We start from the raw sequence: 118896 nt of genomic DNA on the forward strand, positions 1-118896 counted from the left end.
AGCATGTATGGGGATACTGCTGGAATTTCTGAAATTCTCTCTGGGGATGAATAAAGTATGGATCTATCTGTCTGAACACCAAACTATGCCTGTTTTCTATTGTTAGCTGATAGGTATGGCACCCAGTGTGGTCTGCATACTTGGTTGTTATCTGAGTTACTGTTGGCTTCCTATCAGCTCGATGCAGTCCGACCATTTTCCTCTTACCTCTGACATCAACAAGGCATTTTCCCCCTAAGGACTGTCACTCAGTCGATATTTTCTCTTTTCTGGATCCTTTTCTGTAAACCCTAGAGATGGTTATCCCAGCAGATAAGCCTGTCTGTCACCAACAGCCACACCACATTCAAAGTCATTTGTATCATGTTTCTTCCCCATTCTCATGCTCAGATTGAACTTCAGCAGATGGAAAATGAAGTTGCGAACATGTGATTGGCTGATTAGATATTTGCATAATGAGCAGTTGAACAGGTGTAACTAGTGAACTGGCCAGTGGGTGTGTATGTTAGCTATTGCCCATTGATATTTTATATTTATTGTACATGGATCAAATATATACACAAACACATAAGCACAGGTGGTTTATGCGTTATTAGTTTTACAGTCCAGTTCATTACTGGCTATGGTGGGCCATTCAGATCAATTTTATATATAAGAGCACAGGATGTGTTGAATTGAAATCGAAAGTTCCACAAAAAAAGGGTGTTGGTCTAGCTTGCTGGGTTGAGCAGGCGATTCATATGCTGCAAGGCTATTGCAGAGGCCTGGGTTTGAATCCACCCTGAAGCCATTTGCTTTGTGTCTCCCCCCTGCTGTCTCCAAGGTTTCCTGTCATCTCCAAAAAAGAACATGTTAAGAATTAGTAACATTAACTGTATATCACTTTGCTGCTGCCATGTACATAATACATTACACGTCAGTGGCGCTTATTTGACTGTCTGCCACTCCAATTACCAGCAACTCAACTCAAAACTGAAAATGCTAGTCACGTATTAGTAAGCAATACACATTTACCAGTTCGTGCAATGATACAGGCCATTAACCTTAGTTGCATTTATGACCTCTAGATATATGAAGTTGAGCTTAATTACAAACACACACAAAAAAATATGACTCAATCGATTCTGATGACATGTGCAGTTTAATGTAACATATGTGAGGATAGGTTTGCATTTAAGCCTAATGCAATGGTATCTTAGTCTCCACTGATTCTGATTATTCCTGTAAGTCAATTAAATGTAGCCCAATGAGATATTTCAAACTGTCATTAAATAATCTAAAAATAATCCTATACTAATGCTTTACTGTTATTATTAGTGAATCCTGAAATGTATTAATTGCAGTGACTCTTCAAAGGTATAGGCAGTAATCAGAAGCACCCCTCCAGTCTGACTGAACAAAAGCAGTGAAATTAAGACCAGACCAGGCTGTGGACAAGGCTTAATCCACAGCAGACTCTCCCCTCAGCTTGAATAAAGCTTTGCAGCACAGCTCTCCACTACGTCTGCTTGCTCTGGTAACAAGCCTCTTCTGTGACTGGGGAAGAAAAAAAAAAAACACAAGTAAGGGAAAGGTAGGGATAACCTTGCTCCCTTCCTCTTCAAATAGAGGCATGCTGAGCTTCATTGGAAACTGTGGTGGTAGAGGGACACAGGGGAGCATTCGAGTCCCTCTCCCCTTCAATCCTTAGTTTTTAACCAGCATGTTCTACGAGTCAGTGTGCACGCAAGACAAGCCAAAATAGGTAATGAGGAATGTCAGCCTAGAAACAGAAAATCACCTCTACCAAGACCAAACTGTTCCAGAGGACTGGCTTGCATTCCACAGCAACTCTGAGTGATTTATTGCATCTCACCCCTCCCCAAAAAAAAGTCTCCCAAAAAGACATCTAGCTACACAGCTGGTTAATGCCAACTGGTTGTGAGTTGTGATGAGTAATGACATCCCTTTGAGTCAGTAGCTTTGTTCTGCCGTGTCTGGATGATGGATCATTCTTTTAAACTTGTTCTCAAGATGTGCAGATTATCCGTTCATAACAATCATTTTTTCTAAAGAGAGGCGAGAACTATAAGAAGTAATTTCTCCCTCCGTTAGGTCCGTGGTGTTATCACGTTTCTGCGAAGCACGAGTCGAAGCAGTAGTTGTCCACTTTTCACTGTGCTCATCAACAGTAGATCCAGGGTCCATACAAACCCAATTAAGAATCAATTTGAGCCAGTGTCAGACAGTCTGGCGCCTGGAGAGGGGTAAATGCTTTTAATATGAACATTTTATCGTTGTCTCACAGTTCTTCCATCGTCTAACAGTCTGGCATGTGTAAAGTATCTGTCATGAAGCCTTATGCTCGAATCCTACCACAGTAGTACGTCCACAGAACTCAACACATGGCATGCACATGAAAGGAAAGGTAGAAAAACTGATATGTGAAACAATCTTGTTTGAAAGGCATAAATCATAGAATTTGCCAGAAGCCGTGATTGGCGTATTTATTTTGCTTGCTGTTCAGACTCAATTTACTTTCAAGATGAGTGCCATGGCGTGAAATGCATTCTTGAATTATGTCAAACATGTTTGACTTGGGTCCAGATTGATACGGTCGCCATGACATCCTAGCTGCTCTTATCTGGCAAAAAACCCCTAAGTAAATCCCTCCTCTGCTTCCTCCCACCTCACATCTATCACAGCTCAACCATCAGTGAGACTAATAGAGTTGATTATTTATAGAAAATGCATATTTTAGCTCTTTGCTCTGTTGGAACCTTTAATGTAATTATGATGATAGTAGAATCAGGACAGGCTGCAGAAAAATACAGCAAGGTGCTGCCGAACAACCGTATTCGGTACTCAATGTGTTAAAGCCGACTGGTGCCATTTATAGAGGAGCTATAAAATTAGTTTATGCCAGGTAGCACACCGTACATGTAGCTTCAATCTTTTTGTAGATAACAACAAGAGCAGGCAATGAGAACAAGATGCCTGAAACCTGTACCACAACAGTCTCCTTAGGGCATTTCACTCAGTACTGACCTGTGGCTATGAAATGCTGTGATTATCACTTTAGTCAATGCTGCACAGAAAGGAGCTGTGCAGAGATGATGGCCTCTAAGAGATGAGTGGTAGTCAAAGAAACATGTTGTTTTCTTGATTTCACTTGAGCATAAAGGTAATTTTCACACGAAGCTTCCCAAAGGCAGGGGTGGTTTTCATGTAGTTATTGATTGACCAATTAGGATCGCTTATTGACTAGATGCATACAATTTGGTAAAAGAAAAAGCTAATGAGATATTTTACCCACTGTGATACATTTCTATTTCTAATATGGTGTTAACTGACATATTTTTGATTAATCTGCCTTGAAAAGTATCTACTGAAAACATGCTTTTGATACTCAGTGGTCACTGATAACTAGTGATTACTAGTTCTCCTGTTGATGGTAGACTTTAACTAAAACACTAAACATTGTGGTTTTTGGGTCCATATCCAAAACTAAGTAGAAAGAATTACTGCAGTGAAAAGAACCATTTATAGAAATGTAAAAGCATGAAAGCAAAAATGTAAGCCATCTCACTAAATACACACTTGGGAGAGCCCTTCGATCATCAAGTAAAGTCTCTACACTAGACCGAAAATAAATTGTAAATCAAATTATTGTGCATTCAGTTGTTATTGTCCCACTCTCAAAAATTCTCTTCCAAATGATGTAAGCTTTTCTACAACATCATTTTCTTTTAAAAGTAGAGTAAAAACTTATTTTTGTGTGGGCATTCAACAACTTTAAATTTATATCTTTTCCACAGCAGTCTTTTTGTTGCATTCATGCTGTATCATTTAAATGGTTGTTATGTGCAGCTGAGTGGGTAGAACCGCTCGTATAATCTTGTTTTTAGTTATCCGGATGGTCAGACATATTGTAAATTTATGACACAGATGATATCTCCCAGATGGTGAGGAGATATGTACACATGCCAACCAACTGGATGGGTGCAAAAGTTCTAACAGTTTTGAGTCTTCCTATAAAACTTAATTTATTACACAATTTAAGACTGGGTTTATGAAGTCTGTTAAAAAAAAAGCCTAGATCAATCAACATTCATTTATTAACAATAAATTAGATATGTTTTATATATTTCTGATATATCTGTCCTGGTGCAGATGTAGTCCTTTTAAAAGTAGAAAATAATCTTTGGACATATTAAAATATTATATTTCTGTCTTGGTACTATTTGACATGAACTCTGGTTTTAGTTAAAGTTAATCACCAAATTCTTTTAAATAGAACAAAGGATTATGCTGGTTTGCATTTTTTTTCCTTTGGCAGTTAATAGTCACCCCTCCCCCCTTAAAAAAATAATGATAATTTATGGTGTTCCCCAAGGAACAGTTGTGGGGCCTTTACTTTTTTATTTTATGTATTTTATCCCCAGATAGTGCTATCAGGGGGTTTCTTTTCACAGCTATACGGGTCCAGCTGATGCTTCTTTTAGATGTAGTGTAGATATCTGTGCCTGTACCCCCATAAAACCTTTTACAAGTCTACCAGGATTTCTCTGAGTGACACAGAGAGACTAACGTATGCTTTTATTTCTCGAAGGCGAGCATTTTGTAAAGCTATCCTATCTGGTCTACCCCCAAAATGCTATAAATCTGTTGCAATAGATTTAGAACTGTGCCGCACAAGTGCTGACAGGGATCACAAGGAGAGAACATACTGCACTAAGTCTTTACATTAGTTGCCTGTCAGTTTCTGTATTGATTTTAAAGTTGTGTTACTTTAAAGAACTTTCAGGTTTCACATCAGCCTACATGTCTGACATACCATGGACCAGGATGGTCTCTCAGGACTTCTAGCAGCAGTGTTTTAGTTGTTCCAAAGCTCAGGACAGAAACTTTTGTTTTAGTTTTTATGCTCTGAGCTGTTGGGACAGACAGACTAATATATTATGAAGATTTTTAAAAATATTGTTTTATATCAAATTAATTAATTTTTATTCATATTTTAGCACCTCTCACTGATATTGTTGTGTTTATTTTATAAGTTTTATTACTTTATTACCTGCAAAGCACTCTGAAATGTACTAACCAGCATAACAAATACTTTACTAATAAAGCCACTGATTTAAATCCACTAATGCAATCTACTGAGTTAATTATAAAACTAGGTCTACACTCTTTGTTTGTGTCTGTTTTCATTTGGCAATGAACTGCTCCAAATATATAACACAACAACACTTGCTAATTTAGGCTATTTATCTGGTGTCAGTTCAAGGTTAGCACTAGAGCTAATCACAGATATAATGACAAAATACAGTGAGGTATCATTTAGCATCGTGTATGCTATACTACAAAACACCTCCCATTTAATTCAGCTGAAGTCTAGTGGTGAACACACATACACTATATATATATTATCAGAGATGGGACGTAATTTAGCACAAATGCACTGTTGCTCTACTTAATTATAATTTTCAGGTATCTACTTGGAGTATTTATTTTTCTTACAACGATTTACTTTTCCTGCCTACTCTTGACATTTTCAAAACGTGTTCGTTACTTTATGTTGAAGACATTTGAAGAACGTTTTAACTTCCACTGCAAGCCTTCAAATATCAAAGCTATTTAGTCCTAAGTGGAGGGGACAGTAACATAAGTGACAATCCTGTTGGTGTATCCATCACCTAAGATTAAAGAGGCAAAACATATAGTTTATGTATCATCTTTACTCAGGGGTTAGTTTGGGTCAGAACGATCTAGAGTTGCATTTTTGGTGCAGAAATTTGTGGTTGCAGTACTTCAACATCTAGCTAGTGCCACAGAAGTGTCAGGTAATTTTAAATGCATCATTTCTATCAGCTGAACAAATATCAGCAAGCCTACAAAATGTTTGTGTGCAGTTTGATGCACAGTGTGTCTGCTAGCTTAAGGTACAGCCTCTATATTTCCCAGGGCGAGAAAAGAGTGAGCGATAACTTCACTCAGAGATGGAGAAAGATGTAAGAATGACAGGACAGGAAAGGAAGAAGAGAGGTTAGATTTAAAGGTAAAGACCGCTCGGTGACATTTGATAAACTGGAATTTTAAAGCTTGTAATGGCTTCATTTTTTTTGAATCTTGCACCTGATCTTTATATGATGTGAAGTTATGTTTTTTCATGTTGTGAAACATCCTGCAAACCAAACTAATGTTTCTGCTATCATCCTGTTATTGCAGTACTGGTGTTCAAAGGCTGTGGTGTTCATGGCCAGATAGGTCACATCAAGTGTAGCAGAGATCAATTTAAATTTCCGCTAATGACGGTTAAATTCATTCACTGAAATCAATCTTATATACTGTGTAGTATAAAGACAGAATAAGCAGTAGTAGCAGTTGGAAATCAGCCAAGATGACATCTGCTTAAATCTTCCAACTTTACACCTGACTATACTTTATGTTTAGGTGTGGAGGCAAAAAAAAAAAAAGTTTTATTCCCATGTCTTAATATAATTTTATTATGATACTGATAAAAGGTCAGTCATCTTTGCAGAAAAATAGCTGGTGGAAATGTCAACGTGGAAAACAAACTGAGATATACTAACTGTGTTATTCAAAGGCTGCATGAAAATGCTCAGCAGTTTAGTGCAGGATAAACAGTTTAGATTGTTGTATTGTGTTGAATTTACTGTAAAGCACTGCAATGGACTGGTGCACAGCAGTTGTGCTGTTTATCATCAGAACTACTTTTTACTCTTGTATTTTGGGTACATTTCAGAGTGTGTACTTTTTTAGTTTACTGACTTATTTGAGTAAAGAAGTCAAATCAGTGCTTTTTTAACACAGGTGTCAGTGCTTCTACTTAAGCAAAGCACGTCTGTACCTTTGCCACCTCTGTGTATTATTGCTCTTCTTGTGCAGAATCAGCCAACAATCCAATATTTGTAGTCAGGTGCATTCATTTTGTTGGACAAAAGGCTAATTTGAAATTGTGTTTATACTAAGGAAAATTCAGAAGTTGTTATTTTTGCCGTCTTTGGACCTGCAAGAAAGCTTAGCAGGAGAGTCAGAGTTAGTACATGGTCGTATGAGGATCAGCCAAGTTTAATCAGCCAAGTGAAAACACCTGTGTAGGGCTTATTAAAATGACACGGTGTTCAGATATATTCCATGCTGCAGCTTTTCAGAAAGGCTTATAAAAGCTTCACATTTTTGAGAAATAAATTGCGGATGCTAATTGAACCGAAGCTAGCATGGAAAGAGGTGGATGTTGCCTCAAAGTCCCACCTCACTTCAAGGCTAGCTGTGTTCCTCGTGCTTCTATTCCACTTTGCATTTTTGCATAATGGGTTTATTGCAACCAATTTTCCCTGTGAGCTGCTTTGCAAATTATTGACTTCCAACAAGCCGTGAGTGGATAATATCTTCCTGTTTGGTGGATTTATTATTTATTGCGTCTCTGTTTGTGTCAGTGTAACCGTATGGCATGTGTCTGTGCTTCAGGTACCAAAAATAGAGGCAGTCCCAGAACAGCAGCTTGAGTGACAGGATTCCTTTCAGTGGCACGCAAAGATGTCCCATTTCCCTATTCCCTAAAAAGTCAGCAAAGATATCTCAAAAATGTGTTACTGTATTGCTATTTAAATGATACAACAGCAGAATAAACTGCCTCTATTTGGAGCTAGTTACTTGAAATATATTTTTAGTGCTACGTAGTTTTCTCAGCAGCTCAAATGTGTGAAAAAAGTAACTCATCTTGAATCTGCTACTGTTGTATGGAATCATTAGATTCTATAAATCTTTTCTTTTTCTCTTCCTGTCCTCCCCCCCCCCCCCCCCCCCCCTCTGCCTTTTCACGCTGGGACAACGAGCATCTGTTTCCATTTTTCAGCGTTTTAGTCTCTATGTGAAAAAACTTGCTGCACAACAGAGGAACAACACATACAGCTACACATAAGATAAACATTCACCATTGGAAACTAAATTAAAACAAAATGTTCCCGAGTACTTTACCAAGTGCTTAAAAATGCTTGACTATAGATTGAGATGCCTTTTTCAGATAACCTTGTTTTCTGGGCTGGGACACAGTGATATTTTTGGAGCAAATTCGCCCAGTTGGAAGGCAGTGGCTCCGGTGCATTACGTTTATTTGTTCGGGGTTTTTCCCCATATAAGAGCATTTTTACAGGCTTCCTAAGGACAGAGGAAAGGCAAAGTGTTACGAGCCAAAAAAGATCTAGAGTGGAGACAAGTCTGGATCCATGTTGCTTGTCAGATTTTATCTATTGTAGAGAGCTGAATCTGCTTTCTATGCTTGATCTAACTTCTGTCAGTGGAGTCTGCAGCTGACACAAGTCTCACGGGAAACAACTGAGGACTATATAGTTTCACTGTGGTTCTACCAAGAATACAACATAGTTTTGAAACTCAGAGCTTCCTCTAAAGGACCTTTGAAGTATATATCTAAATGAAGGCATCAGTGAGTGAGTGTCACTCTATGTTATGATTCACAATATGCCGCTGCCTGTGTGCTTTTTACTAATTGTTTAGTTGACATTTTTATGTGAGCTGAGTTGCTTGCACATTTCCTTTGTCAAGTTCAAGCTTAGTTGTTACTAAAAAAAAGTAGAAGCATACTTGCTGTTGTAAACCCCTGCAGGTGCATTCAGCCAGTAAAGGGCAGGTATACAAGTAGGTCATTAAACTATTAATTTACTTCCTAATTTATGTTTAGTTAAAATCTTTACTAAACATAAATTAGGAAGGCTTCCTCCCCCAAACCAAGAACACTCATGATAGCCTATGCAACCTGTCTAAAGTCTGGCTTTTACCCAAAATATATGAAGTATATGTGTATTTTTATTTTAGTCAGAAGAACTATGCTCATAAGGGAAAGTCACCAGGAAGTCATGAGGTCTGCAGATTTGGTTGAATATGATGGAAACTACCACAAAGAAAATGAAGCAGCAGTATATTCTGAGAAATTGCTGCAGTAATTTTTCATTCTCACACAGGGAGAGAAATATGGTGTGAAGTAACACAGTATATGTAGGTCATGAAACCTGCTAAAATTGTTAGATGTTGCCAATCTATGGTTACATCCAAAATGAAACCCCCAAAGTGCTGAAATAACAGTGAAATAAAAGTGAATAGAGGGATATACGGATATATATTTGTTCAGGGTTTGAAACCTAAAGAACAGAGTTCACCTTCACCATCCGTATCGTATTTACTGAGAAATAAAGTTTTGGCTTGTGCAACAATCCAAAACATACACAGTTGATTATAGTATTATTTTTAAGTTTGATTTAAAAGTTTCACACTACTTAGTACATTTAGTTTTACATGTTTTTCACCACCCAGTTAGAAAGTAATATCACTCTCAATTACAGATGCACCTTTAGAATATAAACTTTCCCACAACATGTCTTTGTCCTGTCTTCCTCCCCTCACCCTGAGACTGTTTCTTTCACAGGTTTCTTCCTGTTAAAAGGGAGTTTTTCCTTCCCACTGTCACCAAAGAGCTTTTGGGTGTTTCTCTCTATTATTGTAGAGTCTTTACCTTACAATGTAAAGTGTCTTGAGGCAACTGTTGTCATGATTCAATAACATTGAATCAAACTGAAATGAATTGGTATCACCCTTACTCTGCTATCTCATTCAAATATCCAAAACTTTGAACAAAAACAGTGGTATGTCCATTTTTTTCCTAGTTACTCTAAATTGAATCATTACCCCATACCAAGTTGAAAACACGTGCTGTATTTCTCCAAGGAGGTAGAGTTTTTTCACCTTACTTGTCCTTAATTTTGGAAATTACATATTTGCGGTGAATGCTTTCGTTTGGATGCTCTTAAAAATGTTTCCTTGGAATCGGGTGGCATAGTTTTCAGATATTTGAAACTAGCTGCTTGGAATCATAGGAAACTGGATGCACAATCTAAATAATGGGTTTAGGAATACACTGTGCAGACTGCAGTCCTGGTCCTCAGTGTGAATTAAGTCATTGTCTTGTCATGAATGTAGTAGAGTTCAGTTGTGGTTGAGCTCCTTCCATCACGGAAACTGCCATTATAAGGATCGTGATAATTCCCATCGTTTTTCATGCTGCCCTGTGATTATAGAACTATAGAAAGCTGGTTTGTCCAATAAGCTCGGAAATTAATGCTGAAAAGAATTTCTCCTTGATGCGGAAGAACAGAGAGTGTTTATGTCTTCGTGGAACAAGAGCTTTTAACAAATCCTGAAGAAAATCCTCAAAAAGTCAGTTAAGATCCTTTGATTTTTCCTCTTTTTTTTCAATAAATAGCTTTTCCCTTTTCAAGGTTTGAGATCGCCTTTGAATTTGTGGCTTTTGATCTTAATGAGTAAAACCATCTAATAATGACTCGAGACATATTTACCACAGCGTTCGCCACAGCATTCCCAGCTACTCTCTTATTTACCGCATGAATGTTTGCTGAAACACCCCACATTATTGCATGAGGTTTTTCACCATAATGTGAATGGCACTTTTGGAGAGGGAACACACAGAATGCATTAGAGGACGAAATCAAAGAAAAGATGTCGAGGTGGAAGGACTTGAATTCTTAAAATGTGCCTCTCTGTGAGGTCGCTGTGGTTGAAAAGCCACAGAAAACCACTGGAAGGGGAAAAAAATGTAATTATCACTCCTATAATCTAAAATAACATCTAAAAATTGAATTAGCAGGAAATGGATTTGAGGTTGTTTTATAATGCCGTTGTTTCCTTTAATTTTAAAGTAGAGAAATCAGCAACGCAGGTACGGTTTTATAGCGTCGGATTAGTTGCAGCTAAACAACAAATGAAATGCATACACACAACATAACCACAAAGCTGAAGTACGGTATGTGTACTGATCAAAGTAAACCATGCCTGTGCTTGTTTGTTGATTAAGCTCCATTGAAGAGGGAAGCAGTAACCTAGCAATCATGAGCGATCCTGTAATGTGTACAGAGTATGCCTGGATGGTAGTAATTCTCTCCTTTGCTAATTAACAGCAAACGAGCAAGCAAGAGCTATAGTGAAAGGTAGCTAAGTTATGGCAAAAAGTCAGAGCCTATACAGGAAAGAAAAAAAAGAGCACATTGTTTTTGCTTTAATTTTAGCCTGGCTTAAACTGAACATTCATAAAGACCTGTAATTTACAGCATGGACACTGCTCCGATCTCTCACTGTGAAATGTATTTACACCCTTTAGATGAGTCAGCAGCAAAACTGAGACTTGCCTCTTTCTTCTTCTTTTTTTTTACTCCTTTTGTTTTATAACTTAGGGCTTTGATTGCACATTGAATACGTGCAAGAACGACAGGCTCCAGCGAAAAAGCAAAGCCAAGCGTTTTCTGACAACTTCATCAGTCCTCGAAAAGAAAAAGAAAAAACGTGGGGAGGAAAAAAAACAGAGACGAGGGCCGGCTGTGTGTATTTACATATATACTGCGTTGACCACAATGAATAAAACACCAGCGAGCCAAGCTCTCCTGGGTCAGTTCAGATGAAATAGAGAGTTTACACTTGCAGTAGTAGGCCATACATAAACATTGTTTCTCTAAATAAAAATATGGGCCAGTAGATCAGCATCATTACATCTGCTTTCTTTTACTCTGCTTTTCTTTATTATGTAAAACTATGCCTCGGAAAACATGCGATCTCGGCACTAATCCTCTCGCTTTACACCTGGTGAATTTGACCCAAATTCACATTTCCCCTGTGCGACCAGGGGACTGTTTTTTTTCTTTTTTTTTTATTGAAGCCACGCGTAACAGAGACCACTGACCTGGCTATGTACTTTGGCTCAAGAGAAGACGAGATGAGAAGAGATATTTCGGATATTAATGCATCCAAACTTGGCAATCAAGCGTTTTGTTATATATTCTCATGCAAAAAAAAATGTCCCTCGGTTGATTCTGCAGCACCGAGGTGGCTCTTTTATTACAATTCTGCAAAGTAAGGCTCTAAAAATAGGAGGAGTGGTGGGGAAGAATGAAAGCTCCTACGAGCGGTATAACATCATGTTCAAAAGAAAGCCGCATGTGGCTGAACTTTAGAAACCTGAGGAAAATGTTACTATAAACCTGCCTCCAGCTGGGCAGATCATTTTCTTCCACTGCATCGATTGTTGAGAAACGACAACAACACAAGCTTCGCATGATATTTAGAGGGAAAAATGACAGAGCTCAGACAGCATGTCAAAAAAATTGCATGTTGTCTAAGCAGAAGGATTGCTGTTCAGAGGCATCTCTGCTCGTATCGAGGACACAGCTGGTAGTACAGCACAGGTAGATATTACACGTCTCGTGAACCATTAGTGCACCGTGTTGCTTTGGCTTATCATGGGTGTAATGCTTCGTAATGATAGCCTTAGTGCGATGACTGAATAAATCAGAACATTATGAAATCCATTTATATCTCCTTTTTTTTGTAGTTCCTGACAAAAATATGTAGCCTGCAGCGGGCATATCCAGAGCAGTCAACAAATCATGACTTCATAATTGGGGATCTGCTGTGCACAAACTCGCTGTTGTCCAGTTTGTCATTAAGATTATATCATATTTGTCGGCAAATGGCAATTTAATGCTAATGTTTTGCAGCTTACAGTAAAATCCTAATGGGCTTTCAGCTTTGAAGTGTAATTTCATCGACAAAGCCGAATCATTTCCAGTCAACTCAGTTATAGTTTCATGTTTTTTGGAGGTTGCCAAGTCAGTTACAATTCGAGTCCCCGCTCGCGACCGTAAAATCAGGATTCAATTTGCCCCCCTCTCCATTGTGACCAAGAGAGCAAGTATAGTGTGCTTTAAAAATGAAGGCAGAATCAATGCAGTAGAAAATGTCTGTGTCGTACATCATTCTTAGCCAAGTCTCAGTGGAACAGTGACAATACATTACACATTATATATTCATCTTCCTCGAGACAGTGCCTATTAACTCCATGCCTTCTTTCTTGAGGATTTGAGTGAGGGCTTTCACTGCACCTGCATGACAAGATCTTAGCACCCTGATGTTTTTCTCTCCTGTTGCAATAGAGTATTACAACAGGGAGAGCATGTAGTTATGTGTTTTAGAAGCCTCATGTGAAAACTGGAATTTAGAGCACATGTGCTTTTTGAACAAACAAACGATTTAAATCTATTTTTTTTATGATTGCATCATTAGTGCAATTGCTCTCAGTCTACAAGGCTTCATTCAAGCCAACCAGTTTGTAAGCCGTGCTATTGTATTCTTGAAATCTGAGTCTATTCATTTGATTCGCTCTTGGCAGCATTGTTTTCCATTCAGTTGTGTATACTGCATAAAAAATAAGTAAACAAACTCTCGACTTTTTCTTGGGTTTTTGTAATGTCTTGCACCCAAAACCAAATATGTGATTGTTGCTGTTACTGTCAAGGGGCAGTCGTTATTTGATTATGTGCTGTACAGAGATGAATGGAAATCAAACAAAAATCAAACAAACATCCACGTTCTTTATCAATTTAGGGTTGTGGGCGGCAGGAGCCTAACCACGCTGCCATAGGCTGAGAGGTGAGGTTCACCCTGGACAGGTTGCCAAGCTGTCACAGTACAAGATAATATGCAGTTAACACTGTTTTCAAAAATGTGAATTACACATGATTTGCATTTGTGGAAAACAACACACCAGTATAGACTTTTGCATTTGCACATTTGAAGCTAGTGTAAAGTCAAAGTGGAGAAAGGTTTTCAGAAGGAATTTCTGCAGCCCTGTGAAAAACTAAGGAGCGTCCATGATTTGGTAGCTTGTAGAACCACCTTTGACAGCAATAACTTGATCTAATCGCTGGAATATTTTGCCATACAGAGGAGTTCATGATTGACTTGTTGACTGGCAAGTGCCCAGGGACTATGGCTGCAAAACAAGTCAAAATCATCACACCTCCTCCACCGTGCTTCACAGCTGGTATGAGGTGTCCGTGCTGTGCATAATGATCTTTGATCTCATCTCATCTGTCCAAAGTACATTGTTCCAGAGGTCTTGCGGTTTGTTCAGATACAACTTTTCAAACTAAGCCATGCCCCTATGTTCTTTTTAGAGACAAAAGGCTTTCTGCTGGCAACCCTTTCAAACAAGTCATGCTTTTTCAGTCGTTTTCCGACTGTACTGTCATGAACTTTAACATTTAACATGCTGAGTTGTAGCTCTTGTTTTTCTTTTTGCAGTTTCTCTGATCGCACATTCTGACCTAGAGGTGAATTTGCTGGGACATCCACTCCTGGGAAGACTGTGGCATTGTGTTAACACACTAGTCCTGCAAATTCCCAAAAGTTCTGTTTTTATAGATGTGCGCACACTTACTGATGATCTGTTCATCAACTGAATTTGATTAGCAGTACCCAAATGCTACTGACCGTCTTAAGTCAAGCAGTAAGGGCAAACGTAGGACTTCATAGAGTCCTTTCTTTTTCTCATGACTGTTCTCACTGCCACAACATTAAAGCGGGGAGGAGATTCAATTAAAACAGTAATGTAATAACTCTGATCATTTCATTACAAAGCAATGTTCTGCTAGGTTCTTGCATTTATGTGCCTGTTACTTTTACGTGCACTTAACATTCATGCAGCCAGTGGCGCTCCCAGAAGGCTGCAGCCTCATCTAAACTGTGATTTAGACTCGCAGGAAATCTTCAGCGTAACTTATGACGTAACTGGAAACCTCTTTTAACCCCTTGTCTAACCTTCCACTCCATTCAGTCGTTGTGGACTGTCTCAACCTGACGTGTCGTTACATTTCTCTGGCGGTGCACGTCAGGTTATGTGGAAGGTTACGGCGTAGGTTTAAAAGGGGTTTATGGTTACGTTGTAAGTTACGACATAGATTTCCAAATCAGGCCTGAGACTAAATTGTGCCCATCCACACCATAAAAACCTGCTTAGGACCTGCTTTAAGAACATGACAAAGAGCTTTACCCAGATCTCAACTGGAGTTTGCATCTGTGAGATGAAATAGAACACACCCAATCCTTAGTGACCCCACCCTACAAATTGCAGCATGCAAGGACCCAGGTGCCCCACGCCACAGGACACCAGAGATCTTACATCAATGCTCTAAAGATTATTGACGTAAGACCTCTGGTGTTTTGGCCCAGCAGAAGGCCTGCTGAGCATATGCCTAAATGCTCCATATGATACGTATTAAAGATACGCATATATTACATTTGAAGTGTGAAACTTGGGAAACCTTTGTCACATAAAACAAACTGCATGAGTTCAGAGCAGAATTTACCATGTGACATTTCGTAATGGACTCTAAATGAAATTAAATGTATTTGAATATGTCCCTGAAGATGTTATCATTAGCGGCATTACTCTATTATCCGAGGTTTCAAATGAGCATCTTCTTTCTGTGTCGACAAGATTAAAGGGAGGAACTGTACGCTGCAGTTTCTTTCCACGAGCATATGGATGGATATTGAATGTTTGCACAACATCTGCTCTGAGGTAGTGACTGAACATCACTGTATACACTGGTAGTTTTTTGCTGGATTTTTTTCTTCTTCCATGATGCAAACTGGTCATATTTGAGCACACTGTACTTATTCAGTAGATGCACTCTGTCCCTGTTTAATTGGATATCGTGGTTAAATGAGTTAGCTCCAGGAACTGGTTTGTAGTAGTTTACTAGTCTACACTTGAGTATGATAGCTAAAAGAGGAGAGAAGAAGTACAGAAACTGTGATTTTTACCCTTCAACTGTGAAAGCATTAACTCGAGAACAAGGGGACATACGATTCTCACATTGATACCACAGATGTAGCTACTAAGAATCTTGGCCAAGTTCAGATATCAGTGAACTTGAGCTGAAGGTAGAGTAAGTTTTCTGAAAATCTTGGGAATGCGGTGACTTAAGAACAAGGTGACCTAGGATTTTGAAATCAATACCATAGGTGTGCCTGCTAGGAGACTGAGGGGTAACATTGGTGGTCGGTGGTCAGTATTTTTCTCTTTTCGACTGCTTCTATTTAAAGGTTTCTTATTCTGCATTTTTTTTAAGTCTTTGGCCTGATTCAGTTAGAAAAATTCTTGCTCCGGCCTCATTATCCTGTGTTGTTGTGCTGTTTTTATTAATAGTAATGATCCAGGTGAAAACTACTGCCCACAATACTGAAATTCTAATAGGGTTAAAAATAGTATCGTATTTATATGCCTGGAATAAGGTGGATTTGGGTAATGAATGGTCTTGCACTTTTCTTTTGCTTTTTTGTTTCCTTTCTCCTGATTACACCGGGGAATGCTGATTAAAATATTGCGCTTCGTGGATTGTTAAAAAGTCCATCTTCACAAGCCGGAGCAAAAACAGCAGAACACGCATGCATAAAATCTGAACACCCGGGAGATAAATGTTTAATATTAGCCTTAATGCGCGCGGTCATAATTGGCATTAAGATCCTAATCCGCGCGCTCTCTGGCGATCCGCTCCAGGTTTTGCGCGCTGTCCTCAACAGCCAGCTGCTGCAGAGCAGGGGACCGGTGAGCCGTTTCTCCTCGCCTTGTTTGCCTCCAGTCCGGCTGTAGCTCCGACTGTCTGCACGGCGTGTGGATGAGGCGCAGAGGGAACAACCGAGGGAACGCACTGAAAACCAGCCTAAAGAAGTCCTATTAGCCCCCTCCGTGCTTTATCTGCGAACCCGACCGCTTTAAGAAAGACTTATCAGTGCGGGAGCAGAGCTCGGAGTTTGATTTTTTTTAAACGAGACTGGGGCGCATCTCCGTCTCCTTGAAGTGATCTCTTTTTTATGCAGTCTATCCGTAGCGCTCCCGTCGGAAGGAGCCTGGGTGCATGCACAAGAGGAGGAGGAGGCGGCGGGGGAGTAACGATCATTACTTTTGAACAGACCCTTCGCCATGGAGCTATTCGTCCGGTCCCGGGCGCGTTGGCTGGAAGAAGAATAGATACCTGGCACGGGAAACCCCACCTTTCTCTTCCACTGTGAGGAAAGTGGAGCATGCAGCCGAACCCCAGCCGTCTTTGTGCGACCCGCTGTTTAGTTTCTGGGGGCCTCTTCTGAAAAAGAAAAGAAGGGAGAGACGGAGAAGAAGAAGAAGAAGAAGGGGGCTCCTGGTGATCTGAGATTCACATTCCGCGCCGGGATCCGTATTTTGGCACGGCGTATACCCTCTGTAAGTAGCCTTTAAAAGCGGATGTTTTGAGTCTTTCGGGGGAGATGCTGGGTTATGTCTCGCTGAATCAATACCATTTATTTACACTCCCAGGATAGGATAAGGCAAATGTCAGAAAACGGGCCCACGGGCTCCTCCGGTAGTTTAAAACTGTGGTGATGGGATCAATATAAAGCCCAGAGTATAGGCGACGTTATTTTTAGGTGGCTTTCGCATCCAGACTATAAATTAATGTGAAGTTGCTTAGTTACTGATATATATATATATATATATATATATATATATATATATATATATATATATATATATATATATATATATTTCCATCTAATTTACCTTAAATGCCCACTGAGAGGTGCTTTTTTAAAAAACGATTATTCTATGACAGTTCTTGTGTTTTCACATTACAAATTGGATAGATTTGGATGGATTTTCTTTTAATCAAGATGCACACATTACAAGAAAATCCCTTAGCATGAAGCTGAAGCCTGTTTTTCTTCGTAAGGAAAAACAAACAGAAGTTGATTTATATTTATAGGATATTCAAGAGTGATATTAAAAAAAAGAGAGAGCTCACACAAACATCTCCACCCAGTCCAGGACACCAGGAGCTAAGTAGTTGGATGTCAGTTACTGTCTCCATTTACTTCTCCATTTTGCGGCTATAAAATAAGATCATTTCACAGGGCATGTATAATTCACAGACCAGAGTCAGCCATGTGTGATGATGGGACACACTCACACTCTCTGTCTCTCACGTAGCGTGCACACACACACACACACACACACACACACACACACACACACACACACACACACAGTTTTTACAGGCAGAAGACACCATCTCCCAATCTCACGTGAAGCTTTTAGAGATAGGGAGGCACAGACTAAAGCAAGGAGCCAGAAGAGAGCATGACTGTGCTGGGCAGACGTGGGAAGGTTAAATAACGTTTGCACATAATCCATACTGTCTATACCAGATCAGGATGGTGGTGCAACATTATATAAGCTAAGTTGGGGAAACTTAGAGCTTCCCTTTCATATGCTTATATAACAGCTTCATGCAGAAAAGTATGGATGAGCTGGCCTTAAAAGAAACCTGACAAAATTCACAATTCAGTCACGAACTACAAAGGGGGGGAAAAAGCGAAAAACTGCAGCATTATATAAGCTATATGCACAGTGTGACTAATTGTCTTGCCACCAGACAAATCCAGGCATATTTTGGGGCCGTGGCGGATAAGTTTTTTTGTGTCTTGTCGGTCAAAGACAAAAAAAAAAGTCTCCCCCGGCTGGGATGATGCTCAGAGCGTCTGGTTAATACTGACGTACCCATCAGTGATTGCTGAAGATGAAAAGGTCACTTCCTCCCCTGCCGATAGGAGGCTTTACTGTTGAATATAGATGTTGCGCTTAAAAAAAAATGCCTCAGTTCGGGGGGTGGGGGGTCTGTGTCTTGAAACAAGTGCTTGGACAGTGAATGGTAGGAATTCAAGGAGAAGGAGGGGAAGGGAGGAGGAGGAGGGGGACAAATGGTCTGTTGCCTCCCTCTACCCTGTTTCTACCTCCACTCCATCTCTCGCCCACCCCAGACATGCTGGTTTAGTCCATTTGTCTTGTGTTTTCTTGGGAGGAAGTGCCATCTCATCTCACATTGCGCAAATGGTTTCAGTGCATGCTAGTGTGAATTCTAGCGGGTTTTTGTAACTGCCAATTTCCATATCAAAGTGTCTGCATTTCAATAGGGAGAACTTGAGCTACCAGCCCCCTTCCTCTAAGCAGTTTTGTTCTGACAGAGAATTGCTGCTGCTGCTGTTGCTGGTGGAAGCTACTGACAGGATTGCTGGACACTGCAGTTGGTCATGGTTTATGTGTGTGTGCGAGAGGCAAGTGTTTGTCTTGGAAACAGATTTAGTGTGGATTGGGAGAATTTGCTGGCCGTAAGCTTAACACCAAAAGCCACGTATTTAGCGGAAATTTTGGACGCCGTTCAGAGACGTGGTCATGTTAAAAAAGATTTTGCCTGTTAAAACGTTTTCGCTCAGTATTTCTCGGGGCGAGCGTAGACCAGGAACAAAGATCTGTGTTTCAACCTCTTTAGGAGAATGGGACCCCATGAGAGCAATCATGGCTATTGGGGAAAAAAAAGAAAAGAACAGAAGTTGCTGAAAATATGTTTACTCGTTTTTAACTGGCGTTTTGGTCACCGCGGCCTGCATCTAAAAAGGCTCCAAAATCAATTTGCTTTCAGTCGCTTTCTGACAAAATAAATGGTTTAATTCCAAAACCGAGCGAGCGTAGATGTAATGACACGGAGCATTCAAGCTTTGTGTACGACTCTCGAGAACCTAGCGGTGTTGTTTTTCTTGTCGCAGAGATAATATTTATTTCCAATTCTGTGCAGCTGTTGTTTGTCAGAGAAGGAATGCGGCAAGACGCTGTTTATTTTGATGGATTCGTCTTTTCCACCCCCCCCCCCCCCCCTTCCCTTCTCCTCCCTTTGTGTGGGGATGCGTGGCCTAATGTTCACAGCAATTTTAGGCAGGTTAAGTAGATGAAAATAAACACTCGCACGTTTGCACTGCAAAGAAGGAGAGACACGGGGAAAAAAAGCCATTTCTTTGCTTTGTGCGTGCCCTTACTTTGAAAATAGGATCAGCATAGGTTAATAGTGAAAGAAAGTGCAGTGTGTGAGATGTTATTACACAGAGACAGGGAATGGAAATGCCATTGGAAGCGCGGTAGGGGTCGGTGGCCCCTTCGTGGTCATCCTGCTCCTGGGTAATAACATGAGCCAACCACTTCCCAACCTTCAAGAGGAGAGACTTCGCTGCTTCCTCTCCCTCCTATGTTTGGACAAAATATGATCACAAAACTTGTGAAAGAGGCGAGAGTAGGAGGCCACTTTTCCGTGTTGAACCAAAGAGCAGGATAGAGAAGGCTGAGGAGGTGGGGGGGGCGGAGGTGGATAAAGCAGGACTTCACCTGCCATCTTCACTCACGGCAGGCGGGTTTGACAGCTGACTTGTTCAGTTCCTCTGACTGGCTCGCTGCGAAAAAGTTGGACAAACAAATGGACAGGAAGAAGGTCTGAGAGTGGCGGCAGGTGGGATTATATTCATCTTAGTGGAGAAGCACACTTTAGATGCTTTTCTCATGAATGGTTGAATTCTCCTTCCCTGTTAGGACTGACTTACTCCTGTGTTGTCTACAATGGCTTCTGACAAAGCTCAGAGAGCAGGGCTGCCTTCATTGTGTATGTGTAGGAGGACAGGGCAGCAGCAACTGTGGTGAGTTTGGTGAGTCAGGAAAGAAACAAGAGTGGGGAAGAAACCATGCTGCGGTGTGCTGAGCCGAGCCCGGTTCTTCAAATTATTAAAAAGCTGCTGAAGAGGAGTAGTACATGCATTCTGCTCTGTTGAGGTTGCTATCAGTGGAGGGATTTGACATCAGTGCTCCTTCTAAGATGGATTTTGTCCTGGCTGAGTGTTGCTGCAAAATGGTCTCAGGTCTGGAGAGTAGTGTCTGAATCTTAGGGGCTGACACCAAACCTGATATTTACCGGTGATGCTCACATCGAAGCGGCACTCTCGCCTGTTAGCCAGAAGGAGGGAGGAAAATGCACAACAGAGGAGTGTGGGCTTAAACAGAAAGAAAGCAAAGGGCATTTTGTTTATTTAACAAAGTGCTTCGGGGTGAGTTTCTCACTCGCTGCAGAATCCTATCATAGCCATTTTGTGGCTCGCCTCAAAAATAAAGAGACAGATGACTGGAACGAATGACTATGTGTTAGGGTAGTTAACCCGATGGATAGATATATGGTCTCGCTCCTTTTCGCTGAGATCTGAGGGAGAAAAATTCTCTCCCATACTACCACCTCCTGCGCTTAAAATGACAGTTAACTTTCCCCCACTGGTTTAAAAATGGATGTTTAATGATCAACAGAGGCTTGGCGCTTAGGTCTAGTAGTCACGCCGGCTGTAGATGCGCTCACCGCGGAGAAAGCTACCTCCTCTGCGTTGTTAGGGGACTCTGCTCAAACAGAGACCGGTTCTTGAGTGATGGATCGTCAAAGGTCTCTTTGGGGTGTGTGTTAACCCTTTGGAGTGTGCAGATCTCGCCCAGTAGGGGAGCCGTCAGCGGCATGTGATGGATGTGTCCCAGGTCTTTAAGCTCCATATATCAGAAGATTAGCACTGACCTGTGCTGTCTGGGCCGCCCTCAGAGCTTCTTCTCCAACACTGGCTGGCATTAGCATATTAGGACACTGCTCTGTCTCAGGGGGATACGAAGATAGGGTTCTTTATTTGGTTCTGCCACAGTATAGGTCACAGGAAGTGTGCAGATTAAAGGCTGAAGGCTTTGTGTTGGTATTAGGTGTATCTGACAGGTCATCTGTCTTGAGCCGAGGAAGCGCTTCTCTCTTCTTCAAATTCCTAAATAGTATCATATAATTATCCCAGAAATTGAAGCTCAGGCCATGCTTCACTGCAGAAAGATCTCCTTGTTCATCCTTCATGGTATTCATGAATCACGTAAAAATGGAAATGAGTCAGCTGATGTGGGGTAACATCGTTATTTCTCAAAGAGATCGGACCAGGTATACACCCACACCCATGTTTTATTTTCCAAATGAGTAATCGTCATGGCCTTCGCGCGTGATGGACAGCCCGAATTCTGCTATTAAGTGCTTTCGCACAAACATCACAGGAGCATTTGCTTCCCGAGAAGCTACTTAGTGTATTACAAAGCTAAATTGAACATAATATTGGGGTTCTTTCACTTCCTTCAATTTTGCTGCAGATTCTTTCAAATGATCATAAAAACGCTTCCACAGTTAGTGCTCTCATGCAGTGCATTTTCTGTCCAACTCTTAAATGTCACCTCCCACGGTATTGCTGGCATTTGTTCTTGTTGTGTCTTTATGTACAGAAAGAATATTTTGAATGCCAATTTTTCAAGGAGCTGTTTTGCTACATTGGGGGGGAAAAAGAAAAGAAAAATAAGACGAGAGAGGCACCGGATCACCTGTAGTGCGCCGGCTCTTTGTCTGCCATGTCTAATGGCTATTTGATGCCTACTTGGTGTCACTCGGTGCCTTGTGATGAAGCCAATGTATTTTCAAGGTGAGGAGATATTGTCAAAGCCCTTGAACGTTCCTCGGGCTTTGATTGGCAGGCGTTGTCACAGAAGATGAGGAGTGGTGGGAGTCGCACAGCAAAGAGAATCTATTACCTAGGATTGCGAGGCGTGCTTTCACAATGTGTCAGTGCAGTCAGCCATCTTGCGCTCTCCGTGTCAGGAACAGTCCCCTCATCGGCGCAATGAGGGAGCAGCTTTCAAGTTTAATTTTACTGGTTACCATAAGTGATGTTATTGATGCTTTTCTTCTTACTCGGGTTTCGTGGCATGATGAATTAGCTTGTGAAACCAAAAACATTTAGGCGTTCATCACCGTCAGTGTGTAATCTATTTTGTGATTGCTGGCAGTCAATATTAAAAAAGAGACAGAAAGAAAGAAGGAAAAAGAAATGCAAATGGCATTCTGGCAAAAAAAAGAGAGAAGAAGAGCAATATAAAACTCAAAATTCAGCTGAGCCCTTTCTTGCTGATTTCCGACATTTCAAAAGCCTCCTCAATACACACTGAGAGGGGCTGCAGGCTCTCAGGGTTGCAGTGAGAGAAGGAAGCCTGTTGTTGATCAGCCAAGCAAATCAGATCTTGATATTTGAAGAGTGGAGTTGTGATTGCTAATCACTCCACTGCTGAGTTTTAATTAGGAGACTCATAAGCATTCTGTCATTTCTCAGCAGAGCATAGTCAAGCGTCAGATGTACTTAAGAGAACAAATAATTAGTTGTCTTAGTAGTTAGGGCTACCAAACAAGCACGTGCACGGGTTTTGTTTGAGTTTTTTATTTTATGGATTAATTAGTATTTTATACTATGTACTTGCAATGATTAAAAACATTACTGCTAACTGTGCTTAATGCGAGCCCGTGTGCTTTTCACATCTTAAATCATATCTTGATCTCATTAAAGGATAAACTGGGGTTGTTTTGAGCCGAGCAGCAGCCGTGCGTGGACACTTTGTGCATGTGCTTATCACCAAAGGAAGCTTTAAACTATTTTCTTGGGGTTATTGCCATAGATTGGACCGAGCTTATTTTGAATGGGTAGGTTTCTGTCCTGTGCTCCTAAGACCTTTGTTAGGACATTTTAATTACAGCAGAGCTGGATGTAATTGATCTAGGCTTAGAGGGATTTCACTGTCAATGAGAATGAGCCTGGGCGTTAATACAGCCGAGCAAACGCTTCCACCTCTGTGCCACACTAACACACTCACACACACACGGTGGAGACAAGAGGAGATATGCGGTGGCTGTCCTTTATGTCAGAGGGACCTCTGTGTTTTCCGTGTAACGGTTAAATCAACCTTGCGGGACTGGCTTACATGATAGTGCAGACGAGTGTACCTCTGCCTTTAGTTGAACATATCTGTTGCCCACATTGTTGGCACCTGGAGTGCTCTCTTACGGAGCACTTTCTTCACTGGTTCCATGTTGTCACCCACAACCTTGAAATTTTTATAAGGCTGTTAGATAATGCTTCCCGATGAGGGTGAATTATTGATGGTCTTGTTCGTATGAGTGGGACAGGGCAGGCTTTTAACTCTCTGAGCTGCTGGGTCTCTTATCCGGTAACTAAGGGACACCGCACAAACACCCAGAGGAATGATGTACTGGAGGGAGGGAAAAAAAAGAAAAGAAAAACGGAGGCAGGGGGCTGAAAATAAAATAAAAGAAGCATGCATCCTTTACGCTACTGTTGGGCTAAGCCACAGCACAAGGGAAATTTGGCAGCAGAGAAAAGCGTTGCATCGACTGAAGCCTTTTCTTTGTTTTTTGTTTTTTTTTGAAGCATTGAAAAGTGGTGTGGTGGCCGCGTTTTTTTTTCTTTGCAAGGATACACACAGAAGTCTGCCTTTTGCGATTTTTTTCTTTTTTGCAGAAACACATGCTTCAAGTTTAGTACATGTGTCAACACAGGATGTGATGTCAGGAGAGAAAAACGGTTCGGATCGGACAAATAGAGTTTGTAACCCGGGTGAGGCTGCAGAAACGAGTTGATTAATTGATTAGGCGGTCAAATAAAAAGTGATAACTGATTGATTGTCCCAGAGAAGTAAAAACACAAAGCATTCTTTGGTTTCTGGCTGGATGTTTTTGGCTTTTCTCTCGCTTGTAATCAGAGATAATTTGATGTGTTTTGGGCTTTGGACTTTTGATTGGACAAATCAGGCAATAAGAAGATGTCACACAGATGGATAAATGAATAACATAGATGGGATAATATATAAATTGAAGATAATGATCAGTTCTTTAACGCAGCGGTCCCCAACCTTTTTTGCGCCACGGACCGGTTTATGCCCGACAATATTTTCATGGACCGGCCTTTAAGGTGTCGCGGATAAATACAACAAAATAAAACTAGTACCGGTACTGAAAAAAAGAAGGTTTATTCATAACACGTGAAAAGACCCAGGAAAACCGAGTAAACGATAAAAACGATAACAAAATAACGCTGAAAACCGAATAAAACCCTGAAAACTATACATTTCACACCTGAGCCTCAACTCTCGTGGCCCGGTACCAAACGACTCACGGACCGGTACCGGTCCGAGGCCCGGGGGTTGGGGACCGCTGCTTTAATGGATGGTTTTAGCAGGCTCTTACTTAAAGTAAAGTCCTTGTGTCCTCTCACAGTTTCAAATTTGATAAATATGGCTATAAACGCTCAAGGTTTTGGTACATATCTGCTCCAAGGCAGTGTAAACAGTATTTATGAATGCTCTTGGAGGCAGAAACCACACAGCCTTGAGTCTTAATTAGTTTTTTGGTGAAAGTGAGGTCTGAGCTGTTCATTTGACCCTGAATGGCAAACTGTGTAACCTGCTGCACACACAGAGCTCTTCTCTGTGTCTGTCTCTATTGAAAACGTAGCTGCATTCTAGTAAAATCAGTCCTCGGCCATTAATTGTACACCCGCACAACCTGACAGCTGTCCTGATTCTTATAGCTCGCACTTTCATCATTGTCCCAATTCATTCTCTCTCCTCTCATCTGGGCCTCGTGTTTGCATTACAATGGGGCGAGCAGGACGAACTGGTGGAAATACCAGTAAAGCGTATAATTTAGCAAGCAGAAATCTGCAGCATTGTGCTTGAAGCTACATTTTGGATTTTATTCTAGCGTCTGCTTTTTTTCAGCCACAAAAAAATCTTACGTTTGGCCTTAAAAAGCAGCCTGTCTTTTGTCAAATCGTCGCAGGTTTGGTGCATTTAAAGCAAGAAATCATATTCTGAGTTTAGAGACGCATCCAGCTGTTTAGAGGCTCTGCGTTAGTCTTTTTCGATGTGTTGGAGGTCATGTTGCATTCATTCGTCAACCTGCGGTGGTCCGTCTTCACAATGAAAATTTAAAGTAGTTTACAGCTCAATCAGCGATAGTCACTCTTGAATAATAACCCTGAGACTGTCTCAGCGAAGACAGGAACAGCACAAGAAAGCAATTATGTACAAAGAAAACGAGAAAAACAAGTCCAACCAGCTTCCATTTCCCACTGGAAATGCTGTAGATTGATGCCTGTGAGTTGGTTTCCAAAGGAACAGACAGAGGGGGTGGACAAATTAATAGAAACCAATACTGAGAAAATTAAAAAAAAAGGATTTGTGAAGAAAACAAGCACAAAAATCATCCAGGCCTCCACGTATGTGCATATTAAGTCCATGGCTCATTTCCAGCTCAATACAGCCAAGTTGTGAATGTGGGCAATATGGCTAAAAGATATTAGCTTGAGCATGGGTGAAATACTGAATCTCTGCAGAAGGATTTCTCTAATCGGTGCTTTAATTTGGAGGAATCGGTCTTTAATAAATTATAGATTTGAACAGACAAAGTCGGGATTACTAGGAGTTTGAAATGATCATTATTATTATTTCTTTTAAACAACATTGATTAAAATTCAGATCTTGAGTCTTGAGGCTCCAAAACTGTCCCTTTGGGACATGCCGGGTGTCTGTGAACTTAATCATATTTTCTGGCTTCTCTCAAACACCGCCACAACTAACATGCCATCAATCATACCCAATTTTCTCTTTTGCTCTTTTTTCAATTAAAGTCTAACTAAATTTCAGTTGCTTCTCTGATGAATGGCGCTTAGCTGAATATACAGTAATGAGTCAGCTTCAAAAGAGACTAAGCACCACATTTGAACATGAAAGTAGCAGGTCTGAGCAGTCATTACTTGAATTAGCAGGTACTGGGCACAGAAAAGAAAATTTATGGAAAATCCTCACGGTCCAAGTTCAACACTGTGCCAGGTATTGTTCATAACTGTTATGGTTGTGTAGCAATAATGCATTGTTTTCAAGGTCTTTCCTGATTTTTGAAAAAAGACAACTAAAGAAATAAGAAGCCAAACCGTGGTGAAGTAATGTAAACGCAAGAAACATGGGTCAAAGCAATCCAATAAACAAAAGTGGGCTCGTGTGCTCAGAAATCCCTTCAATTTGCTGAGCGTTGAGCATCTTTTAGATTATAGTGTTGGTTTCACAGCCTGCAACTTCACTGTTTTGGTCCACTCTCCGTGCTCTCATAGTGTCATTTACGGCAGCAGCAGGCAGTTGTTTTTCACCAAAGGAAAAAAAAAAAAACCCCTACGCACACTACCTGCCCATCAACAAACCACAGACAGACAAATTTAGCAACTAGCCAATAATGGAGCATTTAGCAGCTTAAGAGCCAAATATTTCCCTCGGGAGTTTTGGAGACCATGGCAGAGCTAAAAGAGAGGGGTGTATTGGCCAGAAATGCGACTCCAAATGAATGATAATGCCGGGCTCTAACTGCTGGATGTGTAATTAGGCAGTTGTTTGCTAACAGATTGAATAAAAACACTTGGTCATCATATGTCAGTGTTTTGTTTACAGCTCCGTCTGCGGGCCCTAATCCTCAAGTCGGACTAAAAAAAAAAGAGATAGCAAACTTTTAATAAAAAGTGCCGTGGACGGAAAAAAAATAATATCGTGTGGTACTGAGGTTAAACAGGCTCCTATCAGATGTGAACAAAAGCATAAAAATTGAGATATTTACTAGTAAACAGCTTAAAAGTCTAAACCGTAAGTTTGCATGTCGCACACCATGATTCGAACAGGCAAACATCCACAAATCGCTTTCATCCAGTGCCATAAACTTGCACTTAGCTACCTGGCATCGAAACGCAGACAAAATAAAACGGTGTTAAATGTTTTTCTCGAAATCTAATGAGTTTACCTGCAGAGAAAACCCGTATGTGTCTGCTGTCGACTGTTAAACATGGCGGTGGGTCCGTAATAGCATTGGCAGCCGTCTCGTGGGACTCATTAGGTCTGACGATTACTCCGCACAGTGGTGTAATGGCCAAGGTGTATGAGGCAATTTTACAGGACTACTGTTGCTGCTCCCCGTGTTGCGGCGGTTTTATGAATTAAATCAAATTCCTGGTATGGTTTCCCCTGTCACCAGATATAAACTTCCTTTAACATCGTGGAAAACCCTGTAGAGAAGAGTGTGGAGTCAGTTTCTCACCCAGTCAGAGGCTTCAGTCCTATAATTATACACGTTCACGCTATAGTCTTAATATTTTCTCATATCAGCACATTTTTTATGTCTCCAGTCACTGAGCTTCAGTTATATAAGAGGCGTCCTTAAGGGTTATTTACTATTCCATGTGGTGCTTGATTTGCATTATGTGAGTGCGCACTAGAAAGTAGGTCAGTATATCAGTAATATTAAATATCAGCGCAATTGTTTGACAGTTTTGGCTTGTTCGCATTCATTATTGCTAGCTGTTTTTCTTTTTTTTAATCAATCCGATTATTTTAGGGTTAAATTAGTACATTAGTGCTGCACCTAACAATTATTCTCAGCATCCTTTAATTTAATATAATTTTCTTACTACATTATTGTTTCTTTAAATGTTTCAGATGTGTTGTTTTGCTGAATCTCGGGTATAAAAAAAGCACAATTAAGTTATTATAAAACACCTGCTGTTAATGTTCTGCCAGGTGACTCATTGCTTTAGATTATTATTATTTTTATTTATTTCTTGTCACATTGTGATTTACACCGAGTTGCCATTTTTTTGTATTTTTACCTAAAACGGATGCAGCTAAAAGCTATAAAGCTATAACCCCCCTCCACCCACTTCATAAAGGCTGTAATACAGAAAAGGGGTTTAGTGAGTGCGTAACAGTATCAGAAAAAATATATATGTATGTTTATTGGACTTTGTTTCCAGAAATTTCAGAAAACAGTAATTGTGTAGGTGTTTGTTGGAATAGGAGTAGGAAGGCTTCACAATATCTGCGAATGAAATGGCAATTTTATTCACACAGTACACTTCAATATGTTACGCTTAACATAAAAGATAAGAAAATAAAAACCTGTATGGCTCTACTGTGCCTTAAGGTAATAAGAAACAACAAAAAAGACTTTATAAAGAAATAAAGAATAAATAAAGAAATACAAGTTACCATACATACTACACACACACACACACACACACACACACAAAAGTTATTAAGTGCAAGCCTTTGAGAATAAAAAAGGTTTTGAGTGAGTTTTTAATGTAGACACAGTTGTAGAGTTCAAAGGTCACTTTTAAAACTGTAAACAATAACCAAAAGGAGCAAAATACTTCTTGTTTCTTAGAAAGGTTTAACTTTGTTCACACAAATGCAGACTTTTGCTTTGGTGTTTTACATAATAACTAAGAAATATATATAATATCCCAGCTCTGTTATTACATTGAATAAGGTGCTTTAGAGAATTTGCTCCAGGAGTGAATCACAGAAAGTTGATATTTTTTCTGTCCTGGCAATGAAACCGATAATTATTTCATTTTTTATTTTGCATTTTTAACACGAGCATTAAAGAAAAGAATAAGAACCAGTTTTCAAACACGAGTAACGAAAACACCACCAGCTTTTTGTGACTGTGACATGTGGATTTCCTGATTTTAAACTGATTTCTGATTAAAAATCTGCCTATCATGAGTACACAAACAAAAACTCCAAGATGATCTCAAAAAATCAATGCGTATCCGTGAATGTCACTGACTTCTACGACCCTGATCTAATAGAGACCTCACAGACGTCCCACAGCGGGGAAACACACCATGTGCTGAACAAACACACATTATGCAAAACAGACTGAATTTTTGACAAAAAAAGCCCTTTAAATGCACTTTAAATTGGACAAACATGGATCGCGATGAGGCCGCAAGGATAGATACATCACAGTATGTGTAGTGAGCCATGAAGATCTCGTTGTGGCAAAGCAGGAACTGCATTAAATTGTTCCCAGTTGAGAGAATCCATATAACTTTAAATAGCTTCTAAAAATCTGTATGAAAATGCAGCGAGCATGAAGTGTAAACCAAGATGTCAGGAGAGACATAACAGCCTGTTTGAGTGATGTACAGTGTCATGTCCTTGTGTTAAAAATAAGATCCGGCTCTGTGAGGAACATTAATGTCGCAGCTCTGTGGGTGAAACACAGCGAGGGAGGGACTGCTCCACTGGCAGATTAAAGGAAACTTTAATCAGTGTTAAATGAGGTTTAATCCAAAGTTAACTTTTTATTCAGTAATAATTAAACTAAATAATGAACTAATGCAACTGTGCCAGATGACAAAGTAGACATATAATCAATAATCATGATTCCTTTCATTAAAAAAAAAAGTCAAAACCCTTTCTTTCCCTTTTATAGTCTTTCCTTTGATTTAATCGCAAAAATGATTCCTTTCTTTTTGACAGTCCAGCTGAGAAAACCCGAGTGAGATGAAGAGAATACCTTTGCCCTGACTTTTACTTGTCAGGCTACACCCCTGCTCGGTAGTCTAGCAAGACAGGATGTACTAGTAAAAAAAATATTGAGAACTCTGCTCTTTTATTTTACTCTAAATATTCTCTCTCTTAAAAAGGTGCCAAAACTGATGGGCATCAAAGACCAGACAGAAGCATACGTTTGATCAATAGCAACACACTATTATTAAAAATGAAAAATAATATATATAAAAATTGATATAGAAATGCTTATATCAATTTTCAGCTAATCTGAATCTATATTATCTTTGCTTGGCCAAACAAGTAGTGATGCCGTTATAACCAGTAATTTGCAATAAAGGAACATGTTACTGATTAGATGTATTTAAATATCTAAATGTGCCTACATGTGCCATCTCACTTAATAAAAAAGCATATCAGTGCCAGAGAATTTTTTAAAGCTTCTTTTACTGTAACATCTACTACTGGGGTGTCAACTATAAAGTTCAGGGGCCAGAATCAGCCCGGGAAAGATTCAAATCTGGCCCACTGGAAAGCTTTGGAAAATGTGAGGAGTGCATAGATTTTGAGGTTTTGCAGTTTTTCCTGTTGATAAAGACTCCACAGTATTCCCATTCATACTATGCCAAAGTAGTAATAAACAATGAAATGACAGAAAAAATCCAGTTTTTCTAGTTTTACTTTAGTGGATCCACAGTTAAAATATTACATATAAATGCTGGGCACTAAGCTGCCCTCCATTTATAATAGCAAGGCTACCAGAACTTTTTCTGTCTCTTTACACATTTATCGTGTGAAAACACTGAGACATACTGTTAAAATTGCAGCTTCTTATATTAAAATATCTCACGGATTAAATGTTCACTTAAATGCCGTTTAAAACGGAGCATGTCTGTATATTTCAGCCCCATCTGAGTCTTGCCGTGTCAGTAACTTGTGTGGCTTTTAGTGGTTTGACCTACCAGTGGCGAGTAGAAATAAACTCTTGATAACACCTTAAGCCGGGCCTATATCCGAAATGACAACCCTCAGATAGTTTGCAAAATAGCGTGCCTCTCCCCTCGGGCTGTTCTGGCCCAGACCCCAAAGCTGAGATCACTTTGGGCCACATGTAGGATTTCTTCTCCTTTCTCGTTGTTTAAACAAGTTGTTGTCAGAGGTGGAAATTAATGCTGGATTATTTCGATTTGATGGCAACACATGAATGAAGTTTTGCAAAGCTGGAGGCTGATTGCGCCGTCACTCCTCGCCTGCATGTTGTTCATTAATGTCACAGATGTTGTGTGTTAGTGGTTAACATCCTACTAAAACCTAATGCAGTCTGAATGGAGCTACAGTGTGTAAAAATTTAACATCGAGTCGGTGCACAACCCCCCCTCCCCCCTCCGAAAAGGTGTGAACATCAACATATCACCCAGTGGAAACGTGCTGAAAGTGAATGAATCTGTTGTGAATGCGCTGCTCGTGTGTAGTAAGGTTAGGTTGAGGGGTGGGGGGTGATATTGCCAGGCCAATCCCGTTCTTCTTCGTAAAAAATGCAGCTTTAATGCTGTACGAGGTGTGTGGGTGTGTTTGTGTGTGGATAAAGAGCGAACGGGTTGGGGGGTGGAGTGCTAGCATTATGCGTGGAGGAGGTGAGAAGTGAGGCCTTCAGTAAATTTATGAAGAGACTGATTGAAAGGAGAAACCGCTCTTTTTCGTGTCAGTGTCAAGCTGCTCTCTGCTCCTCTCCAGTGACCCTACTGCTCAACCAACTGCTCTGAGGTCAGCCTATTCATTTTGGTGCCAAGCAGGAACAGCTACGGCGCTCAGTAGTAGCCTGTAGCCAGATATCAGTGAATAAAACTGACACCTCGGTCATTGTCTCCCTCTGTTTTCCTTTGATCTCTTCAAATACGTGTGGTATAATGTAGCTTTTACAGATCCGGGGTCAACTGGGGGAATCGGGGAGCGTCACAGCAGTGATGATAAAGCCAGTGCTGAAGCGATGGCTCATTAAAGCCGTTTTCTTGGCAGAAAATGAATCTCCCAACTATTTTGATAATGTATTAGTTGTTTAAATCGGTTATCAAGCAGAACGCTGAACATGCACTGCCGTAGCTTCTCAAACATGAAGATTAATTAAGAAGAAAGAAGCAAGAGAAGCGCTCGCTGTCTCAAATAAATCTTTTAAAGCCACATTTTCTTAAAAAATTACAGTGTGGAAACACACAGTCCCCCGAAGACCCAAACAAACAATGCAATATACATGCAGACTGGAGCAAAACATCATTTTCTGTTACTCCTGCTACTCGCAGCCTTTTTTTCTTTTGAACAAATTCATCAAAACCCAGTGAAATTGTTCGATTGAGATATTGTTTGTTCGCTTTAGAAACACAGAACTAATCTTAAATCTACTCAGGACATTTGGAAGTCCTCACTCTTCTTTGTGTGTACAGCTTCACATCACTCACTGCCTTTTTTTTTTTTTTTTTTTGCTTGTTTCAATATCGTCACCGTTAGACTCAACTGGAAGCTTTTTTTTAAAAATCGGTGACATTTCATAAGCTGTGGTAAAAATAATTGTTAGGTGTTAATTTGATCGTTGACAGACAAAGCAGACCGGGGATGGTAATTATTTTAGGCAGCTGTCATTTATTTGTTGACAGGTGATTTCAACTACCGGCGTCAACAGAAGATTCCACTCTTTACCCTTTATCCAAGTGTCTGCTCCCCCGCATGGCTCTTTTTGAAAGCTACACACCATCCTCTCTTCATTTTGCTTGACACTAACCTGGTTGTTCAGCCCGGGTCTTCTTTGTTCTCTTCACTTTGCTAAGCTTCTTTGCTCACCCCTCTCTGTTTCACCATGTCCATTTGCCCGCTGGCACTCTATCTTATCTACTGGCTCAATTTTTTGGCCAAGAGCCGCTGAACACACCAACTGTTGTGCGCTCTCAATAAAATAGTGAAGCTTTGCACCTTTCAGGTTTTCTTTTTGTGTGTTTGTGTATATGTGTGTGCTTGCGCTTTTTGAGCTGCACCGAAGACCATTTCTACTTAAAAGCATGCTATCCACAAAGGTCTCTTTTTAATCTGGAGCCATTTATCCCAAAAAGAAAACAAGACAGAAAGTGGAGCTGCCTTCAATTGCAGTTTTGCATATCTACATGTTACAGGAACGTTTTTGACCTCGTCATCTGCAAACCATCTTTTAAAAAAATTACCTGTTGACATATGAATTATTTATGGACACTGAGCCTGTTGTAATTATGAGGGAATAAGTAGCACGTGCAGCCTAATGGGAACTCATGCAAAGACATATTTTCACAAAAAATTAGCGTGTGAAAACACACTCATTTGCCAAAACATTCAAGCAAACTTCCCAACATCCGTGCTTCACGAAGCAAAGCAACCTACCGCTCTATCGTTTCCTTTTCTCCGCTTTTGGAGAGAAAAAAAATAACTCAAAAAATTTGCTGTTACGTCTGGGCGAATCGTCAAAAATCTTATCTGTTTAGCCAAAACAAGATTACGAAAACCCGCAAACGTCAACATTTGAGCCACATCTGGAACCAGCGCTTTAACGATTAAGAGATCATCCGAATATTTTGCTACTATTTACTGCTGCGGCTCCATGTTTACTAATATACGTAAGCATATTTAAGTTTTTAAACTGCTCTTACGCTTTTCTATGTCCGACTCCCCGAACAGCATTCACCGAAAACACCTAAAAGAAGAAACATTTGTAAAGCTGGAAACTGTAAGTTCGTGTTGTGCTTACAGAACGGCGGCTGAAGACAAAAAAAGGAAGATTCGGCTCTATTTGAGATATGTGTCTTTAATTGTTTCCCTGTGTCAGGCTGTAAACCCCCCTGTTTACTGCCTGTTAATCCTAACAGTGCTTTATCTTATCAGCAGTGTTGATAAAGCACGCTCTGCAGACTGCGCCCGGTGTCACCGCGTCTCTATTTCTGGCAGTTGACGGCAACTTCCCTACATCACTGGTGGAGCCAAGGAAATGACATCATGTCGCTGCAGGGGTTGAAAGCGCAGCCCTGACAGGACTGTCATGACAAAAGAGTTCCTTGGGAACGTCAGGGCGCACCGAGGACAGAAAAAAAAACGAGTGTCTGGAGGCTCTGTTTTCTTAGTTCCTGTAGTTCGCATCTTCCACTTCTAGCTCATCAACAATTTTCTGATGTTTCAAATTCTCCTCTCACATGTGTGTCTTTTTCTTTTTTTTCCTTTCTCTTTTTTGTCCTGAATGTAGGGCAAAGGGGCGGGCCAGAAAGTTCTTCAAATTAGTCGTTATTCAAAGAGTGGAAGACGGATCATTGTGTTGGCAAGATCCAGCTCTACAGGGCCGCGGCTCTATTTCACTTGTAGGTTTTGAGCTTACACTTGGAGTTGCGCATTAGTTTTGTTCCGCTCGTACTTGATATGTATGTATGCGCTCTTTATCTCTCTTCTCGGCGTTGACAATTGAAAATAAATTAACATTCCTGGGCTTTATTTTTGTCTTCGCTAAGCCTGTGGAGAAAACTTGGAGGCAAACCCAGGAGGTCAGGCCATACTCACAGCCTGTCAATCCTCCTCGGTGACCCCACCGCCCCTTTCTTTCTCCCCCTTCCATTCTTCTCCTCCTCTCCTCTTCCCTCTCCCATCTATTTAGTCCCTCCCGGCTTAGAAACTCCCAAACTCCCCCTCTTCTCCCACTCTCTTTCACTGGACGCCTCTCCAGCTTGAGTGAAGCAGATACAAGCTTTGTCAAAGGAGCCTCACATTCATTCAGCTGGCTGTTACACACAGCCTAGTATTTCATGTGAAGACATGTGGGCTGTCTCCTTCCATCCATTTATTTTAATTATGTTTTAATTGCTCGCCATCCTTTTTTCAATGCTTGCTTATTATTTCTATCAGGCTGATGTGAAAAATTTGCTGTGGACTGTGATTTTCTCCATTATCCTAACTGATGATAGATTTCTCTCCCTGGGTCTCCACACTGTGTGTGTGTAAGAGACAAAAGAAAAACAGATGTCGTGAATGTTTGCATAGCATTTTTCATTTCATTGGTGAAGTTTTTTGTCTTGTTTCCAGAAAGATATACTGTTAATAGAGGACGGGGAGGGAGAGAGGGGGAAAAAACCTCAGGGAATAGATTTCCTTGTATTTTTGTAGGAAGAGGAGCTTAAAAACGCAGATGAAAATTAAAAACTTTTGTGTCATTTGTCTCCTGGTGTATATTATAGATTTGAGCTCATTAGGTGTAGTGTAGGTGGTGACAGTTAGTCATAACTGTTTTCCCTTTTTTTTTTTTTTTTTTTTTAACATATCGGCCTCTGTGGAGCATGATTATCATTATGCAGAAATCACTGGCCAAGTAACAAGTAACCTCAATTCCCCGGCTTCGAGGTGGGGTGGGTGGGTGTACATAATTCCTCGGCACGATCTCCGAGGGGTTAACGATGCCTCACTTACCTCTTAAAATCATTTTCTGCTCGAGATCATCTTAGCCCCCCACCCTCCCCCTTAGACAAACGCCGACCCCCTCTTCCCCGCCGCATCCCCTGATGTGAAATTATGATACGTCTGTCAGCGCTTGTGTAAAGCATCTCAGTGTTAATCGCCTAATCCCTTTATCTCAAGTCCGGACCGATTCAGTGCAGAAATCCCACCAAACAAAACTGTGTTTTTAGGAAGATGAGCATGGCTGTGTCCTGCATCAGCTTAAGGGAGAAAGGAGACATGTTACTCAGCAGGGCGACGGCTGATCGGGAGAAAGAACCCCAGGGTGGTGAGGGCGAGCGTTCAGCCGCGAGGCCTGGCGGGCTCTCGCCCCCTGGTGTCTGGAGGGGCTGAGTGGCTCAGCAGGCCCAGCGGGCCATAGGGGCAGGGGGTGCCCCTCCTTTCCACCCCACAACAGTTTGCAATCTCCTCCTGTCAGCCACCATTATGGTTACTCCGTGGCCCCTAGGACTCATATTTGTGGATGATAAATTGCTGTGGAAGACGTCACGTGCTCTGCCCGGTATTGGAGCTGGTGGAAGATCCGAGATTATGAGAAGCCTGAGTAGACGTGGTGTGAGCTCTCCCATGGAGGAGAGCGAGTCCCCTCCACTGTGCCCTTATCTGATCTGGTTTGGCGCCATTGGCAGGTAAACAACTGGAAAACAAATAAAACCACAATCCCACGAAGCCACCCAACTTTAACTGATAAATTATAAGCTAGCCGAGTGAGTGTGTGTGCGAGTTTCCTTGGTGCACACTGTGCAGCACAACTGCTCGGCCAGGGTGACCTCAAATTAAAATAAATACCCTCCGGCTCCAACAGGCTAGGTGGAGGCTTTTTTTTGTTAAACTGTTATCCCTCCACCAGGCTTTGGACACGTATAGAACGAATCTAATAGTGGCTTAAATTATTGCTCAGTATGCTAATGTGAAAGCTTTCCATGTTTTGTGGGTTTTCGTGTTGCCAAAAATATCCAGGCGCATTAGTGAGGCCCAGAGAGCGATCAGAGCGGACTGCTCTGCTGCTCAAATTTAGGTTCATTATAAAATAATCAGGGCGGTTGACGGGTGGCTCTGAAGGAGCGGCGTTGAGAAGCAGGAAGCATTCGCTCTCCTTTGCATAGCGACGGCTGCAAAGTTTGTGTGGATATGTGTGCATGTCGTGGGGAGATGCTTAGATGGCAACCGCCAAGAAATAAACAAGATCTTAATGCATGCTTGTGTAGGTGTGTGGAAGTTCCTGTGTGTGCGTATCCACGTCCTTTGCTTTACGTTTGTGGAGTTGTGCATGAACGAGTCCATATGAGTTTGTGTTTGTGTGTGCATGTGCGTAATTTCACATATGACACAACACACCCATCCTCGGTGTTTGACTTTGGTAAGCAGCTTATCTGTCTGCCGTGTTAGTCTGTCTCAGGCTCTAACCTTTCGCTGCTTTTGCAGACAAAGGCCTGTTTTTGCCACCCCTCGATAAGGAAGGAGACAAAAGTAGTTCTCAAAGCAGCTGTGTCTCTAATGGCGTCCTTTGCGAGCGTGTTGCCGGAGTGACAAGCTTTCTCCCGCGGGGATCCTGGGAGTAAATGGGGAAGGTGGAACGGGGACGAGTGGGAGAATGAGGCAGTGTAAACATTTAGTCGTAACATGCCGCCGCGTGCTAAATAAGCGCAGAGCATCAGGCGCGCTATGCGCTTTCATGCCGCTGCTCTCGAAATCGTTTTGAGAACAAAGTTTGAATATTTCTGTGAAACTTGAAATCAGAGAAATGCTCTGTTTGCTCAATCAAACAGCAGTCAGGATCTTCTCTTTTTTTTCCTCCTGTGGTGTTTAGATATTTGCGTGACTGCATTTAACAAGCAACTCACACATGAACTGGTGTAGGGTGCAGATTGTAGAGATTATGCCAATTAAACCAGCGAAGCGCTAATGATCTCATAGATCTTACCAACTTCCTCCATTTTTATGCAATCTTCCTCTCTTTTTTCTCCCCCTTTTTTTCCAGATGAAAAAAATGACTGGCGAGGCTTCTCCAAGAACTACTGATCGTTGACGTCGCTTCAGCCTTCAGCTCGCCCTCCGCAACTCGCCGAACCAGCACTATTAGCCATCAGGCTCCTGGATCGTTTGCATACAGCAACACAATGGCTTCTGCACTGCGGAGGTGTCCGGTGTTTCACTGCCTCCTGCTCCTTCTCTTTTGCTTTCACTGTTCACAAGGTGAGTTACCATGGAGTTGCACGGCAGAAAGTAGCGTTAATGTGCTGCTAGTCAACCTTTCAAGAAGCCACTTATTATTCAGCTTATGAATGTGTTGAATTTATTAGCACACATTGTTGTTGCCACACTAGAGAAGTGGAGAGCTGTTATGTAGCAAGGTTGCTGAGTTCTTCTTCAGTGGTTTTACCCTTGAAGTTTGAAAAAGGTGTTTCAAACACCTGGTATGGAACTCATTGAATATTCTTGGCAGCGCACGGACACTTTGACTGACACATTTCTTCACTTCCACAGTAACTCAAATGGTGTGTCCTTCCCCCAAAGCCTCATAACTACACCTTTTCTGCCGAATGAGCTGTGTAACAGATTATTTGAGTGTACTTTGAGGCACTGCAGCCGCAGAGGATTGATGCATTTTTTATTTGCACCTTAATCAGATTGTTCTGAGCAGCCTGTGTACTTGGAACCATCAAAAGCGGGGCACTTGATTCTGTGCCAGAGCGAGGAACTGGGAAGGAATGTGTCAGTGTTTTTAATTGTCTGCAGTGACATTTTTTTGGTTACTTCCCTCACTTTTGATTAGTACATTTGGCTGTAATTACAAGTATTGTCACAAAACACTCCCATCAGTTCCATGCCCATCAAAACCACTGATGTTGCTATGTCTGCTTAATGATGATCATTATATTTTTTCCCCCCTTTCAGTCCCATTGTAACGGGAAACAAAGTAAGCCAAAATCACATGCTCGTGTGCCAAGCATTGATTACACATAGATGCTGAAGCACATTATTTTGGGGCTTCCTTTTGAATTTGGATCTTTCATTTTTCTCCCTCTCTCTCTTGCTGTTTTGTTCTGTGATAGATACACCCTACACTTTTATGTTATTCCTGGTGTTAGCGTACAGTTTTTTATTTTATTTTAACAAAGGTAGCAGTGCAGCCTAGTATAGAGCAGGCTACCTCTTCAGTCCTTTTTTTTTTCTTTGTAGATTAGCAATTTTAGATAATATGGAAGAGAGTCTTACTGAGGTACTTGAAGAATAGCCCTCTGATTTGGCCTGGCTTAGAAACTGAGCTGAATAGTCCTGTTGAATTTCTTAAAGAGGAATACTGCTTTGGTATGCAGAAAGTGCGGGTTTTGGGTTTCAGTTGATGTGAGGGCTCTCAGGCCTAAGAATGCATATTTGCCCATCCGTCAATAAAGGAATGTGTGTGTGTGTGCATGTGTGTGTAGGTTCATCTGAAAACAATATCTGATTCTATCCACATGCCAGTCACCTTCAGCCAATGCAGCCCGGAGGGTTTTGCATCCCAGGGCTTATGATCTGCGTTTCCCTGAGAGTTCCTGCAAGCAAAACTCCACTTGATAATTACCTCCTGTCCCTCGCCAGGAGAGGCTATAATCAGGTTATGATTTTCACCCAAAACATTCCCCTTGCTTTGAAACGCTGGATGACATACCTGAAAAGAGGGTGATTTTTTTCACTCTACTGGTATTGACTTTCTCAGCCAGCGGGGAAGAAAAAACACCAGTTGAGCTCGGTTTCGGGCAGACTCGTGCAGAATCAAATGGAATTGACAGCATTATTTTTTTAAAGTGGCATTGACTTAGAGTTATATACAGCATACAGCATATTTCTTTATTATAGTAATGTATAAAATGACAGTGCGTGTGTGTGTGTGTGTGTATGTGGGGGGGGGGGGGGGGGGGGGGGGGGGTAGGGAGTTGTTTCCTGAATCTGCAGCTCTGCACAGCTTTATCAAGTTTTATTGCATGTTTCAGCTTATTGTTTAGCTGCCTGTAATTTAACCCTGTAAAAAGCCTGTGAACTATGAAATAATTACCAGGAAATGCTATTTTTTTCTAAAAACGGACTGTTTATTGAACCTGCTGACATATCAGTTTGCATTTATGAGTTTTCATTTGCATCATTTTTGCTGCACCTGCCTTTTTGCGCTATTTATTGCTCGCATTTTGTTTATCTTAAACAAAAACATGTGAGGGCATTAGGGTTAAAAAAACACAGATGATGGTGATTGGGGTTATAGGGTTATTGTTAACTGCTCTAATAAAAGAGGCCAAAAAGAATGCTGATAAAAAGCAATAGGAACCACTGACTCACCACCCAGACAGCAAACACAGAGTTACCAGAAACAAAAAACTAAAACAAGGCTAAATATTGGATCTTACCTCCCATAGATGATGAGGTGAAGAGGCAGACGTGAAGGTAGCGATGCTGGCTTTTATCCACACGTCACTTCCTGTGAATCTCTTATGTGTTTGTGTGTGTGTGTGAAGGCATTTGTTTACTCCAACACTAATAAGAAAAACTTCTCTAAGCTGTGACCGAACTAGTCTTAATGTTTCAAACTCCACACGTTGCCTAATTCGCCCTGCATTTCTTCCACGATTATAAAACAGATCTATAAAATGACGCGTCTGCTGGAGTAAACTGGGGCATGCAGGTATCACGTTTGTTTCAGATGTTTTAAACCGCCTAGATTGCAGATATGAAAGAAGACTCCCGGATTCAAAGTGAGCAGCCACGAAGGTGGGGCGAGTGCACAGGTACACGCCTGCTGTGCCTGAATGAGAGCAGTTATCTAACTCTTTAAAGTAAAGAGAGACAGATGTAAGGAGGGATTATGTCATGTAGTCAGTGTCAACACTTTCTGTTGGCTGTTGTGTTTGAATACCAAAGGAGAGCAGACAGCGCAGCCTTCGTATCAAAATATTGCACAAAAGAGAAATGTAAAAAGATTAAGTAGTTTATGTTTGATAGCTGTGCCGTATCTGCAGAGACGGAGGATCAGAGCAAAGAGGCAGTGTTTGTTTAGGTCCTAGAAATTGTTCCAGCATGACGAATGTGCGAACGAGAGGCATTAATATGCAGCGCGTTGAATAATCAAGTCGGCGGACTCGAGAGTCGTTTGTAAGGAAACTGCTAAATGGTGCACTGGAGTCGCCCTCCCCGCCCAAAAACAAAAAAGTTTTTTGCAACGTTATGCTTTTTGATTTTCAGCCCCCGCTGCTCAGGATCACTCGCTGTTCGCTTCTCACTAAGAGAGTTTTTTTTTTTATAAACTGTAAAATATTACTTAGTCGAACACACCAGCATGCCTGCGTTTCTCCCCCGAAAAGGTTGTAAAGGTTAATGTTACGTCTCAGCTCAACATTTGTCTCAAGCAGCGCCATACATTGTGCTGATGGAAGACCCTCCTTCGTGCCACACTGGTATTTGCAGTCCTGGGGTTGACTGAAAGGGGGAAGCTATTGTGCTGCAACTCCTCTCTGGCCCGGGGCCATACACATCCAGTCTGTCATCCATTGATATGCTTGGCTTGCCATTTTATAATTCATATTGAATGCTGCGGGTCCATGGTAGGGCGATCATGAATTATCAGCTAAACCATGGGAGATTCACAGATGACTGGTCAATCTGTGTGGTGAGAACAAGCACAGAGGAAGGGGAAAAAAAATCTGATATATCAGGCTTGCATGGAAATTTTTGGCCAGCTGGAAGCATTTCAAAAAATAAGGCAGGGGTTCATCATTTGAATCGAATGGACTTTGCTTCGTATTGAGAGGCACGCTGACACAAATAAATCGTCCCATTTCTCAGTCGCTCCCTCTCATTTGCTAATACAATTCTTTCTGCATTTTTGCCACAATCTCTGGTGCGCGCGGCGTTTCGATTTCCGCGCCGCGGACATATTTCTGCACGACACAGCATTACAATATACTGTTTTAATAATAACCGAGGACCTGGAAAGTTTTAAATCATAGGAGAACGCGAAATTGAAATGAGCCAGAGTCGCATGAATCTTCGGGATCAGGATTTCGCTCAGAGGAAATGAAATACAATATCGCCCTCGATGGGGTCATCCTAGATTTATTGCAACAGCGATTTCCTGAGTGCGTTTTTTTTTTTTTTTTTTTTTGAGAGTGAGAGCCTCCTTTCCTCCACTGTGTGTTTAGACGTGATTGTAAAAGTCAGGCCGACTAACAAACACCTACTTTATGGGGCCGAGAGCTGCGCTTTTATGACAGTTTAATTTCAAATGTTAAGCGGGCCTTAAATTTCAATAGCATCTCAGAGCTGTTCACTTCACACCCCTTATGGTAACAAGTTGTATAAACAGCGGACCAGATGCCCACAGGACGTCGTCCTTTCTTAAGTACTGTCTTCACGTGTATTCTTTCTTCTTTCCTTTTTCGTTTTCTTTCCTCTGGGCAGGCTAATTCAAATAATAGATGAGCCCGACTTACAACCACAAAGTACTTTTCCTCCGATTCTAAACTTTTGGATTTGCTCAGTGTAAGTCGCTGCTTCACAGGAGGGTTCAGCTGTCATAACAAAGTAATGCATTTAATGTTGAAAGGAAGCAGAAGGGTTTCAAATAAAATCAAGTCTACACTATAGGAAAGCAGCCGAGTCCCCCTCCCCCCCCTTTCTTTCTTTCTTTGTGTGTGAGAAGGTGTTTTGGATCTGAGACAAAATTATTTACGGAGACAACAAGAACCTGTCGGATTTTAGTGTTCCCAACACTTCTGAATAGCTGGAAGGCACGTCAGGACTAATTTATTTGAACAAAAAGCTAAACAAACATGCAAAAACAAAAGCGGCTATATAACTTTAAACACCAAAGGGAGACTGTGCAAAAGCAACAAAAGCAGGTTGCTGCTATGAATACCTGCAACTCTTATTTTTTTTACACTGCCACTCCAGGCGGTTTTTCCCCCCCTGTTATTACAGCATACATTTTGGGCACTAATTTGTTAAGGACAGCTTGATGATGGCGACGCGCGGTGCATGTACAGAACAAGGCCATTTGAACAAAAACCTGGTTGTTGTTAGAGAGCGACGAAGCGAGGGAGGCTACAATTATAATTACCCTGTGTGAAAATTGTTCAAAAATGATGCATTTGTCTCTACCTGTCTTTGTCGCTCCTTATCAGAAATGTCACAACAGCTCAGGTCTCACATTTTTGTTACTGCCGCTTTACACAGTAAATGGTGGTGTTAAAACTAATGTTGACAGCGGGGAAGGGATGGCAATCAATAAAAGAAATTACAAAGGATTCGGTAAAAACGAGCTTTTCGTGGTTCGGTTGTGCGTTTCGCTGCCTTTGCCGACTTATATTTAAATATGACCTGGAAGTGGGTATGCTGCCACTGGTTTTATTTAATTAATTTTGCATCGCTAATGGTCATATATGATGTGAATCAATGTGTTTGATGTGTGTTGGGGTCTCTGTCTCTCGGCGCCTGCAGGCTTACTCTCACTACAGGCCATGAATGCTTCTCTGTTGCATTCACTGTATTAGTAATCTCCTCAGGCTGAGGGTCTGTGCCATAGAGCACGACCGCACATTTTCTTTTGTCTAGGAATTAAATGTCACCTCAGGGTGGGTCACCTGCAAACAAAAGGCCACCAGCCGATTTGCAGGTATAAACAGTCTAAGATAAGGAAGCCCTCTCCTGCCGTGCAGGAAATTGAATAAGTACACTGGAAAAAAAAAAGTCAGAAAAACAGCTAAGCACAAAGCACATTTTTGTTTGCCTTGCTCTATCAGTATTGACCTCCTCCTTGTAGTGTATATCCCTATTGAATGTGCAAGGCACAATGCCCTCATCGAAGATGAGGTGCAGGAAACTGTCTGTCATCAAGCCTCCCGCCCCCCCCCCCCCCCCCCCCTCCCCCACAGCAATCTGCGCATCTCTTATCAGTGCTCCTGTTTTCCACTCGCATTCAGCGGTATGCCGGTGGAAGGGAACGGGCAAGGTCATCACGCTCAAGTCAATCAAAGTGGTCAGTGTTGCAGTGATAGCAGGACGCTATTGCTAAGGAATGTGTTCTTTTTTTTTTTCATTGACTTTCCCGGTAAATCTGAAAGGCTTCAAAGGCCACAAAGGCTTTCTCTGTTGCCCAGTACAGTACGTATATATAGATCCACGACCCCCAGAATTCTTTTATCAGGAGTAATGGCTGCCAATAAAGAGGTTACTGCTCAAAGGCACTGAAGAAAATACTCAGAAAACATTTCTTTTTTTGTGTCAAAGTAACAATTTTTCGATAGAACTCAATAAAAAGACCTCAAGCCAGAGCATTATACAACCAAATACCCTAATAGATGCAGAGCCAGCACTTCACATGCCAGCAGATAAGCTAGTTTAAAAATTGCTAGCTTTGCCGCTTTCGTCCAGTGACCCTTGCAGATGGCGATCAATATTATGTCAAAACTGAAGTGAAAACAAGAAATGCTAACAAGGAAGGCATCGTTGCCCATAAAATGCTAGCGTTCTGCTATTACATGCTTGGCGGGTTAAGAATTTTAATGTGGGAGACACGCTCCCCTCGGTAGCACACATTTCTGAACAGAAACATCAAAAGAGTTTAGGAGCGTGCTGATCCCAAATCAGTAGAAAACAAAAGAAGCTGCTTGTGTCTGGTAGCTTGAAATTCTTTGCTATTGCCTCGTTTGATGTGCAGTATCCACATGATGAATGCTGTGGAGTGGCTGCTGAGGCTCAGTGATGCTTACACTAAACAACAACGACAGCATTAAAAAGAAAGTGGTCATTTGCCTTCAGTGTCACATTTTTTGGCATATAGGTAGTAGTATCGCCCGCTTTATTCTGGACCACCCCGCGAGTGGGCGTTCTCCCACGTTAAGAAATTTTCTGGTACTGGTCTGTCAATGGTATTTATATTACCGCTTTTATTTTGCAAGCACACATGGGTGTGACCAACACATTTTTTGAATTATGATGACTGGATGTGCCAATCCAGCCCTCGTGCAAAATATCAAATAGAGTAGGAGCTCTAGCAAGATGAACACTGTTCAATGGAGCTCAGGATGCATGCTGAAGACATTACTGATTTAAAAAGAAATCCCCCATTAATCTAATCCAGCACAGACTGAGCTTTAATTGTGTTAAAGACTGTATGTCAGTGTGCACTGACTCTGCACTAAATGAAAAACGCATGTCAAAATAAAAGATGCATGAAAGGGGTTTTCAAAAAAATATATTTTTCTCATGCACCAACAAAAGCCTCAAAAGAATATTGTGCTGGGATGAAACACAGAAACACAATTTCATGCCAAAACAAATACTAAAATTGCTCTGCACCACCTCATCTGCATAAACGCAGCCTGAGTTACCACTCCATCCACTTCGCCACAAGTGGGTTTTTTCAGACACACGAAAATACCAAAATGGACTTGTTACAAACAGAAGTGATAGAAGTGCGAATGTGTTAAAGACTACTGCAGGCTGGGAGTCTGCGTGAAGAGTAATTCCGCGTCTCTTATCAGAATTGTCGCTTCATTATCGTCTCAAGGCCCTGATCTCTGTTCCTTGTCATTCTTGTACTCTCGGACTCATTATTCGTGTCATCCGTGTTCCAGTTGCAGCCTTTTCTGACACCGTGTCAATGTGACGTCCAGAGTAAGCCTCCTGGGCTGTGCTCGGTACAGGCAGGGCTGAGTGAAGGAAGTAGGGGTTGATTAGGGGGGAGAAATGGGGAGATTCTGCCACAGCAAACAAAAACAGAGACAAGCATGAGATGGAGACAATCCCACATCCTCCTTCATTTTCTCTTCCCCTGCTTACCCCCCCTCCATCCCCACCCTCAGGGGGGCACCTGACTTACTCCGAGACATTTTCTTGAGTGGAAAATCCAGCTGGGGTTTAAGGGCAGGGGTAAAATATGGGCTTTAAGGGGGAGTTAAGCATCACTCAGGGCAGATCAAACCTGTGAAACTATTCCCTCGCTGCACCAGGGAGACTTGCTTTAAGTCACCTCTCTTTCTTTGTGTTTCATCAACTCCCCTTAAGAGATGCAACAATATGTTAGATATTGAACAAGCAATGAACTAATTCTGTCAAAGTGGCACTCTCCCAGGAGCATATAGGATTTTTTTTTCTGTCTTCCAAGTCGAGCATCTTTTTCTAAACTGTTTAGCCTTCATGACAGTTATTTGTAATTTCTAAGAAAAGCCTTGTTTTCTCAGTAGACAATACAAGATGTCGAATTATGCTTTCCTTTAATCTGACTGATGTATCCATGGACCAAATAAAAGAAGACATTCCATTTAGTACCATCTCTCCAGCTGTGCATTACACGCTGACCCTCTTTGCATTTAGCGGATTATTAGTAATGTAATGATGCCCCCCTCTTCCCGAGCTGCTTGTCTTTGATGTGTGCCCACGCGGTCAGGGTTCATCCTACCAATCGACTGAGGAGCAAACCCTGATTTTCTGAGGCAAATTAAGACCGAGTCATTATAGCCTCCACTTTCTGATTTTTTTTTCTTTTTCTTCAGTTCTTGCCCCATGAGGGAAATTCTTCATCTGCAGTCTTCTGCAGCTGAGCCGGCTGTTCTGAAGAGGCAAAAAATAATCCACCATGTCGACTCGCATCACTTGTGGCAAAACTGAAACATTTTCTGAGAGTTTTGTAATCCCAGAGAGTGATTTCTGCAACATCAAAATAAAGTAGGCTGTGCATTTCAAGTATTTTGTTTTTGCCAGAAGTTACATCCTTAAAGGTACAGTCAGGGTTTTTTTCGAGGTTATTTAACAGAAGAAAAAGGATACCGTACTTAAAAATATAAGTATTAATTACAAACTTGTAATTAATCTATTAAAAATACATGGGAGCAAGTGTTGGTCTGTGGAAGGTGCCATGTTTACCCACCATATTTGAATACAGTGGCCAGGAAGGACGTCTCCCTTCTGACTGATGACGCTTTACTCATGTGTCTTGAGACCGACCACAGCAGCAGGCCAAAGTCAGAGAAAAGAAGTCCTAGGTGTTTTTGTGCTGTAGAGGGACATTTAAACTTGTGCCTGAAGCTTCAGAAGCTATTTAGGATCATAACTATGTTTTACCATCGGAGAAGGACTTCCCTTTACCAAAGAACCAAAAATCCTAAACAGGCTTATTTATTCCTAATATTGTCACTATTTCTTATTGTCAGCAGATTAGACATGCAAACCTCCCACCCATCTCCGCTGACAATGAGCCAGCTAAACGACAACAGGAGCTATAAGCTAAAAATCCAGTTAGGGATGTTCTTTCCCCCTGATAAACAGTTTGATTATATTCTTATGTCACATAACAGTTTATGCAGTAAACATCAGAGTACAATGTTAGAGCCACTTCAAGACAGTTTCACTAATGCTGGCTAACAGCAGCTAACAGCAGCTAACAGAGGCTAACAGCAGCTAACAGCAGCAAAAAACGCAAGTGCTTATAAACCGAGAAGCCTTCATATCCCCATCAACACAAATCAGTTATTGTGAACTCTCCTGTTGCTCCCTCGCTCCTGTTTCAGGGCCAGTTGCATGCTGTTTGATTTATGGAGGACTGCAGACAAGCATGTTTGCATGGGTTACGTACCCTTCTGTGCAGACAAATACCAATGCAAACTAACACAAACGCAGTGCCATGAAATAGACTTAATCCAGGGGTTTTTCCCACATAGAGAAGTTTAGTAGTGCATTATGTGTCTCTGTTTCTGCTTTGTTTTGCATATAAAGTAATGGTTAACTTGAGAGTGTGTATAAATTGTTCTTACCAAAGCCTGCAGATGTGTACACGGTTGGTCAGTTGGACCAGTTTTGTGTTTAGATTCCTTGAATTCACAGAGGGGGAAGAGGCTTTGAGCCAGATGACTGGTTGTCTGCAGCTCTCTATTCAATTCAAATGATTTTGACAGACCAGGACAGGCAACTGGTTAAAATGATGGAGTGACCATGTTAGCCTCTACATGTTACAGTCAGTTTTAACAAGCAGGATGATATCAGAAAAAAGCAAATGAAGAATTATAATATTATTTTATACAATATGTAGCAAAAACAGCTTTCTGGCATTGATAAACATCAATAACTGTCTTTAAAAGTCACAATGTGTCATTTCCACATGTTTATATATGGATTTAAAAATAGGACTGGTCTTTGGTGAGCATGTTGACAGATTTTGTTAGTTTTGAAAAGAGCAAGAAAAATCTATTTGTTTAATTTTGTTCAAGTTTCAGTTGGTAAAGATGGAAAGCCAAGATATTAAGGAAGTCTTCTGGTGTGTATGGACCTACATTGCATTGTTTAGACTTCATCCTTTGCATGGGACTGTAAATACACTGTAAGTGTTTTCTCCATGAAGAAGAAGCTTTGAGGTTTTCTGTTTTATTTGCTGTGGGATCTTGTTGGGCCAAAAGCTGCAAAAGCCAGATCCTGCCAGCAAGTGTCTCTCCCACACACTCACACACACAAAAGGGTGAGAGGTTGGGTACCCTGGGAAAATCTTGAAAAGTTCTTGCACAGCTAAATTTAATATACATTTTGTTCTGTGGCTGCCTTCCCTGGTTTGTGCCAGGTCATTTTTAAACATAAGCGGGGTCTTGCTCCATGTTAAAAGTGCGATGGTGTCATCGCCTTTACACGGAGCGTCTGCATTTCACGACGTTTTCGTTATTTATTTATTTTTAATGAGAATTAAAACCGAGGTGAGGGGAAAAAAAAAAAAACCCTACTTTTTTCTATTTATGGTTTTGCTGCTCCAGTTACAGAGGAAATATTACATGGCTGCATCAGGTGTGATATGGATCTAGCGCACTCTAAATGGATCCACCTGAGGAGTTAAGAGGCAGCAGCGATGTCTGTCACGCTCAGCCTCAGCAAAATGACAAATCCTTCTCCTTAAACCCCCTCAACGCGACATGCACCAACATGGAGCACGTGATTTCTTTTCTCCCCCCACCTCCTCCTCCTGATCTCTTTCTTCGCCTCAATATAAGAAATAAATTTAAGAGATGAATCGGAGAAAAGGCAACGAGCAAGAATGCAAAAAAGGAAAAAAAAAGTGGGTATTTTTGAAGGGGGAGCGCTGAATGCGTGTACCACCAAAGAGAAAAGGGATATGACTCAGAGCGCTTCATCTAACCACAAATGGACTCGGTCCTATGTTGCCAGTTTCTATTTTAAAATTCTTATATCGGAATCAAGAGTGTCTGATAGCAGTTGTCTGGGAAAGGCGGGCGTGGTTTGTGGTCTTGTCTGACACTGTCTTTAGAAACACTTCCCAGCAAAGGTGGACCAGAGCTGGGACTTATGTGTCACGGGAAACGGTGCCATATGTCCACGTTGATTTCCCGGTGTTTCAGCGCGTTTTGACAGTTGGAAGGAAATATGATCTGCCGATGGCGCAGCGAAGAGTTCTCGGGGTGTTGTCTGTATTTGAAAAGCAGGTGTTACTTTGTAAATCCCAAATCTCCTTTCTCATCTCCCACCTCGCTCCCGGCTTGTCTCTCACATCTGATGGGTGGTCATGTTCTGCATTTGGGAACATTTTAGGCAGCATCGCCGGGTGCCTCACAAATTGAGGGATGGGGAAATAAAAAAGACTTTGCCTGCTGCCTTTGGACTGTGCAAGCTGAATTAGACCCAACTTTTGAGTTTGTTAGTTGAGAGGCATGTGCATAGACAGCGAAGGGTACTTGTGTTTTAATTAATACATGAAAGAATTACCGCAGTGGTCTCTTGATTTTTTATTTTTTTATAAGCTATTTTTTTCCCTCTCCTTGGCCAGCAATCAGAAAGTTCCCCTGAGCAGATTAGAAATACTTCAGTAAAGAACAAAGAAGCTGGGAAAAAGAGGCAAAATATTAAGAATTCAAATGAGACTTTATTATTCCCCCCCCCCCCCCCCCCCAGTGAATATCTTTACTCCAGTAGAGCAAAACCTGCTCTGTGACCACTCGGATATTGGATTATGGATGCATCTCCCACCGTTGGAGCAAAAGCTTGACTCCAAGATTTGCTTTCTTCCAGAGATGTCGGCTACCAGTAGTATGGGGAATGAAACAATATGAAAAGACAAACAATCCTGAAGTACTCCTGCTGTGACCTCTGTGGGGGCACTCTTATTTGACTAAAGGCTACACCCTCCTTTATGCTGTGGAGAAAGCGTCCCTGTCAAACCGAAGCCCAGAACAATGGGGGCCAGCCTCGGGGAAACAGGGCCATTTGCATGCAGCTGTTTGCCGTTTCCCGGACCACAAAGGCCAATCAAAGGATCCTTAATGGAGGATGACAAGCGTCAGCCAACGCCTTTGCTCTCTGTCTGTGCCAGCCCTCGCCGCTCTGTCTACCCTCCCAAAGTGGCCCACGTTTTTTTTTTTTTCCGGTCGGGCATTCCTTAACTTTTTTTTCTCTCTCTCTCTGTCCTGATGCCGTGGCCTTTGAAGGGTTAAAGGTTGGTCACGACAGCACTCTTGAGAGGGAACGCTCAGAGCAGCAAAGATCACCCCGAACATGTGTGTTACGGTCTGCCGCGTGCAGTCGCCAAATGGCGATACCTCGACACCAAACCTCCATTATCTTTTCGCTTCATCTCCAGGGTTTTAAGAGCCACGGAGTGTAACTCTGTGGATGGTTTTAGATGCACCCATCTGAGCCACAGTGCCACTTCCAATTTCAAGGGTGTTGATAGAAAACAAAATATGTATTATGAGGGGGATTGTCACCAGTGAATTATAGGCTGTCAACTGGAGAAGCCGAAGAAGAAGAAGAAGAAGAAGGAGGAGGAAAAAAAAAACACCCAGAATGCAACATATTGAGAAGCAGTCCCAGCCCTTGCTTTGCTCTCTTGAGCTCAATAGACAGCTTAGCAGGCAGGTCAGGGGGAGGAATCTGAAAAGCTACTTTCCTCTCGCAGTCACTCACTGACCAGAATGCATGATAAGACTTCATGTCAACAAGGCCAGGAATAGAGATCACAGCCAATTATAGTCAAGTCAAAGTGGTTACCATGGCTAAACATAATTCAGCTCTCAATAATTTTGCCATTTCAAGTTAATCTGAGGTACGGATACATTTGGAGCAGTCTGTTCTCTGCAGTGTTTGTGTTATGGATTTTTCCTGCAGTTTTCTCTACACCGTTTTTTTTTTTCCTTTTTTCTTTTTCCTGCAGCTGGTGCCCTTCTGTCGCAATCTTCAACTGCTGCAAAGTTGAACAGTCAAACAAAGCACAGAACGCGAGATGAAAAGCTTTTCATGCCTCCCTAAGACATTGACATTTGTGCACACAAACAGTCTTCCCCCTCCTCTCCAGAATCTCGCAAAAGTTGTTTAAACCGAGAAAATCAACACGAAAGGATACCGACACCCAGAAACCTCTTATTGCCACAAGGTTTTTCCTTCATAGCTGTGTTTAAATCCTAAGATCTTAAGCGAAACCCAATTAAGTCGACCGAAAATATTTTACTTTGAATTCGGCTCTGTTCTTCTTCCTACAGTACCAAAAAAAATAAAAAATAAAAACCATTATATGTATTTTAACTTTTTTAGACAGATTTGTCATTACTTGCCCAATTACAAGTTGACAAGACGGTCATTAATGAGGCCGAGACTATCTACAGTTTGGAAAAGAAGCAATTTGTTCTTTAGGCCGCCAGTACGGTCTAGATACTCCCCCTAATTGATGTACTGTTAGCCTATAACCAGAGAAATCTATACAAGCGAGGGAGGAGGATGCCGCCGAGGCACAGGCCTAATCAATCGTTAGGCTTCTGTTGACAACAGCATGCTATCATGCCATAGCGGTCTGATAGATAGGCAGAGTAGTCAGTGGACAACCAGAGAAAGGAGGTTACAAAAGGCAGATGGCGTGTGCGTGCGTGCGTGTGTCCACGAGGGTGTTTCAGCCGAAAGACTCGTCTCCCTGCTTAGAATTTTAAAACCCAATAAAATGCATTCTTTCTGTCTGTCCTCTCTAGCTGCCGTGATAAACCCGTCACTCCTTCCATGAGGAATGGCAGGCGGGCCGATCATTAGTCTTCGCAGCAAAGCCGACGACTTCTCTCTGTGTTTTATCATCCGCCATTCTGGACAGGTTTTCTGAAAGGTTTGGGTAATTGTAGTAGTTATTGGGAAAGATGGAGTGACCCCGCAGCCCTCCACTTATGGCTCGGCTACAATGACGTCTCCTAATGAGGTGATAAACAGTCCAGCTAAGCAGAATCTACTGGCCATTAGATAGATCATGGTATTATAATGAAATGTCTAGTGGCCGAATGCCAGAGAATTTATACCATTAGTTTCATATTTTGCTGTCCTGCTACTGCTTCTAGTGTGTGCAGGAGTTTTTCCTAATGCACAATGACTTTAACATTATATTCTCAACAGTGCGTGTTTCACAGATGTTATTTTTTTTTGTCTGTTTGCTGGTGCGACATGTACAGAGTGACATAGAATATCATTATAACCGGGGCCAGGCACAGCGGGCTGGAATGGCTAGCAGACGTGTGTGTTGGGGTTTAAGGGTAGGAATTTCAAGCCCGAATCACTTCAGCTTTGAGCGGTTCAGACAATGCTAATTGCATCAGACCCTGACTGTCAAAAGTGTGAGGATAATTAGAGTGAGGGGGCAATGTGAACCCGGGGTGGTAAGTGTTAGTACATGACAATGCTCAGAAGCCAATGGGAGCATGGAAAAAGGTAACAGGCTGAAAGGAGGGCTAATTAGGAGAGAGCAGTACAGAAAATACAAATGGTAGCTGCCCCCTCAGGGGCCCACCATTGCTGCAAACAACGGCGATTATTGGCAGTTCATGCAGCGCTCTGCTTGCACTTCTTAAATGGAACACATTTCCATGTTCTGCTTAGATTTTACCTAATTGTTTTCTCAAAATTGCAGACAGTTACGTTTTTTTTCCTTCCTTTCTCTTTCTTTCGTTTTTTTTTTTTTTTTTGTAGTTGGGATCATTTTAACCCCACATAATGGATCTTTTGCTTTTGCTTTCTCCAGTTTTGTTCCCTCTCTCTTTGTAAATCATCATATCTGTGGCTCCACTCTATTCGTGACGCGGCAGTTTATTACTTAGAGGAAGGGAAAAAAAGTTAGAAAACGAAATGCTGAGAAATAACCTGTCCCAGTGTAATTTGCTGAAAGGAGGCAGAGATTTGAATGAAATGGTTAATATTCCCCTTAAAGCAGAGCTATTTGGCTGCGCTCCATCTATAGATTTTCCCTCCTGTGTGGACTCCAGACTGTCCCCTGTTCGATCGCCGGCACTGTAAAATGGATTATATTACACTCCTTTCTGCTGGGATTTTGCCCTTTTTTTCCCCCTTCTTCTTCTTCTTCTTCTTCTTCTCTTTACAGAGCAAGAAAAGCAAAAGAAACAAATGCTGGGGTGGAGGTCTCTAACGACCGTAAAACAAACTATTCTCTGTCCAGTTCAGTTTGGCTCTGCGGTGGTTGTTCTCTATAGGTGGAGACCTTCCGGATGCACTGTGGCCTTTGTATTTGCTCAAGAATTTATGAGGTTACCATTGGTCTCCAGTGATTCAAAATTTGATGTCTTAGCCAAAAGGCTTAGACCACAAAGCGATGGAGACATGAATTGTTTCGTCTTTCCCCGGTCCTATATCGCGTGTAATGGCCCTTCTGTTTAAAACTGTGGTAAACATTGGACTGCTGTTGCCTATTTATTTTGCGCCAGCGGATTTTTACTGCATGATGTGTGGTCTTATTGTATCAAGAGCAGTGATCCTTTTAACTCGTTCTTTTTTCCCCCTGATTTAATGTGCTTCTTCTCTGTCTCCGTGCGTCTCACCCTCTGTCAGGGTTCAGCCGAGCGGCCTTGCCTTTCGGGCTGGTCCGGAGGGAGCTCTCATGTGAAGGATATGCAATTGATCTCCGCTGCCCGGGGAGTGATGTCATTATGATCGAGACGGCCAACTACGGCCGGACTGACGACAAGATCTGCGATGCTGACCCGTTCCAGATGGAGAACGTCCAATGCTACCTCCCCGACGCCTACAAGATTATATCACAAAGGTAAAAAAAAAAAAAGACAAAACTCGGATCTTATTTCACAAACACAACCAGGAGCTGAGGACTAAAAGTAAGGCTCTCAGTGGTTTTTTCCGTTCCCCCTTCTCTCCGCGCCAGACATTCCCTCGCACAAAAGAACTGTTAAAATTATCGCCCCACTCGTGCAGCCACCTACATACCGGACAATTAATCGACATCTCACACCTTGTTAAATGTAATTTATTCGTCCATTGACGAGATTATGTAGGTGGCATTTGAAATTTTCGAAAACTGGGGCGCACATTAATTCTTGACAGGCAGGAATTGACATCCGTGCTGCAGAGCTCTTCAAACCAGCTGCGCGTTGTTGCCTCTGTCTGAGTCATAATCAGCGTAGCTCAGAGAACTGCGAGTCTCATGAACACCCTCTTAATTCCCTATCTGGAACATTGGGCTTGCTTTGTTCAAACACTTGTAGTGCATTGAAGTGGCTTTGCCTCAGGTAGTGAGCAATGCCCATCATCATGCCTTTTATCCTGGTTACCCTCTCACAGGATGCTGCCTCTCTGTCAAATGACATCACAGCAACACTTTAGCTCCACTGCTGCTTACCCCTAGAGGAGTGTGTGTTTTTAAAGGGCACTGGATGAACTATTCATAAATAGTAACCAGCACAGTTCATCTTCTAATGCACTGCTCTGTCTTTAACCTGCCCCCTTTGTGCGCTAGCTTCTGAGCATCATCGCCCACCATCTCAGACCTCTGGGATTTTTCCCTGCTTCGCTCTCTTCTGTATTTACTCCCATGAGGTCCGGCACTGCACAATAGTTTCAGGGATAGATCAAATCCAGCAATCTTATTCTGTCTTTCTAAATTTACAGCACCGCCTCAGTGCGCTCACAGAGTAACATGCTGCTGACAGTGTCCATGCCCCTCGGTTTGACTGCAACCTGCCACACTGTGCGCCACATCTGTTGACAAGTCAGACTCTCACTCGCCGAAGCTACACTTCAAACTTATCTCAATTGAAGATTCCCTGGAGGCGGTGTGCGAGTGAAGGCTTTGAGAAGAGTCTGCACCACAAGCCCTTAACTAGAATTATTCTAATGATTCAGATCAGAGGAAATGGGCTCCTGACCGTAATTAAAGTTGATGTGATAACCGGGGATGTTAAAGCAGTCACAAAGCTTTGGCAGACACTGATCAGCCCTCCTTCAGTCTGCAGGAAACCAGAACAAGAACAACTAAGACAACATTGACACATACTGCCCTGCCAGAATCATCAAGATTAACAAAAGGCAATAGCTCCACGGACATAAACAAACATATTAAACAAGATTGGGGAGACAGAAACAGTGGGGAGCCTGCTGCACAGAGTGGCAGTTTTTGCCGGTTTGGAAATTGCGATAGAAAGTATTCATCAACCGCCTGTTTTTCCACAACAACAAAAAACCAACTAACAGGAATCAAATGGCTTCATTTTCAGCATCTACATCAAAGTGTTTTGTCAAGTGAAATGTTTTGTTGTTCGCGCAAAAAAGTGTTTGGATGAAAGATGCATGAAGGAACTGATGGAACCTCAGGTTTGTAGGTCACTTTAATATTCAGGTGATCATCCCCTCAGAGATGTACTGTAAATGGACGGTATGTCTGACCTTTCTCTCTGTCTGCTCTCTCAGTTTGCCACCAGCACAAATGCAAAAATACGCCTGTTTTGCTGACTTCCATTACCTTATTTCAACGGCCGCCCATTCCGTGACCTGTTACAAAATGCCCGAATAAAACTTTTACCAGATCAAAGGTGGAGCGTATTCATAGAAAGCATGCAGGACTTCACTTTCATTAGATTGTGCTCGGTGCAATAAAGATTGCATGCAGTGATTTCAGCTGCAGTTTAAAACAGAGGAAGACTGTCAGGATGCTTAGCAACAACACATCTGCTGTTCTCCAGAGCACGAGGACTAAAACTTAAAGCTGAATAAATGCCACAGTGGGTTCATTAGTATTTATATCCTGTACTTGAAGGTACACCGATCGATATTTTGTAGTTACAATGAATCAAGCGATAATGTGCAATGTGAAGGGTTTTCTCTTGTAACGATGGACCCTTCAGACCATCGGCCCCCAACTCTCCAGTTATCCCTCGGTTCATCTTTTAACTCCTGGCTTTGGTTTCCTGGACTGCATCAGACTCACTGCACGTCTCTGTCTGTAACCACAGGCTGTATATAAATGATGAAAGTAGCCACCATGATAGTGAAGTCCCATTATGAGGCTTTGAAATGAGCATCTTGGCCATCTTGACGTTCTTAGACCGGATCTGGATCTGACAGAGAAATCGACCATCCATTTATCTATTCGTCCATTTTCTTGACCACTTATCCAATTCAGGGTCACGGCAGAGCTGCAGCCCATCCCAGCTACAGGGTACACCCTAGACAGTCCATCATGGCCTCATTAAAAGAGTGTTTTTACTGCGGTCATAAATCAAGCGAGCAGCGGGGTCATTTCAGTACAGTTTGACCTCTTTTTGCAACCAGGAATCACCCACTACTGACCAGCCATTATCCAAAATGCAAGTTTAAGACATTTACACGACAGCTACACTTTAGGCAATGCTAAGGCACTTCCATTTTTATATACAGTCTGCATCTTCAACAAACAACTCAGTGAAACACACAAGTCCTCAGCTGGAGACCCGTATAATTATAGCTGCAGGTAACAGAGACCAAAACAGCGTTTAAAGGACACCAAATGATCTCTAATGTTTCAGCGCTTTGTGTAGTTAGGCAGGCGTTTCTGTATTTTTCTACCCTTATTTGACCAAAAAGTGGGAAAAAAACAAAAAGTGGCACCCACGCTACTGCTTTTAAGAGCAGATCGCTTTTCATTTTGAAACTCCTGCTTGTGTTTGGGTAATAAGTAGGTAGATTTTCTTACTTACTGACCCAGAAATAATGTCCACTGATTGCTGCTTTTGAGCTCTCTTAAGACCAGGAGTGCTCACCAAAAAGTGACTGCCAGCCCAAGGTTTACTCGTCTTTTACTGTTTTGCTTTGTTTTTTTTAAAATCACTGCATTCTCTGCCTCCTCCGACAGCTGCACTCCTGTTTTCTTTGCCAGGTAGGGTTTCCAGCATCCGCTAATTCAGCTACCCGGGGAAAGTTCCTGATATTTGTGGAAAAATAAAAAGTGCTGTCCTGTTTCTGTTTTGGTTGTGCAGTCGAGCCTTTATTTCCTCTGGAAGATTTTGTACCACGTGGCAGACAGAACTCATCAAAGTGACTGTGCACGTAATGATAAGTTGTAATGATAAGCCCAACGCATGCAAGCATTGAAAATAAATGACTCACTGAAAAATGCTCATTTTCAATGAATATGTTACTCTGCTGTGAATGTTTTTAGTGAATTGATATTGGTTACTCATCTATAGGCAACACCTAAATACGCTAGTTTTATCTCTCTGATATACTCTTGTAAATCCTCTGAAAATAAGTACGAGCACAAAATGAATTACACAAGCAATTTACAAATACCTGCAACCATATTACTTGATTAAATATACCCTCTATCATCGGGGCTGTCGTCGGTCCAACTCATAAACTCATAACGTAGAAGTAGATCAAATATGTTGGGGTGTATTTTAATCAAGTGTGTTGTTCTTATCTGCCGTCAGTCAGTTCACATTTTGATGCAGTGACCCTTCTCCTTTGCAGCAGCTCTCTTGAGCATTCACTGCAGTGAAGCCACAAAAGCACCTCTCCTAAGTGCAGCTGGCAGCGTTAGTGTCAGTGATGTTCAAACCGTGGCCGATGATGCCGATGCTATTTGTTAACTCCTTAATGGGAGCCCCCACCCCCACACCGTACAACGTTTATAATCCATTAGTTTGAAGAAAATGGCTCTTGTTGTTAAGATGCATGCTCTGTCTCTTAATGCACACACATTTACCTTTACGTTCATTAATTCGACCAGAGCCAAAAAGTGCACTGTCATGGTTTCGTGTGGTTGCCGTGCAGCACGACTCCCATTTGCAGTGACAGGAAGCTTCTCGAATGACTAATGGTTCTTTGTCCGGTCTTCAAATGTACGTCCAACTTGAATTTGTGCTTCAGACCTTCTGAAAAATTTATCTGAGGCTTGCAAATTGCTTAATGTCCTATTTTGGTGCCATTTTCTGTCTTTCTTTCTTTCTGTCTTGCTTTTTTCTGGCTCGCCTCTGTCACTGGTGACATTCTCAATCCCTCCATCTCAACAGAGCTTGATTGAAGTGGAGCCAATTTCAGCCTATGCAGTATTTAAACAAACTCAGTCCACTGCTGTTCTTTTCCTTCCCCGCCTCCCCTCCTTTTCTTCTGATTTACTCGAACTTTTTCAGCACCCAGAAACATCTGCTAACATGCACGCATGCCGTCTCTGCAATCCGCACGTCAGACTCTGACTTAGGGACACCATTTCACACTGCAAGGCCTCTCATCGAAATGACGCTCTCGTGCCATGCAGAGGAGCTGCTGTTGCGCTAGAGGCCAGCCATTCATGTCCACTGCATGTCACCGCCACCTGTCGCGTGTGTCTTAATGAATGTCTTCTCTTTCAATAGCGGTGCGAAGACTAATTCCTAACATGCCTTTAGCAGCTCTTTCGCTCTGTCGTTCATCACATCATGCTCATTTACTCTTCCTTAATGTTTTCATTCCTCTCTCTCTGTTTGCAAAGGTTTAAACTTGAGTGCATTTGTGACAGCTCCGGCTGGGATTTGATCAATTACAGTGTAGCCGTAACGATGAACTTTCTCCCCCCCCTCCCGGCCTCATCTTTGTTATTAATGTTATCTTTGAGGAGTTCTCTTGCTGTGGGTAGTCATGATGAAATCTCTGGTCAATCTTTTTTTCTTCTTTAGGTGCAACAACCGTACGCAGTGCGTGGTTGTCACTGGCTCTGATGTCTTTCCCGATCCATGCCCTGGCACCTACAAGTACTTAGAGGTCCAGTATGAGTGTGTTCCATATAGTAAGTACCGCTATCCAAATCTCATACTGAAATCTTACTGTGTGCAATTGAAAATGGTGTGATGTAACCGCTGTGTCTCATCATTTGCAAGTATTTTGCAGTTTGCCCTTACGGACGGTGCTCCCGCTGATGTATTTGAAACGGGATTGTAGCATTAATGACGCTAAGTTATGCTGAAATATGAAGTGTTTTGGTCATTTAAAGCTCCAGTTCACCCCAATAATGGAAAAAAAAATCGAAATTACATTTAATGGAATCCACCCATGCAGGCCGTTTTAGAAGTTTAAATCACCTTATGACATCCGTTTGACCCTAATTCTGGCTCTGGTTCCAAATAACTGGATTAATTAAAGGCTTCTTTTTTTTTTTCTTTTTTTTTTAAAATGACCATCCTGCCTTGGTCTTATTTGGGAAACATTCAAGAAGCTTTATTCCTGTTTTCACTTGACCCTGCCTGATAAAATAGCAACTGTCACTGCTGGCAGTTTGGTTAATGTTAAGTTTGCAAGAGCAAAAATGTCTTTTATGAAGCTGAGGTCCACCACGCGTTCTCTGACAGGGTCAAACAAAATGTTACACGCAACGCACAAAAAGCAGATTTGGGTCTGGATTCGGATCCATATATAAAGCCCCATCCCTGTCTGCAGCGGTGATGTATTTGTGCAGCACGCGGGACTGAAAAGTTGTAATTAAAGTATTTCAATAGCAAAATCTCTTTCAGGAGCAGTATTGCTGTTTGTCTGGATAAACCGCAGCGCTTACTGTCAAGAGTTATCACTGGAACTACTTTCCGCTGAACAAACAGCCGTAGTAAAAGGTCCCCCCCCCCCCTTTTTTTCCCCTTTTGTAAAACTGTCTCTTTTGTATTTGGCTTCTAGCAGAAATTTCAGCAGTTTTCATGAGCAAAACAAAACACATAAAAAAAAAAGAAAAAAAAATCCCAAAACTATCTGCATGAGGCGATACCATTAGGAGTGTGGAAGAAAATATGTTTACTGGTAATTTCATTGAGCTGACCTTCCACCGGCCTTAACTTCAGATTTATTGTCTTTCGCCGAGATGTTACAAATAATTGGGTACACTGGTTTTAGTTTTTTGCATTTATACAGTGTGTTCAGTCATTTAATTTGAGAACACGTTGAATAAGAGGCAGATTAAAAATTAAAATGAATGTGCATCTGCTCTCAGATTAAACCAGAACTCATGTATTCAGCTGTGAAGTGTCTCTAGTATTCCATTATGAAAGTGGCTTAATTAAATCGCTTGAGAGTTGGTTGGTTTGTTTCTGGTGTCTAGTTTAACTAAATCTACCTTAGAAGAGAGTTATAGACTAGTTTATAAAAAGTTAGTCCAGGCTTCATCCCTGCCTGAGAAAATCCTTCGTATTTAAATTGATGAAATGTAAACATATTCAGAAATATTCACTCTTTCTTTTTCTTCTTCTTTCAAACAGACCTCCCTTTCACCTCCTGTCTAATCCCCCCGACTAACCTCTTTGCTCTCGATTTTTTTTTTCTCCTTCCTTTCAACGTTCGATCTCTCACATATTGTCTCCAGCCTCCCCCCCCACCCCATTCCTCTGCCCCAGTATATGCAGCTTCGACAGCCCACTAAAGAAACTCCATATTAGGCCGAATATCCATCAGTCATCCCATGTGCTGTTGCTCTCTTTGGCTCATTTGAGAGTTTGGTCTGTAACATTAGCACCGTGTCATGTTTTACGTGTGTGGGCGAGCGAGTTTGGAAGCGAGTTTTGATTTGTGTTTATAAAGTTTGAACAAATTCCACCCGCAGTCAATACAAGCCAAAAATAATTACTGTGCTGTTTCTCTAAGAATGTTATCCATCTAAATATGAGCCGAACTTTGAGATTTCTATTCTCTTGCCACTTAGGGGGAAGCATTTTTAGAGGGATTTGCTCTGCTTTTGCAGTGGCCAGTGCATTATTTTGTTGGCAGACAAAGACGAGGAAAACTAAACGTTTAATGCACTGGAAAACACGGCACGTAGCTCGTCTCTGGTCCTATAACTTGTCTGTTTTTATATCCTAGGGACGAGAGGCCGTTTTCACTAACAAACATCCTTGTTTTCTTTCCCTCCTCCAGCTCTTCCTCCCTAAGCAGCCCTGCAGTTCATCTCATGGTCATTCCCTCAGACTAATTCTTCTCTTTGTACCTGGTAGTTGACTCGTGATAACCTTTCTCTCCCTTTTTCGCACTCTTTTTTTGCTTTCTTTTCCAATGCCTGAAATAGAAGTGGAGCAAAAAGGTAAATGAGTGGTCTGGTCCTTCCCTCCCCCTCCTTTGGCTCCTTGTTCTGTGGTGTTGAGTACAGCTCCCCCCTTCACGTCTTCCCCCCCTCCTCTCCTGATTGCCTCTCCTGTCAAATGCTAAACCCATAGGAGGATTGTTTGCACCCACGGAGTCCAAATGGACACAATTTCAAATGACATCCGCGGTCATTAAACGTAGTTTTTCCTGGCAGTGTGACAGAAATCACCAACTGTCCGGTGTTGATTTGTTCCAGAACCCTGAAGAATCACTAGTTGTGTGTATATATTCTTATTTGGCTCAGTCGTAGTTTGCTTGGCCCAACTTCTGCTGCACCCATAGCACGTGATGTGAAATAGCAGTGATGGCTGAGTGAGATTGGCACAGGCTGAACAAGAAGTTTGAAAAAAAAAACAAAACAGCAATTCACTGTGTTCTCTTTGTTTTTTGCTTTTTTAAAATCCAGAACCAATTAATTTAAAAGCATCTAAACGGGAACCTTGCCATGGCCTCCCTCACCCATCAGTGGTTACTCTGTCTTTTTGCCACAGAAGTAGTGAAAATCCTTTACCACTGTTGCCTCCCCCTCCCCTCCAACCTCCACTTTCATTTTTTACCTTCTGCTTTGCTGCCGCCACCACCACCATTAACAACCTGTTGTTCACTCCTATCGAAAGACGTGAAGCCCGTTACCCCTTATCATTTCGGTTTATGACCTCAGTCATGTGAGTATGCATGTGCAGTGTGTCCATATACCCAGCTGTTCGTGTGCCATTTGACATCACAACAGACTGGTATTTTTCGAAACAAAGTTCCAATCGAAACACTGTGAACCCTACTTCTTATTTCCATTTCCCACGTCTTTCGTTTGCAGGATTTTTCCTTTTTCGTTGTGTTCTCATTTTCGTTTTGTTTTGTCCCCGTTAGGATGTATCAGCAGGCCCCTGAGATGCAAGTTCTCTCAACCACACGTTTCTCATTGTGAACAATCGCTGTTGATACATGCATTTCTTTTCTTTTCTTTTTTTCCCTGCTCATTAGCGGTAGTACAAAAGCACTAGTTTAAAGATTCCTCCAAAATCACAGTCCCTGATCTTTTTTGTCCTGCACTCGAGTCGCACAGCAGCGAGAATGATGCCTGTCAAATAATACTGTTTTTTCTTCTCAAAAGTTTATAAATTCTTGCCTTATTTTGTTTCACTCTCTTCTCTGTCACTAGTTTTCATTTGTCCCGGGACTCTGAAGAGTATCGGCGCCGCCACCTTCCTGTTTGAAGGCGAGCAGCAGGCCGGCTCGTGGTGCAAAGACCCGCTGCAGGCAGGAGACAAAATTTTCTTCATGCCCTGGACGCCATACCGCACTGACACCCTCATCGAATACGCCTCTCTGGAGGATTTAAAAAATGGTCGCCAGACGACCACCTATAAACTACCGCACCGTGTCGACGGGACGGGCTTCGTCGCTTATGACGGCGCCATCTTCTTTAACAAGGAGCGCACGCGCAACATCGTCAAGTTCGACCTGCGCACACGCATCAAAAGCGGCGAGGCCATCGTTAACAATGCCAACTACCACGACACCTCTCCCTACCGCTGGGGTGGCAAGACCGACATTGACCTGGCAGTAGACGAGCGGGGCTTATGGGTAATCTACGCCACAGAGCAGAACAATGGCCGCATAGTGGTGAGCCAGCTCAACCCGTACACGCTCCGCTTCGAAGCCACCTGGGAGACGGCTTACGACAAACGCTCTGCCTCCAACGCCTTCATGGTATGCGGCGTGCTGCACGTAGTACGCTCCACCTATGAGGAGAACGAGAGCGAGGCGAGCCGGAGCCAAATCGATTACATCTACAACACCAAGCTGAGCCAGGGCGAGTACACAGACATCCTGTTCCCCAACCAGTACCAGTACATCACCGCTGTGGATTACAACCCCAGGGACAACCAGCTGTACGTGTGGAATAACTTTTACATCCTGCGCTACGACCTGGATTTCGGGCCGCCGGATCCCGCCGAAGGTGAGAGCTGCTTCATTGTTGTTTAGTCTTTGTCTAATTCTTCTATTGTTTGGCTGCAGCGTGGGATGTCACAGATGGCTGCCTTTTAATTTTGGATGCAAGTCAGGTGTGATATATAAAAAATAAAAAAAAGAGTGTTGCGTTAGTCTTGGGGAAAGGGCTCATTTGCAGACAGAAATTACACATTCACCTTGGAATGAGGGATAGCTCCCAGTGGGGGTTGCATCGCAACCAAAAAAACCCCGCTCCTTTATTACCATGAGGCAAGCCGAGGCACTCCTTCCAGCTGAAGTTTGGACCCTATCAAATTCTTTAATCTCGGGCCTTATCCAAAACCATTATGAACACGGCCCTCCTGAACTCGCCTCTATTGCTGGGAATATGCTCGAGAGGTATTGTGCACAATACGACACAGGTTATCCTCTCCCCCTTTACCTCGGGTTTTCAATTTGTTGCCATGGTTACTTCATCAACTTCACAGAGGCCATTTTTACAACAGATCAGAAGATAATCGCTACCCTATTGTGGGATAATATTTTTAAAAATCGCCAGACTGAGGTGTGCGAGACTTATGTACCACTCGGTGAATCACGAGCAGGAGAGTGGCTGGAAAGCGATTACGCCGAAGAATCTCGGTCTTGGGGGCTGTGGGGTGGGGAGGTGGGGGGGCTTAAATTAATCTGTGAAGTGCTGAGAGGCGACATACGTGTCACCACACCGCGGCCTTTCATCCAGCTGATAATGGGTTTAATTGCCTGACTGCTGCCATCTTATCCCATAAAGCTCGGCTTCTCTAAGCCTTCTGTATGAAGTGTGGAAAACAAGAATCTTGACCTGACTCGAGGATACGTTAGAAGCTCAGGTTGCCCTCAGGCAGTGGTCCGGATTAGGTTATGATTTTTTAACTTCTGGATATTCGGGAGGGGCTACGCACAGCGGTGGGGGAAATCTGATTCTTGACCTGAGCTGTTGAAAAGTGGCGAGGGGGGTAGGGTGGGGGCGGTTTGCCGCTGACGTCTCAATGGAGGCTGTGTGCTCCTGAACTCTGGCCTCTTGTCAACACGTCTGTTTGTTTTCCCGCTGTTCCCTGGAATCTCCCCCGGCATGATAACTCGACACCCAAGGGAGGCTCCGGGTTTGTGTCTGAGTCGCGGAACAACCAAAGCCTCAATTAAGAGTATGTTGGAGAAGATATGAAAAATACTCCCAACTTTAATGAGTTCGTCATGCATGCAAACTGCCTGCTCAACTCCTCACGTCCTGATGTATGTAAATGTAATTAACAACTGAATTATCATAATTACCCTCCTTGTCTCAAAAGGAGTCTTGGGGAGAGGAGGAAAGTGGCCATCACAGAGCATTTTCAATGAAGGGCCTAATGTGCTCCCTCAGCTACTGCAATGGCTCGGTAAACATAAATGCCACTGAAGCCTGGTGTTGCCACTTGCTGCAGCAACAGTGCATTTAATCAAGAAACCCCAAAGAACATAGCTGTTGATTTCACTCATTATTCGAAGTGCGGGCTTCCTGCCACTGTTCCGTTATTGGGATCCAATCAGAAATGTGTCTTTGCAGCAGAACTTGTCACTGTGGTTCATTAAGTGCGCCTTATGAGAACATTATGAAATGTTGCGAGCTCGAGTAGGAGAGAGGAGGCATCTGTAGATGCCAAGGCTAGCAGCAGCAGCAGCAGCAGCATGCCAGATCCTGTGAATGGCACTTGAAAATAATTGGTTCTTGTTTATTAGGTTTTTTTCAGATTTACACCTTTAACTTCTTTACTGTGTAGCTATTAGGATTTATTGCTGCCCATGATATGCCGTTGAATTAAACAACCTATTCTGCAGGGTAATCTAATGGTGCTGAAATAATGTCTCTCTCTCTCTGAAACTGTGGGGCACTTGAGGCGTAAAGGAAATTAATTGTGCCCATTAAGATTCATCGACCACAGAGTGAAGTTACCTCGAACACCAAACCCAATGTATCTCTCTCCTTTTTAGAGCTCATGTAATACAATGAACGTCGGTGTCCTTTTCTGTCAGAAGCATCAACCTTGGCCGTAGTGCTCATCCTACAGAGGCGCTGAAATGCTAGCAGGATTAGGGGTTTATATTAAGGTTTTTGGTTTTTTTTTTTAGCAAAGTGATCAAAGCAGAAAATAATTGACCTTAGCAACTTGTCTATATTTCCTTTACCTTGTGTAGTGTTGGTAACAGTGCAGGTTTCTTAATTTGGGCTCCGGGTTGAGGTGATTAGCTCGGATCATTCCCCAAATCGATCGCTCTCGCCTATTGCTCTAAATAATTTGCGCGAGTTTAGAGGAAACCTCTATGCTCTGCTAATGCGTTGAGAACACAAAAAGCTCTGGTCAATATCTGGAGAGTCTACCTTCTCAGAGGTGGACCTCTTTAAAAAAGTAATAAACCAAAAAAAGGCGTTTGCCGATTAGACAATAAAAAGCCCATCTAAGTGCCCGTAGTTACAGAACCAAGAGGGACAGCGGTAATGTATTCACTGTGATGTGCAGAGACATTAGCTGATTTCAGTCCGAACAGCTCAGAAGCCAATCAAAAGGACCAGTAATTGCAGAAAGCTTTTCATGCGAACAAGGAGAGAAAACAGAAAATTAATTTGTCTTTTAGGTAGCATCGATTTGAGGTCTTAAAGACAAGAGGCATAAAATTATTGGCTTTAACCGAAACGCTTAGCTCCTTGGAATAGCATGGTAGCAGTGAGCAATAAGTGGGCTCTCTGCTAAATTACAAGACAATTATTATCATATCCTGCATGCGGCGCATATCTGTCGGCTAAATCCAGCTGTGCGCCATGCAGCACTTTGGTTTGCTTTCATATCTCAGAACGACGCCTCCAGGTGTGCCTTCAAGACGGAGGACATTTATAGATGTGTCATGCACTAAGCCTGTGTTCCACCCTCTGATGCATGATGTTTGGCAACAGAAATAGAGGCTCCAGAGAATGAGTCGGGGATTTGGAACAGCTCTAATTGTTCTGCTTGGTGGATTATGGCAGGAAAACTTTTTTCAGTGGACCTTATAGGCCTATATGACAGAGGGTTTTGGGGTGTTTTGCTCAGAGTGTATTTCTGTCGGCGCATATATCTTCCTGTCTGCATGCATGTGTCTGTATTGTGAGCCGCTCTGCCATCCTTCTGACTCAGACTGTCAGGTTGTGACTGTGCTATGTCTGCTGCTCCACGGTATTCAGTTTCAGGCCTCATAAATTACCCCACACAGACATAGGATATGTCGGGCAGAGCCTTTTTCTGTCTGCTGCTCTTTAAAGAATACGTGTCAATAAAGCAGTCAGCCCTGCAACAATTTCATAATAACTCGAGTTTTTGTACTTTTAGGAGGAATAATGACATGAACTTTGGCATCGGATCAGAAAGTACACATGGATTGTTTTGCGGTTTTTTTGTACCCTGCATGCCAAGCTCAAGTCACGAAAGCTTGAATCAGGCAGAAGAGCATTAGTGCATATAAACAGCCTAATGTAAAATTCATGACTTCTGGGATTTGTTTCTGTCATTAATTACCAGCAGTGGCTTTAGGTAAAGAGGCAAAAAACCAACTGTAGCTTCTGCGTGGCTCTTTTCCTCTCCCTCGCTGTGGAAACCACACATGGATACACGAGGACCCCCACACGGAGTCACGGTGGGCTAAGCTACCCAGCTGCTGGCTGCAGTCTTATTTTTACCCATCAGACTGTACATTATTTACCGTGCACCCTTCTTCCATTCATTACAAATCTATCAACTCGTATAGCTCCGAAAAGGAATCCTGGTAATGCAAGGATGATTTCTAACCGATGGCAATGATTTCCTTTCAGCTGTGTGGGTCTGTTTGTTCGTCTACTGTGAGGATTAGCCTCGTAAGTGATTCAGCTTCAAAACTGAAAGCAATTAAAACAGCTTGATTTGACTGCAGCTGTCATTGCTTTTCCCTTAATAGCAAGTATTAGGCAGCTTATGATGCATTTATTCTGGTGTCTATCTGGACAGGTACATAGTTTTTACTGCTCTCGCTCGATGTGTGTAATTTGATATAATTTTTTTTTTTTTAAAAACCCACGCTGTTTTAGTACAGCCGTGTCGGCTATAAAAGCAAGGACAAACAGTGTCTAGACCTCTGATCGTCTGATTATGGTTTAATATTTTTTGTCATCTTCCTCTCGGATACGTAAATGACTCTGGGGGGCTATAAAGTGATAAAACTAATTCTGTTCCATCTCCAGTGTCTTGATGGATGATCTTGCATAATGGTTTTCCTTCCTTTTAGCTCTGTTTTAATTTACACACTCTGTTTTGACACTGGTGACAGTCATTTTTCAAGCATTCAATCTCAAACTCTTCCATTATTTACAAGAGGTATTATTCACCATATGTCAACAGTATGCCTTTGGTGTCAGATTGCCCATAAAGAGCGACTTCGCTGCCTCTCGAGAGAAATGGTAGCTAATTGGTGCAGCCCTCTCTTGGTTGAGTGCTATCAGAGGACACAGGGCTCTTACTGGAGGGGAATTTGCTCTTTGCAATCAAAGGAAAATTGTAGCGAGCATGGTGCACAGACATCAAAATAACCCCTCAGATGCATCGACATCTGATAAGCACATTACTGGATGTACTACTGAATAGATATTTGATGTTCTTGGTGTTATTCTCAGTCACATTGTGATATGAAACCCAAGACATGATGACTATAAACAGCTACAAAGATGGTATCATGTCTTTGATTAGAATAAAAATCGCTCTTGACATCAGAGTACCACTCCTAATTACAGTGATACGAGTTCATGATTCTCCCTGACAGTCTCTTACAAGAGACAATGACCATCTAATAGTAAATGATGTATATGATCTAATAGTATGAACAATATTTGGGGATGCCGGCTGCTATAGAGCTGTCAAAATTTGCACCCTGTGCCTGGATAATCAATTTAAAATGAACATAAACGAATATGACGACCCACAAACTCTGAATCCTTTTTTATAATTTCTCAACGTTACAGATGTGATGATCTTCTCTTTTTTTAATAACCTTGGGTATTTTTCTTTTATATTAGGGAAATTATAAGCAATTTAATCACTAATAAGAATAATCAAGTTACAGCTCTGTGTTGGAATACTGAACTGGGAATGCTTTATTGGTATGCGAGGGTTTTGACTCATATTTGAAATGGCATTGTGTGATGAGTCATATAATCAATTAAGTGATTAACAGAAATAAGTCTGAAGCAATTACTATTAAATATTCATGACTAAATGAGTATTTGTATTGAATTTTTGCACATTTAAATCTCAGCTAGTCTGCTTCAGACTGTGTTGGAGCTAATTGATTGTGTTTGATTTGTTACAAAATCTGATTGCCATTAATTTAAAAAAAAGTTATGCTAAAATATGGTAAAAATGCTAAAATAAAATAGTATTAAATAAATAATTGACCTGTTTTGGTTCACAATGTGAATACGTAAAAGGATCGGAGCCATCAGTTTGAATACATAACATTTAATCACATCTTAAAGCTTAACCATTGCTTAAAATAATCATTGACAGATTAATTCAGAACCTATTTTTTCTCCTAACCTCATCATAGTTTTTCTTTTCTTTTTTTTGCTGCAGATCTAAATTGATTAAATCATACAATTGAAAACAAACAACGTTTATGAAAATGGAAAACAAACAGAATATAAATACCGAAAAGCAAACTAAATAGTTCTCAGTACAGGGTAATAAGTTTGGTGCTTTGGTCTCTTGAGTTGGAGAAACAGCGTCTCAGGAGCAGGTTAATCAGGTGAAGCAAGCATGCTGTTACAGCCAGATGCATATTAGAGCTTATATCAGCCTGTGGAAAAGCACAAGTTTGCTCAGGTATGGAGAGGTTTAATATTCTGAAACCTAATTACACTTGCCCTTGTATTGCATTATATGCGTATATTGAATCAACCAAGTCAGCCTATGAATCATCTCACTTCTCCTGAGTCAATAAAAAATCCTCATCTGCAATATATAATATATTTGAAACACCATTTTTTTTGTTTTGTTGTTTTTTTTTACTGTAGCATTGTTTTTTTCATTATTATCTGATAGCCTCAAAGTTATTTATCTGTAAAGTAATAAATAAAAGTTTTTATTTATTTACGTAAACAAAGTCTGTTTAATGCATCTTTTTTAACTTATTCTGCACATTGTCCTGTCTTTCGGTGATAACTGAAGGCTTAATCATTAACTGGAAATGCTAACTGCACCTTAGCTGATGGTTGTGCATGTGCAGGTGTCAAACACACCAGGACCAAATGAGTGTAAGGTAATTACCCAGAGCTCCTGTCTGGAGGAAAGGTCATTGAGAGAATTGTCACAATTTGGGCACAAATGAGTAACACCCCACTCCACCCACCGTCACACTAATGCTTCTCTCCACTCCCTGCATCACCCCATATAACTTTTTAAATATATTTAAATATTTTTTTGTCCAGTGAAAACGTACATATTCACCTGACTGGCTGATTAAAGTGGAGACAGTCACCATTCTCAGGAAATGGAGAAATGTGTCTGATGATGGACTGTCAGACAGGATGATATTGCATTTTCCCATCAGCTCCCAGGGAAACTGAAGACAACCCTATGGTGCCTTTCACAGCGGCAGACCTCATTTTGGGAATCTGCTTTTATCTCAAAATACAATCAAGTGGTTGTGGGCAGAAATGTATGATCATTCATGCAGGAGACAAGTAGCCCAGTATATACACGTAGACCTGTGCACATACACACAATGTGTTTTCCTTTTATTCTTATTGGCTATTCATACTGTATAAAATTTATAGATTTCCCATTTCTGCTCCCATTTCCCAGTTATCTCCAGGCTCTGTGCAGCAGATATCCATCTGTGTGCACACAGTGGTTTTAAGCAGAGACACACCTGACTAATCGAGCAAACACAAGCACATGTGCACACGTGCACATTCACGCAAAGATTTGCTTCGGAGGGTAGCCGTGGACTGAATACAGTGGAATCGCATTATTGCTGATGTATGGTTTTTGCCCAGAGCAGTGCAATTCTCCTTCCGCACACCAGCTTTATCTGAGTGAAAGAGAGATGAACAAGGCAGAAAAAAGGTAAAATGCAGACAGGCTTTGTCTTCATTGTTGATATTTAATCAGTCCAAGGTACTGACTCTGCTGGGAAGAAACTGCTATGTCAAAGGATGCCTGACCGCCATTGCCTTTTTGTTGTTGTTATTTATGGGCTTAAGTAAAGTATAAAATAGTAAGTGATACTGTTGTGTTTGCATGTTTATCTTGATTTCTTTTAGTAAATGAGCTGGGGGTGAGAAAGTGGAAATAAAGAGTGAAACCCGCACAATGCTTTTATTTCCAGATAATAAGGGAAGCAGTAACTCTAGTAATACCAACAAACCATGAGGCTCAAAACAGATGCAGTCCCCCCCACTGCGAGAAACAGCAGGGGTTCAAGGCGAGGACGTATATGTCTCGAGCTCTAACAGCGTCACTGCTCTCTCCCTCCCTCTCTCTGTCTCTAGTGCCAACCACCGAAGACGCCTCTGTCTCGTCTGCCATGCCTAAGACCACAACAATTACCACCACTGCCGTGTCCACTGTGAAGGGGCGCGGTGATACCACAGTGGCAGGAGCAGATCCAAGAGATGGCAGAGATCCGTTTGAGGACAGCCGAGGCTCGAGTACCGCTGAGCCCACTATCCCAGAGCTGCCTCCAACACCCAGACGCTTCTGCGAGGCGACTAGGAGGAGAGCCATTGACTGGCCCCAGACCCACACTGGGACCACTGTGGAGAGGCCCTGCCCCAAGGGGACCAGAGGTATTTCCACCACTTTTCTTGAAACATGACAATTCAACATTTTTGTCTACTGTGTGCCTGCTAGAGGTAGACGTTCTTTTTCTTTTTCTGTAAGTATTCCACTGAAACTTTTAGCAGCCCTGTGACCATAGGGTTTTAACAGAGGAACAGTCTGACATTTAAAGAAATACTTATTCACCCTCTGAAGTGTGGACAAGAAAATCATTACCACTGTGTGTGTGTGTGTGTGTGTGTCTATATACAGTCCTCATAGGCATGAATGTTGCTGTAATTCTGGGCTTTTAGTTATTTCTTTATACTGTTGTTTTTCCAGGGTGCAGTGACTATACAGCATACATTTTTAACAAGTTAAGAAAAAAACAAGACAAGACGGTTCAAAAAGTTTGAATTTATTTTGGATTTTTCTAATCCACACAGGGTCAAAAATATACATGCATTTACATTTTTTGATGCTTAAAGTTCTACAATATATTTTAACTTGACAAAGCCAAGGTCTAGTAACTTCTTGTAAGTGATCATAATTGATTACAACTTGTAATTTCTCTTTGCCAGCATCAAAAGGATTTGTTTGGCAGTCCTAATTGGATTGATCAACATCAAAGCACTGGGAAAGAGTTTTAGATTTATATAAGTTTGGAAGGTGTCTTGGAACCAGCTACAGGGAGGCCACAAGCCAGTGTACTGCTATAGTTCCAGCTCCAGGCCTGGATAACTGGGGAGAGCTGCGTCAGGAAGGGTACCTGGCGTAAAGTCTTGGCCAACTTAAATATGCAGGACAACTGCAGATTAGAAAACTGCAGGTTCCAAGATCATATGTTCAAACTATTGTATACAACTATGAGTTATTAGGATGTTTCACCACCTTTGTAAGAGGAAATTGGTTAGGATATTCAAAAACAAACCAGTAACCACAAAGGCTCAAGCCTGCCATGAACTGGAAACTGATGAAACACCAGCTGATGGAAGCCCCAGATCCAGAATTACCACCTTCAAGCTTGACAAAAATTTGCAGCTGCCCTCACAGGCAAGCCAAATGTCTTGTGGAAGGAGGGTGGTGAAAATTGATGGGTGAAAATTGGACTATTGCGTGTTCGGGAAAGGCAATGATCCCAAACGCACATCAAAGTTGGTTTTTGAATGGATAAAGCGAGCTAACATCAAGCTTTTGGAATGACCTTTCGAAAGCCCCGACCTCGGCCCTGTTCTGGACTAGACTTAACCTCCTAAGACCCAAACTCTTTCATGGCATGCATTTTTAATTTCTCTATGCTATTTGGGCTGATTGCGACCTGATGAATGTAAAAACAAAGAATTACCGTATTTTTATATATTTTTTTTTTACCTGATTTTTGTTTCTGAGAAAAATAAGATCCACATATAAAGACATTTGCGGGTTTCACTCTTTTAGAGAACAGTGGCAGTATAATGTCCTCGTACGTGGATATAAGACCCTTGTAGAGCAAAATTTAGTATTTTGGTCTAGACAACCCAAAATGTGATGTCCACATATGTGGATGCCAGGTCCTAGGGCGTTACAGCTGGGTCAATGCCAGGGAATTAACCAATTTATATCAACTCTGCCAAGAAGAGTAGTCAAATATTCAGCCAGAATTATGCCAGAAACCTGTTAATTGGTTGCATTTTGTCAATGTGCAGCTAGCTAAGGGACAGTTGACCAAATATTAGTGGGGGTATACAGTATGTATATATTTGAGCTTGTGTGCATGATTGTAATATTGTATGCATTACAGAAAATCCAAAATAAATGCAACTGTCATCTCTTATCTTATCTGAAGAGCTAAGTATAGAGCAGGAGCTAGGTGCTTATTAGCTTAGCTTAAACTGGAAACAGTGCTAAGCTTACTAGCCTAAAGATGTCTCGTATTGCCTCTAAAGTTTAATAATCAACATTTTATATTTTGTTTTATTTAAGCCATATACTATTGGTGTTGTGAAAAATGTGTTTTCTTTTGTTATGACTTCTTACAAAAATCATTTGGTAATTTTAAGCTAGCTTTTTTTCTGCCTATCAATTTGTCCGAGTTTAAGCTAAGCTAAAGTAATTGTTTCTAGGGTTTAGGTCTATTTTTATGACAGGTCTAAAGATATGTATTAACAATTACATTTTGACATTAATGGTGTCTAACATTCACCATGAAGACAAAAAGATATTTGAACACAAATGTGAAAATATTTATTTAAATGGTTAATTAAAACAATGGCACAGGAAGAATACACAATATTTTCATATATTAAAATATACATTTCTCTGACAATTTACAAAAGTTTACAGCTTACAAAAATACTGTTTCTGTTGAAACACTAATTCATAAATGTTTATTTTACGTCTTATTCCAACTGCTTTGAATTGCCTTAATTAGTCCTTACTCTCTAGGAGGTTAGTGCCAAATAATTAGTGCCACTAACAATCAGGTATAAACCAAACCTCAGAATGATCACAAATCACAGTTTAGCAAAAAAAGCAAAGCTCCCAATTAAACATGTTAAAATTGCAGAGTTATTTAGCTGTACTTATTTAGGTCTTGCTTCCATCTTGGTTTACTCGTCTTTTTTTTTCTTTCTTTTGTAAAACTTCATAAAATGGACATGTCAGTCTAAAAATGTATTACAGCATGATTTGAGCCTTTTTGACAAAAATAAGATTTCGAAATGTACCTAGTTACTGTAATTTTGAAGCCCATTTCTCCTTGAAAGGAAATCACACAGAGGGGGGAAAAAACCAATCTGTAACAGAGCAAAAGTAAAAGTAAAAAAGATGTTGGACTGCTTCTATTAGATAGCCAGATTAAAAATCCTCCTACAAATGAAGAAACTTGGCCATTAATTTTGCAGGTGATCATCTGCCGTAATCTCACAAAATCCATCTAAACATCCCGTTGCAAAGATTGGCAACTGAAAAGACTCAAAACAAAGTGGGAAAGGAGACGATATTGAGAAAGGAAAAAGATTTAGCTTTTACTAGTCAAGCTGCATGTTATCTGGAGGATTCATGTTTTATTTGTACATGCATAGCAAGAGGTCTTTAAAATATTTGTTCACGATCAATAACAATCCACTGCGTCCACCTTTTCTTTTTTTCTGTGTATTTTCCCCCAAGCTTTGAAGAACTCTAATAGTCTTTTAGTGTCCTTTCTGTACTTTTTTGTCATACAGACAGTCTACAAAGCTTTTAGGTTTTCAATCATTTAGAAATCTTTGTTCCGGGTGAAGAGTCTGCATGAATGAAGGATAAGCAGGAGAAACTGTATCTGAGCAAAATTCTGGCTCCCCTCCAACTGTTGTTTTTATTCTGTGGTACTGCAGGCATCGCTTCTTTCCTCTGCACCATGGCAGGGACATGGTGCTCCAAAGGGCCAGACCTCAGCAACTGCACCTCCCACTGGGTGACTCAAGTGGCACAAAAGGTAAAAGGAGAATTTGTCGATCACAAAAATATAGCAGCAAACAACCACGTAACATGGCTGCGATCCAACATACAGTGGTAATTTCTGACCTCGTTCCCTAGCATGGTTTATTTTTCCAGCACAGAACTTTTCAAGTGTACACGAAACTTTCAAGGGTAACTAAAATGCTGTTTGGCAGCAGAAAGAAATGAGCTAAAGCATCAGGAGTAAATGCCAAGAACTGCAGTCTGTTAGTGAGAATCAAAGAGCCATGGTTTCTTTCTGCGGTGACATTTATGCTTTGATGTCATGCAGGTAGAAATGTAATGTAGATGTGCAGATAACAGTTGCTTAGATGCACAGGAATGTAAAACATAGCAAACCCTGAAGAAGAGATTGTTTCTCTTGAAAAAACAAAAACACCTACAGAATCCTGCAGGTTCAGGCAGGGTTTCAGTCTATTGTTGAAAGACATCTTGGCTAATGAACAGCTGTGTGTTTAAAAAAAATCAAAAACAAAAAAACAGTAGTAAGTGAAAAAGTGTTGGATACGCTTTGTTTTTACGCTAGAAACACAGCAAAATGACGTGTATTAGAGAAAGTATGCACACTGCATTAAAATTGGGGTATGCAATATGTTTTCGGCATCACTGGACTAAAATCCATAATTACCTTTCAGCATACTCCAGTTTAGAGAGGGAGCTAGACTCGTGTTCCTCATCTGTGTGGAGTCTTTGGAGACCTCATTGGGTGAGGAATACTAAGCAGTTACAAATAGAAGTCAAATGCAGAGGTGTAATAGGCTTTAAAAAGGAAGAAAAGAGGAATTTCAGCTGGGAAAGTGAGGTCCGAATCCCGTGTTTGGACAAAAGTTAGCAACACTTACAGTTTCTGCTTCTTCCAGAATTTTCATCATTCAAGTTTTAATGCAACATGTTTTTGTATATTTTTAGAAGCATTCAGTTAACAGTATTTTCCCTCAAAGTAATGCACAGAGATAGAAAAAAAAAAAAAAAAAAAAACCCCAACAAAACATTTTTCATCTTACGCACTGTTGCCAAGTCAAAAAACTCACACAACTCCATTACTCTCAGGCAATTATACACACTGCTAGCCTTGCTATGACATATAATAAGCAGGAGCTTTAGTTATCTGTTCTAAGCTTTGCATATTTGCTCATTAAAAAGTGAAACTAATATGAACAGCATTTAATTGGCTGAATTGGCTATATAAGTCCTGATGTTAGATTTTATTAAGATATAATTGCCAGCGATGGTGGGCCTTAGAGCTGCAATGCTTCTGGTCTGTTGACACCACTGTAGTACTTTTTAGTAAGTGGGGAGATATTGTAATGTAGCTACAAGATACTTCTGATAGCCCTGAATTATATTTTGGAGGCTGAATGGCTCAAGGATTAATGGTATGTTGGTTTTGCATTAGCTTCCTCTATTTGAAGTTTAATTGGCGGCGGCACTTCAAAGTCACATTTGATTGATGTCGTTGTTGCCGCATTTTAGTGCAAAAAATTGATTCGTTTGTGGCAAAAGACACGTTGAACACTTTATATAAAATATGTACACAGTATTGTAGTGATTCTCTGTTTGGAGAGAGTACTGCTGTGCATTTAACAAGACATAGTTATGTTATAATGTCCTTGGTTAATCATACAGTCACCATGAGTGCATTCCGTCTGCACACAAAGACAAATTCCTTCTAGACTTGCTGTGAATTTTCAGATGTGTGTGAGAGATATTAGTCCAGGTTCATATTGCATGACTCTGATCTGAGCGCTGCATCACTGACACTTCACTGACACCCCCATGTTTCTCCCCGTGGTTGTTTTTTTTAGATCCGAAGCGGCGAAAATGCTGCAAATTTAGCCAATGAGCTGGCACGTCACACACAGGGCCCGGTGTTTGCCGGCGACGTCAGCTCCTCGGTGCGCCTGATGGAGCAGCTCGTGGACATCCTCGATGCTCAGCTGCAGGAGCTCAAGCCCAACGAGAAGGACTCAGCTGGACGCAGCTTCAACAAGGTGCTGTGAAAATCCTCCCTGGCCTTTTCCTTTTCTGACCTCTCGTTAAACGTTGTCCCTGTTTTGCCCCGGTTCTGTGTCAGCATGACTCAGGACATTCATTAGCAAAACACACACACAGATGCACACAAGCCGCTTGGCTCTTTTCTTACATGCACGCATGCATCATCCAAACACGCGCAGTCTGAGGTGAGGGGGCTAGGGAGGCAGGTCTAACCCTGCGGGGGAAGCTCATTCCTCTAGAGTTCCTTGGTAATTACCAGCGTTGGAAAACACAGGCTCACCTGGCAACTCCACCTTTAAGGAGCTAATGGCCACGAGCCCCCAACCAGCACAAAGAATAACTCTTCATTGCTGACAAGTGTGGAGGTGCCCCCTCCTGGAGCTCATGCAGGTGCTCAGTGGAAAGAAAGCAGGTCTGAGACAAAACTACATCTCGTTGCTGCTGGCAGTCCCGTGGCGATTTGAGTGACAGTTTTGAAAAATTACATTGTTATTCAGACTTTGGAGCAGTTGCTGTGTAAACAAAGTGATTTTGAACAAAAAAAACAAAACAACCAAAAATGACGCCCATTGTTTGCGCCCATGTGTTCAGACAGCTGCACCGCTATTATTTGAAGATAAGAGCTAACAGGTTTCTTACTGCAATGCCAATATTGTTGCGGTGATTGGAACAATTCAAAGGCAACAACAACAACATTCAACTTAAAACTACTTAAAAACTGTGACGTCCTGTCATAGAGCTGTTGTTTGTACCTGCAGTTCTGCAGCTGCAATGAAACACACTTTCACTCTCGAGCACACCAGGGGTGAATCTGACAGAGAAATACTACTACCGTGCCTGATTTTAAAGTCACTCTTTAAACAGCCTGCTTGGAATTGTGAATATAATAATTTAGTTATCCTTCCTTTGATCTCGTTGCGCTTCTCCACCAACAGTTTCCCCCCCGTCTGAGCACTTCAGCCATGCACACATGTATTTGCAAGACCAAGAAAACTCAAAATCAAGATCTTTTTTTAAATTCCTTGCCCTGATTTATAGAATCTGGCTTTCTTATGATTAAAGAAATCAGGTTAATGCAGAAGGCAGACTGAAACCTGTCTGCCAAATGATTTCCATGCCATACTGGAATAAATAGACACCAATGGATGCCAGTAAAAGAAGGAAAAAAAAAAAGAAGCCTGAACATCTGAGCCTACACACATGGGTTTGAAAGTGTTTAGAAGAAATGTATTGATATACATGATTTGCAGTCAAAAAATCTGAACTGAGAACCCCCCCCCCCCCAACAAAAACAGAACGTGGTGCTTTCGGCTTCACACAGCCATTTCCTCCAAATAAACAAGTAAATGGCGGCGTCCACGGGCGCAATCTGGACTGCGTTGAAGAACCATTTCTGGTTTCCTGTGTGTGCTTTTTTTTTTTTTTTTTTATGGTTGTAATTTGGACACAAGGAACATTTTTATCTCTTTGTTTCCAAATTCTGATGCAACGATATGTGAGTTTCTCTGGTTTGACTCAATTAGAAAGAGACACCAACCTATTTAAAGCCAAGAGCCTAACAAAGGGGTTTTAAAGAGAGCTAGCGCTGTATTATTTTCTCCATGACAAGAAATACAAATGACCTCATCCCACATTGTTTGTCTTCCGAATGTATTTTAAAGCGTCACTAATGGGGAAGCTTCAGAATCTGGTCTCAGCGTTTTTTCCTCACTGCTGCTTTGCGTTTCTCGTCTCTCTCCCCTCACTTTGACTTGATCCAAATTTATACTTAGTATTCAAACACAGCTCCCCTGAAAAGCACTTATTACTCTTTGGGTTATAGTTAATAGACCTGTGCCTTTTCTTCTTTTCATTAACTCTGTAATTGATGGTAAGTGGCATGATTTAATGCTTCCTGTTTTCTTACCTCCTCTTTCTTCAATCCGTTTCTTGCACTTGATCGTCTGGTTGTGTGGAAAAGCTTCAAAAAAGGGAGAAGACATGCAGAGCGTACATGAAGGTATAACTGCCAGGCTTTCTGCATTCCTTTTTCACCCTGATCCCTAACGTCTGACTTGCAGCATGCCGCACTGTCTGTCTTTATGTCTTTGATTATTTTGTTACAGCGTGTGCCTGCTGATGTGTTTGTACAAAATGCGGCCACTTCCTCAGATTCGACTGTCTGCTGCCCTGTCATTCTGTCCATCTGAGGATGCCGCCATCCATATTCTTCTTCACTCGTAAATCTTCCCTTCGTTTTTTTTTTTTTTTTACTTTCTCCTCCTCCTCTGCCTCTCGTCCTCCTCTGCCTCCGCCACTCTTTTTTTTTTGCCTCCCTCCATCTCTTCTGTTGTCGGCTCTTTACACGTCGTGTGAATAATTGCCTTCCCACGGTTGTAATTGCACCTCCCTGTCAGGCAGAAGTGTGATCAAAGTGGCAATGTGCTCAATTTTCACTTGCTTATATTGTACAAATTCTACTGTCGCCATTGCAAATAATAATAATAATAATTTTTTTTTAAAAAACCTCTTGGCCCCTTTTTGATTTATCTGTGGGATTAATTTCCAACCCCATTAAATATGTTTGTGTTCCAGTCTGATCTTTGCAGGCTGTCCACCAGACATTTTACTTAGTGGAGTGCAGTACTGTTTATTTTCCCGGGCTTGGGTCTGCTGGAAGACAAGGCCGTGATGTAGACACATGGAAGAAGATGCACTGCATGGTGTTTAGATTTTGTGTCAGTGGTGGATTGACACAAATATTCATGGTGCCCAGCGGTTGTATCCCAGACTCTAGCTTTGCCGGAAGTACAATGGTTTGTAAAGATGGGCCTCTCCTTATGCAGTTCCTCCCATACACCTCCTGCCTGTATTTGGTTTACATTTAGCACTGCAGCTTGAAAGTATGCATTATTATGGTCTGTTCTCCCCATATACTCGAATACCCTGCTAAGTTAAAGCAGCCCCAGCCTCCCAGAGTTAAGTAGTAAAACCTTTAATCAGCACTGCCACTGTTGTGTATTTATGACTTACTGAACAAGCCAGTTGCAGACCAGGCTCTGTCCATGAATCTGCTGCAGCGGTGTTTTTAAACATAAAAAAAGTGTTATATTGTGTTGCTAGTGGTACTTGAATCACCTGTTGTTGTTGTTGTTGTTGTTTTAGTTTGTTTTGTTTTTTTTCCCACTTTTTCTGGAATGCGCTAAGTCGTCCCAATTCCTGAAATCTGAGTTTAGAAATCTGGTTGCTCCAATCTCCTGTCTGCATGCCAAAGTATCCTCGGGCAAGATACTGAACCTCAAGTTGTTGCATTCATTGAAGTATGAATATGTGCGAACGTTGGATAGAAAGCACCTGAGTGTAGAAAAAAGTGCTTGTGTTAATGGGCGAATGAGGCATTGTGTATAAAGCAGTTTGAGGGCTCAAGTAGAGTAGAAAAGCCTTTTATACAAGAATTTACTATTTAATTGAGCAACATGCTGTATAAATGCTGGATTTCAAAGCATTTTGTTTTTTTCCATTATTGTGTCACAGACACTTCTGACCATGTTTGGCCCCGTACAGATTTTTCTTTCGGCCCTTACCACCATGTCGTCACCTGGGCTGTGCTGACAAACTATTCTGTAAGACACTTTCTGCCAAACAAATTGTTTCACAGTTGACGTCAAGAGGTTTGCAAGCATTTTCCACAAATGACAAAAGAGGAAGGGCAGGAAATAAAAGCAATATATTGCAACATCTGTCCACCTTTATCTAAACACAGTGAATATGTGCATGCTGTGTAAAGCCGGGGGGGTGGGCTATTTGATAGTGATGTTGACTGGTCCCTTCTACCTTCTGGGCCCTGGGGCATTGAATCAGCTGCACTGTTATAAGTTATGTATCTGGTTTTTCATTAAATATCTTAAAACAAAAGTCTGAGCTCTGTGCACAAGCACAGAAAGATGAGGAACCTACAACTAACTCCTAAATATCCAGAACCTAACATTGCCATATTGAGCACATTGGCATCCTGGCATTAGCAATTAGCTTAAAGCTAATGTGGCTGTTATTTTATTTTTCAGTGTCACTGATCATCGTCCATTGCTGTTTAAGTCAGAGCAGCTGATATGGGCAGCCACAGGGGCTCCCCTGGTGGTTGCACTCTTGTGATTTGTAAATTGACCACCACCCAGGCATGAATTAAATCAGAAGACAGATTCTTTCTGTGCTACACAAATTGGAGACAGACTTTTTTCCCCCCCTTCTTTTGGATTTCATGGGTCCTTTGAGGATGGCTTACCAGGGGGCGGGAGAAGACCATTTAGTGTCTGTCTGGTTGTAATGGCTCCAACCCCATAATCGCCACTTCTCTCTCTCTTGCTCACTCTCCCTCTCTCTCTCACACACACAGACACACACACACACACACACACAGACACCACACACACACTTAACTCCTGTCATAGTCACAGTTGCCTGCAAGGTTAGGGCCACAGAGATTGATTTTTTTGTGCTTGGACCCAAGATATAAAGACATGCTGAGCACTCTGTCTGGATGCAGCCATCACTGCTGCGGTTAACATCAGCTCGGTGGTTAAAACGTTGCGGTTAATCATATATTGGTTCAGACTTTGGTTGATTCCTTTTCTTGTTATTCCAAGCAAATGGATAATCCTGTCCTTGGTCAATTAGTGTTTTGGATAATCACAGCTGTGACTAATTGGTACAGTGAGCAAGGGCTTGTTTTGGTTAATTACCGTTATTGTGGTGGGTCTTGCTGTGGGTAATGGCACCTATGGTTAAATTGTCACTCTGATTTATCACACCCAGGGCTCGTCTAGATCTGTGTACAAATGTCTGTCTTTTTTTCCGAGGGGGGTTAAGAAAGTTAATGATGTTGTTTCTTAATTGTGCCAGCCAGGAGTCATGAACTCACCCTGCCAGGGTCAAAGGAAACTCTTGTTTTATCAACATATGATACTTTTTGTGTTTTGTGGAATGTTTTGCTCGCATGCTGCTTATCAGAAAGCAGGAAATGAAAGGATTGCCATTTAAAACAAGCAGAAATCCCACCACCCTCCCCTTTCTCTGCTGTTTTCACTTGCACTACTACGCCGAACACGGATTTCACGATAATGCCCTCTTTCCTCGAGGAAAATTGTATCCAAGTCATTATGGTCAGATCCTGTTATGGAAATAAGAGTATTGTCCATGGATACGATTGCTCTTTCTTTTCTTTTTTTTTTGGTTTGTTTTTTGAAAAATAGCTGCTTAAAGCAGGAAGTGCAAATGCAGCATTCAATGAAGGGGGAACAAAACCCCAAAACATTTGGTTTGTATTTCTTTTTACCCTCAAGGATGTTTGCATTAACATTCAATAAAGATTCTGGCCCACGAGAGACTTCCCCAGATTAGCTTTATTCTTTTTAAACAGAATATTAAATAATACACACTAAATATTCCATCGTCATTATTATTTTGGCTACCCATGGCTTTCTCTGACCTTCATGTCTTCAGTTGGAATGATTTTGCTTTTGTTATCTTTTTTTAATAATAATTATTATTATTTGTTTTCCAGTCCCTGCTCTTTGTCATTAAACTCAAGTTATGATTTGGGGGTGGAGGGAGTGCAAGCTGACAAATTTGTCTTGTCTCCATGGATACAGGCAATTGTGGACACTGTTGACAACCTCTTGAGGCCGGAAGCTCTAAAATCCTGGAAAGACATGAATTCCACGGAACAAACGCACGCCGCCACGATGCTGCTGGATACCCTGGAGGAAGGGGCGTTTGTCCTCGCGGAAAACCTGATTGAGCCCGCCATCGTGAAAGTTCCCGCAGAGAATATCCGTAAGTTCCTCTCCAGTAACTGAGAAAACCACATGTGCACATCCATCATTCACAGTCTGTGATGTTGATGGCTTTTCTTTTTTCTTTTTTTCCAGTCTCAGGGAGATAGTTTTAAACACAGCGGTAAAAATTGTCTCACATTCAGGCAGCTATTCTTTAAGAAGAGCATCATTTTGAAAATAGCCACATCTCATCTCGTTTCACTGACGTCATAAGAAAAGATTTGACTCAAAAAAAAGGGGAAAAAAGCTAATTTGCCCTCAAAGGCAGGCACTTTATTATCAACATGATCTCATTCATATAAGTCAGCTTTGTGCAGTGAACTGTCATATTTCTACTCGCATCTCTTTGTTTCTATGGTTATGGTCCTCCACTTACCCTTTTTGTCTTATACCTCATTGATTTTTAATCTTTTTCTCGCATTGTAAAGTCACCTCATTGAATGGGTGCTGCCAGATGAACTGTCCAGACCTCTTGGGGGGGAAACAAAGAAACCAATTGAATGGCACTGCTCCATTCACATGGCACTCTATCTGTTCCCTCTAAGCCTTTCCCATTAATAAATAGTTAGCCAAACTGATAAGGACTAGTTGCTCTGTCTTTACCAAAAGCACTGATTAACACATTGTGTAATATGTTTCACATTAGCCATTTAATCACCGCATTCAGACAGTTTTTATGAGCTTGTCAAGTGCTTGCTTATCTGCACAATATAGATAATGCTCCAGTGAAGAAACATAACTAAATATGACAAAACCTCAGAGAACAGCCTACCTGACCTCTCTTAAAAGAGTCGAAAAAAGCCGAAAATGATTGTTGATTCTAATTAGCAGTTTCCTCGAAGCTCAAATGGCATCTCCGGGCGAGTATCAAGGGCAGGGCGAGGGGAAAAAAGGGAAAGAGGGAGCTAAAAGGTAGATGATGGGTGGTAGTGGTGGTGGGGGGAGCAGCTAGAGAACAATTCCTCATCTCCGTCTGTCAGAAGCCACCTATCTGAGGAAGTGAGGCCGTTTCTGATGGGAGGGAGTGTGCTGATACGTGTGTCCTCCTGACCCTTTAATAATTTCACACATCAAAGGGAGCACCACCCGGCAGCTGGCATACCAGAGAGAGGGGCTGCAGGAATTTGGAGGATTTTCAGAGATTTGCTCGTCGAGGCCCAGAGTTATCTGAACCCACAGGGGAAAGAAAAAGTAAAGTAAAAGCTCAATGATATTTTTGATCCTATGAATATTTGACATTCATGCCGCAGTAGGCTGCGTGCTTGAATTTGCTCATCTTCTATCGTTGCCCTTGTTGTTATTTTTTCTTCTGCTCCTGCCTCCAAGGCTTTCACAATGCCAGCCAACAGCTTAGTGACATGGTTTTTTAAGTAAATGACACTCGACGGGGTTTTGCCAATAAGACTGGATTCTGTTACTGGTACAATGAACCTCGAGTCTTTACACATACCCCACTGGGCCTGAGCGATAGAGTTCTATTAAACACCATGTAATGCTTCTCAAGTGTTGCCTATGAGTAATACATCTCCTCCTCTCTCAATCTCTCTGTCGCTTTCCCTTTTACCTCGGCCATCTCTCAGTGTTGGAGGTGTGTGTGCTAAGCACCGACGGGCAGGTGCAAGACTTCAGATTTCCACAGACGAGCAAGAGCGGAATGACTCTTCAGCTGTCTTCCAACACGGTGAAAGTCAACAGCAAAAACGGTGAGAGAACGTCACCGCAGAAGAAACACCTAGCTGATCAGATGGTTCGATGGTAGTTCATAACCATGTCCTAATTATAATAGTTGTTTTCATTTGGGTAATTAAGTTGGGATAATACCTTAAAGTGATTTTACGTGCTAAGGCATTCTGAATCGGATTAGTAAGACATTTGTGAAATATGCTCATTGATTTATTTATTTTTTGCCGGGAGTTACAATGTGAGTCTCATACGCTGCACTGTATGGGGTAATATAATCAGGAGGTTATTAGCTTAGCTTAGCATAAATCCTGGAACGAATTAGCGATGCTAAAAGGCAATGCTCCTTGGATATGGGTCAACAAAAACAACCGTTGTTTAGGTTTCATGTGTTTGTGCATGTCTATGCTGAAGTATTGCTTGACCTGTTTGTTTTCAAAGGGTTTTTTTTTTTTTTTTTTTTTTTTTTTTTTTTTTTTTTAATTATATGTGTCATCTAGGACTGCTGGTTTAGCTTACTGGGTTGAGCGGTTGACTTGTGTGCTGCAAGGCTCATGCAGATGCCTGGGTTCAAATCTGTCCCAAGGGTTTTTTACTGTGTGTCTTACTTCCGCTGTCCAGTCACAATAAATGCTAAAAGCTTAAACACTGGGCATTTTAGCTATTTGCTATTCATGTATAATTCAGGTTTTGTGGACATAAATTAGATGTTATTGTCCTGAAATGAAAACTATCAGATGCTTTCATAAGGTTTTAACGGTGCATAAAGGCTTAAAAAAAAAACCTGTTGCTCGGTGGTTGCTTGGAAGCATGATAACATCATAATATCTGATATAGATAAGAACCAGTGACTACGTAAAAGACTTACAGGGGCCTAAGATGTTCCTGATGATCTTAGGAGGAGTTTGTGAACAAACAAACACACACGCAGATCTGAGATTAGTGATCTAATCTTAACATTTTGATATTTCGGGGAAGGGGAAAAAAAGTGTAACGATCACTTTTGCAGAAAACAGAACTTCTGCTAAAAATGTTTCAGAAGTTTCTGGTGAAGTGGAATACTAAATAGAGGACTTTCACCCAGGAGATTGGAGGCTTGTTCTATGCATAACCATAACTCACTGCTCATTAGTTTTAGTCTTTGTTTGATTTTTGCAATAATGTTGAGGCTTTCAGTTGGAGTATTGTTAGGCTGAACCAAACTACCTGGTCTCGATAAAGATCATGGTTTTGGTCAAAAAGCCCCAAAGGCAAATGTCTCCCACGTGCACCTGGCTTTTAATCTCTTATCTTTTCCCAGTGACATGGTCGGTTAGAGGCAACAATGGACATTAATTATGATGTTGCTGGAGCAACGCAGCGAAAGCACATCATTTTGCAATAAAGAGTCTTAAGGTTGCCATTAAAAATAGTTTTAAAAACATGAAGAACATGGATCAGATGTTTCATATTTTAAAATTAATCTCAATTCTCACTGTAATGAGTAAAGCATAGTGCACTTTGCAACAGTCAGGCAGATGAGTTGTACACCTCATCTGTCTGACTGGCTCGACATCCTGTGTGTTCATTGGCAGAGGCACCAGTTTTAACAATCTATATATCTTATATAAAATGCAGTGAGCCGTGTTATTTTGGGGGAGTGAATTATTACTGTTTGGTAGATAACTGTAAATTATGTCTAACGCTGTACTTCTTATTGTTTGCCATAGGTGTAGCCAAGCTGGTATTTGTACTCTACAAGCACCTGGGTCAGTTCCTCAGCACAGAAAATGCCACATTGCGGGGAATGGGAGACCTGAACAAACACAACCTCTCTCTCACTGTCAACTCCCACATCCTGTCAGCCTCTATTACAAAGGAGTCGAGCCGTGTGTTTGTGGCAGACCCCGTGATCTTCACACTGGAGCACCTGGATGTAAGCCTCCCTCGGAGATTTACCCTGACCACACTATAGAGCCAGGCTGTCAAAAAACAGGATAGACTGTGATACCTTTTACAGCAAAGGAGAAACCGTGTGCCGTTAGTGATGATTAGCACCATTTTGATCTTTCTCCTTCACAAATAATTGATTACATTTTTTTAAAATCGAGAAAAAAAAAAGGAGAAGTAAACACATGACTGACGTGCTTTAACTGCGCATATTCATAAATGTTTCATTTTTTTCCCCCTCTCTGCTTTTGTGTTTTGCAGAAAGAACATTATTACAATCCCAACTGTTCCTTCTGGAATTACTCAGAGAGGAGCATGATGGGATACTGGTCCACTCAGGGTTGTAAACTGCTGGAAACCAATAAGAGCCACACCACTTGCTCGTGCAGTCACTTGACCAACTTTGCCATCCTCATGGCTCATCGGGGAAATGTGGTAAGTGGCCCTCGCCTTGTGGCTCGCTCAAGCTATTTTTCTGTCTCAATTACTCGTTCTTCCGGCTCACTTAAAGATTTGTGCACACGCGGCAAGAACAAGAATGGCATTTCAGTGGAGATAATTAGATTATAGCTGGAGGAGAAGGTAAGGGCAGGGAAGAAAGGGAGAAGTGGAGAAAAGGCAGCAGGGGCTGTCGCTTTAAAAGTGCGAGTTTGTGTCAGGAAGTGCCATACCATTATCAGAAGTAATTATGTTCTACCTGTGATCCATGTCTAATATCCCTCTGTGCATATGTCTCAGAGAATCATGGGAAACAACATAACTTCAGCTTTAACTTGTGTCTCCACCCCTCTTGAAGTGGTGTTGGGAAATTGTGAAATGCAATTACAATCCAATTACATGATAAATAGCATGTGCAGCGAGGACCTAGCCAGTAATAAATGTAGAGGATAAGTTTGTGGTTTGTCTAATAATACGTCCCAACTCATGAACTCTATGCCTGTCATCTGTCTTAACCTCAACCTTAACCACAGCTTGAAACCAGAGCCCTGAGGCTAGGCTTAGCCCCACCAATCCCCTACACATCACCTCAACTGTAACTCCTGCCCTCAATAAAATTACAAATATCACAGGAGGAATTGGCTCACTTTGAGGCCACCATGTCCTTGAGTGATATTTTTTTTATGTTCGTGTCTGCTATTTTCACTTTTGCCAGGTGGCCGTCTTGAAATACGCTCAGTTTTGGACCTCCTGAAACGCAGCGTGATTCAACCGCAAAGCGAGAACGCGGATGCCACATGTTCACAGCTCTTTTTGTGGCATTTTTCTGTTGATGTCACTTTCTGCGACACTTTCTCGTGAAACTTCATGAGCTCTAATGAGATTAAAGGATAGTTGCGTGGTTTTAATCAGTCAAGTTGTCATATGAATACCAAAACATGTTGTGGAGGCTCTAATCATTAATATCAGCAAGGTGATGCGACTTTCCCAGTAATAAGCGAGGATTAAACACGCCAGAGATTTCGATTCAGTGACAACATACAGGGTGCGTGTGTGTCCCCATTAGGCCAGCACAGCTTCACTCATTACGTGCTCAAACGCTGCCCATTATAATGAGAGGTGCAAAGTCAGTCCGTGCTTTCTCTATTTGTCTGCAGAGGGACGGGAGCGTGCACGAGGTTCTCCTCACCGTCATCACCAGGATGGGCATTGCTGTGTCTCTGGTCTGCCTAGCCATCAGCCTCTTCACCTTCTGCTTCTTCAGAGGTCTGCAGAGTGACCGCAACACCATTCACAAAAACCTGTGCCTCAACCTGTTCATCGGCGAGCTTCTCTTTCTTGTGGGCATCAACATGACAGAACCAAAGGTACCGTGGAAGTGACTCTGCAGAAGGTTTTAATTTCACACTACTGATTAATAGTCTCATCTGCTGTAATTAACCTTTTATACACCTGAATTTTCCCTTCAGTTTTCCTTTGAAGTGGCAAACCAAAAAAAAAAAAAATCCACATTAGATTAAAATATCATATTTCTATTAGGAGTCTGCCAGTGGTAGAATTTAATGCAGATATTAAAAGCAGGAGTTTTATGGCAGCAACATATTTATTTGAAATCAAATATTCTTCCTGTAATTTAATCACAGATGTCTGAAATTATTTATGTTTTTGTTGAGGTTTTGCAAACATGTAACTGCTAACAATGGGATGTTAACTTTTGCAACACTTTGGACATGTGACAATCATGGTGACAGTGTCCCCCAGTTTCTAGAGAACAGTCCGGGGCCATCTGGGAAACACCGAGCGTGAGGCAAAAATGTGTATTCGCAACTTATTGGCGAGTGGTTAATGGACGCTGCTGACAGTCACTGGGAAAGTCGGTTGCTAAAGATCCAGTTACACAGGCCTGGAGGCTGGTTAATGACCTGCCCCCGGCTGTGAGGAAACTGGTTGTTGAAACTTTGCCTTCCTTTGCGTTGAGAGCAAAACTAACACAAGAGGTTAAAGGGCTTAAACCCAAAAATATAAATATAAAAGCTTTTGGGTAAATAAAAGGCTTTGTTTAGGAATTATTTAATCATTTTATAATTTTAAGGTTTGGGTTTTGGAACATAACTCTTCATATCATTTTAAGAGGATGTAAAAATTTAGTCTGCTGTAAGATTCCTCCAGAATATTCAATTTAAACCAAGTTTGCACCTGAAAAATCTGCTTTCATGAGTGAGGAGCGGTTTGACTTGGCTGGCTGCAGTTGGCCTGCAGATTTACACTGAATCAGGTCCACAGTCAGGTAAAGCTTAATCTCTCTCTCTCACACTCACCTATCTCAGAAGTATTTAGATTTATTTAAAAAAAGATTTCTGTTTTGTTTACTAGCTTAAAAGGGGAATAAAGAAACTGGTTGCTTGGGGGGAAAAAAGGTTATATTTCTCTCCTGGTCGGTGTTTGCTCTGGTCTCACATTGCTGCGGTTGCCTGTAGTTTTCATGGGAGATGCCAACTTGTCTGCAAACACTCATTAACTAAAAGCTGAGCAGCAGTGAGACTTGGAAGAAGCTCGACACAAACTTGAAATGGAGAACGTTTGCCTTCAAAGCAAAAGTCATACCTCAGCTAACACAAGGAGATTTTTGGTGCGGCATCCTCTTTGTGATCGATTTCACCTGACAGCCAGCAACCACACATGTTACACTCTTGAGAAATGTGCACGTGACATCATGCGAGAAACCTCAACGGATACCTTGAGATCTGTGGAATCTGTTACATTTATAGGAGGAAGATGCAGATTTTTAAATTCTAATAAAGTGTGAAAAATGAGTGTTTGAACTATTTGATCGATAGAAAAATGAAAGTACCTCCAAACATCTGATTCTGATATTTATGAAGCTGATTTGTTGCTAGATATTTTTTATATAAAAAGACTAAAAGACATCTTTACTCACTGACTATGTAGCTTCTTAATTTCAAACTTTGACCGAAATGTGTATCTCAAAACATGTTAAAAAGCTTAATCTTTGCATCAGTTAACATCCATCTAAAGATAAAGGTAATAATTATCAATCATTGCTATGCTTTTAGCTCTGGTTTGGTCTCCACTGACTCCCAGTGAAAGTGTTATTAAGCTGCTAAAAGCGTCACTTCATCATTTATAGGAGTGTGCAGCATGTATTTGGCCTTACTAAGGCACATTTCTGATCCCACAAATGACAACAATAAAGCTGTGAGCTAAAAACCAAACATTTTCAGCTAAAAGATGCAAAAATCTGCTAGCATACATCTGCAAACATCTAGCCCTGTCTTAACAAAAATAAATAACTAGACTAACTTAAACTAACCACCCTTCTAAAGCAAAAACATACAGATTTGTGTTAAATACTATAGACAAGTCATTTTTGGTAATAATGAAAAAGAGAAAAAAATCTTTCTATTTATTTATCTTTTGACTTTTATTTTCAGTATAGAAAAATAATGATAAAAACATGGAGGGTGTGTGGAAAGTGCTGGCAAAAGCACAAGGTAAGGTCACCATCAGGGGGTTCCACAGGGTAAGGTCATCCGGGTCAGCAGTGTTGTTTTGTAGTATAGAATTACACATTTATTATGGTTGCTTTGATTGGTGTTATGACACTCTAAATTCCTCTCAGCCCAGACAGCAGAAAGCTGACCGCATGAATAAACCTTTCCAAAGCAGCAGGGAGGGGAGCGTGTTCATCCAAGGCGTAGGGTTTAGTAAAATTAGCTCTTTCACTGTCCTTTTACCTCTGCGCGTAACGTCTGCTTGTATTTTCTCATCAGCTGGTCTGCTCCATCATCGCTGGAGTTCTCCACTTCTGCTTCCTGGCCGCGTTCGTGTGGATGTGTTTGGAGGGCGTGCAGCTGTACCTCATGCTGGTCGAGGTGTTTGAGAGCGAGTTTTCACGCAGGAAGTATTACTACATGTCTGGGTACCTCATCCCAGCCGTGGTGGTGGGCATCTCAGCGGCCATTGACTACAGAAGCTACGGCACTCAGCGGGCGTAAGTGTGGGATCTTTGCAGAGGCTCTTTTTCCCGGGATAAATATCACAAGCTTTAGTCCTCCCTTCTCCCCACTGCGACACACCCACACAGCATGTACTGTATGTGCTAATGATAGTAATATCACAAAGAGTATTCCACCTCTGGCCCCCTTGGCAAATTTACAGCCTGTCATTGCTAAAAGAAGAGGCTGTGAGCAAAGTAGCTGCATTAATGAATGTGCTGGCTAGCTGCACTCGCTCGTTGGGTTTTTAGTCTTGTGGATGTGGATAATTGCCGCCCATGTCAGTTAAAAGTTTATGCACTCCTCTGCTGGTCTTCATCCAAGCAGCAAGCTTTATGATTTGTAAAACGGCGAGTCCTCTCTAATTTATGGAATTTAAGTAAACCGCCTTTTTCAGACTCTATTTTCCATTCTGTTTCCCGGCGATAAACGTGGGCTGAGGTGCAATTCATTCTTAAACTGTCTACATTACAATGTTTACTGTTCTTACATACACACATATATCCCACATTTGTAGACATTTGCAGACTGTGAAGTCATGAGTCCAGTAACCACTGGCTTTTACACTGCAGCTTCTCATGGCACGAGGCCAGCACTCCCTTAAGGTCGGGTTTTCTTCTTTGCGGTCAAAGGAGTTTCTATTCTGTTGCTGCGGCCTATCATGCAGCCGGCTCTGCTGGGCTCCGATCAATGAGAAGCAACTTCGTTTTCACAAAGTGACGATTTAATGAACCGAACACCACCTTTTGCACCCTATAGATGCTGGTTAAGAGTCGACAACCATTTCATCTGGAGCTTCATCGGACCTGTAACCTTCATAATTGTGGTAAGTTGTAAATTTGTGCACGCGTGTGATAACTTTTTGTTCTTTGAAAGAAAAGCTCAGAGAATAGTTTATAGATTTCTCTCTCTCCATCTGTGCTGGCAAGCCTCTTAGCTCTGCTTTCTCAGATCAATTTGCATGAAAGGAAAGTGGTCCCATTATAGCTGACACGAGGACATCAGTGTCCACTCAGCTATGAAATCCTCTGAAATCAGAATTGGTGAGCGGCAACAACTTGAAGCTGTTTGGTCCTTGCTGTACATCTAGAGAATACTCCCCTGCTGCAATCAGGAGGAGAAATCGTTTCAGGCATGAAGGTCATTTGCTCAGTGGGAAAACAAGGGTGATGGTGGCGGGGGGTGGGGATGGGGTGGTGAACATGGAAGTAATGAGTGGGTGGGCCAGACAACTATTACCACAGCTCATAGCCCTGCTGAGGATTATGACGCATCCCCAGCCAATCCTAGAGCGCGGACATCTCCATCTTCACCTTTTAATATTTCATGCACGGCGCTGGGTGTTCGCCATGCGCATAGACACACGCACAACGTGTGCGCATCACATGCACGCATTCAGCATGACCTAAGCAGACCCAGAGCGCGTATCCATATAGGCGTGTATAGGAACACGCATGTAAATCTGTCCATAGGCTGTAGATGCACGCCAGACCCCGTGTAGGCAGCCCCTGTTATATGCTCTTGATTTGGCAGGGAAGTACAAATTTTAGATGGCACATGCCGTTCCCCTCATCTTTCTGCAGAGTGCCCCCTTTACTCCATTCCTCGCTGTCTGTCTCATCGTATCTGTGTCACCACTTACAGCTGTGTTAAATGCATCTCCAGCCTCTTGACTCAAGCAGACGTAAATCGGCCCCTGTGGCTGGGAGACAAAACACGGCATTACTCTAAGCTGTGATCTAAAAGCCTCTTTCTGTCTTTTTAGCCACTCCTTTTTCTTCCATCTTTCTCAACGCCGCTGTTGTTGGTTTCCATCTGCGTTCCACTCACAGCCTCTTTGTTTCCATTTAGGACCCTGCTTTTGTTGCCGCCTGTGTTCTCGGGATGCGTTCACGCGGGATAATGACGGGGATCTTGCCGCTGATTTGTGAATGAGAATTGAAACTGAAATATTTGATAAGCTGGAGAGCACTACATCTCGATCATTAGGGGTCCGTTTTTATGCCAACTCGTGCCTTTTATTATCCGCCGTTCACGCTCGATGCGCTTGGGTGCGCTTGAAAAATGCACGCCCGGAGCAGGTTTTTGAGGGTAGAGGTTTTTCATGTGATAAGACTCCGGATCCATTTTTTCTTTTTTGTTTTTCGTTGAATATTAACAGAAGTACATTTCAAAGGTTGAATGTGGTATCGTGCCAAATTGAAGTGCATCTCCTCCCTTTCGTTTTGTGGCTACAGGGCCCGCAGTGCTTAGAGAGTTAGAGATAGAGACATCCTGAAAGCATCGAAACCTTTCTGGATGTATGGCTTGAATCACTTAAATGTTTTTTTTCCTGGCCTCGGTGAACCTTGTTTTTAAAACATGACATTCAAACTCTATACTTTCCCCACTAGATTTAACTTTTTTTCTCTCTCCCGGCGCTCTTGCCTGCACTATATTAGATCTGTTTCATCAGATATACGTCCCTTATTTCGTGGATTTGTACTCTGTGTTTGGAATCAGCTGTAATGACAAACATGAGGGAGAAATTTCGAATGTAGCCGATGTTGAATATCGAAGCTGTGTGAAGCAGACCAAGGCGATAACCTCTCACAGTTGTTTTTCCTCTTTGAAAGTCAATGTACTTTGTGATCTGCACAGAGGCATTAAATTTTCATATTCCTCTCGGTAAAGGTGTGTTTGTGTTGACACACGCCACAGAGCCAGCGAGAGAATAGCTTCAAAAAATATTCCGGTTGAAAATGTAAAACGTTAAGGGAGCTGTTTTCTGCACTGACTACTTTTTAATTTCAATATTTCTATTTGCATATATAAAATTAAAGAAATCAAACACAAGGTCAGCACGACAGTAAAGGATCGGAGCACTGGCTCCATTCGTTGGTGGTAACAGCGGGAATCACATGACTACATAAATGCGTTCTGTTAACCCTTATGTGACGTTTATTTTGACAGGTCAATGTCATCTTCCTGGTGGTGACCATGTACAAGATGGTGAAGCATTCCACCTCCATGAAACCTGACTCGTCCAGGATCGGGGGTATAAGGTGAGGGGGGCGGGGGGTGTCACTCTAGTCGATAAGGAGGCTGAGCTGTGGCTGCTTGCTGTTAGAGTGTGTGTGTGTGTTTGCTGAGCGGGGGGAGTGGGAAGAAAAATAATATGCACCATTACTGCTTTTGCCTACCTCCTGAAATTTCAAAAGCAGCTTCTGACCTACACGTTTATTTGATTTTCTCCTCTCTTAAACCCGACCAGACCAGTAATTTTCCCTTTAGATTTTATTTCAGTCCGTAGGTGGTGCCTTTTTAGTTCATTTTATGATTTCTGTATTTGCACTACGCTGGGGTATATTGCCTTTTTTTTTTTTTTATTTCTTCATAACTGCAATTCTGACCTTTGTGTCTTTTTGCTCCTGTGCTGGCATAGTTTATAGGCTTCTTTGAAAGGCGGATTCAACCGCGATCTTTGCAGATTTGAAGTTTTAAAACAAAAACAGGGGGGCCCTCAGTGTTTTCGTTTCCTGTCTGCTGCATTTGGTTGTGAAAAGACGAAAGCCTCTGACCGTTTCTGTGCCTGGATTCTTGCTCAACAATATGTTTGAGGGCAGGCCAACATATGTTATGTGGGTGTCTGATTCAAAGACATTCACTCTGATTTTGGTCCAAACCCAAGATAAGGCATTGAACTGGTTTTTGGATTTTTTTTGCACAGACAAAGCTCACATTTATGGATGCTGGATTTCTCACATTATAATAAGTACTCAGTAGTCATTAACTGTTATGGTCCAACTTGAATCTGCTATGAATTTGGTCTCTGACTCAAATTTAGGAACTTGTTAAACAATGAAATAATATCTTCGCTGCACTAGACAGCAAGCAGAATTAGGCGTCATTTTCAACATTGTTCACTGTGATTTTTCTCCCACCGACAACATGCTGTTGTCCCATTTATTTCCAGGCTCATGGTATCTCTCTGGGGATGCCTTATTTCTCTCTTGTGTGTCAGTAACGACCAGGCATCGTCGCTGAAACTGACTGTCGAGTTATCTTATATTCTGGAAACCACCAAGGAAAATCCTGCTGTGTTTGCAGTCTTGTTAGACAACAATTCAGAGGAAGACCAAGGAAATTTCCTAACTGTTAGACAGTGAACGTGCGCTGTCTGCAAAATTTGTTTCAGCATTTTTACACTTTGCCACCACTAGTGCAAATTGTCAAGCAAAAAAAACAGTGTTTCAAAAAGGTGTTGTCCAAGAGTGGAGAAGCAGGAAATTTAGGATTTTTTGCTGTTTTAATGTTGCTCTTTCCTGTCTTTTGCAGGTCATGGGTGTTAGGAGCCTTTGCTCTACTTTGTCTTTTGGGGCTGACGTGGTCCTTTGGCTTGTTCTTTCTCAATGAGTCCTCTATAGTGATGGCTTACCTCTTTACCATCTTCAACACTCTGCAAGGGATGTTCATCTTCATCTTTCACTGCCTGCTGCAGAAAAAAGTAAGATTTGTCCTTCTGTGTCTCAGATATGCTGTAAAATAGATTAACAGTAAGGTGAAAAACTGTTTGTCTTTTCTTAGCTTTTTGCGTATTTGTCACATTTACATGCTTCAGATTGTCAAACAAATTTTAATATTAGACAAAGACAACCCGAGTTAATACAAAATGCACTTAAATGATGATTTCATTTATTAAATGGAAAAAAGCTATCCACACCTAGCTGGGCCTATGTGAAAAAGTAATTGCCCCCCTTATTAAATCATGAATTAACTCTGATTTACCACAATTTTTTGGAAAGCCAGACCTGTTGAATCAAGAAATCGCTTAAATAGAACCTGTCTGACAAAGTGAAGTAAGCTAAAAGATCTTAGAAAGCCAAACATTACGTCAAATCTAAAGAAACAGCAGACAAGCAAAGGCACTTACATCTATCTATTGCCAAGGATTACAAAGCCACTTCTAAGGCTTTGGGATGCCAGTGAACCACAGTGAGAGCCATTATTATCCACAAATGGAGAAAACGCGGAACAGCAGCCTATCAAAATTACTCCAACAGTGCATCGACGACCCATTCAGGAGGTCACAAAAGACCCCAGAGCAACATCTGAAGAACTTCAGGACTCAATTGTCTCAGTAAAGGTCAGAGTTCATGATTTAACAGTTGGAGAGTTCCAAGAAGAAAATCACCGCTGACCAAAAAGAGCACAAAGGCTCGTCTCACATTCGTCAAAAAATAACCAAGGGAAGATATTCTGTGGACTGCCGAAAAATACTTTTTTACAGAAGACTAGGGAGGTTTGGATGGCTTTCTAATAAATTAAATCACCGTTTGTATTTACTTTAATTATCTTTGTCTAATTTCTTTGATGATCTGAAACATGAACATGTGACAAATATGCAATATTTATGCGGGAATTTGTTTAGTCACGATAATTGCACTCCCGGCATCTATGTGGGGATGTAGCTCAGTGGTAGAGTGTATTAGGCCCTGGGTTCAGTCCCTGGTATCTCCACATTTTGTGGCTTTGTTGTGTTGCGGTTTACTCATTTCCAACCATAGAGACAAATGGCCTTTGCAATTGAGTCAGAAAGGGCATCCAGTGTAAAACTGCCAAATCAAACATGTTCAGTTACCTGCTGTGGTTACCCGCTGTGAATAAGGGAGCAGCTGAAAGTAGCTTTTAATTATCCAACATTGTGACAGCTATGATTTGAGTTGTCTTCTCTCATTTTGTAAACTAAAGGAAGAGAATTACTTAAACAAGTCTATTAATAAGTTTTATTAATAATTAAACACTCTAAGTGATTAGTTAATTAGCAGGAAATTAGCGAGGAGATATTAACTAGTTAACTAATTGCACAGTTGGTTTATAGTTACTTTTTTAGGACAAATATGAACAGCTTGTTGCAGGTTTTCAAATGTCAGGATATTTTTTTGCCTTTCTTTGTCCTCTATGGTAATAAATTAATTTCATTTTAAACTGCTGTAGAGACAGAACAATATGTGTGTTAACTGTGATCTATAATTGTCTTTTTTTAAATAGAGGAAACATTCAGTAATTGTTTCCCCTTTTCTAAAAGGGGGAATTTTCTAAAAATTTAAGCTAAGATTTGGCTGCTTGTTACTGAATCTAAAGTAGATTCCAGGTGTGGCTATTTGTATTTCTTTATAGAAGCATTTCCAGGTTTTTTTTTGGTTTTTTTTTTTTACTGGTATTTCATATATTCATACGTAGCAACACTCATGTCAAAGTGCTTTCTTGCTACAATATTGCAATATGCTGCACACTGTTTGTTATTCCTGCCCTTACACATATGACATTTAAACTGCTGTCAGCTGGATGGCATTTGATAAAGATTTGGGATTTGCATCTCTCGGGGGGGCTGCTGTCTGTGTCTGTATGCTGAGTCTGTCCTGATCTTTTATTCCTCTGCAGGTACGCAAAGAGTACAGCAAATGTTTCCGTCAGTCCCAGTGCTGCGGGGCGCTGCCGTCTGACGGTTCCCACAGCTCAGCCAAGACGGCCACGTCTCGATCCACGGCTCGCTATTCGTCCGCTACTCAGGTACACACCAGAGAATCTGGCATATCGAGGTTTGGGATTTCAAGAACTGTACCTTAAAATGGACTGCACCGCAGAGAATGAGTAATTCATTAATTCCTGAACATTTTACGGGCTTTTCATAAAGTATTTTTCTCTACTTTTTTGCACTTTTGAAGGCCAAAATAAAACAAAGTATTTATCCCTGTTTTCTTAAACATATATAGACTCTAAGCCATTTTTAAGACTGAGCTACAAATGGCCTTCAGGCTGAGTGCTTTTCCATGAGTACAGACAAGGTGTGAAGTTTGATAGACAAAGTAAAACACTCTTATCTTTTGATTGAAAATATAAAAGTGTTGAAAAGGATTCTTAAACGCTAAATTCACACTTTCTTCTGTAAAGCCAAGCTTCTCTACAGAAGTTGGGCATTGAAATTGAAATGTCACAGAGTGCAGTGTTTTGTCACATTTCAGCCTTCACATTGTAGCTTAAGTGTCGTTTTCAGATTGTTCAGCTGTGTAATGTTAAATGTTAGTGATCAAAGGATGGACTTGAAGTTTTCTTGTCGCTTGTGTTAAGAAATCTTTCCTTTTTAAAATCCCGAAAAGACATTTACACCCAGTGCTTCTTTCATATGTGTCTTATCGTGGCCGTAGGTAGACCCTATTTGAAAATTGTAAAAAAAAAAACAAAAAAAAAACAGACACATGCATGTGGTAATATCTTCTTTCTTGTCTTTGTGAGAGCTATCTTAAGAGCACCTCTGGGAATTTGGCGGATGCTCCTGCTCTTAGCATCTGAAGAAAAAAGAAAAAAAAATGCTGCTCAGGGCCGATCTCTCAAATTACAAACCGTAAGACTCTCAGCGTATCCATTTTTGGTTGGATCAATAGCACGTGAAGGGCTTTGTTGTACCCGAACACAAACATGTCATCAAGCGGTGAATGAGCTGGATTTTTTTTTTTGTGTACAAGTGCAGGTTTGAAGCACAAACTCGCATAGCCACTCAACCCTTTGGGGCAAAAAAGCCTTCAATAAAAGTCGCGCCGTGTTGAGTCCTGATCAGTGGCTGCCTTTTTTCTCAACCCAGAGCCGCATCAGGCGGATGTGGAACGACACTGTGAGGAAGCAGTCAGAGTCCTCCTTCATCTCAGGAGACATAAACAGCACCTCCACACTCAACCAGGGTAAGCAGCCATCTCTCCTTCGCCACCGCCAGACGAGACACATACGCCATTCTCTTTGTGATGAAGCTCTGAATTCACAATAAACACATCAATGGATGCGGCCCACCTGGCTATGTGGCAGCTCAGAAAGGAGTAAGATAAGACCCGATTTAATGCCTCCGTTCTCTTAGCGCCAAGCAATCAAAAAATAGCATTAAATGTTACTTGTGTATCTTAAGTTCAGAGCTTTTTCCGCTACGCTCCTGCTCGCCGGGATCCTCTGAACGGAGGGGAAAAAATAGTGACAGAAAGGAGGTGCGATATTTAGTCTGGCATAAAAAGTTATAGACGAGGACTTGAGTTCAAATAACGACCCTGAGCGGAGAGACTGACTGCGCAGCAGCCCTCTAAATCATCTTCATCCTGGGGTGATTGTCAGCATGAAAGCAGGGGAGGGAGACGAGCAAAGTCAGGCTGAGGTCAGAGCAGGTTTTGGACTGATCCCAGCATCATGAAGCTCAGGCTGCAGACAGTGCCAGCACAGATTTGGCTCTAATTCTCAATTAGTTTGGATTTATTTTTATTTTTATTTATTTATTTTTTTTAGGGGATGGTTATTGCATTCCTAAAGATATACACAAGCATGCTGAGGATGATGGGGATGCTGTGACATGGTCACAACGCGCCACTTAGACGTGTTTCGTTTTCTGTCTCAACCGAACGAGTTTGTTTAGATGAATTAGTTTCATATAAACACAGCAGTTGATTGTGCAGCTATGCTTTTTTGGTTGACACTTGTCGCAGTAATACTGTTTGTCAGTTAGAGCAGATGACTGTTTGGATAATGGTTTGCTTTGACCGGCGTTTCTATGGCTGCCTTGTCCATAATAGAAGGCAGACGGATCGCAGGCTGTAAATCTTCTGCAGTGTGAGATTCTGGACAGTGAACGTCAGCTCCGTTGTTTATGTGGACAGCTAACCAACATATAACCACAGACCATGAGATACAATGACTCAGGCTCTCTTCTTCAGCTGCTTTTTCCACCCCTCCTAATTTTTTTCCCTCTCTGTCTCTCTCTTCCTGTTATTTCAGGGATGACTGGCAACTACCTCCTAACTAACCCTCTCCTTCGAACCCACGACACTAACCCTTATAACAACCTTCTGGCAGAAACCGTGGTGTGCAACACCCCCTCTCCACCGGCTTTTCACTCCCCAGGTGCACATCCGCCCTCCACCTTTATTCTTCTGCAATTTATCTGCTTTTTTGTTTTGTTTTTGCTTTTCCTTTTATTTTTAAAGCAACATTATGTTTCATTCAGTTGCTCATTTTTAGATGAATGACAAACAAAAGGATTGTAACGGCTTTCATTTCTGCCAGTCAACCCCAAAGCTACCTTAGTTCAGCAAAAAGAGTGAAACTAGAGAGAAACAGACAGCTTGGCATTGTAAAAAAAACAAACAAGACAAACAAAAAAAACCCCACCAGCTTGCAACTAGAAAGCCTGCTAATTTTAATGTTTTATCTCTTATAATTGGAAAACCAACAGGTTAGCTTAGCTTAGCATGAAGAGCAGGAGAAAAACAGCTTACACGCTAGCATAAAAAACTACCCTTCGTAACTACTGTGCAAAATTAATTTTATTTACACTGCGGCTATGACTGCTATGGCTGATGGGTGGATGTCAGCACACGAGTTTGGTTTAACCATAAATGTAGAATCTATACTTATAGAGCCTACGGTGGCGCTGTCCCAGCTAAGTTAGCGTTAGCTAAAACTTAGCCCCATATGATCACTTTTCACTCCAAAATAAGGCAGCAGCCTCCATAGGGCTTGTTTTACAGTACCATGTTTGTGTCTTTTTGTGTAGGTATTTGGCTACGCAAAAGGATCTGTAACCATAGCAAACATACTCGTGTCCTCCCAACATCACATAGTTCGACATGGATGACGCTAGGCTTAGGTTAAAAGCTAATTTGTTGAAAGCGGGGCGGAGGATTGAAGGGAGCAACAGCAGCTTTAATCAAAAATGGGAGAAGTGCGAAAAATGAATTTGCATACATGAATATATATTTCATTGGTATCATATTTGCTACATCTGGCATTTTCTTTGATATTTGCACATTATTAGTCAATGAAATTCAATGCACGGGACTTTTTACTGGACAGACTTGACAGGACAGAGTTTCCAGTTTTCAAACAGCCCTGAGGTTGCATCCATCTTTTAACTACAGTCTGTGGTATAAACAGATGGAAATGGCTAGTTTAGCCTCGCAAAATGATAAGAAAATCCGCCAACCAGCAAGACTTACTAATTAACAGGTTTTATCCTGTCTGTTGAATTTGTGCAAAAGCAAAAGTGTAAGAACAACAGGTTTCAGTCTTTGTGGCAAAACAGTCAGCCTGAGTTCCTTCAGTGACAACATCGATCTATCAGCACTTGGAAAGCACACTAATTAACACTTTCCATCTCATTTGTTTAATCCATACAAGAACAACAATTTGCCACTTCGGGGCAGGTCATCTGCCGGCTCTTTCTTTGATCTGAGCAGTTCCCAGGCAACAAGCGGAGAAAAGGAAGTTATCGGTTAAGAGAGAGTTAAGCAAAAGTTCTTGCATGTATAATAATAATTTCAGATATCACATGTCTATCAGAGAGATTTAGGGGTGCCTGTAGCCAGATTTTGTTTTCTTTTAACAGAGCTGTCTTAATTGTTTACCCCTGCTTCCCGTCTTTATGCTATTCTAAGCTTGCCCTCTCCCAACTGCAGCTTCATATTTGAGAGACAGATACCGAGAGTGGTACCAGTCATCTCATTTAAGCCTCTGCCAGAAACGATTTCTCAAAATGTCGAACTGTTCCATTAAGTCTGTTTACTAAATTCACCAAAAACATGGAAACTGTTGAGGTTGCGGTTGTGACACAGCATGAATGGAAATGTTGAGAATAATTACACAAGGTTTCGCTTTGTTCTTCTTCATTCACACCTTCTCTGTATTTTTGTTTGTTCTTATCGAGGCAATTTTCTCCTTTGTAAACACAGAGAGAGATAAACTCCGAGACGTCAATGCTATCTTATCTCGTCCACTTAGCAGTCATAAGAGAATTGCCCTCTCTTGAATGCAAGGTTTTTGGTGACGATTCGGATCGTTTATACCATTTACGAGCGATGTATTTACACGAGATCTTTGCATTCTGTTTAGCTAACTTAAAGAAAAACCAGAGCGTAAATCGTGTTAGTGTTTATGGTGACCTAGTTCCTCACTGGCAAAGCAAAGGAAACCTAATCAAAGGGGAGAAAGCAGAAGCACATGACGCAATGCGGGCAGAGTCACAGCTCTCAGATATTCACACGCATTTGATGATAAAAGAGAATATTTTAAAAAAAATAGAAGCTCTATGGCAAAAGTGTATAAGGAGCAAGATATGCAGTAACCTATAGCTTTAACATGCTGCGGCTGCTGCTCTCGTTTTGTGCTGCAAACTGGCTTGCAGCACAATGAGTGCACTTCACACTTAGAGATAATGAAGCAGGGTTGGGACCATAAAATGTCTGTTCAGGAACTCAAAGACATTTTTGTGATATATATTTTTGCCCTGCTCTCTGGAGCTCTGCAGCAGCAAAGCAGCTCAACACAAAACTGTGTGCGTGTATCTGTGTGTGTGTGTGTGTGTGTGTGTGTGTGTGTGTGTGCAGACAGCATTTGCTTTATTGGCCTAAAATGTTTACCTGCTTAATCGTTGTTGGATAATTGCAGGTTAACACCAGAACAGAGCAGGCAGGTAAAAATGGCAATATTTAATTAGCAGATCATTTTGGGTCCAAGCTTAAATCTCCACTTTACCTGTAGAAACAGTTTATATCCCACTGCAGAGGACCACTTTGCTGAGCTGAGTTTAAACAGGAGGACAGCAGAAAGTAAAAAGACAAAAAAAATAATAGTAAAAGGATGTAAGGATCTACATATGGAAACTAGTTTGAGGAGAGAAGACAGCACTGCGACACACAAATGTCAAATCCCGGTGTGAAGATCACCATCCAAGGATGAAATAAGTGCCGAGAGAATGTCACGTTTAACTCAAGCTTATTCTAAATTTCCCCTGCTAGAGTCATTACACTTAGCTCCTGCGAAAAAGATGAGCATGTCTTTTACTATAAAGTGTATTAATACTCAGTAATACTCCACAGATGCTCATCCGGTGCTGTAAAATTGGTAAGGAGAACATCTTGGATGAATCTCTGCTGGAAAGCTTCCCAGAGTGCAGCTGTCTCTGTGTCCAGTTGAATTCTGTTCACATCATTTCCCTCCCTCACCCACTCTCCCGGTAGACAATACCTGTCTGCAACAAAATCACCCAGCTGAGCATAAACAAATGCAAATCTGGAAGTCGGGCCTTTTGAGAGAACTGTCTAATAATCCCTCCACCATTACCACCACCGCCTTTTGTGTCCTTTTGCACTCTGCACTCTTTTTGCGTTTTTTTTTATTTTTTTTTTTAAGGAAATCTCTTTGATGTTGTTTTCAGAGCTTTTTCTTTCAGGTACCATCATCATGTTCTGACAAGTTTGAAAGAGTGCAGTTTCCCCCTTTTCCCCTTTTTATGTGTGCTCATGACGACACAGCCGTCAGCCTACGAAATATCACTCTCAGTCTACCCAGTAAATAAAATCCTCATCAAATCAAACCAGCCCCCTCCCCCCTCCCTCTGTTTTTCCCCACATCCATCCTGCTACTTGAGCTTAGTCAGAGGGCTGCACAGAATAGGAGTAATCTGTTGTGTGTACGTCTGTGTGCGTGTTTCGCTCGTGTAAAATTGACAGATGTACACTTGCAAAAGGCGGAAAACTTTTGTGTTTCTCAGAAAGAAATAGTTTCATCAGGAAATATTTTCTTTGACTTCTTCTTTTTCTTTTTTTCTGTCAACTTTCTTTCTTTTTTCTTTTTTTTAAAGACTGCTTGCTGCTGAACCCTTTCACCTGCTGAGTCCAGGATTCAGTTGTCCATGATTTGTCCTTTAGCTCGCTCAAATTGGTAAACAAAATAATTTCTACATCTGCGTCCAGCGATTTAAGCAAAGCCTCTGCACTAAACTCGAGTTAAGCGCAAGGACACAATCCCAGCTGGGTCAACTGAATCCGGGCTGGATGTTACGAGCTTCCACTTTTTTCCTATTTGAGTGATTTTATTGTTTCTGCTTCAATTGAAAAAAAGCATCTGTTTTGCTTTCTTTGCAAATCAGCTGTTCTTAGGCCAGGTAGCCTGAGCAGACACACTTGATGTGAGTGGTGGCAAAGTGAGTCATTGCACCCTGCCTGTGTGTTGTGGTGTTTGGGGCTTGTTGCTGTGCTTGTGGGGCCCCAGTGCAGAGAGGTGGTTTGCCATCTGTGTTTGACATTACTCTTTTGTTATGCCCTCGTTTCTTTATTTTATTTTTTTTATATAGTTTTGCTGGAATGTTTTATTCATTGTTAACATCACTGCACTTCCTCATCAGCTTGTACTTCTTTCTTTCTTTTATTCCAGTTTTCTTCTGTTTTCCTGCTGCTTTGTTTGTTACCTGGTCATGAGCTACCTAATTACATGTTGCTGTACTATATTTTTGATTTCTAAGCCATCTTTTGTTCTCATTTCTTCAATATTGTTCAGGATAATCTCTTAGATTGGCTTTAATGATATTCAGCAGTAATGAGCTTGGACGTGGTGGGAAGCTAATTGGGTTCTCCTTTGAATTTTAAAAGTTTTCTTTTCTCTTTTTTTTGATATTTGTTTAAAATTAAAATGAATCAAGAGATCAAAGAGTACAAGAGTAAAGTGTCCTGAGCAGTATCAAGCACATGTGGATGATGTAGTGGAGACCGTCTTGTTCTGTGAAAAGCTGAAACGTTGCGTCTCACCTGCTCATTTCCGCCTTTCTTTGCAGGACAGCAGTCTCTGAGCAACAGCAGGGACATCAGTGCCATGGACACCCTCCCCCTCAACGGCAATTTCAACAACAGCTACTCCCTGCGAGACGACGACTATGAGGCCGTGGGCGTTCGAGCCCCGGGTGACCTGGGGGGCCTCAACCTGGACGATGCCGCGTTTGAGAAGTTGATCATATCCGAGATTGTCCACAACAACCTCAGGCCCCGCGGGGCTCCCAAAGGTCGCGATGCTCCACGGGAGAGGGACAGAGTCTTGCCTCCGCAGACCAGGGTGACGGTGGACCGGGGAGGGGGCGGGGGTGGGAACGGGAGCGGGAGCGAGGATGACGCCATCGTGGCAGATCACGCCGATGCCTCATCCCCGCAGAGAGGGAGCGGAAGAGGAGGCCACGCCACCCTGGAGCTACTCCTGCACCCCCACCACAAGGAGGTGCTGGAAGCCCCTCTCCTGCCCCAGAGGACTCATTCCTTGCTGTACAGCTCCCAGAAGGCCCCCAGGTGCCTGGAGGGCCAGAGCGGCCATGGCTCTGAGACTGTTACCGCAGAGGAGGACATGGGCTCCCATTCACCCAGCAACAATAGAGACTCCCTTTATACCAGCATGCCAAACTTGAGAGACTCCCCCTCGCCTTCAGCTTCCCCATACCCTCCGGAAGAAGAGGAGGAGGAGGAGGAGCTCTCCCCCTCACCTCAAAGCGAGAGCGAGGACGCGTATCACAAAAGCATGCCTGAGCTCGGCGATGCGCCGCAGCCGCTGTCCTACTACCACATAAACCGGGGCACCAGCGACGGGTGCATCATCCCACCCAACAACGAAGACTGTGCGCACGACGGAGAGGCGCCCGCCGACGGACAAATGCAGCTCATCACCAGCCTTTGAGCGGGCGACGCTTTGTTTGCACAGGTTTTAGCAGGACGGGTGCATCGGAGAGAGCCGGCGAGCCTGGCTCCGCACTTCACACGCTCTTTCTGTTCTTTGTGTCAGGACAAGAAGTGAAAAGTTGTTGGGTGGAAAAAGGAATGAATGAATACATGACTTTTGCACACAGATCTCATTAACACACAAAACACATCCCATCTGAGGCCAGACAAATGTGGACTGTGAAGGCTCTGCTGTTGGACTAAAGAGGAGCAGAGAATGACACGTAGGCCGAGATAAATCTGGCATTTCTGTTGTACTGCGAGAAAAATCGAAGAATAAGAGTTAAAAAAAAAAGAGAGAAAAAAAGGGGGGAAAAGTACTCTAAGAACTATGAAACTCCTGACGTATTCCTGGGGGGCCTTTGAAGAACCGGGGTCTTTTTAGTCAAGAAGTGCAGAACTAGAACTAGTGTGGCTCCACTGCACAGTCAGGACTGTAAAGTTAAGAAACCACTAATTCAGACTCAGGCCTTATATTTTCTCTATTGCACATTTAACTGTTGTCAAAGTAACAGCTGAAAAAAATATATTTTGCTGTACCACTAGTGTAAAAAGTGAAATTAAAAAAGGAAAAAAAGAAGAAGAAGAAAGGCAACCATTCAGTAGTTCTTGCCCTTTCAATGTTAATAAGATTCTTCAGACAAGGCTAATCAAAAATGGTGGAAATGTGCTTTTCCTCTCACACTTGACTTGTTGTAGTATGTTTGAATATGAGAAAATCATTTAAAAAAAAAAAGTTTTTAGGAGATACGAAATCCATATGAAATCATCATGCTCACGTCTCTGCTTGTGAAGTGCTTTTTGCTTTCATGAATGATGAGTTTTCGCCAGTAGTTAATATTTGTTAACACCGGGCCATGCACAGATTTGGAGTAAAATTGGATCCTCGTGTAATTTATTTTACTTGAAAGAAAGAAAGAAATTGTCGGGTTTCTGAGACTTTTTTTAATGCGACGTAGATGCGATATTGCAGTTTTTGAGGACATTTCATCCTTTGACACGAATTAATTTATTAATTATTCCAAGAAAAATGTTAAAAAACAAAAAAAGAACATGGTTGGGAAGTGTGAAAAGTTGTTGCAGCACTGATTAGGTTCATTTTATTTCTTTTTGTAAGAGCCCATCATCAGCTGGTATTTAATTCAACTCCTGTTTGATATCAAATAAATGTGAAATTTTTTCTTGTTCGCAGATGTTTGGTTGCTTATTCGCATTCGGAATAATAAATCACAGACATATTTCACACTTTTATTGAAGGTAAAACCCACAAACAGACCCAAACTACAGACTTGTTGGTGAAAAAAAAAAAGAAAAGCATTTTTACTTAAACATATGAACACATTTATCAATTTTCTTCTTCACGTAAATGGGAATAAATTGTGGATTTGTGTGGAAGTATTTTCTTGGGTGGATTAATGCACACGTGATTTGCTAGTGACGCAAAAGCAGAAATGACTCAACCGTGAGCTTGTAAAGCAATATGACGTGTCTAAAAAACGTCATATTGTGTTTCAAATATAAATAAATTCATTGGTAACTTTATCATTCATGGCATATAAAAAAACAAAAATCCCCATTTTTTTCCATTCACACAAGCATTTTCTCAGCTGCTTAACAAATTCATGGTTGCAGGGGAGGGGCTCGAATCTGTCCCAGCTGCCACAGAGTGAAACCCATTTGAACAGGTTGCCAAGCTATCACACTATCCCCCTTTTTCACTGCATAAAGAATCAAATATTCTGTATGTTAACTGCATTAATTATCTCTTTAATACACTTTGTGCTGGCATTTGTGTTGATGCTCCCTGATGGCAGCATCCTCACACACAGCAGGATAGTGCCCTCAGTTGAACCCCAGACAACACTGGAACATGAAACACTGCAAAGTGCCAAAAGTCTTAACCCAGCATCCAAAAAAAATCCCCCAAATCCCAATCAGATCGAGCAGCCGTGGCCCAACCCCACCCTGCAAAACCCAAACACCCAAAGGAAACGCTGCCAGACACCACAGGAGACACCCTGGAGCTCAACACAGACATGCTCTGTTGGCAAGAAGGGACATCGACACAAGACTAGACAAATGTTTTGCATTTTATCAAAATCATTTGTAAATGTGCAAATAATGTGAGTGCAACATTCAATCAGCATCGTTCTAACAGTCTGATGGTTGTCTTTCTACCCAGAGACTGCATGCTGTCTGATTTCAGCCTTCCAGTGCACAAAAAGGAGAAAAACATCTCCTTTATGTGTGTCAGCCATGATGTTCTCACAGCAAGATGTTGTTTCTGTCCTCATTCTGTCTCTTCTTGCATCTATGCTTGCATCTCGCAGCGTTGTACGGGACGTTTGTTGTCTCACCGTAATGCCTGTCTGCTCCGTGTCCAGCAGCAGCATCGGCGGCGGCAGAAGCTTCGTAAAAAGTCCCTCAGTGGTGTAAATCCGTTTTGGGGAAGAAGGAAAAGAACTCAGCTAAAGAGTTGCAGGTGTAATCTAAAGTTGACAGCGTGTGATAAATTGCAGTCACAACTCAGAACTAATTGAGATCCATCTGTTATCGCTTCTTTTTATAGCAACACCAACTCGGTTAAACAAAATGAAACATTTGCGTTTGGGAAGCTCCTGACAGTTGGCTCGAACGGGTTGGAGGTTATCCACTGAGCTTGTTGACGTGGATACATCTGAGATCGTCATTAGAGAAGAAGTTTAATCTGTCAGGACCATCCTAAAGCAATACGTCACTAGATTATTTTCTTCTCTTTAAATTCCACTACTTAATGAGCTGTGCTGCAGGAATGAACTGCGGATTTTAAAAAAAGTGCGCCCACTATCGCGACCATTTAATGATCGCGCCAAAGCAGCTGAAGCTTCGTGGCCTGTGTAGTTCTTTTTGTGGGCTTTATTGACCAGAAAGAAACAAAATAATAATAATCAGCTCGAGCTTCTGACTGCCACTGCAAGAATACGCTGTGACAGTAATTATGCAAGTTTAACAAGACGTGCCATAATCATTTTTGATCATCCTCTGTGTCTAAATCATTCCATGTGCTGAGCTGCTGCGCATCATCTGAGGAGAAGACAGAGTGGATGAGACTCCCATCACAGACTTAGCAAATGTGGCATGCAGTTTGTCTTTCATCCGTGGCTTTTCCAGCTTGAACTGACCACACACATACACGCACTCAGCAGACATACGGTCGCAGCAGGATCTGGGTGGTGCACTTTATTAACTGGAGCTGGGTGCCAGTAGGCTGTCGGGAACTAACACGGAGGCCAAAGCAAAGCTCTGAGTCCACCGTGGCTTTCTGTCTTGTTGTTTGAACATCGGCCTCTCGGTTTACACAGGGCCATCCAAAAAGCCCCGCGGGAGACACCGAACCCATCTGCAAGTCATCCAGAAACTCTGCTTCCTTTCACTTAAGACTCAAATTAAATGCAAAGTTGATGACCTGCTCGCGGTTCACCGGGAACCAGCCAGCACCCTCTGCGAAAGCCGTCTTATGATAAACGCCGGACGTGACGAGCTCGCAGCGGGACTTCACACGAGACGAACCCTTCGGGACAGGCACGCGTGGTGCAACTGCGAGGATGGCTTCCCCGCCTGTGTTTCATAACAGGCGAAATTGAGATGAATGGATGTGCTGAGCTCTCTTTGCCAAGCATAAGGCTCAGTTTTGCATGATGCATATATATTGGTTCATTATCACTAAGTCACCTGTGCTCTGCATTAGCTCTCTCACCCCATTATCTTAAAGAACATTGGATTTTGAAATAGAACAATATATAAATGATCCTGTACTGTTTGTGCTTGTGTGCCTGCATGTGTTGGGGTGGGATGTGCGTGTGTGGGGTTCTTCATACAAAGATGATCAGCATTTCCCGGGCACTCCTTATCCTGCTGCGATGATTTCCGACCATTCATCCTCTTCAAAGATATTCCTTCCACCTTTGACTTTTCATTGAGCTGCTGACATTACCGTCTCTCATTATCTGATTATATTATGATGCAGCGTATTAGCCATGCAGTGTTTGTGTTGCAAATGAAAAAGTTGTCAAAGTTTGTTGGAGATGAAAGTGCTTCATTTATCAACTCATCTTTTATCTGTTCGTAGTCAAAGCCCAGCTTCCATGGGGCAGTGGCAAATGAAGGCGCAATAAGGCTCAGTCCGAGAAGACATTACCGTGTTTTCATTTGGAACTGTTTGATGTTCCAGCCTCTAGTGATTTGGACATTATTTCATGTCCATCATCAAAAAGACATCAAACAAGATGCTGCATTCAAAATCAGATCACAGACCCTCGGCTGAAATGTGGTGTGCTTGTGTGTGTGTGTGCACTGACTGCCTATATACTGTATACTGTGTGAGTACTTAGAAAGGAGGTACATTTTTTTTCTCAAAGCTAACGTGAACAGGATGTTTACAGAGACAGCTTTTTGACCCACTCCACCAAAGCCTGTCTTTTGGAAAGGGGGTGGGGGGTGGGGGTGGGGGGGAAGCATTATTATTAAAATTAAAACACATTCTTGCAGACAATATTTATATTCTTGGATAGCAATCTTTGTTCTTTAGCTAGTGCAGAAACTATGCATGATTCTATTATCACAACCACAATGCAGGAGGAGAGTTGTGTGTCCTCGGGGCCTCTGTAAATGTAAAGCTTGCATTCCTCCACATTTCACTGCTCTGCAGTATGAAGATAAAGAACATCTGAACCGCTCCTGCATCTGCTGCCACCCATCCCACCGAACAGCACCGCACCGCCTTGGCTCACTCGGCTTCTCTGTGTGACACAAACCTGCCTGCAAAACAAGGCGAAATCAAGCTGACTTGCATTTTTATGCTGGTGGAGAATAGATGTGAAAAGTGTGTTGAATAGGAGTGGAAAAAATGAGAAAAATCTGTTTTTCCTGTGCAGTTTATGGCACTTTAACCGTGCTGTGATTCTCTTTTAAATTTTTTTTTTTTATTTTAGCCCCTTGACATTTCTAGTTTGTTGTTTTAAAGCTTGTTAGAAAATTACCACAACCAACTCTGATCGGTCCCAGCAGAGGCCCGTTTAAATGAAATATGGGCTTTCGCTCAACTTTAACAAATAAAAGCTATTATGAGAGATTAAGACTTTTGGCTTAAAATATGCTCAAGAGTCCCTTTTCCTGTGTCTGGCTCGGAAAGCCTGTACATAATTTGCAGGGAAAGAAAGAAATGGAGTGTGTTTCAGACCGAGTCAGGGAGGCTGAAGAGGAGAAAGCGAAGGGGAAAGATGGTGAGACAGACGGCGAGCAGCAGCAGTCTAACATGTCAGAAACAATCTGAGTCTGAGCCCCGCAGTTGTAAAACTGTCATACCTCGTAGGAAACACCAGCAGTGACCTCAGAATTGGGCTAAGGTAGCCTGTCACACCCATTATACAGTAAACACTCTGTAGAGGGCTGTGTTTTGGTTGGGTTGTCTCCCTTAAAGTAATATCAATAAATTCCCGGGAGGCACAAACACAACACACGACTGCCATTAATCAAATGGTCAAGAAAGGAATTTTCCCATATTTAAGCAATTGGTCCCACATTCTTTGGCCATTTGAGACAAAACATAATGATTGTAATTATTTTTTCTCTTTCTGTTTTTTTCTTTTTAAAATCTAGGACTAGAAAGGTGAATGTGTGAGAAAGCATATTTCGCTGGAGTCCAGACGTGGAAATAATAAATACATTTTTGAAGATAAAATGTAGTCGATTCTGCTGTGTGTCCCAGTTCAAAGTGTTGTTTGATTTGGCAATTCAGAGAAACAGTATTTTCAAAAGACAGCACAGAGAGTATGGAGGACCAAATCTGCCAAAATCTCAACCAAATAAAATCCTTGAAAAATAAAAATGCGAGTGTGAGTTTGTGAGCGACCGACACAAGGTTGACCCTTTAATGCACTGTGAAGGACAACCGTGCATGAATAGGTCCGAGGGAAAACATATAGGTGAAAGTGTAAAGAAAAAATAACCGAGTAGGAGAACTGAAAAAATAAATAAAATGGAAAAATGCAGGAAAATTAATGCAAAAGTAAATAATGCAGAGCCATATGTTATGCTATAAATTACAGTAAAGTCAAGATTTTATTAATGCATACAGTTATTTTAAAATAGATTCATTTTTAATTATTAAATAATAAATATAATTAATCCATGTAATAATTTCAACATTCATTTGTTTAATTCATTTTTTACATCATGTTTAAGTCAAAATTAACAGCTTATTATCTCAAAATGTCAACTTCAAAACTCAAAAATTTTAAATACTAATTACTTACTTTTTTTAATTTCTTTTTTTTCCAGTGGCAAATATAAGCCTCCATATAGAAACCTTTGTTTCCTCATCATATCATTTAAAGCCTTGTTCTCATTTGAAATCACATATATTTCTCATGTATGGCAGCCATTTCTAGTCATTTTCTGACTGAACGCGTGCCCTGCTTTTGTTTGGCGCCAACTTCGCAGTTGGAATACTGAGACATTTTATAGCATTAAACTGCAGGGAGCCTTTATTTAAAAAAGGCTTTCATTCCCACCCAGGATTGTGCCCAGCCTAGTCTGGATGTGAAATACAGTGGTACAGTAACATGTGGAGATAATTATGAAGCTAAGATAATCAATGTCATGCTTGAAGTTACATAGATGCCTAAAGCAATGTTTTCTTGAGCCACTAGTTTGAAAATCAAAGTGATGGGTTTAAAAAAAGAAAGAAAAGAAAAGAAAAAGAAAGCTTGGCCCTGGCTTTGAAACTATACCGAGCTGCGATGAACTGAGCTACTACACACGGTGAAATGCTTTATTATTGCCTTCTTGTAGACACTAAATGACCTTTTATGCAGACTACATCAACAAGGGTTCATATTCCAGCAAAATATTTGGTTTAGGAGTTAAGACAGACACACATGCTCCAAACCACCCGCAAAGGCATTAAGACAAAAGAAAAATGAGGACAGAGTAATAAAAATGCTTCATTGTGACATTTGTTTTGGAAATATTTTGTTATCTAAACTTCCTGTCAGAGTCAGTTTGGGCGCGCGGTTTGATGCTCAGGGAAAACGTCCTGACACTTTTATGGAGGTACAGATCAAATTTCAGAAGGAAGCTCCTCAGTTGTTGCAGCTTCCTACTATCAGCGTGCCCCAGAGCAAGGCGAGGAAGATGCAGAGCTGTGAGCCTCGCTTCTAAGGAGCCCCAGATCTCCGAGCCAATTAGAAGAAAGCATGTCCCCAGACGTGGGGGGACTTTTTCTTTTCTGGCACAAGACTACAAAAGCGGAGAGGCTATTAGTTTCACGGTATTTAACCCTGATTTGCTCAGAATGAGAGGATAACTTGTGTAAAAAGATGACTTTTTAAGTAAAATAAGCCATAGAAAATCTGCTGGTACCGCTGGGCTGATATGACTTTAGCTTGAGTCTTTTATATCTGACAATAGAAGGCAATAAGAATAAGAGACACGAGTGACAATTAGGATCCACAGTTTTTTCATTTCTAAATATTTATAAATATTTTGCTGTTTTGAAGCAAGTAGTTTCTGTGCACGAAACACAAGAAAAGGTTTATTTCTTATGTATTTCTTATGCTAAATCCCCAAGGATATTAGACTGTGTTTCACATTATTTCACACCACTATAAATACCAAAGCCCTTAATGCAAAATAGCCAGGCTGTATTTCTTTCCCACCTAGCACGCTACATGAATAACTATTCATTCTGCATTTTTACCCGACAAAAGCGTTGCGTTGAAAGGTTGCTCGCATACTATGGGCACCCTGACAAGAGGCCTGCAGTTCAGTCCACTTGACGTCTCCTCCAGTGGCTCCACGGTTTCTCCATGTGGTGAATGATTGTGTGAAAAAAAGAAGAGAGACCCAGAGCTCTTAGTGAAAAGCAAGTATCCTCAGTTGACTCACTAGTCTTGCTGGTTTTCCTGAAGAGGAATGATTTAAAAATGTAAGACATATAACACTGCTATATAAATAATAAATACAGGGGCAAATATCCTCTCTGTTGTTCTGAAGCATTTCCTTCATCTCTCTGCTATTTCTTTCTTTTCCATTTGTGCAATGCAAGAAAGAAAAAAACATTCAGAAGCCGACAGCAAAAAAACCATTATGGAAAGTCACTCTGAGCTGCTGCTCTGTGTTCTCTGTTCTGTGTGAGCTCACACTCAAAAAAGCTCCAGGCAGCCCAAAAAAATCTCCCAAGTTTTCACCCTCCACATGTCTTTCACATTTCAGTCTTTGTAAAGCGCAGAGCAACACTTGTTCCTGCCTTGGTCACATTACTCCTTCTTTTTTCTAGCCCCCCCTCCTTACTATCCATAAATAAACTTTTTCATGGACGTGCATTTTAGCACATTAGCTGCATTTCAAGAACTCACATCTTGTTCGGCACAGTCAAAAAGAAAGGGCAGGAAGGGTCTTTTCAGTAAATGCATAAAGGAAAATCCCACACTGCGCTCAGGGCCTCTGCAGTGAACCCTCTGTTCCTTTCCTTATCGCTTTGCTTCGTCTACACCCTGAAAGGTCTTGACTCGAGTCTGCTTCGAGAGTGCCGAGAATGTGAATACTTGGTATCGAGACGTTTAGAGAGGGAAAAAAAATGATGGTGGGAATAAGAAGAGTACACAGCGGTGGCAAAAGTTTTCTCTCCTCTCATAAAAAAGAAAGATTAATAAACAGCATGTTGCCCTGATAGTGACCCATTTTTCTACCTGCTGCAAACCTGACCAATATCTCATAAACAGGAAATATCACACATGAGTTTTTGCTGCTAGTGTGGCTATGTGATTGAAATATCCCAGAAACTACTGAATGTTACTGCAGAAAAATGGGAAGTTACCAGGTTGATGGGAAGCTTTCATATTATAACAGGATGTAACGCCTAAATTTGAAGTTTTCCTGTGTTTTATCTGAAATATACTGCTAAAAAACCTTAAGAAAACTTTACCTTGATCTAACAGCAGTCAGCAAATACTGAGGTCATCGGCCTTTTGATTAAAAAAAAAATCAAAAATAAATTTTCTGAGCAACATAATGTGTCTAAAAAGTCCAGTAACAATAAAACCACAATGGGAAATGAATGTTCACATTTTATTTAATAACAGCAGTTTAAGTTTTTACTTTGCTTGAAGTTTATCCCATTTATGTATTTATTTGTGTGTGTTTGTGTGTATGTGGTGGTGATGGCTTAGGGTTTTTTTTTTTTCAGAACCACTCTTATTTTGTGTTTTTTTCATTTTATTTATATTCCTCATGACTGGATCAAGCTGCTGTCAGGACTTGGATTCTGGATTTGGACTGAGCTGGACTGAGCCGGCGGTTTGGTTTGGTTTCCAGCTGTGTTTTGCTGTAACTTCACATGTGGTTTCCTTTGATTTTTGTATTGCTGTGGCATAAAAATCAAATGCCAAAATACATGTCAACATGACATACTCTGGCTTCGCCAAACATTTAGCTGCTGCGCTTTAGCTCTAACTATGTATTTCTGTGATCCCCTGGCTTTCCCTCTCGCTGCGCCATGCGGCTGGCATCTGTTTTTAGTAAAATATCTTAATAACTATTACATTGTTATGAAATTCATGATTTTACCCCTGGTACTTTTGAACTTGGATTTGTTTTTTCCCCCATAATTGCCCCCCTTGTGATCAGCTGTTACAGTGATCTCTTTATACTTCGGCTCAGCTTCATCGTAAAGCTGCATTAGATTTGCTAAATTCTAATAAAGCGAATCAAATATTGTCAGCCTGACTAATTAGCAAACATCTGCTAACACTCTGAGCTAAGATAGTAAATATGGTCGGCATCGTCCTCGCTAAACGTCAACATGTTGTCACTGTCACTCTGGGTAAGTTAGCCTGCTGGCATTAGCATTAAGTCACTGCAGCGCGCCGACTACAATTTTCCAAACATGCCTGCTGTAATCTTTAAACTCTGGTGCAATAATATGAAACATTTGCTCATATAAGAGTAATTATCTTCACATATGAGAAAATTCAAATGATGAAAAATTCCTTAGATAGCTTAAAGTGTTACTGGCGCTTGTTTGCGGCCTCTTTCTTGGTGACTTAGGGGTTTAATATGTCTTTTTTTCCCATCTAAAGTGACCTTAAAACTATATCTGCTTTTTCTCTTTGCACGTCTGTGTTGCCAGAGGATTGTACTTGACCCTTCCTTGATTTTCAGACAGCATTGCTTGTTTTCCCTGGTGGATTTTTTTTTTTTTGAGGGGGGTGGGGGGCCGGGTTAACTGTCGTTTAATGCACCGTTAAAAGGCTGCAGCTGGAAAAGTGAACAGGAACATTTTTAACAACCTCACAAAGCCCCTAAAGCCTAAACCCAGAGCTGTCTCTGACCACCTCACGCAAAAGAGGAAGCCGTCCCTCAAACCGCCAGGCTCCAAATGCTGCATGTCAATCTTCCTCGGCGCGGAGAGGCAGTGGTCATTTCACTTTCATTTCTCTGACCGAGCCTATCAACTATTTATTCTGAAAGCTTCTCCTGACCATGGGAGAAATGTACTGACATAATTCAAGTTTGGACAAGGGTTCTGTGAGATATGGTGAAGACCTTGAAGACATCCAGGAGAAATGGGGAGGACAGGGGTTGTGTTTTATTTTATTTCCACGGGGGGAAGCGGGGAGGATGGGGGAGTGATCTGGCAGGGATGTACCTGGATTTTCTGGAGGACCTGCAAATCCTGAAGGAGAAGTTAAAAAAAAATCATCATAAAGACAATGGATAGCTGGGCTGCATCCTTAAGTTGTACCATTTGATAATATATCTGTCTGAAAAATGAATCAGCTCACCTGGGGAGGGAAGCAAGGATTTCCGTTGCTTGTCTTTGTGTATGGTAGCATGCACAATCTGCCCCCGGGCCAATTAAAGGCAAAGAGGAAATATTTAGAGTGACTGAAGCACGCACTCGACGTGATAAGAAAAAGTTTAAAGTGTGTAAAAGAAAATCAAACTGTGAGATGCAGACAATGTGGAAAACATGCCAACCAGGGGTGCCATCGTTCATATTAGATCCGGGACCCCGGAGTATCGTTGTGCGTTATGAGTTCAGCATTAATTGCTGCCTTTGGGAATGTTTGTTCTTGACGTAATTACTTGTCAGAGGGGGAACCTTGACTTTCGATGAAGCGTGAGCTGCAGAGGAGCGTCTTTTGTGACAAATAATTCAGGTTTTTAACAAGACAGAGTCGATTCCCTGCTCTATAAAACAAGAGAAAGAGAGAAAAAGAGGGAATTTGCTCCTCTGCTAGTGGTGCTTACAGTAATGGCAGCTCGAGCAAAGACCCGGCCAGAAATTAGGTGATTTTATAAACCAGCTCATTAGCTGATGAACAGATATTTGGATATGTTTCTTTTATTTATTAGTACGAATGCCAAATATGTTCATTTCTGAATATTTGTTGCTTCTCTTTCTTTTGGAGGTTTTAGGAGCCCGAAGATATGAAACTGGACTTCTACTCAAGGGTGATGTTTCTAAAAAAAATGCTTAAAATGAGTCCAATCAACCTAAAATGATTAAAAGAACCAAGTGATAAATATGGGAATATGAGAACAAGAGCTAATGGAGGGCTTTATTGCCTATGAAAAGAATATAATAAATAGCAGCACCCGTCCTTACTGCTGCTTCAAGAAAGTCAAACAAACGCAGCAAGAATCATTTTCAGACTCAGGCAAACATAATTAGTTTAAAATAAAGACGTTCTATAATTTAATAGACTGCTCTGCCTGAAATGGAGCTAAAACTGTACACAAACAAGTTTTTGATGTCAGATTTTGAGTGTCACTTTTCACATTTATTGCTCTGCTTGACCGTTTGACAAGCGTGTGCACGCGCGTCAACACTCTGGAACAGTCACTCATGCACATGCACACACGCAGGCACACATGCCCTGTTGGACTCAGAAGCCTTGCGACCGTCATGTCCATCTTTTCAAACACTGTCCAGACAGGAGAAAAACCTTGGCCATCAGCTCTCCTCTCTGAACCTGTCCATCACTGTCACTCTGGATCAGTGGTGCAGAACTCATCCTTCCTCTCCCGCTGGTCCCCGCCGGACTGGACTTGCTCAGCCTAGCCCCTCATATCGCTGTCAGGGGTCCCAACTGACAGCCTGCTGCTGCAGCTGATTCCAGTTTGTTGGCCCTGCTATGGGCTGATGCCAGCAATCTGTGCTTTGGCAGTGGGTGGCCGTCTGCTAAGGCGAGGCTTTGATAGGTACAATGATGGAGTTATTCATATGGGCATCTTAACACCCCTCGAAAGCACTATCATATGCATGAAATAGCAACGTGTTGGAATGACAATCCCTGACTTTGACGTGAGAATGCTCAAATCCTGCAGTTCACAGGCAGAGGTGGTGATGTGGGTAAAACACGCACACATGCTGCAGTGTCTCAACTTCTCGACCAGACCGGATGTCACACCAGTTCCCGCGTCTGTGCGAGAGCAAAGGCCTTTTCTTTCTCCCTCTCTCTGCACCACATGTGTGAATTCTATCGTAATGGCTGGGGTTTCCAGAGAACTCTGGATCTTTCAAACAAACCACAACAGGCAGTAAGACCCAGCTTCTCAGCCTCCCACAGAGACAGGGACAGTCAGTGGAGAAGTGAGAGTGGGGATTGGAATTTAATTACAGCCTTAAAGCCCTCAGAGTCCAATATGAGAGAGAGGGATGAGACATAAATCTACAGGGGTGCCTTTGTTTGTACGGTGGCTACAACAAGAAAATCATTCAAAACCCACTGCGGAGACACAGAAGTCTGTAGTACGGCGGTTCAAAGTTTGACGAATGAACAACTGGGATTTCAAAGACTGTCATTCACTCATTTATCCCAGCTTTCTTTAATTAAAGTGCCCATTCTTGCCTATTATGGAAAACAGTGCTTCAATAAACGGCTGGAAGTAACAAAGACAAATATAGATTTGATTGCACGCCCTTGGGCAAAGTGCCAACCGCTCTGTTCGACTGCATGTAAAAGTTATGTTGAAATTTCAACAACTGACAAAAAAAAATGGAAAACTATTTTAAGTGTTTACTAAACTATTGCTGACATGCAATAGCAGAGATTGATGACTAAAAAATCAATTCATCTTTTTTCCACATCGCTTCGAACAAACGCAATTCTATTGTGTCCAAGTGAGGGAACATGGACGTACTATTACAAGGGAACCTACGGCCTTATGATTAGATTCAAAGCTGCTTTGGCCCTTACATCAAGGGGCTTTTCTGGGCTGCAGATTGGCCAGACTGGCGGCAGAGCATAGAATCTGCAGAGTGAGTTAAAAGTCACAGGCCTGCTCCCAGTCCATTGTATTTCAGCCAGGGTGGGGCGCGGAGGATGAAAACCAGATTGGGTGCTCCACATACTGTTCCACATACAGCATGAAGAATAAGACCCGAAGGACGCTCTGTGTCTCTTTCTCCTTCGCTTCACATTTGTAAGAGAGATGCAGCGAGGAAGTGTTGTTTTAAGACTTAACCGGACTCTGCTGTGATATGTGTGACAGAGAACATTTAAGGGTTGTATTCACAATTGAGTGTCTTGCAGTGGAACCGCGGAGAAAGGGAGAAAAAAAAATCTGGCTTGTGGCTCTGTGAGAGGCAGTCAGGGGGTGGGGCACCCTCTAGTGCAGAAATCCAGATGTAGGTCACTGCCAAAAAATTCCAAAATCCTGATGTTCTGGCCAACAGGGAGGCTACAAAACCTTCTCCATGTAAATAACGTCAGCAAATCACCCCCTACAATCCGTTCCATAAAAAATCTGGAGACATTTAAGCTGAGACAGCCATGAGAATACAAACCGCATGTCTTCTTCTGTTAGGGTTTCTTAAATCACCTAAGCTCTGTTAAAACAAAATATAAGGGTAGAATTTGACGGGGGACGAATCAGGCGGTAGGCGCTGAGGTATGACGTTTGCGAGGCTTATATAGGGAAAAAGTTGGGATATCCTACATGTCAACCATGATTGCTTTTGGCAGTAATATCATGCAAATCTATCTCTTCAAACTGACAGGGTTTGCTCAACAAATTGCTACAAAACACTGCGTTCATTTCGTTTGCCTGGACAAAAGTCTTCAAGTATCTCTTTGAGTAATTGAATAAAGTTGTGAGGCGAAGTTTCCACTGATGTGACTGGCCTTGCTCGAGCCTGAGATAGAAATGTCTCAGTCCTTGATGTTTGAACTAACAGGATGAGTCTGGAAAGGCCGCGTGGAGGCTCTGAGACTGTGAACAAGTCTAAAAGAACAATTCTCCTCACCGAGGGAGAAAGCCTGAAAAAATTAACGCTATAAAATTGTGTCC

At 41.6% G+C, this 118896-nt stretch overlaps 1 protein-coding gene across 8 annotated transcripts; it reads left to right on the forward strand.

Moving 5' to 3' along the window:
* The first annotated feature begins 16505 nt into the window (after positions 1–16505).
* adgrl2b.1 (adhesion G protein-coupled receptor L2b, tandem duplicate 1) lies at positions 16506–105750 on the forward strand. 8 transcript variants are annotated; one of them, XM_087832625.1, is made up of 23 exons: positions 16506–17122; positions 37500–37714; positions 53351–53564; positions 58441–58550; positions 62040–62840; positions 70398–70694; positions 74019–74119; positions 75948–76133; positions 78098–78136; positions 81765–81948; positions 83531–83653; positions 85340–85545; positions 85821–85994; positions 87155–87364; positions 89789–90009; positions 90773–90839; positions 92966–93057; positions 94331–94499; positions 96437–96565; positions 97635–97731; positions 98804–98929; positions 102954–102992; positions 103635–103772. In XM_087832625.1, exons 2-22 carry the CDS (start codon positions 37639–37641, stop codon positions 102989–102991), a joined length of 3660 nt encoding a protein of 1219 aa, XP_087688751.1. In that variant the 5' UTR covers positions 16506–17122; positions 37500–37638; the 3' UTR covers position 102992; positions 103635–103772. The 8 variants fall into 8 exon arrangements, with proteins under 8 accessions (XP_087688751.1, XP_087688752.1, XP_006786464.2 ...); XM_087832626.1 differs by having other exon boundaries at positions 102954–103007; positions 103635–103748; XM_006786401.3 differs by lacking the exon at positions 102954–102992 and having other exon boundaries at positions 103635–105750.
* The last annotated feature ends 13146 nt before the right edge of the window (positions 105751–118896 follow it).

Source organism: Neolamprologus brichardi, chromosome 18 (genome assembly GCF_056152115.1).
Source record: "Neolamprologus brichardi isolate AB-2024 chromosome 18, ASM5615211v1, whole genome shotgun sequence".
NCBI lineage: Eukaryota > Metazoa > Chordata > Actinopteri > Cichliformes > Cichlidae > Neolamprologus > Neolamprologus brichardi.

Coding starts and splice junctions, on each gene's coding strand:
- adgrl2b.1 (XM_006786401.3), top strand. CDS start 37,639: ATGGCTTCTGCACTGCGGAGGTGTCCGGTGTTTCACTGCCTCCTGCTC. Junction 53,565..58,440: donor TACAAGATTATATCACAAAG/GTAAAAAAAAAA, acceptor TTTCTTCTTTAG/GTGCAACAACCGTACGCAGT. Junction 83,654..85,339: donor GAAAGTCAACAGCAAAAACG/GTGAGAGAACGT, acceptor TGTTTGCCATAG/GTGTAGCCAAGCTGGTATTT.